Genomic DNA, 121877 nt, shown 5'->3' with positions numbered 1-121877 from the left:
AAACCTGCTCCACTGGACTAAACACACACACACACACACTCTACACATACATACATTCTCACACACACATACACACCATACAAAACACACACATTCTCACATACACCATACACACACACCACACACACAAACACACACATACACATTTTCACACACACCATACACACATATACACAGTCACACACATACACTCACACACACATACCATACAAAACATACCCATTCTCACACATATACCACACACACACACACACTTTAATAAAAAGTTGGGTTTCTTAATGTCTCTTTCCTTTTTCACTTTCTTCCACTCTCCTGGGGGACATGAAATCCCCAGATGCAGAATGATTTCGTTTCTTTTCTTCTAACACCTTTCCTTCCAAGCCCTTCAGGGAGAGCCTGCTGTGTCTTCACTCCCACCTCCCTTCCCTTCCTCCCAGTTCAAAGGTGGTGTTCCTTCTGCATATGACCTTGAAGGGCAGTTTACTCCTTCCAGCCCCATTCTCTGGTCTCCACCCAGACGGCTGAGACAGCTGCTTGGAGTGAGGAGTAAGGTTGGGCAAAAGAGGGAACTTAACAGAGATACATGACTGAACTGTGACCTCATTAACACCACTTTAACAGAGTTAGCTGCCTCGGAATCCCTAAGGTCCAGGAGCCCTACAAAACCAATGAGCTTGCTGTTCTCCAACTAATTAAATAGCTAATTACTCCCATTTAATCCTTTCATAGTTCATTCCCCTTACCTCTTATTGTGCTCTTGACATTTTACACTGATAACTTCCTTTAAGAACTGACTTAAAACATCTATCTCCTCCAGGAAGACTGTCTTGACTGAACCCATATCTGTACTGCTCTGAACACTGGATTTTGTCAAGATAGAATGCGTCCTATAGTTTCCTCTTTGTTCTCTGTGTTATATTTTCCTGGGTTATAAACATTTCAAGAAAACTTTGGTTTGGGAGCTGGAGAGACGGCAGTTAAAAGCACTAGTTGCTCTTCCAGAGGTCCTGAGTTCAGTTCCCAGCAACCACATGGTGGTTCACAACCATCTGTAATGGGATCCAATGCCCTCTTCTGAAATGTATGCATACATGCAGGTGGGGCACTCATATACAAATAAAATAAAATAAAACCTTTTGTTTGGTTTTTGAGATAGGGTCTCATATAGCCCAGGCTTTCCTCAAACTCATCATTTAAGTAATCAAGGCTGGCTGTGAACTCCTGATACCCCTCTTCATGAGTGCTGAGGTTACTGGCAAATGCTGCCATACTTGGTTATAACTTGTTTGTTTTGAAACAGGGTCTCTCTACATAACCCTGGCTGCCCTTGAACTCCTACATAGGCCAAGCTGGCCTCAAGCCTTCAGAGATCTGCCTGCCTCTGCCTCCTAAGTGCTGGGGCTAAAGGTATTTGCCACCACACACAGTTTAGCTAAAACTTCTAAGTTTCTACCTACCGACCAATTAGTATGGTGAGGTATATACACATTTGTTAGTGTTGTGGGGTATCCAGCAAGAAGACTGCTCAGTCATAGGTTTAAGCCAACAGAAAGTCTTTATTAGGCAGTTGACAACTACACTGGTGTTGGGGGCCCATTGTAGTTTATAACCTTTGCAGGGCGATCTTTTTAAGCACAAAAACCATGTCCTGGCTGACATGCTTCAGTTAACCAGAACAGTTAGCCAGAACTACAGAAACCCAAAAACAAAGTTAGTAAGTACATTTAGGGAATATTCCCAGAACTCCGGAGTTTGATTTAGGTCCTTTGTTTTTGTGGCGAATTTTTTGGCCTGAATGATACTTCCATCATGGAATTGGTTGTGTTAAGGTCTGAGGGCCTGTTATGTTAGAAGAATAAAAACCAAAGTCTAAAGAAAGACAGGCCCATTAGGCTTGGTTCTGCACACCTGGGATCTCAGAATTCAGAATGAATTTGAGGCCAATCTAGGCTACGTAGTAAGTCTGAGGCTATCTTATGCCGGGGGGGGGGGGGGGGGGGGAGAAAAGGAAGGAATGGATCAGAGAGAGACGGGGAGAGGGACAGGGAGACTTGGAAGTTCTCCAGTGCCCACATGTATGTCTGTGGACCACGTGTGCTCGGTGCTCTCAGAGGCCAGAGGGCACTGAGATCCCCCGATGGTCATAAGCCTCTGTGTGGATACAGGGACTTGAACCCAGGTCCTCTGGAAAAGCAGCCAGTACTCTCAAATGCTGAGCCTCCACATTCAGCAATTCTGATTTTTAAGGCCAGGTCTTAGTAGTCTAAGCAACCTGAATGTCAAGGCTGACTTTGAACTCCTGCCCCTCCTATCTCTACCTCCGTAGACCTTGGATTACAGGTATATGATACCATCCCCAGCAAGTTCCACAAATATCCATTCAGAAGTTGAATTCAGGACTAACAGCATAGCGGCCTTTCTCAACAGTTCCATCTTCTCCACACATTCTCTTGGAACTCCAGATATGTCAATGTAACTAAACCATTTCCTTTCTCCTGGGAATCCCCCTTTCTTGCTCTGCATGATATTAGAAAACAACCTCTAGTCCTTTCTCTTCCATGTGCCCAGAGATTCAGTCTGGCTCTCTCCCTGGTTCACCTCAACTCCTGAGCCAGGCCTCAGTGCATGATTCCAGCTCAAGCCCTGCCTCCGAATCCTCAGGTTACTAAGAGCTATTTTGAGCAGTAGAGGGTGTGTGCTCCCCTCCTCCTCCTTGGGCCATATCCTAGCTTGGCCCATCATACCCAGTGGCCAAGCAAGCATCCATGTGATCCTCAGCTCTGTTCAGTTCCTATCTCCCCCTCCCTTTTCCCTCCTCCCTCCTCCTCTTCCTCCTCAAATATAAACTGCCAGTTCCCAATTCTGATTTCCTAAGCTTAGAAAACCAACTAAGGAACAAACAATAACAACAAAAAACTAATACTTTTGTGTGAGGTACTTTTTTTTTCTTTCCAATTTGTTATGCTATGAATCAACAAGCTTCATACAAGCTAGGCAGGCATTCTTTCATTAAAAACATTTTTTACATTTACCTATTTACTTACTTGTTGTGCGTATACATACGTGTTCGAATGCACATCTGTGTGCCATGGCGTTCATGTAGAGGTTAAAGGACAGCGTGCAGAGGTAGGTCCTGCTGTTCCACTACGCAAGTTTCAGGTATTAAACTTAGATCATCCACATTTTAACATTTAGCCATATCCGATTCATCAGCCATCTTTTCCTTTTGTCAATATTTGTTTTATTTTTATTTTTTTGCTTGGTTGCTTGGTTGTTTTTTTCCCCAGACAGGGTTTTAACTGGCCATCCCAAAATTTACTCTGTAAACCACATTGGCCTCCAACTCGCAGAGGTCCTCCTGTCTCTGCTTCTCAAGTGCTGGGATTAAAGGGGTGCTCCACCAACACTTGGCTCTGTTTTCATTTTCTTTTCCTTTTTATTGGAACTGTTTTATTTTTTAATCTATGTATATGGTGTGTTTGGGGGAATTGGAGGAGGGTGCGGCACGGTGAGGTGCCTGAGGTGGTCAGAAGAGGGCATCAAATTCCTTGGAATTACAGGTGATTGTTAGTCACCTGATGTGCTTACTGGGAACCAACTCCCGGGTTGTTTAAGAGTGGCTCACTGGATAAGCTGTCTTTCCAGCCCCTCAGCCTTCATTTGACTTTGTGAGACAGGACTTTAGTTGCCCAGACTGACCCTGAACTCAGTCTACAGCTCAGTTTGGACTTACAATTGAGTTCCCCTGCCTCAGCTTTCTTAATGGTTGGGATGACGGGTGTACATCTCCACTACCGGTTGATCCCGTGTTGTGCAGAAGGTTGAACATGACTTCATGAAAATAGGTTCTAGAACCCTAGCCTCTTTAATTTTTTATTTAAAAATAATTCTTGGTTGTAGAGATGGCTCAGTGGTTAAGAGCACTGACTGCTCTTCCAGAGGTCCTGAGTTCAATTCCCAGCAACCACATGGTGGCTCAAAACCATCTGTAATGGGATCCAGATGCCATTTTCTGGTGTGTCTGAAGACAGCGACAGTGTACTCACATACATAAAATAAAGATAATTCTTTTAAAAAATTAAAATATTCATTTTTATTTCTTGTGTATGAATGTTTCCATACATTATCAAGTGTGTGTAGTGCCTGGAGAGGTCAGAAGGCATTGCATCTCTGAAAATTGGGTGTTACAGACAGTTGTCAGTAGCTACATGGGTGCTGGGAGCCAAACTCTGGTCCTCTGCATAAATAGCAAACAGTTTTAACTGCTGAGCTATTTCTCCAGCCTCCCTCCCAAATATTATTATTATTGTTGTTATTATTTTGGACATGGTGTTTGAGAGAGTGTGTTGCTGTGTAGCCCAGGCTAACCTTGAACTCACTGTACCAGCCTTGGGAATGCTGAGAATACAGGCTTATACACCAACCTTGGATCTTCTGGGTTTTGTCTAGGGAAGGGAGCATTGTCAATAGTTATAAGAGAGTGTTTGCTTGTTCTTTTATTTATTTGGTTATATTTACTTATAGATAGTGTCATTGAATTTTTACTGTTAACTTGACACAACCCAAAGTAATCTGTAAAGAGGGAACCTCAATCGCAGAATTTTCTAAGACTGCCTGTGTCTTTAACCCCAGCAGTAGGGAAGCAGAGGCAGGAGCATCTCTAAGGAGCATCTTAGAGGCCAGCCTGGTCTCATGGTGAGTTCCAGGACAGCAGGCTACATAGTGAAAACCTGTCTCAAAAAAGAAAAAGAAAAAAAAAAAAAAAAATGCCTTCACCTGTGAGCATCTGTGTGGGCATTTCTTTTTCATTCTTTTAATTTAGCTTTTAAAACTAACATTATTATCTTACATGTATGGATGTTTTACCCACCAAAATTTGTGGAATTGGAGTTACAAGCCAGTTGCTATTAGTTGCTGAGTGGGTTAAACTTGGGCCCTTTGGACGGGTGGTCGGTGCTCTTTAACTAGCTGAACCGCCTACCCAGCCCCAGCACTTTCTTGTTGGCTAATTGATATAGGAGGGCCCAGCCCACTGTGGGTGGTACCATCCCTAGGCAGGTGGTCCTGACTTAGATAAGAAATCTGGTTAAGCTTGAGGAAGCTGCGCTCCTGTCTGGGTTCTGCTTTGAGTCTGAGTTTCTGCCCTGGAAATGTAAGATGAACTTAAACTCTTTCCTTCTGTTAGTTTGTTTTTGGTCATTGTTATCATAGCAACGCAAAGGAAGACAGGATGGACTGGGGCTCGTTAGTAGCCAGGACAATTCTTGAACACACTCCTCCTGCCTCGGCTTCCAGAGCGCAGGAATCTTATACAGGATTCATGCCTGGCTCTACAGTATCTTTTATAAATTGTACCCATCTATTCTTTTTCCCTCGGCCAATTGTCCCTGATTGGCTGCCTCTTTTGACCTCTTCGATGGGTGAGGGGGAGTTCTCTACCGCCAGTTTCACCGGGAGAAACAGTTATTACCCTAACCTGGCAGGAGTCATTTTGGAGTTGCTGTTGGGGTTAGAGGCCTTCTGCAGCTGCCAAGTGTGCTGCTTTTCGCCGAGGCTTGGGATTTCTCTGCAAGCTTAGCAATCTTGCTCTTTTCTTTCGACCCAGTGAAGCCTGGTCCTGGGGCCGTCTATAAGCCCCGGGTCGCCACACTCCGAGTTTCCACTATCTCTGGGGGACTTGGGGGTGTGAGTGCGGCCGGGAGGCGGCCGCTCCACCGGAGCATTGTGGGCTGGGTGAGCTCTCGCCGGCTGTTTGGTCCTGAGCTCGGGAGTCAGTGGGGAAGCGAGACCCGACTCCGTGCCATGGGCCTGCGGGGGACTCCTCGGGCCGCCCGGCTGCAGCGGAGGGCACAGCGCGGTCCGCTGGCCGAGCCGAGGAAGCCGCGCGCGGGGCAGGGCGAGCCCCGGCTGCCCTGGCCGTCCTGGCACGGGGCGAGGGCGCCGAGGCCTGGGCAGCCTGGACAGCGAGCACCCCGAAGCCCGGCCAAGGCTCGCCGCCAGGGAGCGCTGCGGGCTCCCGCTCGCCCGCCCCCCGGTAGGCGGGGCCGCCCTCTCCCCGCAGCCGCCGCCGCAGCCGCCGCCTGGGCCGTCCCGTGTCCCCGGTGGAGCCGCCGCCGCCGCCGCTGCCGCCGCCGCCGCGAGCTCGATGCGGACGGAGCCTGGGCCGGGCCATGGGGATCCTCAGCATCACGGACCAGGTCAGCCCTCCCGCCCTTCCCCACTTCCTCCTCCGAGGCCCCGGCGCCGCCGCCACGCGAGCCCGGGGATGTGCGGCCTAGGCAGGGCCCGAGCCCGGGGTTCCCGCGGCTCCCGCCGCGCCCCACGCCGTGCTCCCCCTCCGCGGAGCGGGTGTCCTTGGAGGCCTGGCGACCGGTGGAGGCACCGCCGGAATCCGCTGCAGCCAGGACCCCCGTAGCGGAGCCCCACCAGCGACGCCCCCCTCCAACCTGTGTGCTCCCCCCACCTCCCGGTTCCGCTGTGGCTCGGGCCCGCTCCCTGAAAGCTGGTTCTCCCTGCAGCCACCCCTGGTCCAGGCCATCTTTAGCCGAGATGTGGAGGAAGTGCGTTCCCTCCTCTCGCAGAAGGAAAACATCAATGTACTGGTGAGTTGGGAGCAGGGAGGATGGCGAGCCGGAATCCGGGCTCCGGTGTTCGGGACCCCTCCCCACAAATGGGGCGGCTCCATTTCTCCTCTGCTCTGATGAAACTGCAGCTCTTTCTATCCAGAAATGGGAGCCTGCTCTGCATTTAAGGTTGGTCAGGCATGGAGCACCGACCATGGGTTCTAGGGGATGCCTAGAAAACCGGCGTTCTCTTCTCAACCATGGGGTCTGCAGCGCCCCCACCCCTCCTGGAAGAAGGAGTAGGTTTCTCGGTCGGTAGCCCTGACTCCACCCTCCCAGGATGCTGGCTTTTGAAGCCCGGTATTGGGATTTAAGACCCTGCAGAACCTAGAGGAAGGGGAAGGGCTTGGAGTTTTCACACTTGAACTGGCTGGCGTTCAGAAGAATTTCTCTCTACAGCCGCTTCTCCTTTCTGCCTTTCCAGGACCAAGAGAGGCGAACCCCATTGCATGCTGCTGCCTACGTAGGCGATGTCCCCATCCTCCAGTTGCTACTGATGTCAGGTGAAAGCGGGTAGCTGGGAGGTGCGGCACCTAGGGAGGGGAAAAGTCTCTTTAGATCTGAGGATTGATTGCTGGTGCTTGGTCCAAGAATGGCTTCTCCGTTCGTTCAGGTTCCCCAGTCTGATTATTGGTTTCCTTCCCTTCCCCTCCTCAAATCCCAACAAAATAGGAAATTGTGTCCACACAGGTGCTAACGTCAACGCTAAGGACACACTGTGGCTGACCCCTCTTCATCGCGCCGCTGCCTCCCGAAACGAGGTATAGAACCTGCCTCATTCCACCCTTTCAAAAAGGATGGGCTGAAGGGCTAGAGAAACTCAGATCTCTGCCCTAAAGACTCTTCTGCCCCACACAGGGAGACCAGAGTTTGGCCTCCCTGCCCCTAGAACTGGCTGGTGAGGGGGGGCTGAGTGCCACCAGCTGATGTGACGTCAGGGAGAGCTTAACACTGGGCTGGCAGACTGCGGGGGCCCTGCTGCCAGGCTTGAGTGACTCATCCCTCCCTGGGGGCCACCTTAAGTCTGATCCCCCTCTGGGCACTGAGATTTCTCTCCTTGTGATGGGGTGGGGAGTGGTGATTCTTGAGTCCTTGCCCCTCAAGCCACATTTAAGTTTACTGCCTAAGGGGCCAGACACACGTGGAGGCCTCTTTGATCCCCTATCACTTCCTTTGCTCCAGCCCTGGGGGGAGAAAGCCTAGAGGGAGGGGAGGTGATGTGGGACGTCTGTCTTTAACAAGAGCATTGGACTTTGGAGAGGGTCCAGTATGTTTGTTTATTGGTATATTTGTTTATAGATATGATTTTCGTGTCAGTGGAAGGGCTAAGGGGGGAAGGTTTTATTTTGTTTTTGTTTTGTTTTGGTTTTTGCCATTAATATGGTGGGAGCTTTTTTTTTTTTTTTTTTTTTTTCTTTTTTTTTTTTTTTTCTGGAAGCTTGGGATGTGTGGATTTGCCTAGGGTGAACGTAAGTGTGAGTGGAGATTTTCATTTTCGGGAGCTGATACTAGATGGCTTGGGGAAGAGATCCTTGTTTTCCTCAGCAAAGAAGTTTAAGCTCTAACGACCTCCGGTTGGGAGAGACTAGGTGTGTAGAGGAAATGAAGAGAGAGAGACCTCGTTAGAAGATGGACTGTGTGTGCTGTGCCAGCCCCTCCCTTCTGGCCCCCCTGGTTCACTTCCTGCTCCCCTTTGTCTTCTCCTGTCCCCCTTGCTCCTCCACAGAAGGTGCTGGGGCTGCTACTGGCACACTCAGCGGATGTGAATGCCCGGGACAAGCTGTGGCAGACACCACTGCATGTGGCTGCTGCCAACCGGGCCACCAAGTGTGCTGAGGCTCTGGCACCCCTGTTGAGCAGCCTCAATGTGGCTGACAGGAGTGGGCGCAGCGCTCTGCACCATGCAGTACACAGTGGGCATCTTGAGGTGAGGAGCAATTCGGGTCTACGCACAGCCTTCCCTCTTCCTGATCTGCTCACCCCTATGTGCTCCCAGACCTGCTGGGCAGGAGTAGCTCAGACAATTATGTAGACACTTGGGCTCCAGCCCCAGAGGGATGGTTGCATTAGACTGAGGGTGGTTTTGTTTGTTTTTGAGATAGGGCCTCACTGTGCATGCTTGGCTGGCCTGGAACTCCATTTGTAGACGAGGCCAGCCTTGAGCTTGGACTCGCTGAGATCCACCTGCCTCTGCCTTCTGAGTGCTCGGGTTAAAGGCTCACTGGCATCCCCAGCTTACACTGGGTTTTCTTTTGCTCTCTGGAGTTGGCAGTGGTAGGCAGGTGATAGACTGCTCACCTGTTATCTCTGTCCCTCTTTGTACATTTTACTTTGAAACAGCCTGACAGTGCCAGTGTTATAAGGTTCTGAGAGTCAGCAAGCATCTGAAGAAAACCTTGAATTTCTTTTATCCAGTGGCATCTTGTTAGTGCCTGACCCCGCAGTTCTGGTTCTCCAGATTGTTCTGATCAAGTACATAGGCATTAGCTGTCAGCTGCCACCCCCAACCCTGCAAACACAAAGAGGGAAGATCCCCAGTGCATCTCCCCTTTCAGGAGGTCAGAGGCCTCTGCACTTAGGTAGGCCGTGGGCTTGAACCTGTCCTGTGTCTTTTATATCCTCATACAGACAGTGAACCTGCTCCTCAATAAAGGAGCCAGCCTGAATGTCTGCGATAAAAAGGAGCGGCAGCCACTGCACTGGGCTGCTTTTCTAGGTGAGAGACACTGTAGGAAAAGGAGAATTTGACTGTTAGGGTCCCCTGGGATAGGGAGTTTCAGCCTTTGGGGGAGGGGCCTGGGGCTTTGGGGGAGGGGCCTGGGGCTTTGGGGAGGGGCCTGGGGCTTTTAGGGGTGGAGCTTAGGGCCTTTGGGTTCACCGTCCATATTCTTCCTTCCTTCCTTTTCTTTTTTTCCTACTTTTCCTTCATAGGGCATTTAGAGGTCCTGAAACTGCTGGTGGCACGTGGAGCAGACCTCAGCTGTAAAGATCGGAAGGGCTACGGGCTGCTCCACACAGCTGCAGCCAGTGGCCAGATTGAAGTGGTGAAGTACTTGCTTCGGATGGGGGCTGAGGTCAGAGCAGTATACACTGGGTCTGGGGGCTCAGGACAGGGAATTGGAGGTCAAACTCTGTCTAGAGGTTGGGAGTGCTGGGGCTATTTGCTATGCTTTTGGGAGGTTAGAAGGGCATGGGGCAAGGGTCTGAATAAGGCTTGCATTATATAATCATTGTGTTGGATTAGAAGCCTGAAGGGGCTGAGGTAGTTGGATTTCTAGGACTCTTAGGCTAGCTGGCGGCTTCCCACTTTGTATAAACTGCTAATCCATACCCTTACTCCTGGAAATCCAGATTGATGAGCCCAACGCTTTTGGAAACACAGCTTTGCACATCGCTTGCTACCTGGGTCAGGACGCTGTGGCTATCGAACTAGTGAATGCAGGAGCCAATGTCAACCAGCCAAACGACAAGGGCTTCACACCGCTGCACGTGGCGGCTGTCTCTACCAATGGCGCACTCTGTCTGGAGCTGTTAGTCAATAATGGGGCTGACGTCAACTACCAGGTATCTGAAAGGCTGATACATATGTACTAACATGTCCAGATATGTTCCTGTTGGTCTTGTGGGTAATTGGGTCTTATGTGGCCAGGGTGTCCATTTCCACCTCGGTGATGTGTTCCTAAAAGGCACTTATGTATGTATGTAAAACATGTACATGTACATACATACATGCGTGTAAAGACAGCTTTATATTTAATAACCACTGCCATATCCCCACAGAGTAAAGAAGGGAAAAGTCCGCTGCACATGGCTGCCATCCATGGACGTTTCACACGATCCCAGATCCTCATTCAGAATGGTAAGGACGCAGAGATGGGCTCTCTTCCTCCACGTTCCCCGTCTGAGGCTTACATCGGTTCAGCATATAGTGGCTCCTGAGTGATCACTAGCTGGTCTGAATGGACATAAGCCTGAGACATGCCTGGGTTGTGTGTGTCTCCTTGTCTCAGGTAGCGAGATTGATTGTGCTGACAAATTTGGGAACACGCCCCTACACGTGGCTGCTCGCTACGGACACGAGCTGCTCATCAGCACTCTCATGACCAATGGCGCAGATACTGCTCGGTGAGTCACGACCCTTGACCCGACTCTGGAGCTCATCAGGTCTGTCCACACTGTTCACACATCGAACGTGGAGGCCCAGAGATGCTTGTTAAAGGCATAGCTGGGGCCTCTCTGACCCTGAAACGAGCTCCGTAACTCTGTGTCCGTCCACCTCTTCCCAGGCGTGGTATCCACGACATGTTCCCCCTGCACTTAGCTGTTCTCTTTGGATTCTCTGACTGTTGCCGGAAGCTTCTCTCCTCAGGTACTTGCTAACTGTCTGGGTGGTGGGGTGGTGGCACGGGGTGGTGGCACGGGGCTCCTGGATGTGATGTGGCTGCTGTGTTCCTCCAGGTCAGCTGTACAGCATCGTGTCTTCACTCAGCAACGAGCACGTGCTTTCTGCTGGGTTTGACATCAACACACCCGACAGCCTTGGCCGCACCTGTCTTCATGCTGCTGCTTCTGGAGGGTGCGTTTTCTTCCTCCTTGTGAGCTGAGCAAGGGTGTGGCCCCACTGTCTGCCTGGCTCCTTCCCTTGTACAGTGAAAATAATCACTGTCAGAGCGGGCGTTCGGTTTTGTCCCCTCAGCCTTTCCCTGGGTTGCTGCCGTGCCTCGAGGCACACTAACCCCTTGGCTGTCTTTTAGGAATGTTGAATGTCTTAATTTGCTGTTGAGCAGTGGAGCTGATCTGAGAAGGAGAGACAAATTTGGAAGGTAAGTTAATATGCAGGGGTGCACATAGTGTCTGGTCAGAGAGAATGCTGTGGGAGGAGGGGCAGAAGTGAGGGGTGTTATGTGTACCTTTTTACTGCACATCTGGTGTTCAGATCTGTCCCTGACTCTTTGACCTGTTCCTCAACATGTTCTCCAGGACCCCACTGCACTATGCAGCTGCCAATGGTAGCTACCAGTGCGCAGTGACACTGGTGACCGCCGGAGCAGGCGTCAATGAGGCCGACTGTAAGGGCTGCTCCCCCCTTCACTACGCTGCTGCCTCTGACACCTACCGGAGGTGAGGGTCCTACCTTGGTTCTTCTCAGCCCCTCCCACCTCCCTGAGCTGTCCTAACCTCTTCTCTGTTCTGCCAGAGCGGAACCCCACACCGCTCCCAGCCATGATGCTGAAGAGGATGAGCTACTGAAGGAATCCCGAAGGAAGGAGGCCTTCTTGTGAGTACTAAAGAGGCAGTTGGGATGTGCCTTTCCCACAGAGCCACCCCATCCATCCTGGGTCTCCACTGCTGCAGTCACCCCTGCCACCGCTGCCTTGTTGGTTAGCCTGTAGTGTGGAGAATGTGTAGGGAAGGACACACAAGAGACATACTCTCTTCAAGGAACAGGGGGCTTCTTAGAAGGCTGGGAAAGCTACACACATGGGCGGCTTTAACTGAGCACTTATTTCTCATGTTCCAGCTGTTCTAGGTGCTAAGGTGCTGGGGATTGGTCCTGGAGTGATGTTTGTTCATTCTGGGCAGGCAGGTTACCACTGAGCCACCTCTTAGCTGGTACTAAGGATAAAAGATAAATTAAGCCCCATGAAGTCTTCCACACTTATTGTGGTACAGAGGAAGAAGAGTCTGGCCTACACTGTGAGTTATAAGTCAGCTAGGGTTCTACAGTCAGACCCTTTCTCAAAATAAAACAGAACAAATGAATTACTCTGGGGCTTTGGTTGTGAGGATTTCACTGTAGAGTAAAACTTTGTTAAAACTGTTTCCAACATGAAGACATGACAACCAATGTCTTCAGGAATATTTGCCTAGAGAGAAACCATTGATGTGACGGATGTGACTGAAACTGTGCTTCACTGAACTTTACTAAACAACCTGAGACAGCCAGACCTGGTGGCTCACCTTTAATCCCACCACTTGGGAGGCAGAGGCAGAGGGATCTCTGAGTTCTAGGACAGTGAGGACTATGTAGTGAATTTCTATCTCAAAAAATTGGAAATACCAGCTGGATGTAGTTGGTGCCACACATCTGTAAGCCCAGCTCTTAGAAGTATCAAAGGGCAAGTAGAGGTCAGGGTTCAAGGACAACCTTGTTCCATAGAATTTGAAGACCCCTTTTTAAAAACAGAACTTAGTTTTGATTTCTGCCTGTAGCCTTTAACAGTTGGGATTCTGAAGCAGGGGCATTGATGTGAATTCCATCTCATGCTATGTGGTAAGATTCTGTCACAAATAGGAAAAAACTCACCTAAAAATAAAGTAAGAAATCCCTCATCAGGAGCATTTAAGTGACTAGGACAGGAAGCTCTAGGCCTGGATTACACAGCAAGTGCACATCTCGAATACATCGAGATGAATTACAATTAATTCTTTTCCTTAAAACCAATCATCAGGCCTTCAGAAAGCTCAGCAGGAAGGGTCGCTTGCTCCTGAGCCTTATGGTCTGAGTTCCATACCTGGAACCCAGGTGATTGAAGGAGAGGAGAGGACTGATTGCTTGAGAGTTGACTTGTGCATACACTCAACCATGCGTACACACGCACATGCACACACACATACACGCACGCACACACGCTCACATGCACGCACTCGAGTACCTTTAAGTTTAAAAAGCAACCCTGAGTCATCCACTGGGAGAGTGGGTAAGAACCTTCCTACTGACTACATGAGAGGTTGGGAAGGAAGGGACTGAGTGTGAGACATACGAAAACTTCCTGTTTTCAGGATCTTTCTTTAAATCTTATACTTTGGAAATTTATTTTCTAAAGAGCTGGTCATCATGCACACACTTTTTATTCTAGTATTTGGGAGGTAGAGGCAAATGATCTCTGTTCAAGGCTAGCCAGGTCTATATAGATAGCACTATGACAACCACAGCTATATAATGAGACCCTGTATTTTAAAAAAGTCAGCATGGTGTCACCTTTAATCCTCAGGAGACAGAGGCAAGAATTGGAACCCATTCTTTGTTACAGTTCGAGTTTACAGCCAGCCTGGGCTACAAGAGACTGCGTCAAAAAGCAAAGGAGAAAGACAGAAATAGTGGTGCCCTTTCAGTCCAGCCATGTTGGATGCAGTGGATGCAGAGGCACACAGATCTGAGTTTGGGATTATTGGGATTATCCTGGTATATATACATAATGAGTGCCAGGGCTACACAGACCTCAAAAAAAAAAAAAAAAAAAAAACCACTTTGAAAAGGTTCAGCTCTGTGACTTTGGAAAGGTTTTTTTATCCCGTTTCAATTTTCTCAATGCTAATAGGGATCAAACTACATCTAGCTCTGAGAATAATTATAGTTTATCAGATTCATGTGAGATGTTTAGCACACAGCATTCAGTAAATGTAGGGGATACGAAGGACACAGGTGCTGAGAAGAACCAGCAGGACGGATGGTCAGGGCCCTGAGAGCAGAGCAGAGCAGACTGAGTTTGCAGTGAGGACTTCAGCCATGCGGGGACAAGCCAGGCCTGCTGGGCAAGGCTTGCTCTGCTTGGAGGCAGGAGTGAGCATGCCCACCTGCCAGCAAGGCTAGGAGCCAAGCATGTGCCCACATTCTCTGGAAGAGGGTCCAGAAGTTAAAGGATGGTGTTGGAGGTTGTGGTCCATGTGTGGCCAGAGCTGTGACTGAAGAATAGAATTTAGAGAACCTGCAGGGCGGAAGGTGCCTCCAGGGCGGAAGGTGGCCTGCAGAGCTCCCTTGCCCCATCCTCTGTCCTTCCCAGAGCTGCACCTTTGCTGCGCTGGGCCTATCCCAGCCTCACAGTCTGTCCCTGCCTCCCCAGCTGTCTGGAGTTCTTATTGGATAATGGTGCAGACCCCTCCCTGCGGGACAGGCAGGGCTACACAGCTGTGCACTATGCAGCCGCCCATGGCAGCAGACAGAACCTCGAACTGGTATGTATGGGGCCTGGCCTGGGGGAAAGGGAGCAAGGATAGAGCTGGAGGCAGGATCACAACCTTCAGGTTTGTGATCACAAAACCGGGTACAGTTGGATTGGGATTACTGTGAGTGTGGCAGGGACCTACATCTTAGAAGCTCCAGAACCTCAACATGTACTTTCCTGTTGGTTGCAGCTCTTAGAAATGTCCTTTAACTGCCTGGAGGATGTGGAGAGCACAGTTCCAGTCAGCCCTTTGCACTTAGCTGTGAGTTCAGCATCTTTTCCTGTACCTTCCTGTTCTGACTTGATGCCCCACAGGCATGTTGGCAGTATGACCCTGCCTTTGCATCTGCATTCTTTTAAAAAAATAGTTTGATTTTTTTTTTTTTTAGTATGATTGTGTGTACAGATAATGATGTGTGTATGGATAAGTGAGTATCATGCATGTGTGTGAAGATCTGAGGACAACTCACGGAGTGGATTCCCTTTCATCTTTATGTGGGTTCCAGGGATGAAGCTCTCAGGTCATCTGACTTGCAAAGCAAGCTCTTTACCCACTGAGCCATCTTGCCAGCCTTGTTTTTGCATTCTCCTTGGAATGTGACAGGCAGGTTGTCTGGAAGGAGCCCAAGGAACTTATGGGGACCTGGAGCTTTCTGGTCCCAACAGTGGAGTTGAGTGTTCTTACTAACCGTGTGCGCTTGTTGGTTTCCTGTTGGAAACTGTGTTTCTTGGTTGCCCGCAGGCCTACAACGGTCACTGTGAAGCCCTGAAGACACTGGCTGAGACGCTGGTAAACCTGGATGTAAGGGACCACAAGGGTCGGACCGCGCTCTTCCTGGCCACTGAGCGAGGCTCCACTGAGTGTGTGGAGGTCCTGACGGCCCACGGTGCCTCTGCTCTCATCAAGGAGCGTAAACGAAAGTGGACACCCTTACACGCTGCTGGTTAGTGCCAAGTCCCCCGGAGCAGGAAAGCTGGGGGGTGGGGGTGTAGGGCAAGAGGATGGAAATTTCAGGCCTTGATTAATAGCTTCCTACCTGCAGTTCTTTCCTTGCCCTAGGCCTTCACAGAACTCCAATCCTTGAGCCCAGATTCACCCTGCCTCCTGCCCTCCTGGCACTGTCCCAACAAGAGTTCCCTTTTCTTTCAGCTGCCTCTGGCCACACCGATTCCCTGCACTTGCTGATTGACAGTGGGGAGCGAGCTGACATCACAGATGTCATGGATGCCTATGGACAGTGAGTGTGGGCCAGGAATGGAATACATTTTTCCTCTCTTCCAGACCCTCATCTTCTCTCTATCTCACTGTCTCTCCTGCCTGCTCTGTAGAACCCCACTGATGCTGGCCATTATGAACGGTCATGTCGACTGTGTACATCTGCTGCTAGAGAAAGGATCCACGGCTGATGCTGCTGACCTCAGGGGCCGCACTGCCCTCCACCGAGGGGTAAGTAGGCTGCTGGGAATGAGCTTGTTCATAGCAAGTCTTGGGTTGGAAGCATAGGACCCACCAGTGGCAGGCCATCAGGAGTGTCTAGTGAATAGAAGGGGACTTTGTCTCTGGGTCTTACTGGGCAGCACTTGCTCTGGGACGGATCCTGCCCATCCCTTCCTGATGACACTAGTTTCTCCTCTCACTTGGCTCATCCCTTCGAGACTCCATTCTATGTACATGTCCTATTGCTACTATCCTGAAAGGGCTGGTCTCTTATTCTTTTTTTCTTCCTTCCTTACACTTCCTTCTTTCCTTTTTCTTCCCCGTCTGTCTGTCTGTTTGTGTCTCTGTCTCTCTGTCTGTCTCTCTCACTGGCAGGCTCTGAACTCACATAGTTTCCAGGTGCTGGGATTAAAGTTCACTGTACTACTATGCCCAGCAGATCTTTTTACTTTAGGGCTCTTACTGTATCACCCAGGCTGGTCCTCCACTCGGTCCTCCAGCCTCGACCTCCTGAGTAGCCATAGGACCCTTTGATGTCTTGTTTCTTACTCTCTGGTTGATCTTTTGTTCCAAGAACCTCAGGGTTGACTGTGGCTATTCAGACTGTCAGGAATGTAGCTGCTGGTCCCAAACACTAGAATTATTGTAGAGATAAGCGTGCATTCCTGGAAGTAGTTCTTGCTCCTGGGCTAGCCCCGAGCAACTAGCCACAGGAAAAAGAGTGACTTCTTACCACTTTCACCTCTGTGTGCCTGCAGGCAGTGACTGGCTGTGAGGACTGTCTCGCTGCACTGCTGGACCATGATGCATTTGTACTGTGCCGAGACTTCAAGGGCCGCACACCCATCCACCTGGCCTCAGCCTGTGGCCATACTGCAGTGCTGCGGACTCTGCTGCAGGCCGCCCTCTCCACAGACCCCTTAGATGCTGGTGTCGACTACAGCGGATACTCGCCCATGCACTGGGCCTCCTACACTGGTACTACTGTGGGGCCTTTGACAGGCATAGGGATGTGTGCTGTAGGAGGGGATCTGGAAGATTGGAGGCTAAAGACAGGACAGAGCAGATGGAGACTCTTGGTATTCCTCACCCTCACCACACTTTCTTCCTCACGCCCAGGACATGAAGATTGTCTGGAGTTGTTACTTGAACACAGCCCGTTCTCATACTTGGAGGGAAACCCCTTCACTCCTTTGCACTGTGCAGTGTAAGCATCATCTGAATCAGCTCACTCTTGGTGCGCTGGCCTGGGCTGAGTGCAGGGGGTCGTCCCTTAGTCCTGCTTCTGATGGTCCCTTCTCCCCTGTTCCAGAATTAATAACCAAGACAGCACCACAGAGATGCTGCTGGGGGCTCTGGGTGCCAAGATTGTGAACAGCCGAGACGCCAAAGGACGGTGAGTGGCAAAACCCCTCTGGCTTTGGCTTCTGCCCACACAGAAGAGCGTCCCCGTTTCATTCTATGTGGCCCCCTAGGACCCCCCTTCACGCCGCTGCCTTCGCGGACAATGTCTCTGGGCTCCGGATGCTGTTGCAGCATCAAGCCGAAGTGAATGCCACTGACCACACTGGCCGCACTGCGCTCATGACGGCCGCTGAGAACGGGCAGACTGCTGCTGTGGGTGCGTAGGGTCTGTCATGGCAGGAGGGTGCTGAGTGGGATGGCTGCGGCTCTGGAGGAAGACGTCAGTCTCTGTGTTGTCTCCTTTAGAATTCCTGCTGTACCGAGGGAAGGCAGACCTGACTGTGCTAGATGAGAACAGGAACACTGCCCTTCACTTGGCTTGTAGCAAGGTACTGCGTGGGGTTGGGAGTGCCTGTTGGCTAGGGCTTAGGACAGTGATTCATGGTGCAGGATAGACCAAAGAAACCGGTGCTAACTCGGCTACCCACCTGACTGGTGAACCATGTTTCTGTTCACCACCCTCCCTGTTCCTACCCTGCTGCCTGTCAGACTTCTGTTCCGACTGCCTATGTTTTGTTCCTCTTCCTCAGGGCCATGAGAAATGTGCCCTCATGATCCTGGCAGAAACCCAAGACCTTGGCCTTATCAATGCCACCAACGGTGCGCTGCAGATGTGAGTGCCCGGGGAAGGGGGCTCCTGGCTGGGGGAGGCAGGTGGGTGAAGAAAGCAACTTGTCCTTCAGGGGCTCTCTAGAGCTCATAGTGTTTATTCAGTGTCCTTGTCACCCACCTTGGGGTGGCAGGACAACCTGGCACTCTATTTAGTGTGCCTTCTTTGCTTTTCTCTTCTAAGGCCGCTCCACATTGCTGCCCGGAATGGTCTGGCATCTGTGGTGCAGGCCCTGCTGAGTCGGGGGGCCACAGTGCTTGCTGTGGATGAAGAAGGTGAGTGGGGTCAGGGACTTTCTTCAGGAGGTTAACCTTGTTATAAATGAGATTTTCTGCCCAGGGGAACTCTTAAGAGCAGGGACACATCACCAATATTCTGAGTCTCACAAGGCGGGGTCTGATAGAAGTGGATCTGGTAGAGTCAGGAAGACTTCCCACACCCCCCAGGTCTGATGACCTTTGCCCTGCACTCAAGAGTTTGCCCTGGGCCTCCTGGATTTCTGGCTATAGTGGTTGCTTGCCTCCCTTGGCTCCACTCCACAGCCTAGAGAGCTCAGGGCCTAGAAGGGTAGGTAGGGGCTGGAATACGGTACCCTGAGCCTCAGTTCTTCCCCTTTGGCCCCACAGGTCACACCCCAGCACTAGCCTGTGCTCCCAACAAAGATGTGGCAGACTGCCTGGCCTTGATCCTTTCCACCATGAAGCCTTTCCCACCCAAGGACGCCGTCAGTCCTTTCAGCTTCAGCCTGCTCAAGAACTGCGGCATCGCAGCCGCCAAGACGGTGGGTGGCTGCGGTGCCCTGCCTCACGGGGCCTCCTGTCCCTACAGCCAGGAGCGGCATGGCGCCATTGGGTTAGATGGCTGCTACTCAGAGTAGCCCCCTCCAGTGTCCCTCTCCCTGCCGGTGGCTTGATACCTTATTCTATTTATTTAGAAAAAAAGTCTAAACATTTAGGGCACTTTAAAGGAGAACACGACTGGGTGGTGGGGCAGGGGAAGGAAGCACTGGGGAGCAGCTGCTTACCTTTGCCATACCATCCTGGCCTGGCAGAGGGCTGGGACCTACAGGGAGTACCCTAGGCTCTTGGTACCCCCCAGGGCAACCCCTTCTGCCAAGTGTCCCAAAATGATTGCTAAATGCCTGGCTCCCCCCTTTGACTCTATCTCTGTTTCCCCTGTTTGCTGCCAGCTCCCCAACTCTTCCTCCCGACTCTCCTCTGTGTCCTCCCCTGACCTCTGCTGCCAGGCAGACCCCCTCCTTCCATACCCATCACTGCCTCCCTGCTTGGTCCTCCATCCCTGCAGCAGTGAGAAGCCTTAATCTCTGGTACTGTGTGAGCACTCTGGGGGTGTCCCCTCCCCCTTCAGGGGCAGCTAGAGGATTGAGGGGGAGGGTATTTAGCACTGGGGCCTAGAGCTTCCCCCCATATCCTATCACCCCTAAAATTCAAATACAAACACTTGAAGCAGCAACTACTGAACCTGACCCAGATCCTGCATTCTCCCCTGGCTCCTCATGTGCAAACCAAGGGCTGCTTCTGTCCCCACAGCCTGCTCCTATTTCCCACTTCTGGCCTGGCCCCCTTACCACGCACTTTAACCTTGCTTCTTTCTTTTAACTTCTTTTGAGGGAGGGGAGCCTGTGGCCATTCCCTCCATGGCTCTCTTCTCCTCGAACTTTTGAGGCTTGTCATGAATTTTTAAGTACGCATTTTATTCTTTTAGAGGAAGAAACAAATTAATATCCTGCCCATTTCAAAACTACAGCCCTAGTATATGTCCTCTGTGTTTCAGACATGTGTTTGCATGTGATTGGAGGTAGAGACCATGTTCTTCCTCCTGTGTTCCCCAATCCCAGAGTTCCTCCATGCCCTGTGTCTGTCTCTACCTTCTGTCATGTCCGAGAGTACCTACTGCACCAGTCACTCCTGATATGAAGCCAAAGATGGTAGGAAGGGCAGGGGCAACGTGGGGACCTCTTGTTAGGGAAGCAGGCCTTCCTCTGTGGGAGGGGGAGCACTGGTCAAGGGAGCAGCAGACAGACACTGTGGCTCAGTTCAGTCCCTGCCCTCCCAGCATGGGCGAGATGGGTGGAGTAGATGCTGCACTGATAAGGTTCTAGAATGTACCGAGAAGCCAAACTGGGCTGGAATGAGGAGGGCAGTGTTCTCTTCAAATGTAGCATTGCATCTGGCCCTGGTCCCTTCAGATGCTCTGTCCATCTCCTTGGTGAGCCTCTGCACAGTTGGACCCAGTTCCATAACCCAGTGTCCCCTCCTCACACGCAATACCTCAGCCAGGGGCCAAGACACAGAACTTGAACAGAGGCCCTGCCCCCACCCTACAGTGCACCCACGCCCAGTTTGGCTGCCGTCAGTATTGCCCCTGAGAACTGAGAACTGGATGGGCTTCGTTTACACAGCACAGGGGTCTCCTCCTGGGGACCCCTCCTCCTTACCACCCACGCTTGCGTCACCCACATTCTTACCCATTTTTAGTTGTGTCCCTTGAATGTCTTGCCAGGGGTGAGCTGAGGGGAGAGGGGCCGTCCCAGGGAGCCCTTCCTCCCGACAGATACCCTGCACCATACCTCATGCTGGTCCCAGAAGCCTGGGGTGTTTGTCTGAATCTTTCCCTCTCATGGTCCCTGTTTATCTTTGTGACTTGCTGCCCCAACCCTCAGATCCTAAACCATTTCAAGGCTTCCAAATGACCATTATTGGTGAGAAGGATTGTGCAGCTTTTAGTTCTTATTTTTATTTTCAAAGCCAAAGGGCCTTGCAATGCCCCTCTTGCCCACACCCCTTCATGCCCTCTCCTTCCCTATACGACAATCAATGTGACCTCTCTTAAGGGCTGCCGCCCCCACCCTACCCCCACCCTGCTGGTTCTGCAAAGCTTGTCCCCTAACTTCAATTCTTTCTCCTAAATCTTCCCATCTCACTCCCTCCCTCTCATCTTGGTGCTGGGAATGAGGTGGTGGGGGATGGGGAGCAGGGAACAGATGACTGGGGTTGGTCGTGTTCTCCTTTATAATGGTTGGTGACAGACCGGAGAGTCTGAGGGTTTGTCAGGAGCCCCGTTTTGTTTTGCTAGATGAGATTTCTGGTGGCTGTCTGTTCCCTGCTGTCCCGGGCACACTGTCAGCAATGCTGGGAAGGTGGCGGGTGTCCTCTGTCCCTCCTCATGTGGCTGTGAGGAGGCCTGGAGGACAAGCAGCCTCCACTCCTTATGCCAAAGGAAATCCCGCACCCCACCGGGCTTCCCAGCCCCTAGTGTTTTTGAAGCATTTTGACCATTCTCATGGCCACTGCATATTTATTTTAATGTTAAGATTTTTGTTTTTGTTTTTGTTTTTTTTTTTTTTTAAAAAAAACCTCTTTGACTTAAACGGGTGTGGAGAAGTAAAACAGGCAGAATGCCCCCCCCAATATTAAGGGGGTGGGGTGGGGAGGGAACATCTCCTTCCCTCTCCCTCTCCTCCACCCTCCCCTCTCCCCACCGCAGCTCTAAAGCACTTGCTTCAAGTAATAAGCACTTTTGTGAAAAGGCCTATTTATGTGCGGACCCTGGGAACAGCCCTAGGTCCCAGCAAAGGAGACAGAGCGAGGGCCACACAGGAAACGAGACAGACATGGAGCCGGGGTGGCAGGAAGAGCCAGGTTTTAGTTTCTGATTTTGGGGGATGTTTCCGATTGGGCGGTGGCTTTGGTAGGTTTGTGTACTTCAGAAAAACAAATGGCACAAACTGTGGGTCCCAGAAAGGGCCAACAGACCCTGGTCACTGCCACTGTCCAGCTGAGACTGACGGGCTACCTCCCCCACCCGTGGCCCCCTGAGCCATAGGACTGCTGAAAACCACTGAATGTACAGCCCAGGTTGGGGTGGGGAGTTGCCCCTGGGGGGAGGGGGCTTCTCCTTTTGTTTGGTGCTGTGGGGGTGGGAGACATGAGACTGAGGGACTGCCACCCCACGTAGACATGTGTTCCTTGGGGTGGAGGGGCTGAGGAGGGCCGCCTCCCTCTCTGACCCCAGCCATGGCCCCTCCTCCTTCCTCACCCCTATCCGTTCTGACTGTAAGTCCAGCTCACCTTTGCCTTCAATATGTAACCAAAGGAAAACTCAACACTGTCTCCACCGCTGTCTGCCCACCCAAGCTCCTTCTTCCTCCCTGGATTAGAAGGGGAGAAGAGGCTGGGGGTGGGGATGGTGGGGCCTGAGTGAATGGTTCTACAACTGTACCCCCAAAACCCTCTCTGTGGTCTTGGAAGGGGTCCCGAGAGGTGGGGTGAGGCCGGGCTGCCGGGCTGGGAGTGTGCACACTGTGTATGTTACGCACACAAGTGTTTCTTTGCTGTAGACTCCAGTAACTGCTCCAGCGGGGAGGCCCCTTCCTCCTTCCCTCTCAGCCGTTTCTCACCCTCTCCCCACACCCAATGTTCATTCCCTGCCTCCCCTTCCCACCGCAAAGGAAAATAGCCTTACAGACCCTAGCCCAGAAACCCTACTCCAGGGGCAAGCCAGTATGGCCCCATTCTGCCCGCCGAGTTGGAACCCTACCTTTTGAGGAAGAGCAGGGAGCAGAGCAGCCTCTTCCCTCTGTGGTGGCTCTGGCCCTCTGGGCCTTAACCTAGCTTGGGCAAGGACAGAGGTGAGGAATCTTTGAGGACCAAGCCCTGTGGTCTGGGAAGAGGGAGGTAGAGAAAGAAGGGTCTGACTTGGGGACTCCCTCCTCCCAACCCAACCCCTATAGAGAAGCGACCAAATTCCCAGAGATAGGAGGGAGTTGGGGTGGGGAGGGTCTGCTCCTTGAATTACTTGAAGGTACTGACTCCGAGGCTGCTGTTGCCCATGTAGGTGAGGGGACACTGTCACTGCATTTGGGAGGGCCGAAGATGCCGGTGACGAGAGGGTCTACCCTTGGCCCTCGCTCACTCCTGCTAGGCCCTTTCCCTGGGCCCTCCTGTCCCCACCCTCACTCTGGGCGCCCCTCCAGTTGCACTAAAGTAGCTGTTGTGCCAGTCTCACCCACACCCAGTGCCAGGGTGGGGTCTCTGCTTCCAGTCCTTCCTCCCGCCTCGCTCCCATCCTGGACAATCTTGTTCACTTGTGTCCCTGGATAGCTCAGCTTTGTGTGTGTGTGTTTCGGGTTGGGGGTGGGTTTGGCTGGAGTGGGTCTGGCAGGGGTTTGGGAAGGGCTAGGGGAAAGATGGAGGATGGTATCTCCTACCCCCTTCCCCAACTCCAAGCCACAGAAGCCTGGGAGGGAGGGTGCCTACTCTCGCTACCGTGTGTCTTGCAGATGTGCCAAAATAGGGGTGGGTGGGAGGGGAGGGTGCCTGGCAGAGCAGCCCCAGGGTGGCTCTCTCAAAGCAATACAGTTCTCCTGCTGGGGAACAGCAAGACAGGGGAGAGGGTTGGGTGGGGACCTGGGGTTCCCCATGTACAGCTGTGTATATTCAGGGGTGTTCTGTCTGGTACCCGCTGTGGGCATCTTACGTGTGTGTGAACCCCTTCCCTTTCCCTGCATGACCTGTGATGCTGCAGATACCACCATCCCGTGTGCAGGCGTGTTGGGGGCACAGAGGGGCATGCTCCTGTCCCGTTGCACCCTCCACCCTGTGACCCATGTACTCGGTTGTAGGAAGTAAAGAGAACTGAGCACAATTCACTGGATTCTAGTTGAATCTTTCTCTAAGCAATTTCCTCATTCCTGCCCTTCTCCCATCCTGGATCCACCTGTGGTGCTAGTGTTGGGGTCAGGGGTGTTTAATGCTGGTGGGCAGCAATAAAGCCCAGATACCTGCATCTCCAGGGTGCTGAGGGCAGCAGAAAAAAAAAAAAAAAATGGGGACCTTGGTGCATTTGCCCCTCCCCTCCCCCCACCTGGGCTAAAGCACAATGCTATCCCTGAAGACTGATGCACCCCATATCCTCCAGGCCCCGTGCTTGTCCCCCCCAAACCTGCTTTGAGCCCTCCCACTACACCCCGGTTTTCTATGCTGTTTTGGTGCAAGTACAACTGTGGTAGTCATGGCTTTGGGATGGGTTCTGTTTATTAAAATCCTGTTGCTCCTACTGGCCCTGTGTCCCGCCTCCATTCCTGTGGTGGGGGGAAGGAAGGGCAACCTGAATCCTTAGCCACTGGCCCACATCAGCCATCAGGAACCATGGGCAGTAGCTGTCCCTCCAGCAGGGCGATAGTAAGCATGAGGCTGCCCCCCAGCAGCAGCCCCAGCCCCTGCAGAAGCACATGGAGCACGGGCAGGGGCTCAGGAGGACGAAGCAGGGTTGGCAGCTGCAAGGAAGAAAGACTGTCAGGATTCTACTGTGACCTGTGACGTCTGTGACTGTGACCTCTGCTTATCTGTTTACCTGCTTTTGAGGCAAGACCTCACCGTCTAGCCCTGCTAGCCTGCAACACTTTAGACCAGGCTCACCTCAAACTCACTGCACACCACCAGGCCTGCCCCATGCAGTACCCTCTTGACACAAGAGAAAGGGTATCACACAGTATCAGCAGCCCCCCCCCCACCTCTGAGTACTTTTTTCTGATGGGGCCATGGACCAGGAGGTGGAGATGGACAGACTGGATTGACCACCTGCCCAGCTGTCCTTAAATTGTCTGTTCTACCCCACATCTCACCATATCCACAAGGGCCACATAGAGGAAGACCCCAGCCGTGATCCCAAACACCCAGGGAGTGAGGGGGACGGGGCCCAAACTGAGCCCCACCCCCAGGGCTGCACCCCCCAGTCCTAGGGCTCCAGAAATGAGGCTCAGCAGCAGCAGCTTCCGAAAGGACAACCCTTCCTGAAGCAGCATTGCAAAGTCACCTGTTGTGGGGAGAACACAGGACAGACGGGAGGGGTAAGTCACCTGCCAAACTCCTGAGTTCTCAGAGACTTCCCTCTCTGGAGCCCACCTACCCCACTGGTGCCATTCCTACCCAGTTCATGGGGCAGCTCATGGCAGAAGACTGCTAGCGTGCTGCTGAGGCCGCTGGAGAAGCCGGCAGAGAAGGCAGCACCTGTCACCAATAGAGTCAAAGGGTGTTGAAGAAAGGAGTTTCCTCTGGGCTCCCTCTGGTTCTCATCTCTCCTGGGAGCTCTCCTACCACTGCAGTTCAGAGCCCTGCCCCCCACCGCTCTGTCTGCGGGCCCCAAACCTAATGCGAGCCCATCGGTGAGGTTGTGCAGGCAATCTCCCAGGAGGACCATCCATGCAATGCTGCCACCCTGGTGCTCATGACTGTGGCCTTGGTGCCCAGGAGGAGCTGGAGATGGTGAGGACTGGCTGGTCTCCCTCTGGCCCTGAACCTCTGGCTCTGCAGCAAGAAAGACCAGGTCAAGGGTTGATAACTGTAAGTGGGAGCAACAGACTGATGATGAGCTCATTTTTTTTCTGCTAGTCACCTGAAGCTTCCTGTAGGGGTTGAAGGACCATCCCAATGCCATCCTCTGGGTCAGGGTTTGGTTCTCCGAGATCCCTCTTGTTCCTGCAGCATCTCTGAAAAGGGAGGGTATCCCTCCTGGTAGAGGAGGTGGCAGGGCCAGGGGCTAAGGGGAGACCAGCCCAGCGGCTGGGAAGATGAACACCTGGCTAGCTAGCACCTGGACAGTGTTTTCTGACCTACACCCTTTTCCCAGGTTGGCATCTCTCTCTCTGTTTAATGTTGATATGAACTGCAGAGAACAAGCCATTTGGCTAGAAGTCCCAAGTCTATGCTAAGAGGCCCATCCCCACTCAGAGGTGGACAGGCCCTATGCAATTGGCCAAGCGGCCAAGGACCAGAAGCACATGCTGCCCCTCCCTCCTGGCTTGGCTAGGACTCTGGGTTTGGCTGGAGGAGTAGAAAGGGTGTCACTCACTGGTCTGAGCCCTCTGTGCCGCACAAGTCCTAGCGTGTTTTCTAGTATGAAGAGCAGGAAGAGGCCACCAAGCACCGAAAGACCCGGACCCAGATCGTCCTCTGCTTGCTCACTAGATCCTGTGTGCCGCCCTTCTTGAGCCTGTCAGAAAGTAGATCAGGGCAGGCCCTGGAAACCCCTACAACCCAATAGCATTCCCTTCTCCCGGCAGTAGAAGGCAGCTGTGGCCGAAGCCAGGGGTGAGGGGTCAGGCTGCGGGATGGAGGCTCACATACATGTGGCAGCAGGTGGAACAGGGCGTCCCCACAGAGAGTGCCCACAGCCAGGGCCCCCAGGAAGCCCAGCACAGGCTGCAGCAGACGAGGTCCTAGGAGTCGTAGAAGCAGCAGGGAGAGGGGAGCAGGGAGGCTGAGGAACAGGACTGCCAGGCAGCTGTGCAGCAGGGCTGGGAAGAGTTAGGGTTAGGGTTAGGTCAGGGCTGTCCCATCGGTACAGCATGGACAGAGACACACAGGGCTGGGAAGAGTTAGGGTTAGGGTTAGGTCAGGGCTGTCCCATCGGTACAGCATGCACAGAGACACACTCAAGGGAGGTTGAGCCCCAATGAGCTCCCTTCCTTAGCAAGGGACCCACTCCCTACGGGATGCGGGGTGTTGGCCACCCCACTTATCCACTGACCAGACAGTACGTCCCCTGGAGGTACTGGGGCTGGGGTTTGAATGCAAACGCGGCTGTCAATCTGATAAAGCAGAGCTGGGCACAGCAGAGAAAACTGACGAGGGGTCAGAGGAGCCACAGGGCTCAGTCCAAAGTTGACCAGCAGCTGGGAACCGTTCAGACACTGTAGATTGAAGGAAGGGATGTATTAGGGAGTCACAGTGAATACAACCCAAGTCTTGACATCTGTTCTCTCTCAGGGTCCCCTTGGCTCACACAGAGACAGGGGATGAGGGACCTTAAGGATTAATGTGTGTTAATCACTGGTGAGTATTCAATCCAATGTTAAGTATTTGTCATCAAGTTCTTAATTTGCTAGAGAACACTGCTGTTCTCTATCTCCCTTGTATGCCCTAGGAATTTCCTTGTGGTAGTGATGGAGCTACGTTGGCAACTAGACAAGAAACCTGACATGCCACACATCTTTAATCAATACCTAGGCTGGACTGCTTCTTTTGATGGGGCATAGCAGCTGATCTCTGGGTCCGGCAGCTTTGTCTGCTGCCTTGTGTATGTAGAAGGGACAGACTGTTTTAGATGGACATATCATCATCTCCAGGACACTTCTGCACATAACCATTCCCTCAGCCTACCCAGAGACACTTCCCTGGATTGTGTGTTTGCTAAGTGACACCCCTGAATTTGGTCAGCCTGCACTAAGGTCAAAGGGAGCATCTTACACCATTAGAATAGCATAGCTGAATTATGAGTTGCTATTCATGTACTGACTCTTCACAGACTTCAAGCCCCCTCAGGGCCAAATACTTCAGGCCGCCTACTCCCATGGCTCCTCCCTGTCTAGAGACTCAGACTTACATCCTCATTTAGATGGTCAGCCAACGAGTGGTCCAGCAGCAGAAGCCTGTGGAAGAGGTCTAGGCCTGAGGGCCCTGACCCATGCAGGTCAGGGGCCTTTGACTCCTCCTGGTCACCCCAACCTGAAGGGCCCAGTGGCATTCCTGCCCAGACATCCACATTCAGCTCCAGTTCGTGCAGCCTACATTAGATGGATTAGCAAATTAGACTCACTCAAGTTCCCTGATGCCTGCCTTGAGCCATCTCCTGGGAGGTTTTGGGAATGTGAGACAACCACAGTCAGCCCTGGGAACATCTGAGAGGTGTCATTTATAGGAGAACCTAAAATATGAGCAGCTATGGGCTTGGCAAGGAAAGCCTGAAGCCTGGGGACAGTCGTACTGGAAGCAAGGACTTTACTGATCTGGAGAATTAATGCAATGGAGGTGAGCGAGTAGTGCTAGAGAGCTTGGAATTCTGGGATTTATCCCCCCACCAAAAAACAAAAAAATAACCAAAAAAAAACCAGCACTGGGCAACTAGAGCCTAAGCAGACAGAGTGGGACCAGAAGATGTCATGTTTTGTATTTGGGAGAGAGATTAATACCTGTGTGTGAAATTGTCACCACTTGTGGGTGCAGACCGCCCAGTTGGAGGCTCATGATGTCCCAGGCGGAGCCCCTGAACTCGGCCCAGTCCAAGGCTGTGGAGAAGCCGAGCCAGGCCCCCGGCAGTCAGTGTCCCATTCTCTCCATACAGGCCAAACAGCTGGGCCAGGTAGTGGTTCTGTTCCTGTTCGGCTGGGCCCAGGCTGGGGACTGAGCCTCCTACCCAGCCCAAGGCCATCCCCACGCACAGGCCAGCCAACAGATGATGCACTGGGGGCCCCATCATTAGGGCTATGGGTTAAGAGACTCTGGTTCTGACTTCTATTTCCTTTGGGACATTCTGAGGATTGTACCCTAGAACGAGGAGGAGGGGTTGGGTCAGGGCTTCTGCTCCTCAGCTTAGAGCTGGGGAGATACTCATGCACTTACCACTGCTTACTCTGAGTCTATCTGCAGCCTCTGCAGCCTCGGGCTTCCTCTGCCCCTTCCCTGGGCCTTCTGCAGTAGCCTCCTGACCCCAGACCTCTCCTTACATCTGGTCCTGAGACCTGACTAATATTTCAGATCCCCAAGACCCACCTCTCAACCTTCTTCCACCTTCCTACTCCCCCCCCCCATATGCAGGGCCTCACCCCTACTGGCAGTGTGAGAGCTGTCACCTCAGGTCCCTGGAAGGCCTCACTATGGACCTTAAGAGATGCAGTGGACGCCACGTCACATAGAGGGCTGAAATGGATATGTTTCCCCTTAGCCCACCTGCTTTGGGGCGGAGTCAGGGGTGGGGCAAGTGTGGGAAGGTTCATATAGAAGTTAATGGTTCACTGGTCTCTGGGATGGGGGGGTCAAAAGTCAGTCTCGGCTGGGCCCTGACTGGGGAGGGGCCACCTTCTGCCCCGAGGAAGCCACATGGTTAAGAACTTGTGCTCAGTTTTTTCCTCTTAAATATTTTATAACCCATAACCCATTCAGCACCACCCAAGCCTTCTCCTGAAGGTGCTCCTTCCCATGTACCTTACATCTGGTACCGAGCTGTATGTTTCCAACCCCATTCCCACATTCCCTGCAGAGTTGAGCCAAGGTGTCCCTAAACTGGGGGTTAGAGGGAAAGGTAGCTAAGTGGTGACCCCAGATGCACTCAAGAGAGACTTCTCAGCAATGCCCACCCTGGGAAATATTAGAGCCGGCAACTCCCCACTCCAGCAAGCTTTAACTGTCAGCAACCCCAGCTTTGTAATCAATGAACAAGAAAGAGGAAACCCTTTAGAGGAAAAGAAGCCAGAACAGGGCTCCCCTCTGACATCTGACCTGGCTTACAATCAGGGGGTCAGTGAGTGGTCCAGGGGGCTGGGGTTAGCATTACCTGACAGCAGGACAGGAGACACAAAAGACACCCAGAGGTAGGGGGACCCAGCCTTCTTGTGGCAGGCAGGGTGGACAAGGGTCACCTGGAGGGAGGGGGTAGGGGAGGGACACTATCTTAAAGGGGCAGGCTTGCTTTGCCCAAGGCCTCCTTGCCTGGGCACAATTCCCTAGGTGCACACCTGCTAACCTCTTTCCTATGAGAGAAACAGAGTCCAGAGTGAGTGGGAACATTTATTAGGAAAGAGGGATTTCATTTAGACCCCCATGTCCCACACAAAAACCACACTGTGTTTTCCAAAGGAGGGCAGGCAGAGACCCCTGGATCCCAGGGGACAGTCTGCATCAGCAGGACCAGGAGGGCGTGAGTCTGGGGTGGGTAAGGCCACTGCTTACCACCCCTCCAGGGAAATTTAGTGGCTAAAACACGCCTATTTCACTCTCTAATCCCGAAGCCAGCAGCCTAATAGAAGCCTGTCTCATTCTCTGGCAAAGACACCTGGGTCATGGCTGTGGTGGAAGGAAGGAGACTCATCTCTTGCTGCTTCTGCGGGTTTCTTTGCCATTGCTGACAGGGTTGCTGGAGGGGCCAGGAGGTCCAGAAGGCGTGTGGTTGGGTTGGCTTCGAGTGATTCGGGTGCTGGGAGGATGTGAGGGGGTGTGAGAGGGGTGGGGGCTGCCAACAGGACCTGGCTGGGTGCTCAGTCCATTCCCGTTCTGGCTCTCGGAAGCTGGTTGAGGAGGGGGAGAAACAGAGTCAGTTAAGGTAGGGAAGGGCCTGTCCTCAAAGCCTACGTCCATGCCCCAAAGTAGATGCGTCTTCACCAAGCACCACTGTGTGAATCCTGTTTACGAAGAGACTATGGGTTTCAAGTAAGAATCGGACCCCAGCATTGACACAACCTAGAGTGTCCTAGGGAGAGTCAGTGAGCTGTCTACATTGGCTGGCCTATAGGGAATTGTAATTAATTCTGCAGAAGACCCAGCCCAACTGCAGGTGGCCCCATTCCCTAGGCAGGTGGTTCTGAATAGAGTACAAAAGCTATGGGCTACAAGTATGAATGGGACCCCTTGATAATTTTGAAAGCTGTTCCATAAATGGTATATGTATATATTATAATAGATTTGTAATTTAATACATATTATGTTCGTACAATATATTTATCTTATGTATCTCTGCATCATTGGAAATCAGACCTAGAATTAGTTCAAGGCTCCAGGACCTCTGGGAAAAAAATGTCCTATGGCCCAAGATGATTGTACAACTGGAGAAGCACAGGAAGAGCCTGAAGTTTCTGTTTAAATGGAAAGGGTCTGGGTCTGTCGTATGTGGGAAGTTAGTGTCTGGGCTAGATACCCAGCACTACAATAAAATATACACCGGGGGACTGAATCCCTCTGTCACCGAGCCACTTACCTACACATCACCTCCCAACTGTGTATATTTTGTATTTACATGTGTGTGTGTGTGTGTACATGTGTACATGCATATACAACCTTCGGGGGCTGGTCATCTCCTTCCACCCATGTAGATGTTTTGGGAATAGAACTCAGGCTGACAGGCTTGATGTCAAATACCAGTTCCTGCTGAACCACCTTGCCAATCCCCACACCCATATCATTTTAAGGGAGCTGGGAGCGTGAGGCGCCTTTACTCTGGCAATTGTATGCTAGCACAATCCCCCCACCTATCTCAGTGTATTACAATCCTTATACACACACACACACACACACACACACACACACAGAGTAGGTGCTCTACAGATGCCTAGTAGACAAAGACAGGACTGATTCTGGTGTACAAAGACATTGTGGACCATCAGTGATGTAGAAACTATAGGTTACTAGTTCTCAAACCATATCCCTACTCAATTCTCTGTTCTATTGGGTTAAGATACCTGTAGCTCAGACTGAAAGGAAAAGCCCTTTCCACAGTTCAGATAAAGCGAGCATGTACATCACATTGTTAAGATTTTGTGCTATATATTACAAAAACCAAACAACTTTTGAGGGCCGGGGAGATGGCTCAGCAGTGAGGAGCACTGGGTGCTCTTTCGGAGGATCCGGGTTCAGTTCCCAGCACCCACATAACAGTTCAAACATCTAACATTCCATGGGACCCAGCATCTTATTCTAGCCTTCATGGGTTCCAGGGAAGCACACGCTGCACAGACACTTTTTATTTGTGTGGGGTGGTGCCACACACCTAAAATCCCAGCACTTAGGAGGCAGAGGCAGGTGGATCCCTGAGTTCCAGGGCAGCCCTGTCTCAAAAAGAACCCAAGAAACAAAACAAAAAGAGTAGCTGGGGCTAGGGATCATATCGAGTGCGAGTTCTGGTGGTGGTTGTGTCTAACTGTCACCTAGAAAGAGTTGTGGCCTATGAGCGTGTCTGTGGGGGTTGTAGTTAATTGTTTGGGAAGACCCAGCCCACTGTGTGGCCTCTAAGAGTAGGGAAGCTGAGATGATCACAAGCGTGAATCCATTTTCTCTGCTCCCGGCCATGCACGTGAGATGACCAGCAGCTCTGCTCAAACCCGGGATGGACTGGATGTAACTCAGAACTGTAAGCTGGATGAACCCTTCCTTTCCTACAGTGCTTACTGTCAGGATAACTTAAGACAACAACTTCACCACAACACCTCCACATGGGCTGGCAAGATGGCTCCACAGACAAGGGTGCTTGCTGCCAAGCCCAATGACTTGAATTCGATCACTGGAACCCCTATGGAAGGACTGACACCCACAGACTGTCACTGTCCTCTGATTTCTACATGCCTGGTGTGGCACATGAAAGCTCCCTCCCAAAATTAAATACATAAATATATAGAAAATATATTCCTAACAAAAAAATTTACAAAGCCAAAAAAAGAAAAATGAAACAAAACAAAACCCCAAAACACCTCGTTTCTATTAGCAGGTGACAAATGAGGTTTAGGAGCACAGTCTTTTCTTTTTTCCTATTGTTTGGTTTTGAGACAGGGTTTCTCTGTGTAGCCCTGGCTGTTCTGGAACTTGCTTTGTAGATGAGGCTAGCCTCAAATTGCCTGCCTCTGCCTCCTGAGCGCTGAGAGTAAAGGTGTGGATCGCCACACCCGGCAAGTGTACTTTTTTTTTGTTTTTGTTTTGTTTGAGATGGGGGTCTTGCTATGGAGACCAGGCCAGCCTAGAACTCATTCTCTGGATCTCAGAATGTCCTCAGAACTTGCAATAAGCCTCTGCTGCTCAAGTGCTGACAGCAACCATGCCTGGCTGGCGGTACCTTACTAGGAACATTTTTGTAGCTAGACAGGATGGCAGCACTTGGAAAGTCTGAGGCCAGCCATGCATAAGACCATCTCTTAAAAGAAAGTAAATGAGAATAAAATAAAGATACAGTCATGGAAAAGTATTATCTACTTTACTCTCTTTTTCTTCTTCTATTGTTTTTTATCCTGGGGACTGAACCCAAGGCCTTGCCACTGAACTACCTTCAGGTCCAATAGTTACATCTACCTACCTACATTCCCTCTCTTTCTCCTCTCTCTCTCTCTCTCCCCCTACCCTCCCCCTTCTTTCTTCGAGGCAGGGTCTCCCTGAATGGCTTGATACTTCAGGCCAGCCACCAACATGGAGTGACCCTCTACCTTAGCCTCTGAAGTATAAGGATTAAGGCACGAGGCATTGTACCCACATTAAGACATCTTCCTTTTTTCTTTCTTTTTTAAGATTTTATTTATTTATTTCATGTATGTGGGTACATTGTCAGTCACTGTCTTCAGACACACCAGAAGAGGGCATCAGATCTCATTACAGATGGTTGTGAGCCACCATGTGGTTGCTGGGAATTGAACTCAGGACCTCTGGAAGAGTAGTCAGTGCTCTAACCACTGAGCCATCTCTCCAGTCCTTCTTTCTCTTTTTTTTCTCCATTGGTGGTCTTGAGCACATGTCTGATGGAACTGTCATTAACTTAGTTATATATGATCGAGTGGATGCTCATTCTGCTCCTCGTTTTGAAACAGGGTCTATGTATGTAGTCCTGACTGTTCTGGAACACACTAAACACACCAGGCTGGCCTCAGACTCAGAGAGCCACCTGTCAATGACTCCCAAGTGCTGGGATTAAAGATGTGTGGCTCTCACACCGAGGCTGGGTGGTGCATTCTGAGTGGAGAAACTGGGAAGATCACAAGCATACAGGCATGTAAGCAAGCATGCCTTTGTCCTCTTTGCTGGTGAAGATCATATGACCAGTGGTTTCAGTCAGCAATGGACAGAGGCCCAGTGGCTCAGTGGTTAGAAGCACTGGCTATTCTTTCAGCTGATCCAGCTCTGACTCCCAGCACCTACACAGCAGTAACGACCATCTGCAACTCCAATTCTAGAGGATCTGCTACCCTCTTCTGGTTTCCTTGGGCACTGTATGCATGTGGTATAGTCATACATGCGGACAAAACATACATATAAGGTAAAAAGAGATAAAATAGAAAGAGAGAGAGAGACTACAACAAATCCAGAAACTTCCCACTGTCTAGTAACTCTGCAGCCTCAGCAGTTACAATGTAACACCAGTGTGTTTCTTAAGATGCCAGTGTAAATCAGCCTACAAAGCTGTGGGCCTTAAAAAGGGTGTGTGTGTGTGTGTGTGTGTGTGTGTGTGACTTTATAATAAATGACCATGTGATCATAGGTTACTAGCTTTTGTACTTATAATTCTTTCTTTTTTGAGACAAAGTATTACTATGTATGTGACTTGGCATTTGCTATGTAGAGCAGGGTGGCCTCAAATTTACAGTGATTCTTCTACCTCGACCTCTCCAGTACTGGGCTGTGTGTCACCTGCTATACTGTATTGCTGCTATTATTCCAGAAGAGGTAATCAACTGTTGTTGTCTGTTTGAGCTTTAAACCCTAGACTGGGTGAGAACTTGTGACAATTCTTTTGCTTCATCTGCCTCCCAGCCCTGGGATTACCATCGTGAAATTTAACCTAAGTAACAATGAAATGATTTTTAAAATGCAGCTTATTGCAGAACTAGTCAGGGGGAATCCCTGTAAGTTTGAGGTCAGTCTGGACAACATAGTGAGATGCTGTATCCAAAGAAGAGAAAGGGAAGAAAGAAAAATAAGAAAAAAAAAAGAAATTTAAAAAAAATCTAGGGGCTACATAGCTTAGGAATCAAGTAGGCTACACAATCAAGGTGTGTGTGTGTATGTGTATCTTGGAATATATTCCTACCACCTAGTGATTTATGATTGCATACATATATATACACATATGTGCAGTCATATATATATATATATATATGAATGACTGCATATATGGACTCATTACAGAGCATTTACGATAATATTTTAAATGTGGTACATGTGATCCTGTTTGTTCTTAACAGTCTTTTGGCACATGTGGAGAAACTACTCTCTTTTGTTTCTTGGCTGGTGGTAAGGAAAGGAAAGAGCACCTCAGGCATTTAACACTGAGACTTGCAGGAGGTGTAAAAGATGAAGGCAAACTGGGTGAAGGGAACATCCTGAGAGAGGAGATACTTGTCAAAGGGACGAGAGAAACACCCTTTTCCTGAATGAGGAAATGAGGGATTTATAGGAATCAGCGGAAGGAAAGAAATGGATTCCTACCTGGAGAGGCAGCAGGGGGTCCTGAGGTAGCTTGTGGGGCCGTAGGGCTGCTGTCATTCTGGACCTGAAGGCACAGATGAGATGCTCAGACCCTCCTCAACATCTGCCTGACCTGATCTGCCATTTTCTCTAACGTTAGGCCCAGGGACTCACCGATTTGTTGGGCGCCTGCTGGGTGTTATACTCTGGATTGGGCTCGCTGAAATTCGGAACTTCAGAGTAAACCATACAGAATCTGCAAAGAAAGAAGCGGAAGCCTTGGACCCATCCACTGGGGCCACAGACAAGTCCGGCCATGAGATGCCAACGGCATGGGCTGTGTTGCTTCCTGGTAAACCCTAACCTTCCCACTTTGCGTTCCTAGTGCTTCTGTCGGTTCCCGAGATAACTTACTCTCCAATCTTCTGCAGATCGCCCCCACGGCCAGTGTATAGTGTCAGACAACCTTTGAACACTGAAGCATACCTGCGGAGTAAAGCAGAATTCAGTCTTCAGAAAAGTTGTAAGGACATGCCACCACACCCTACCGCTGTTGCTGCTAGGAACCCTTCCTTACCCTTTGGTGAGTCGGATAATGTCCCCAGGTTGGATTAGGTTGCCCACATCGTCCCACACTGAGATGTTGATGCTGCCCGTTTTGTCTGCCACTTTACAGGTCCGAACCTCGTGCCCGTCCTTTGTCTTGGTCACCCGGCCTTTAAGGGAAGAAATACATGAGAATGAAAATAAAGTCATACAGATCCTGGTGCTAGTGAGAGTCTGGGTATTGCCTGTGAGAGGTAAAAGAAGCAAAGCCCACATCCCACTTTGATGGCAGGTTATGCGTGGGTGTATGGTGCGGTAGTGGAGGGTCCAGCACCATGGAGAGAGCCCCGAGTGGGGAGAAAAAAAAGGCCCGCGTGGCTAGTGAGGCATTAGTCCATTTCGTTTTACCTATTTTATACCAGTCAGCAGCAGTCTAAGGGATTAGAATGAGCAGGGCCTTGGGGAGCCTCCTCCCCGGCCAGGCAAGTTAAGAACGCAGGCGGTGGTCCCGTGTGCACCCACTCTCCACGCTCCTCCCCCTTTGCTCCCACGAGTCCACTGCGCATGCATAGCCACCTGTCTCCAGTACAATGAAGATAAGGTTCAGATTCTTGAGCCCAGGCTTGATATCCTTCACGAAGGTCTCGGTCGTCATGCTTCCCGAGCCGTGGCACCCCGCTGGAAGCGGAAATGGGAGATGAAGGTTCAAGGCTTGGAGCCTTTGCCCCCATGTTCCCCGCTTGGCCTACCCACCACAGCAGACGGATATCTGGCAGCCTCGGTCCCCCTCTAACCCTTCTCGGAGGTTAGGAACGAACTTCCCTGGGGGGCCTCGTACTTCAAGATCGGAACTTATAGATCTCTAGGTAAGATGCTTAGGGGCTGGAAGGCCCTCAGGATGCTCTCAGTCTCACGCTCCGAAGCGGGAAGGCTGAAGGAGGCTCGGCAGGAACCCAGTGCAGCTCCAGGGGAACAGCACCTCACTCTGCAGATCTTCCTGAACTCTCATCCCCACAACCCAGAACTCGGTCCATCCCCTCCCCCATTCACAGCCCACCACCCACCCAGCCAGCAGGCCGGACTGTGCACACCGCCGAGCCACCCGCAGGGGGAGCCAGGGGGCTGGCTGCCGCCGGATGCTGCCGAGAGGAACGCGGGAGCGCGTACATGCCCGGAAACGTCCCCTGACCTCCTCCAGCCAATAGGGTCCGAGCTGCCGCCCAAAGCGCCCCACCTCCGGCCACCGCCCACCCAATCAGGCTCCGAGATCCAGTCGCCGTGAAGGAGGCAGTTTTAGGTTTTAAAGGAACCTCGCAAGAGTATTAGTGCCGTAGGTGAAAAGATGGACGGGCCACCAGGGGGCGCCGATCTTCCCTTTCCGCTCAAAGAATGCACTTCGGGCTCCTAAGATTTTATTTTCTCTTCAAGTAGTGTCACAATGGATAAAAGGGTCCAAGGGCTTTGGAATGCAGCGGGCAAACGCTTTAATTCCAGCCTGTTCCTTCGCTTCTTTTCCGGGCAGCTCTTAAACATATAACTATTTTACACATGAAAATGGAAGTTAGGTAAAAGCTAATACCTTGGACATGGCGGGAAGTTGTTACATGTCTTAAATACACTAAACGATTCGGCTCAGGGTTCTGGGACAAGTGGTATATTAAGCAGAATCAGCCTCCTTTGAAAGATGTTGAACCGGGGCCTAAAAAGCAAGTCTTAAGCGAGGTGAGCACTGGGAAGGCAAGAAGCAGGCTGATCTCTGAGTTTAAGGCCAGCCTGTCCTACATAGTGAATTCCAGGACAGCCGGGGCAACAAAGGGAAACCCTGACTGGGGGAGGGGAGAGGAAGCAAGTCTGATTTGGTTCACAAGGCACATCCGATTCCTATTTCCTTATTTCCTTGGCTCTCAGTGCCACCTAGAAGCTTTAGTTTCCTCGGGTATTTGTCAGATAGTCTTAAAAGGAAGCAAGCAGTTAGCTCTGTGTTCTCATGAGTAAGCCAGTTACATATGTACTAATGTGAACTTTCCCTTTAAAAAGAGAATATAACAAATACTATTTGACACCAGATTAGCGTAAGAGGTAATGTAAATTGCCTTCCTTGTATTGCTTAATCGCTTATCTATCACTTTAAACTCCACCAGGACACTCCTCAGGTTCTCTCCCACCCACGTTCCCCCAACCATAGCGTTGCAGCCTTAGTGTTTTTGAAGAGCCATCGTGGATACTGCAAGAGTGTGTGGCTGGGAGGCGGACGAACCCTGGGGCACCCTAGATCAAAGCTCTGCGGTGAGACACTCCCTCCCTCTCCACTCTGCGGACTCCTAAGTTAACAGCCCTATCCATCCCCATGACTGTGAGTCACAAGGTCGGGAGGCTCCGGGATGCTGACCACAGCTCTAGAAACTGAGGGGCTGGGAGGACCGCAGGCCACGCTGTAGACCAGCTGCTCCGAGCGACCTCGTCCCAGCGCTGCGTCAAGTCTGGCACCCGAGTCGTGCACATGGAGAACGAAGTGACGCTGCAGGGCGGGACACCGAGGGTCGCCCCAGATCGTCCCACCTGAAGAACATAGAGCCCTCCCTCCCAAAAGGCTACACAGTCAATGCTTAAGAACTTCCGGTCCAGAGCGGAGGCCTAGCTAGCCGCTGTCTCTGGTAGGCCGCTCGCTAGGAGCGTCCAGTTGCCTCCGAGTTAAACAGAGAGGCGGGGCTTGGTGACGAGCTTCCGCCCCGTTGCGTAGCAATAGTGGGCGTGGCTAAGGGCTAGCCCGAGACAGCGAGGAGTGGTCGGAACCTTCTTCCCCATCCTTCCCTTCCCCTTCCCCGGTGGGGAAAGGTTGAGACCCGGTACCCAGGCTACGCCGCGGACGCCGTGGTCTCAGCTGCAGCCAGGCTCCGCGGCCGGAGAAAGCAGGCCGCGTCCCCGGCGGTGCGTAATGCGCCTGAGTGAGCTTTTAACCCAGGGGGAGGGGGTGAGAGGGGGCGAGGTCCCCGAAGATTGGCCCCTGGGTCCGAGGTGCTGGGAGTCGGGAGGAAGGGTGGAAAGGAGGAGGAAAATGGAGGAAGGGAGCTCTGCTGGGAGGAGTCGGAAGGTGAGCTGGGGGCTCTGGAGCTTGGGAAGGTCCTCTGGAATAGGGGAAGCCTTGGGAAGTGCGGGAGTGGCCATGGGCCGGTCTGAGGACCCGGGAGGAGCCGACCGCTGGGGATGAGGGACAACATGGAGTTTAAATGGCAATGATTGACAGGCCTGGAAGCGAGGAAGGGAACGTTCTGGGGGCTCGCCTTGGCAGGGACCGCGGAACCCAAACCTCCGCCTTCCAAGCGCCGTAGCTTGGCTTCTTTCCCATGCCTTGTCTTTGGCAGCCTTGTCTTTCTCTTTTATTCCTTCGCCGCTCCTGTTCCCTCCCACCCCTCCGAAGAGGACTCTTACATTCCTTACATCCTTGCCCCTGAATGATTTGCAGCTCCGCTTTCTGGCACGCACGATCCATCTGCTCATCAAATACACTGGAAAGCGCACCCCAGCCCAGGAGGCAGGGCATATGTGGAGTAGAGAGCGGGGAGGGGTTGTGGGGAGGCAGGAGAAAGACCTGAAAAAGCAAGATGATGATGTTTTGGAATGGCACACTAACTTCATTTCACCTGGTAGCAAATGTGGTTACCAAGGCCACTGTTCTTGGAGACTGACCTATGAAAATCTTGGCAGGTACTTATACAATAGTTTTAACTAATAACAGGGTTGTTGGCTGCTGTCATTCCCCCATCAAAGAATGGGATTGGATAATGCTAAGGGAAAGTGAGGGGTTCGATAATATTGTTCCGATAGTATTGTTATGCAGAGTCTTTGCTACACCTTGTGGCTGGGCCTCTTACAAACATCTTCAAATATCTCCTCTGGCACTCACTGTGAGTTTATTTTTGCCATTCTGTTTTGATAACTAGTAAGATCTCTAGTTTATTATCTCATTTGATTTGCAGGACAAAAGGTTAGAAAAGGCAAGTGTCACCTCTATTTGACAGTCATTTACATGGCTTATTTGAAGCTTTCTTGTCAGTGGATGGCAAATCTAGGACTGGAATCCAAGACCTATCTCTCCTGATTGAATGCTTGGCTGACACTCCTTAGTCCATTTTCTTAAGGGTTAATGGACCCAGTATGGGAAGCTTTTCGGTTTCTGTGTTTGGAACCTGTCCCTAGGAGACCAAGCATAGCCAAGATGGTACCTGTTCCTGAAAGCTTTTTTGTTGTTGCTGTTGTTTTGCTTTGAGGTATACAGGTGCGTGTGTCAGATTGTTGGGAAATGGGGTGTTGTTCAAAGGAAGGAAGCATTCCTCCTGTGTTATGTGGTGTAGAGAGGAACATCAACTTTCTTCTCTCTGGACTACCAGTGAAGAGAAAGGCCAGGCTTTTCACCTTTCTAGCTCACCTAGAGTGCACACTGAAGGGGCTGTAGTTGGTGGGCTTGGTGAACTAGGATCACAAGTACCAGATTCAGAGACAAAGTAGCTTTTGTGTTTTGCATGAGAGATCATCAAGTACTCTCTCCTAACTTAGCCCTTGCACTATTGATACACACTCGGTAATGAGCCGGGGACTTTAACTAGCTGTCCTGTATATTCTTGACTGGGATCCTCAGGACCCTGGTTGGCCCTTGGTCCCATCTTTGCAGGCATGAGCCTAGTCAGCCCAGTTCTACTGCTTCCTAGTCTACCAAGTTGGCCACTTGGAGCAACACTGTCTCTACTTTTCCCTCCTTCCCAATTGTTTGAGAAAGGGTCCAGCCTGGTAGCCTCTGTTGACCTTGAGTTCACAGGGACCTTTCTGCTGTCTCAGCCTCCTGGGTGTTGGGATTGCAGGTATGAGCTACCATACCTGTTGGTTCTTTCTGTTTACGAGTACCACTCGCTTTCTCCGTCCCCACACCTCTTCTCTCCTTTAAAACCTTATTCCCTTCAGAGGTGTTTCCCAGTTTGCACCTATAGCAGCATTATATATGTGAAATTTCTACGTTTTCCACATGGAAACCTGGATGTTTTGGGGTTTTCTTAACTTATTGAGTCGGGGTCTCTCTGTGTACTTCAGGCTTACATCCTTCCCCGGAATGACCTGAAGCGCTGCTTTCTCACTGTCTTCTGGTTTTTTCTAGTCCTGGCCCTAGAGGCACGCACTGTCAAGCAGGGCGCTCAGGACTGGGTCCCAGTGCCTCAGTCTTCACGGCTGAGCTTCATCCCCAGCCAGTTTTGATTTTGTTTGAGACAAAGTTTGGAACTTGCTACATAGCCCAAACTGGCCTTGAACTCAAATTCTACTTCATCTACCAAGTGCTTGGGATTACAGCCATGGGCTGCCCTCCCTGGCCTCTAGAATTGTTTTTACGTGATATCATGTAAATGAAATCACCATGGAAACATTAAAGGATAGAACAGGGCAAGCATTATGGACTTGTATTCTGTATAGCCACTGATTTGGAATTTTTGGCATCGCTTGTAGTTTTATGTGCTGAATAAAGAAGAGAAGTGTATATTCAGGGGCTGGAGAGATGGCGCAGTGGTTAAGAGCAGTGGCTACTCTTCCAGAGAATACCCACAAGGCAGTTCACAATTGTCTGTAACTCCAGTACCAGGAGATCCACTTCTGCTTCCTCTGGCACCAGGCACAAATGTGGTTCTCAGATACATATGCAGGCAGTACACCCATGTGTGTGTGTGTATGTGTGTGTGTGTGTGTGTGTGTGCCCGCGCGCGTGCGCACTTTATTTTGAAACAGGATCCCATATACCCCAGGCTGGCCTTGAACTTTGAGCCTGTTGCCTCTACTGGGCATTGAGATTATAGACATCCATAACCCCCTAGTTTGTGTGGTGATAGGATTAAATTCAGGACTTTGTGAGTGCCGGGCAAGCGTGCTGTCACCGAGATACAGCCTCAGCTCTCCTTTTTTCTGTATGTTCTCAAACAAGTCTTGTCTCCAGTGGCTTCTCGCTCCACCATGCCTCCCCCCAGCTGTTTGACTCTACTAGACCAAATGTCCTCCTGTTTGTTCATAGGGTAGTGCAGAAACCTGGAGTCCTGAAAGGAGTGTCCCCTCCCTTCTGCCTGGATGCCCCACTCATCAGATCTGAGTCAGTCCAACCTCACTGAGTGGAGACAGGTACCCTGCCTTACCTTTCCTCTCCCTGTTCCTATTAATAGAGACTTCCTGATTGTGACATCACATCCACCCCTGGGCCATGAAACTTGTCACTAGGAAGAAAGCCTCAGTTGGAGAATAGCCAACAAGATGGGACACTCGGATCACCTCCTGAGTGACACAGAGCGGAAGCATCAGGGGGTTGGAACCTTGTAAACAGGGGACCTGCCCCCACCACTTAGAAGGTAAACAACCTTGGTTTGGAGTCTCATTCCACCTCTTTTCCCTGGTCACGGTTCCTTCTGACCTTGAAATTCTGGTGCCCTGAAGCTTTCTAAAGTTAATGCATGCTATCCTGTTTATGTGTATCTCGTTGGCAGCAAGTTTTGTTTTTTCTATTTTTTTTTTAATCTGTATACTCACCAGACTATACCTGTGCCTTAGCTTGAAGACAATAGTTGTGTTTACTCTTTTTTCTACAGGTCTCAGTTGACAAGAAGATTGTATGTTAGGATGAAAAGGAGATTTGGGTTAACCACACAAGTGTGCTGTGTGCTGGTAGACAATGGGAGTACCTGCTGTAACGTAGAGCCTTGCAGGCCTTGCATTAGGCATTAGAGGAGTTCTTGTTTGCTTGTTCTTCTTTCTTTCTTTTTTTAAAAGATTTATTTTATATAAGTACACTATATCTGTCTTCAGACACACCAGAAGAAGGCATCAGATCTCATTACAGATGGTTGTGAGCCACCATGTGGGTGCTGGGAACTGAACTCAGGACCTCTGGAAGAGCAGTTGGTGCTCTTAACCACTAAGCCATCTCTCCAGCCCTGCTTGTTTTTCAAGACAGGGCTTTTCTCTGTGTAGCCCTGGCTGTCCTGAAACTCACTCTGTAAACCAAGCAGGCCTACGACTCACAGAGATCTGCTTGCTTCTGATTCCTGAGTGCTGGACTCAAAGGCATGCACTACCACCACCCAGTTCTTAAAGAACTGTAGGTCCTCTGTATTGTTCTCTAGGAACTGGGAGTTAGAGCTGTAAGATCGTTCAGTGTGTCAGAGCTCTTGCAGGGAAAGCAAGAGGACCTGGCTGCAGCTCCCACCAACTGTGTAAAAGCCTGTAAACCAAGCACTGTTCAAAGACAGGTGGCTTCCAGAGTGACAACAGGCAAATGCCCATACACTACACACACAGGAAAAAATTTCCAAATAATTAAATATTTTAAACAAACTGAACCTTTACATCCTCTGAGCCAGGTGTAGTGCCTCACACCTTTAATTCCAGCATTTGGGAGGCAGAGGCAGATGGATTGCTGTGAGTTGAAGACCAACCTGGTCTACAGAGAGAGGTCCAAGACAGCCAGGCCTACGTAGTGAGGCCCTATCTCAAAAACAAAAGAACTACATAGATAGATGAAATATCCTCTGGTAAATGGAGATTCCAGCATTCTAGGGCTAAATAGAACTTAGAAGTCAGGTAGCTCTACTCCTCTATCTCCTAAGGGAAGAAACCGAGTTCTTAAGAGAAGTTTCAGTTTAAGGATTCTCCTGTCAAAATAGGGAACCACTTCCTTTCAAGGGAGTTGCTGCCAGGGGCTGGGGGTGTTAGTTGGTGGGAAAGCTCAGCACCTCCTGTAATATAGTTGCCATTTAATATCCATTTTTAGTTTATATCCTCAGTCTTTGAATCTTAGAAATTGTAGAGCCTTTTGGAAATCACATAGCCAGGATGTTCCGACATACAGAGTAGGAGACTGAGGCCTGGAGAACACACTTGGTCAGCGATGGTGTTGGAGCTAAGGCTGAGATTCAGAAGTCTTGTTATGGTCTTTATTGTACTGTTCATTGTGCATGTGAGGCAGTCAGAGGACACTTGCCTTCCTCCTCCCACCTTTATGTGGGCTCATGGGACTGAACTCAATGCTCGGATTGGACAGCAAGCACTGTCAGCCTGCCGAGCCATCTCCTCAACCCCATTTCACCTGCAGTCGTGGAGATAAACACAAGGTGAGCTAGACCAGCAACTACCACTGAGCCGCATCTCCAGCCCCGAGTGGCTTTATTCTGTTTTGAATCAGGCTTCTTTATTCCATAAAATAAAAATGCTGGTGGGTGAGCACAAGGGTTTAGCATTGAGGGCTAGAGATGGCTCAGCAGTTAAGAGCACTTGACTATGTATGGTTCCTGAGTTCAAATCCTCACAACCACATGGTTGCTCACAACCATCTGTAATGGGGTCTGATACCCTCTTCTGTGTGTCTGAAGATAGAGCATTCATATACATAAAATACATGAGTAAAAGTGTTTGGCTTTGAGAAACTGAAGAAAACAGGAACAGATGAACTACAGACTTTACTTTAAACTGACTAACATTGAGTTAGTTCAAATGACTCTTTGTAAGGGTCAATGCTAGGGAATGTCCTTTTTTTCTAGATCTACATATTAGACCAGAATACACAATGACATGTTGTAGGGACGTGTGCATGAGGTCTTTCACCAGCTAATTTCTTACCCAGTTAAATTTCCTACAGGTTGTCTGTCTCCTTAGGCGGGGCAGGTTTTAGAGCCGTTTGTCTGTGTGTCTGATCGTTTTGTAGTAACTGAGGCGGGCTGTACAAGGGTATGGAGAAGTTCGACCACATCACTCACCCGACTCACCCTCATTCATGTGTCAGGCATGGTGGCAGCATGCCCACTTCCCTTTACATGCCATGATTACAAGCCATCAGGGGAACTGAGAGCTTGGAGTGGCGAAGGACTCTGCCATAGTCCATAGCAGCCTGTGCAATTGCTAAAGTGAACTTCCAACCCTGCCTATAGCCAGCATCGCAGAGCCGTATGGTGTCAGCTGGACTCTGTAAGTTCCCAGTTTCCATCCCAGTCTATCTTGAGGCTGTTTGCTGTAGACCCTGCTCCCCTTCCCAGCAACCAGGAAAAAGCAAGACTCCAGAAACCTGAAGTTTAACAGTCAGATTTATCTCAGTAATTTTTCTCCACATAGACCAAGCTAACCTCAAAGTCAGAGAAGATCTACTTACCTCTGCCTGGGATTAAATTTACACTCCATAAAATGTCCACACAATAAACTCAGAGCCAATTGGTATGATATAATTTGCCCATCTAGATTAGACAAACTGTCCTATAATAATCCATCCCTTATAAGATATTCATAGCCACATATGGCTAATTAAAGCCACACAGATTGATCCTCCTCATCCTCCTCCATCTTGTCTTCTCTCCTCTCTTCTCTCTTTTCCAAAACTCTGTTCCCACCTGTCTTTTTCACTGTCCAATCACAGGCCCTGCCTTATCTTGTACCTGCCTTTCCTGCATATCAACAACAGCTGGGTGTGGGGTCTTGAATGTCAGTCGATGGTAAGACTTTCCTGGCACGCTCATGGTCTTAGGTCTGAACTGAGCAGCCACGTCAGGTATATTGTTGCACATCTTTAATCCCTGGCAGAGGTAGGGGGTCTTCTCTGACTCTGAGGTTAGCTTGGTCTATGTAAGGAGTTCCAGCACAGCCAGGGCTGTATAATTGAGAGGCAGTAACTAAAACCTACCAAACAAACCCAGCAGAAGCATAGGCATAGGCTGGCTAGTTTTATGTCAACGTGACACAGCTAGAGTCATCAGAGAGGGAGCCTAAGTAGAGAAAATGCCTCCAAGAGATCAGGCTGCAGGTAAGCTTGTGGGACATTTTCTTACTTAGTGACTGATGGGGAGGGCCCAACCCACCGTGAATGGTGCCACCTCTGGGCTGGTAGCCCTCAAGCCAGTAAGCAGCAGCCTCCCTGACTTTGCACCAGCTCCAGCCTCCAGGATCCTGCCCTCCCGCTTGGGTTCCTGTCCTGACTTCTAGTGATGAACAGTGACCTGTAAATATAAGCAAAATAAACCCTTTCCTCCCCAACTTGCTTTTAGTCATGGTATTTCACTACAGCACGAGGAACTACCTAACAGAAAGCAGGATTATGGAGTATATGACCATGTTGTTTTTAGAGGATCATGGGAGGACTTTGGAATATGGGGCTAAAAGAGCCATTGAGCATTCAAAGTTTTGTAAGCCGCTCGCTCTATGGAAGATTAGAAGATAAGAATGTAAGTGGGAGCTGGAGAGATGGCTCAGTGGTTAGAGCACTGACTGCTCTTCCAGAGGTCCTGAGTTCAAACCCCAGCAACCACATGGTACCTCACAGCCATCTGTAATGGGATCAGATACCCTCTTCTACTGTGTCTTAAGAAAGCAACAGTGTACTCACATTTATGAAATAAAATAAATCTTAAAAAAAAAAAAATGTGAGTGGAACTTTAAAAGCAAGTCCAGGACAGCCAGCACTATTAAACAGAGAAGCCCTGTTTTTCCTTCCCACCCTCTCTTCCTCTTAACTCTTTCCCTCTTTGCACATTTCTATGCCAGGGGTTGAACCTGAAGCTTGACATTCTAGGTTCCACCATTGAGCTACCTCCTGACACAGCAGTGATTTAAATGAAACACAGAGCCAGAGAACTGGCAATAAGTCAGTCCAAGGTTTTTTCTGGCAAGAGTGATTCCCCGGGTTTGATGCCCAGATCACATAAAGCTGTACTTGGTGGTACATGTCTGACCTCAGCACAGGGGAGGTACAGGCAGAAGGGTCACAGGTTCAAACTTCTCCTTGACTACTGACTGCATAAGGCACTCCAGAGCTCCAGACAGTGTCAACAAAACAACAAAAGAAGTGTGATGAGTTGTATAGGCATTTTTTTTTTTTAATTCTATATAAGTACACTGTAGCTGTCTTCAGACACACCAGAAGAGGGCATCAGATCTCATTACAGATGACTGTGAGCCACCATGCGGTTGCTGGAGTTTGAACTCAGGACCTCTGGAAGAGCAGTCAGAGCTCTTCACCACTGAGCCATCTCTCCAGCCCATAAGCATGTTTTCTATGTTGCCTTGACTTTGGTTTGTTTGTTTGCTTGGGTTGTTTTGGGTTTTTTTTTTTTTTTTTTGGTTTTACTTTTTGAGACAGGCCTTCCCTGTGTACTGTCAGCTCTCCTGGAACTCTCTCTGGCTCTGCCTCCCGAGTGCTGAGACAGAAGGTGTGTGCTCCACTGACCAGCTCCCTTATCTGTTCTTTTAAAGACAGGCTCTGTATAGATCAGGTTGGCCTCAGACCCACAGAGATCCTCCAGCTTCTGCCTCTCAAGTGCTGGGAGTAAAGGTGTGAGCCACCATGCTTGTTTTGTGGTGAGGGCCTCTTACTGTTTACACTGACCGTCTCAGAATTTGTGAAGTAACCTACATTAGCTTAAACTTGGAACTTCCTGCCCATACCTCTCAAGTGCTTGTATAAGGAACCACCTTTGTGTGGCCACTCAAAAACAAGAAAGAGAGCGTGGGGTGATGGCCAGTGTTTAAACCACTCAGTGCATAATTGGTGGTTGTGAAAACTGGAATTTCACAAGAAAGACTCTTGATGTCAACCTCCTACCTCTTGTGCACACACAGGTACATCTGTATTCCTTATGCACACATGAAACACACATATACATGTGTGTATACATGGGGGCGGAGAATAAGAGGAAAAGATAATCGTTAAGTAAATAAATCTTACAAATATGTAACATTGACCTAAAAATAATTCTAATACCTCTATTTCTTTTAAGTTACATTTATTTATTACACTAAAAAGGTTGTGTGTGTGTGTGTGTGTGTGTGTGTGTGAAAGAGAGAGAGAGAGAGAGCGCGCTAGCTTTCAAGCATGCACATGTGTGAAATCAGAGGACCAGAGTCAGTTCTCTCTTCAAAATGTTGGTTCCAAGGATAAACTCAGGTCATGAGTCTTGGCATCAGACAGCTTCTCCCTGAGCTCTCCCACAGATCTGTTCATGCTACTTTCAGAGATGGTGTTCATGAAGACGGACCTGTGGCATGTGTACTATTGTCATCTTGCATTTTTTCACGCTGGGAGGTACCAGGACACGGCAGTTAACAGGCTGGGTTGTGGCGCGTCTGCCTGGCTTTGGTTGAATCTGGTTTAGCAGTAGTGTGTGGTAGGATTTTGACAAGCTTTCTAAGTCTGTGCCTCTGTTACTCAGCAGGAAGATGTGGGTGACTGAGTAAGGACAGAGCTACTCCTAGCTTGTTTATAGGAGTGCTTAGAATGTGACAAATTCATCGTAAAGCTCAGTGATCAAAAACGGGACGCATTGACTTCGTCATTCATCAGTATAAATAAACATGACGATTCTGTGTTTCATCTCTGAGACCCTTCCTCTCCCTCCAACTCCCCCCACCCCTGAAAAACAAAACAAAACCCAAACTCCATGCCTCCATCATTGTGGGAAAGGTAGGAAAAGAAAAAAATGAAGCAAATATCAGTGTTTATCATTTAATTTAATATTACAGTGTACATGTGTGAAATAGAGGTAAAATGCACATGAAATACGTCTTTTCTCTGTGACTGTGCACAGGCAGTGCCAATGAAGCCAGTGGAAGTGAGACTAACCTAGACCTTGAAACTGGAGTTGGTTGTTGGCACTATGGACTGTGGTGTAGACTGGAGTTGGTTGGTTGTTGGCACTATGGACTGTGGTGTAGACTGGAGTTGGTTGGTTGTTGGCACTATGGACTGTGGTGTAGACTGGAGTTGGTTGTTGGCACTATGGACTGTGGTGTAGACTGGAGTTGGTTGGTTGTTGGCACTATGGACTGTGGTGTAGACTGGAGTTGGTTGGTTGTTGGCACTATGGACTGTGGTGTAGAGCTGGGTCCTCCATGAGAGCAGGAGCCAGCACAGCAGCCCACACACCAGGGAAACTGTAAACATTCTGATTCTTCTTTTTAAATTTATTTATTGTGTATAGGTACACTGTCGCTGTCTTCAGACACACCAGAAGAGGGCATCAGATCCCCTTACAGATGGTTGTGAGCCACCATGTGGTTGCTGGGATTTTAACTCAGGACCTCTGGAAGAGCAGTCGGTGCTCTAACCACTGAGCCATCTCTCCAGCCTGCTAATCTTTTTATAGGTCCAGTTTTAGTATATGTGCTGTCAGAGTGAGCATATGTTTTTCTAACTTGATCTTTTTTGGAATTTCATAGATGTATACAATGTGTTTTGGTCACAGTCCCCACATTTCCCTGTGGCCCTCTCTGTTTCTCCACTACTTTTCCCTCCGACTCTGGGCTGCTCTTGGTTTTTGTTCTAAATTTATTTAAAGTGTACATGGTAGTGTATCCCTTTAATCCTAAGTTAAGGCAGGTAGATCTTTGACTTCTAGGCCGGCCTGGTCTGTTTTGCCTGAGTGTATGTTTGTGTGCCATGTCTGAGCCCAACACCCAGAGAGGACAGAGGTTTCTCTGGTTTCCTGGAACCTGTGTTATCTGCCCTGAGAAAGATCGGTTTGCATGCTAAGAAGTAAGCAGAGTTTTAGATGCAGCACAGTTTGTTTCAGGAGGAAAGGTGGAACCAGGTAAACATCCCATCATAATGGGGATGTCAAATACTCCACAGTCAAGATTTAGGACCAGGAATGTCACTCAGTCGTATAAGCCACAATGGCCCTACTGGCAGGTTATCCTGACTACAGAGGGGCAAGAAGAAGACTCAAGGTTACATTTGTTTGTTTGCCTTTATATCCTTAATATTTTCATTATAGTTGTCTAACAAGATCTTTATCTTTCCACTTAAAAAAAGTCTAGTTGCCATAATCATCTGTAAAAGGCAGAAAACTAGAACTGGGGAGAGGGCTCAGTAGGTAAAAGCACACCACCAGGTCTTACAGCCTGAGTTCAATCCCTGGGACTCATACAATGGAAGGAGAGAACCAACTCCTGCATGTAAAATGTATTTTAATAAACCATTAATTATTAGTGAGTCCTGTGGATTATTTAATGGACTTTTACACAATTACTGGGAGATTATTCCTCATCTATATTTCTACTCGCTAGACTTAATTTCCAGCTGTGCTCCCCAAATGCTAGCTGCTTGAACCTCTCCTGTGTTCCTGGTCCATCACATCTCATGGAGCTCTGTTCACTCCTCTGACCTCCACTCTCCTTCCTGCCACCCCCAGCCTGGTAACTGAACCTCTGTCTCTTCTCCCCAGTAACTGGTTGTAGCTACTTTGTTTTACTTTGTAGCTATTATTATTAATTCATAATAACTATGAATTGGGGAGCAGCACTTACAGAGCATTATTTGGTGTATGTGAGGATCTGCAACCAGATCTTGGGGGCCAGTATTTAGTATTTGACTATATAGTAGCACCAGACCAGTCCCCAGCACCCACAAGTTGTCTTTTGATCTCCAGATATACTACACACACATATACAGATAAATTACACCAATAAATGAGTAAATACATAAATTTTTAAAATTAAAAACAACAAAACCAGAAAACTAGTTGGGCATAATGACGTGTCCTATACCCCAGCACTTGGGAGGCAGAAGCCAGAGAACCAGAAGTTCAAGATGGCCTCCAGAGCTGTTTCTGCCTGCCTCTGCCTCCCAAGTGCTAGAACTAAATCTGTGTGCCAGGATGTGTTCTGCCTGCCTGTGTCCTGTGCACCACGTGTGAGGTACTATTTTATATGGTTCTTATATCTGTTTTTATAGAGAAACTTACAAATGTGATGAAATGTTAACAGCTGGAGAGTGGGAGCTGAAGAGGTGGCACTGGCTACTCTTCCGAAGGACCCAGGGTTGTTTCCCAGCACTCAGATGGTGACTCAGGATCACCTGTAACACCAGTTCCAAGGGATCAACTCCCCCTCTGACCTCCGTGGGCACCAGGCATACACACACACACACACACACACACACATACATACATACATGTAGGCAAAACACCCATACGCATAAATAAAAATAAATTTTAAAAATACTTGAAGAATCAAGAGGAAGGGTATAAGACCAAATCATCAATATTGTACAAGACAGTCACCCACAAAAACAAATTTGTGGATCCAAATTACCGTGTTGCTAAGGCTGAGAAATTTGTTAGCCTTACTGGTTTGGGACATTTTTCTAAGGCTCCCAGGCTCCTCCCACTTGCATTAACTCTCCAGTGAGGTCAGAAAAGCTGAGATTTACTAGGCTTCTTGATGTAGAGCTGGTACTCAGGAGAGGTTCACTGTGTGTGTATTGTTGGTTAGGAAGCTGTGTTTGCTCTTTTCTGAGATGGGCTCTCAGTGTAGTCTAGAACTTACCATGTAGCTCAGGCTGGCCTTAAACTTGTGGACAACCACCTCCCTCAGCCTGTCTAGTTCTAGGGAAAAGGCATGTATGTGATGTATGTGCCCATATATTAGCATGTATGTGATGTATGTGTCCATATATTAGCATGTGTGTGATGTATGTGCCCATATATTAGCATGTATGTGATGTATGTGCCCATATATTAGCATGTATGTGATGTATGTGCCCATATATTAGCATGTATGTGATGTATGTGTCCATATATTAGCATGTATGTGATGTATGTGTCCATATATTAGCATGTATGTGATGTATGTGTCCATATATTAGCCAGAGATGATTTTTCTTGTTGTTGCAGCGTCAGGGGTTGAGCCAGGGGCCTTACACATTCTAGGCAAGAGGTGTACCACTGAGTTACACCCCCAATCTGCAGCTAGAAAGATTTTTCTTTTTTAAGCTAAACTGTTATTTTTCACTGTGTGTGTGTGTGGGGGGGCAATGGTCACAAGGCCTTTGAGAAGCAGAGGCAAGTGGATTTCTATGAATTTGAGGCCAGGCTGGTCGTCTGCAAAGTGAGTTTCAGGATAGCCAGTATGGTTACACAGAGAAACCCTCTCTTGAAAAATAAAGAACAAAACACGTTTGTGTTTATGATGCGGAGGACTTGAACAGCCACCTGTGTGCCTGACAAACACTACTACTGAGCCACGCGTGACCCCTGACTGCATGTGTGCAAATGTGTGCAAATGTGAGCATGTGTGCAGAGACCAGAGATCCGTGTTCAGTGTTGTCCCCAATTGTCCCCTTCTCTGAGTTTGGTGCTCCTAGGTTGGCGAGGTTGGCTGGCAGGAAGCCTGGGGACCCATGGCTGCCTCTCCAGTACGGTGCTCGTTCTTAAGGCCTGCTTCCGCTTGTGCTGTCCACAGCCCCTTGTTTTGTGTTGAGAAATCTGTGGAGCAGGCTGACCCTCAGCTTGCTGTGTGTGCTCTGCCTGCCTCTGCTCCCCAGCTGAGATGGGTGTGTAGTGTGGTGAATGCCTGCAGTCCCTGCTCATGATTCATCTTTCTGTACAGACTTCCTGGGTGGTGCTGAGATGTTACTTTTGCTGAATATAAACTTTTATTACTGTGATGAAACGCCATGACCAGGGACCACTTAAGGAAGGAATTCTTTTTGCCTAAGGTTCCACAAGGCGAGAGTCCATGATGTGGGGGAGGCATGGACATGTTGGCAGGAGTGGGAGCAGGCACAGCTGGTTCTATTTGTCATCCTCACAGAGAGAAGATGGTGGGGTGGAGCTATAACACCCCGAATCCCTGAACCTATGGGCACATTGCACATTCAGACCTCCGCAGACCTCCATGTCTGTCCTGTGTGTCCTGTGTAGGAGAACCATCCTACACACAGTAATACTAATTCAGAAGAATAAAATTGGGTGGATGGACCCTAAATTCCTGAGAACTAACTGACCTTCTTTAAGAATATCACAGGTTGATAGGTTGGCTGTCCCAATGTCAAGAACTCCTGATCCTGTTAGGCTGTGAGCTGGATGAAGAGAGAGAGGCCTTAGTTGTTTCACCGACCTCTGGTTTCACCTGTGGCGGGGCATGGCAACACTGCAATTCTGTGGCCCTTGTTTCCTGATCTTTCTCCTGCCTACAGTTTTCTTCTGGGCTCCAGTCTCTCACCTGTGGACACAGTGCGGGTTTTGTTTGTTTTTGTTTTGTTGTTGTTACTTTGTTTGGGACAGAGTCTCACTGTGGAGCTCTGACTGTCCCTTTGTTTTTGTTGGAGACTGGGCCTCGCTGTCTAGCTCTGGTTATCTTACAAATCACTATATAGACCAGGCTGGTCTTGAACTCACAGAGATTCAAGGCGTGGGCCACCATACCTGTTTGTTCCTTTGGTTTTGGCTCTGGAGATTGAACCCAAGGGCTCATACACTATAGCTAAGGACTCTACCACTGAGGTGCATCTTCAGCAACACATTGATCTTAAAAGGGAAATGTTACCAGCTCATTGTTAAAACCGTCCAGTGATAGCCCATGGCCTCTGTAACAAAAGTCCTAATTCTAAATTCTTGGTGGCCAGGCCCTCGTTTGCCTGTTCCGACTGGTATCTTGACACTCCTTTATTCCCTCAGGCCAGCCTTTTTCTGAGCCCATCTGGGCCTAATGCTCTGTCCCAGGCCTCTACCTAACTCTCCTGCTGCCCTGAAGGACATGTTTCTGGAAAACTTCTCAGAGCCACTGTTATTTCAGCCTGGATCAGGAGTCCTCTCCTTAGAAGCCTCATTAAAACTCACACTGCATTGTATGTGTGTGTGCTTTTGTAATGTCTGCTCTCGACTGGATGTGTTCCTCACATAACTACATTCTCAATGAGTATCTGTTAGATAAGTGACTGGGTTCTGGCAGTAAGCTCATGCTCTGACCACATCGATGTGGCTTTTTCTGAAGTGACCTCTTTTTCTTGAACTCCTTTCAGGACCTGGGTTTCAGTGATGAGACATGGGGTATGATGTAACTCGTTTCCAGGGGGACGTTGACGAGGACCTTATCTGCCCTATTTGCAGTGGAGTCTTGGAGGAGCCAGTGCAGGTAAGTGGGCTTCAGGGCAGGTCTGTGGGTCAGCGGCCGTGGAACTACCAGAAAATGCTTGTGAAGAGTGGGCTCTTGAGAAACCCCCACCTGGACCCCCAGCAACTCTTTGGTGCAGAGAAGGCGGGTGACACACTGGAGAGCTGGTTCAGATCCTGAGATCACTGAGACATCTGTAGTAGTTGGTACTCAGCTGCTTGTTTCTTCCCACCATGGCTTGGTAGTTGCTTTTCTACAGGAACTCCGAAGTCTGTGCTCTGTCTGTGACTGACCTAGCCGTGCTGGGTCAGTTCTCACTGCACTTGAACAGTGCGGTGCTTTGTGTAATATCAGTGTCCCTGGGGCCCTGAGCCTGCCTCTAGTCTAACAGAACAGATAGGGACTCTGCTTCCTTCGGGGTCTGCTGAAAAGGTTTGAGGAGCCATGGGCTTTGTTCTTTGATGTGAAAGCTGCCGGGTCAATAGGTCATGTCCTCCACTGGTAGGAGCAGGCCCAGAGTCACGCATGTTCTGGCATTGCCAGGCACTTGGTAAGGTAAACAGCTGACAGTGACATTCACGGACAGCGTCTTACACAAACCTTACTGCCCTCGTTTGCAATCAACCCATTGACACTTGGCCAATTGAGACAATATCATTTCCAAACCAGAGCACCAGTTAAAGCCATCTCATTTGTTCTTTTAAACAGGGCACCTTTGAGACTGATTCTTTCTTTCCAGTTTTCAGCCATTAAAGGAAACAGAGATTTGAGCAGAATAAAGTTGAGACTCCACCCCAGGGGCTGTCAGTCTGGAAACTTTTCCATGTCTTTGTACCTAAATCTGTCACAGGCATATTAGACGGTGCTGTTGAGAGGTCATTGGGTAGGTCCTGCTCCCTCAGGCCATGGCAGGGTATAGTTTGCTTTACTGTCATTTAAGGCGTGTCACTTGTAAAGAGATGAATGGTTGTTAGTGGCCCAAGTCAGAAGCCAGCCTCCCATCTCCAGCATTTACCTCCTCAGAGAGAAGGCAGGTGGCCTTCATGGTGGCTGGCGTGATCCCAAGGGCATGTGAGCTCTTGTCCTACCACTGTTTCTTACGAATGAACAGGTGATGAATTGAAATGATTAAGAAATCAAGCTGCAGCTGGACAAATGGCTCATGGTGGCTCTCAGTAGCTCCAGCTTTAAGGAGACCCAAAAGCTCAAGCACCCACACTTATGTACACACACCCCATACAGGAACTCACACACATAATTAAAAACAAATACATTTTTTTAAAGGTGAAGTGAAAAACTGATTTTTCCCTTGTAGTGGTTATCAGCTGGAGATGGTGTCTTGTTTTCACTTTGTCCATGAAACTCTGGGACCCCATCTAGCTTGGACCTGTGCTGTCTGCCGGTCTTTATGAGTTCATGTTGCTACTTGAACGTTGGTATCTTTCATCTCCACTGGCTCTTACAGTTTTTCCACCTCCTTTTGCAGGGCTCCCAAAGCACTGAGTGGAGGGCTTTGATGGCAGAACCCCTTTTAGGACCAAGGCTCTGGGGTCTCACTCTCCACAGCATCCAATTACTGATCTCGGAATACATTAAATTTTTCCAGTAAAAATAAAAAAGGGATGTATGTGTGGAGAGATGGTGCAGAGGTTAAGATCATTAACTTGGATGGTCAGGGTTCAAGTCCCAGAATCTGCAGACATTTCTGTAACTCTAGTTTTAGGTGCTGTGATGAAGTTCAGTGCCCTCTTCTGCCTTCTAATGGTATCAATGTGATTAGACATAGATAAAACATGCAGACAAGGGCTGGAGAGGTGGCTCAGTGGTTAAGAGCACTGAGTTCAAATTCCAGCAACCACATGGTGGCTCACAACCATCTGTAATAGGATCAGATGCCCTCTTCTGGTGTGTCTGAAGACAGCAACAGTGTACTCATATATAATAAATAAATTTTAAAAAACATGCTTTAAAAACATGCTGGCAAAACACTTACCAGGTAATTAAAAACGAATGTAAAAAAAAATCAGGGTAGTTGTGGTGGCTCATAAAGTTAGATGTGCTGACGAGGCAGAAGCCAGAGGATCTTAAATTCAAGGTCAGTCTGGACTCAACTTTGTGTGACTAGATTGGTCAGAGCTTTGTCCAGCAAGCCTATGACTCCAATTTGATCCCTGGATTCCACAGGGGGCGGGCAGTTCCTCAAACCTGCCTGTCCCCCTTCCACCCCTGTCTTGTCCCCCCATATACACCCCCCAAATACACACCCATAATAACTTTTAAAATAAATCAAAATGGTATAAAAAGATACAATTCCCTGCCTCCTTGTCAGCTCCTCAGAGGGAACTCTTTGCTTTGTGGGTGACATGGCTTTGCTGTGTAGCCCAGGAGGTCTCATATACGTGTGCATGCACCCTTGAACATGTACATATGCCATGCTGTGCTCCTGAGGTCAGAGCAAGGCTTGGCGTCCCTTCTCTCCCTCCAGTGTGTCCTGGGGACTGAACTCGGGGCATGAACTTGGCAGCAGCCACACTGACCTGAGCCACTCTCATCAGCTCTGGCCTTACACACATGTGCAACCATGTCTAGCCTATAATCTATAGATATCTGTTCTTATTAGTTTGTTTAGTATCCCTTTAGTGAGCATCTTCTCTTCTTCCCTCAGTGACAGTGCTCAATGTAGCCCTGGCTGTCCTGGAACTTGATCTGTAGGTCAGGCTGGCCATGAACTCAGAGATCTGCTTGCCTCTGCCTCACCGAGTGCTGGGATTAAACTTATATGTCACCACACTCAGCTCTAAAATGTAGTTTTAAATGTAACTTAAGTATTAATTTTTAAAATTTAATCACATTTTTAAACATGTAATTTTAAAATGACATTTAGAGTGTGTGTGCATGCATGCACACACAGGTCAGGACAGCATGTGGGAATCAGTTCTTTTACAACGTGAGTCCTGGGTGTGGGACTCAGATCATCAACATGGTGCCCCATCCTCCAGCCATCTCGACCGGTCCCTCTCTAGTTAGTGTTTTATAGATGGAAGCAAGTGTCTAGAGAGAAGGAAGGAAGGCAGCTCACACCGCCCCCCTTCTCTCTCTCTCTCTCTTTCTCTCCTTTTTCTTTTTGGTGCTAGAGATGAAACCCAGGGCCTTATTCTTTCTAGTCAGGACCTCTGTTACTGAGCTGTATCCCCATCTCTGTTTGCACTTGAAATTATTCTGAGTGATAAAAATGTAGACTAAGAGGCAAGAGAAACCAGTTGAAAGGCATACTTGATAATTCAGGTTAGGGTGGTACCATAGGGTCTTGAACTGGGTCAGAAGCAACAGAGATTGGAGAACAGTAGAAAGATTAGGATTTTTTTTTCCTTAAGTATGTTTAGATTTTAAGATGAACCAGGTATGGTGGCGCCTGCCTATAAACCCAGCACTCAGGGGTTCAAGGTAAGCCTTCTCTATATAGCTACTTCAAGGACAGGATAACCTGCATGTAACTTTCAAAAAAACATGGAGGACTGGGTGTGGTAGCTTATGCCTTTAGTCCTAGCACTTGGGAGGCAGAGGCAGGCAGATCTCTGAGTTTGAGGCCAGCCTGGTCTACAAATCAACTCCAGGACAGCCAGAGATACACAGAGAAACCCTGTCTCAAAAAAACAAAACAAAACAAAAAAAGGTTTTGAGAAGAGCCATATGTTAAGGGTTTCATGTATGTGTGTGTATACACATACACACACACATACATGTACATACATATATATTCATAGTTAGCTTGTTTAAAATATTCTTTTAGTTAACACTTTAAATTACGTTTATCACGTATCTGGGGGTGGGGCACAAGTGTGCTGTGACACGTGGAGTTAGGTGATACTCTGTGGTAGCTGGTTCTCTGCTTCTACCAGGCTTGGTAGCAGACATCTTTACCTGCCAAACAGCGTCCCCAGCCTGGCTTTTGAGCTTTTGAGCTTCTGAAAAGTGAACTCTGAGCCTGTGTAAGGAATGGCTCAGGGGTTTGAAACACATTCTGCACAGCCTCCTGATCTGAGGTCAGTCTCTGAAACTCACTGTGGGAAGGGGGCTCACAGGCATGCATGCTCCATGGTGCTTGTGACTTGCACTTATACACACTCCCCAATCCTGGGCACACACATGAATGCAAAGTTCACCTTGTTGTAAATTAGATTTCTCGCCTAGGCCCAGACAGACCACACCAAACACGGTTCCACGTGGAGAGGTTTAATAGAACGGGATAGGGCAGAGGTCAAGGCCGGGCGAAGAGAGGAAGAGGAAAGAGAGAGAGGAGGAAGGGTTTCGGTCTTTTGTAGGGGTAGTGACGTCACTTGCTCCCAGGTGGAGATGGGATTTAGAACTGATGTCTTCTGGGAATGCTTTGGCTGTTTCCATGGCAATTGATGTGCTAGGTTCCTGTCACCTGTGGGTGGAGCCATTGCTGGGGGAGGGGGCTATCCTAATGCCAACACACCTGATTCAGATACTATTGCCCATTGCTGAATGCCCATTGCCAGGTCGTGTTTTCACAGGGACCAGGGAACCTCCTCAAAAAAATAAAGGATGTCTTTATATGTGATGGTGATGGGGAGGTCACTTTGGTTTTAGAAACAGGTTATGGTTATGTAATCCAACTAGCCTGGAACATGGGATCCTCCTGCCTGAGTGCTGGAACACCCCCACCACACACACAATATTTGTGAAACTGAGAACAGTGTTATTCCAGCAAAAAAGGAAAAAAAAAAAAGCTAGTCCTATTAAGCAGCTCATGTGTAGCATTTGTGATCCAGGGGCAATACCTCATTGAGAGGTCATGACAGACCTCATAGAAAAAGAACTTGAATCTACACAGAGAAATCTCAACCTCTCAAGAGAGTCTCCTTTACTTTTCCTACTTGATTTGTTGCTGGGTCTTTTGTTTTATCTTTTATTTTAAAAGATGTTTAAATTTTTTTATTTTTGTATACGTGTGGATGAGGGGGAAGGGAGAGAGAATGAATATGCCATATTTTGTACATTCCTGGGGAGATCAAAAGGAACCGTTGGATCCTTTGAAACCGAAGTCAGGTTCTGAACTGTGCGTGTGCTGGGAACTGAACTTGGGTCCTCTGAAAGATTAACTGCTGAGGTGTCTCTCCAGCCCATTTGTTTGAGAGTTTGGAGGGGCTGTTTGTTGAGACAAGGACTTACTATGTAGATCATGCAGGCATGGAACTTAAAGAGACCCGCCTGCCTCTGCCTCCCAAGTGCTGGGGTTAGAGGTGTGCACCAGTGTGCCTGAATTTTTTCTTGTTTACTTATTCAGTGTGTGCGCTCATGAACACACACAGTCCACGAATGTGGAACTCAGCGTTTGCAGCAGTTAGTTCTCTCCTTGACCTGGGTCCCCTATCCAGCTGCATTTGTTTTTTGAGACAGCTCTTGCCATCTAGGGCAGGTGTTCACAAGACTTCTTCCTCAGCCTGTGAACGGGGAACGCTGGCGTACACCACCACATGCAGCCCTGTGCTCTTTTCCTTCGGTTGTGCTCAGCGAGGCTCTGCCTTTCCTAAGCTGTCTGAGTCATTGGTGATGGATGGCCTTGTGCCGTCATCTCCATTGACCTGGGGCATCCTGTGTCTCCTACTGTTAGAGAGCCTTTTGCTTGTTTGTCTTGTCTCTCAACTCATTTCTGCTCTTGAGCACAGGAAGCAAGTCTTACACCTGACTGAAAATGCTCTGCCCCAAAAAGGTCAGTCATTTCCTGTGAGCCCTGGACCTCTGCTTCTAGAATCTGCTTGCAGGCTTCACTGGCTTCATAGTTACTGGATCTAGGCTCTCAGCTCTTGCTAATTCCCTTGTGTCCCTTTTACCCCTACTGTCCCTTCTAGGCGCCTCATTGTGAACATGCCTTCTGCAACGCCTGCATCACCCAGTGGTTCTCTCAGCAGCAGACGTGTCCGGTAGACCGTAGCGTTGTCACGGTTGCCCACCTGCGCCCAGTACCTCGGATCATGCGGAACATGTTGTCAAAGCTGCAGATTGCCTGTGACAACGCTGTGTTTGGCTGCAGTGCTGTTGTCAGGCTTGACAACCTCATGTCCCACCTCAGTGACTGTGAGCACAACCCGAAGCGGCCTGTGACCTGTGAGCAGGGCTGTGGGTGAGATTCCTCCTTCCACTCCATTGCGACAAGGTTCTGGCTGTACACCTGTAGGCAAAGACTCCTGACCTCGGCTTCCTGCTCACAGATCTTCACTTTTCAACTATGATCATTTTTCTCTTGTTAAAAGAAGAGGACAGCAGTCCAGTGATCTCTAGTCGAGGCGCTCTATTTTCTCTCCAGACCAATCTATTCTTACGGGCTGCCTCTGCCCCCTTGCCTCTCGTTCCCTTATGCCCTATTTTCTGTCTGTGAGGTGGGAAGTATTAAACTAAACACTGATCCTCTGAGCAGTGATGTCAGACTCCTCGTGAAGGATGTGTGCAGGTAGACTCCAGTGGCCTGAGTCTCCCTCTTAATTCAGGATGGCTCTCAAAGGCACAGAGGACAGTCTGTGGAAGAGGGGCCGGGCCGGGCATGTGTTGCTAGCTCAGTTGGTAGATAGTTTTCTAGTGTGCATAGCTGGTTCTGTCTCGAGCACCATGGGAGCCAGTGTAGTGATCACACCAATATTCCCAGCACTGGAAGGTGGAGGAAGGAGATCAGAAATTCAAAGTCATCCTTAGCACAAGTTGGAAGACAGTCTAAGCTAAGTGAGACCTTGTTTCAAGGTGTTTTTTTGGTGCCCCCCCCCCCCCACAATGCTGTCTTGTGGATAGAAGCTCCATATAAGGGCAAGGAGCATGCTTGGAAAAAGAAATCAAAGAAAGGAAGGACTGTAAAGATTGTTAAGAGTGTGAGTTGCAGATAGTTCCCTCAGCAGTTTTCTGTCACAGAGTAAGCCATGAGCCTATAATGTCCTGTTGAACAGCCTGTTCTACTCCTGTCTCTCTCGTTCTGGACTACAGCCTGGAAATGCCCAAAGATGAACTGCCAAACCACAACTGCATCAAGCACCTGCGCTCCGTGGTCCAGCAGCAGCAGACGCGCATCGCAGAGCTGGAGAAGACATCTGCTGAACACAAGCACCAGCTGGCAGAACAGGTGGGGCCCAGAGACCGCTGTGAGCACCACAGCCTGTGTCCTGCTCTGTGCACAGTTCAGTGGAGAGTCAGTAGGAGCTGTCTGCCCTTGCTTCATCCCATTTGACCATCCAGTCATCTGACATGTGGAACGCCTTCTTCATGAAGCCATTTTAATGTCTTTCCCCTGTCGTCCTGAACACACTTGTACTGTTCCTCAGCTCTCCCAAGCCCCCTCATTCTCAGACTTGCTATTTGGCTTAAGTGTCCTCTCTGGTTCTCTTTCCACCCAACAGAAGCGAGACATTCAGCTGCTGAAGGCGTATATGCGAGCCATCCGCAGTGTCAACCCCAACCTTCAGAACCTGGAGGAGACAATCGAGTACAATGAGATTCTCGAGTGAGTGTCACTCAGGGTGGAGTCAGAGGGAGGGCGGGGCCAGAGAGGAGCAAAACCCTGAGCTCCAGTACCTCCAGTACAGGCTTGTTCACTAGGGTGGACAGTGGGGAATCCTGCCTGAGGATGCTGTTTGTCCAGAATTATCTGAGTACTACCATGTACAAAGCATATATCAAGAGCTTTGGGGGTACTCAGGATCAAACAGTAGCTTGGCACTCAGAGGAGAAGGGGTGGAGTGTACGTCCAGGAAAGTCTAAAGTTCAGCAAAACCGAGCAGGTGAACAAGGGAAGTGTGAGACCATATAAGACCCTTTCCATTCGGAAGGCCTGTGCAGTTGGTAGACCAGACTGTGAGTGTGGAAGCAGAGAGGAATTGGCCTGAGGGCCACAGTGTAGAAGACATGTCTTTACTCCGGACAGTCTGGTGGTCGCTGTGTGGCAGGCACCATGCATGCATTGGGATTTCAAAGGATAACAGGGTAGACTCTGGGGGTGTGGTGAGTGATGTGCCAAGGACAGCAGGCCCAACTAGAGGAGGATTTGAGAAGAATTTGGGTTTTCTGGACCAGTGCTGGGAAGGAAGTCAGGTGGGCTGCAAAATGGAGCTCATCTTTGAGGAGGAAAAGCCGAGGCAGAGAAAGCAGAGCTGGAGTGACCATCCCAACCCCTCCACACAGGTGGGTGAACTCCCTACAGCCGGCAAGAGTGACCCGCTGGGGAGGGATGATCTCCACTCCTGACGCTGTGCTCCAGGCTGTGATCAAGCGCTCCCTCGTGGAAAGTGGCTGCCCAGCCTCTATCGTCAACGAGCTGATTGAAAATGCCCATGAACGCAGCTGGCCCCAGGGTCTGGCCACACTAGAGACAAGACAGATGAACCGGCGCTACTATGAGAACTACGTGGCCAAGCGCATCCCTGGCAAGCAGGCTGTAGTGGTAATGGCCTGCGAGAACCAGCACATGGGCGATGACATGGTGCAGGAGCCAGGGCTTGTCATGATATTCGCGCACGGTGTGGAAGAGATATAAGATCATAACTGGCTGTCAGGAAGAGGTAGAGTTGGAAAACCCACTGCTCCAGCAGCTGAGCCCTGACTTCTCCCACAGCCCTTATGCCACGGCTTGTACACGAGCCACGTGCTTCCTGCTTCTGGCACGAAGGACCTTGGGGCACTTAGCTCAGCCTTTCAGTGGGGAACCCAAGTTCCTGCCTTTTGCTATGTTCCTTCCCCATAATGTCTGTAAGTTTTCAGAGTGGAGAAATCCCCACTTCTGTATTTTCCTAAGACCCCTGGTTCCCAAATATTTTGAGAAAGCACAAAGAAATTTGTTTTCCCTAGAGGATCAGGGTGGAGTGAGGCATTTCTAGTTGCTCCTCTCTTCAGTACTAGGGAGTCTGGGCAGGCGCTGAGGCCATGCCGCACTGAGAGAGCAGCTCTGAGGAGCCCACATCCAGCAGACGGGCTAAGGGTGTGGCCAAAACCCTCTAAGTAGTGAGGCCAGGACCTTGGGGAAGACCTGTGTTGAGCACATCCCTGACCAGGCCCCCTGTGAGGCTGTGCAGGGTGGGTTGCTGAAATGTTGAACTCTCTCCTACAAGTTTTCATAATTAGGGAAGGGAAGGAAGGGGTGGGCGTGAGAGCACTGGTGTTGGTGCACTCGGCAGGAAGCTGCTGTCTGGCTCTACTGAAATAGGATGGCACTGCCCCCCGAGGCGTGTCTGTGGCCTCAGCAGCCCCTCTTCAGTCCTGTGATTGTAGTTCGCTTGATTTCCTTTGGTGTTATTTGTTTATATTTCCCGAGTCACAAACCTCATCTGTTTTCATAGAATGGACTGGCTGTGTCTGTCCTCTGGTCCAGCCCAGTCACATTGTTGGCAATTTAATTTATTTACTTTTTTTTTTTTTAAGAAAGGAGAAAAGAAAAAAAATCAACAAAACTTAAAACCTTTCTTTTGCCCTTTCTTTGCTGTTTCTATTGTGGGATTCTGGGTAGGGTGGGGCTGGGTAAGGCCTGTTTGGTATGTTTCCTTTTCAGCAGGATCTTTGGTCTGATCCCCGTTCTGACCCCTTCACCACCATCTGTGCAGGAGCTTTGGCTGTGCAGTCCTGCATCGATGCCCGTGTCCCAGGGAAAAATCTGTCCCCTGCCCCTCAGGTCTCCCTGTGAAACCCTACAATTAATTGGCACATGCGTTTTGAAGGCAACTCTTCCATTTCCTGAGGCAACTTCCTGTTTATCTGAGTTCTAACCTTCACCAGACAAATAGGATACAAATTAGATACGTTTCCAAAACCAGGCTGAATACGCTGCCTAACTCGAGTCCACCCAAGGGCCATTGCTGGCTTCCCTGTGGTGGCCGGTAGGGTGAGCAAGAAGGAATAGTTGGTGTGATTATTTTAAAGGCACGGGTGGGCGTGTGATTGGAGAGGTTAGAGGGCTCCCCTTCACCAGACACGAGCTTCTCTGGGAGTTCCTTTCCAGGCAAGCCTGCTGTTGGTCTCAGTAGTTGGGTGGTGGATTCATTGAGATTGGGACAGAAGGATTTAGCTTGTGGACCACAAGAACAGGTTGAGTGTTCCAGCAGAGCATTGTGCTCAGGAATTTGGAAAAGGCTGTTGTGCTTAGTCAGGTCACTGCATCTCTTGTTCCTCTTTGCCCTGCCTGCCTTGCCCCAGCCCACACTGCCCCGCGCTGTTCTGTGCTGTCCTGCGCTGTCCTGCGCTGCACCGTTCTTACTCTGAGGTGACAGAGGAAGCTGAAGCTGCCGTGCACTGGAGCCCGCAGCTCTCCAGCTGTGCTGTGTGCCGTACGTGCTGTTCACTGCACTGATACAGCTCCACTCACTCAGCTCTTAATCACCCCTATGGAGTGATTGGTAGCGTGCCTCTGACCTCCACCCTGAGAGTGGAAGTTGTGTGCACTCCCCATGCTTTGCCTTCTGTGCTCTGCTGCTCTAGTGAACTTAACTGTGTTCTCTTCAGAGTGTGCCTTGAGCCCAAATTCTGTTTTCTGGTGTTCTTGCATTTGGGGGACACTACAGAAAACTTTTTTAACACCTCTTTCCAGCAAGTGGAGAAGCTTCTGCCCCTAGGATTTCCTGACCTAGGGACATGGCTCTGGAGTAAGAGCTTTTACTGCACATGAGGATGTGAGTTCAGATTCCCAGCACCTACATTAAAAACTGAGCATGGTCACAAGATAATGTCCTCATGTGTGGGGCAGAGGAAGGAGGCCCACTGTCCAAGTTCAGTGAGTGTCTCAAAAGGAAGAAGGCAACTAGGTGTGGTGTGGTGGAGCATGCCTTTAACCCTGGCACTTGGGAGCCAGCAGGCAAATCTCAGTGAGGAGCCAGCAAATTTAAAGGAACGTCCTCTTCTGACCACCCTGAAAGCATGAATATGCACAAACATGTCCAACATGTTCACATGTGTTTGCTGAACATTTCTGTTACTACCTTATTCCTACTGTGAAAAAATCACCCGAGTGTATGCGTGCACTTGAGTGTGCATATGTATGTGTGGTTTATTATGTAGATGAATGTTTTGCCTGTGTGTGCACCACATGCATGTCTGTGAGCCGACATGTTGAGTTTAAACCTAGGTTCTGTAAAAGAGCAGCCAGTGCTCTAACCACTGAGCCATCATCTCTCCAGCTCCTGACTGTATATTTGACCGTTTATCATGTACCTAATGTGAATCTAATGGAACTCTCCTGACACTTACGTTGGGGGAACAGACGTTCTTTTCTTGTCTCTCTGAGTCCCCTTCATACACAGTCACTGATGGCACAGGGAGCCATCTGCTGTGACCCAGACTGAGGCCATTTGTTGGACATAAGTGAGTTCCTGGGCTCCTCACCGAGATTCAGGGAGAGGGAGAAAGAGAAGGCGCCTGTCAGGAATGCTGTTGCCCTCTTTCCCCCTTCAGTTAATTTAAAAAAAAATGTGTTTTAAGTATTTTGCCTGTATATATGTTTGTGTACCACATACATGCATGATACATGCCTGGTTTTCAGCATGTGTTTGTTATAGGCTGTGGTCCAGCTAGTCCAACAATGGCTGTCTCCCACACAGAAAGTCCAGGAGTCCAGTAGGTGTTCAGTTCATGAGACTGGTCTCAGCTGGTCTTCACCGTGACCACGCTGGGATCCTGCCGGCATAGCTCTAACAGCAGTGAAGGAATGGACTTTCTGGCAGGAGCCAACAGGCAGTGAATGAGAGTTTGCCTCTTCCATATCCTCATATGGGCTACGAGCAGGACGTGTGGCCCAGATTAAAGGTGGGTCTTCAATTAAGGAAAAGTCCCTCACAAGTGTGTCCAGCCTCTGATTCCAGGTAGAGTCGAGTTGACAACCAAGACTAACCAATGTAAGTCAGCTCAATACACAGTCATGTTTTGCTTAATTTCCAAATAAAAACAGTAACCAGCTCTATGCCTAACATGACAGAACTATTTTTCATACAGCTGCAAACATTATGAATTCTAGACTAGGTAAAGTGTCCCGTGAGGGACATTTCTTGTGACCGCTCAAGCAGGAGATCCACTGGTACTGTGTTCATTGAAGCTACGGAACACAATGAAATGAGCATTTGAAGCCTTTAATCCCAGGGCTTGCCAAGTCAGGCAGATCCGGAGATCAAAGCCAGTCTGGTCCATGACAGCCAGGGCTACACAGAGTAACCATGTCTGGAAAAGCACATTTAAAAACAAACAAGCAGAAAACACAAATATCTGTACAAACACATTGTCTTAGTTCAGGTCACTATGGCTGTGATGAAACACCACCGTGACTACAGCCACTTGGGAAAGAAAAGGTGTATTTGCCTTACGCTTCCAGATCACTGTTCATCATCAGTGGGAGTCAGGACAGGACCTGGGGGCAGAGGCCATGGAATGGTGTTTATTGGCTTGCTTCCCGTGGCTTGCTCAGCCTGTTTTCTTAAAGAACCCAGGGGTGGCCACACCCACAAGAGGCTTGGCCCTCCCACATCAGTCACTAAGAAAATGCCCTATGGCCTACAGCCCAGTCTTATGGAGGTATTTTCTCAGTTGAGGCCCCTCAGCTCCAATAGTGCTACCTCGTGTCAAGCTGACCTAAAACTAGCCAGCACACACATTCTTAACAAAGTAGAACTTATATTCCTCAGTTCCACAACTGGTCATGACTACCCATTCTGTGTGCCCTCTGCCTTGAACGAGCACTTCAGTGGATGTGGATTCTTTTCCTGGAGGAAGGACGCATGTCTTCGTTCCTGATGAGTCTGTGCCTTTTGTCATCTGGCCTAGAATAGGCTGCTGTAAATTTCCCATTGACTTTAATCACAGGACAAGGTAACACTAAGATGTACCCTAGAATATCTCCTTTACTCCAGACATAATCTCTCTTCCCTTCATTGTGGAAAAGCAATCCAGTTTCTCCAAGGTAATCTGGATCTACCAGCCCTCCTAACACTTACTCCTTTCTGAGCCTTATGGCTTCAGAGCATCAGAAGCCCAAAGCTACTAGGAAGAATTATGAGCATCCAATTCAGTGGAATGCTTGTGGTTCCTAGCAGGAGCCCTCCCATCTCCAAAACCAACACTTTAGTTCCAGTAGACCTTAGGGTCACAGGAACAGGAAGCAAAATTTTTCTTGGTCACTAGGCGTGATCGTGGAACTGTTCCCTTTTCTACCCCTTGATTCCTGGATCATGGGAGAAACTGAATCATGTATTAGAGACATACTGCCTTCTGGAGAAGTCTGTCCCAGACTGCTGTGAACTCATTGGCACTATATCTTCAAAGGCCATTCCATCTGTCAGACTAGCTGCTTCGGGACTGTGGAAAACATGTTAAGACCAGTGGGTTCCATGATCGTAGGCCCAAGGTCACACTTCTCCAGGTGTGAAGTGAGTTCCTTCATAAGAATTAAAACTGGGATACTATAATAGTAAACAAGGCATTCTGTAAGTCCAGGGAATCTACTCCAGAAAGGACAAATCGTCCTTTCCACAGAGGAAGCCCAGTGTAGATGTAGCCATGTTGGCTTTGGTGAGCAGCAGTGCATGTGGTGGAGCCCAAACAGAGCCTGAGTGTATCACTGAGTGCTCTGTAGCTCTTTTCAATATTCTGAGATGTTAGGATTCAGTGTATGTATATATACAATATATAAAAGCTATATATAACAATGCATTCTCTTTGCCAGCATATCTAGAGATAAGGAACAACCAACCAGAATCATTATCCCCCCCCCCCCCCCGCCAATAATTGCAAATCCATTGTCTCTCTCAATTGGTGACTTGGGATAATCAAATGCATTTAATCACCTTTGTAAAATAGTTCAAGCCATGGGTTTTCACTGCTCCAGGCTCAGATGGCTGGGAGCCACCATGTGGGTGCTGGGATTTGAACTCAGGACCTCTGGAAGAGCAGTCAGAGCTCCTAACCACTGAGCCATCTCTCCAGCCTGCTGCTTTGCTTTTAATTACAGATTTAGTCAAGTTGACAGCCAAGAATAGCCATCCCAGCCTCTTACAGCCCATACTGACCTCACTGCTGGGCAGGAGGTGGAAAGAGCTCAGCAGTCTAGAGCTCATGCTGTTGCTTTTGGAAGATTGTGGAGTTCAGTTCCCAGCACCTGTAACAGCTTCATAGGACCTGATGCCCTGATGCCCTCTACCTCCTGAGAGCTATTACAGATGTGACCCATCAGTGCCCGGGGTGGAACCGTTCCTATGTGACAGGCAAGTTGACTCCATCAACTGAGGTTGTCACCAGCTTCATAGATTTTTGGAATAGTTGGGGGGATGGGACAAATACTCATTAGTCTAACCTAAAAGTACTCACTAGTATAAGGGAAGATTCATGTGGCGAAATGGTTACCCAACTTAATAGAGATGAGTCCGCAATTACAATAGGAGGGAATGTGCTCAGATCTAACAATAGATGGGCAAGGGTGTTAAAGCCCTGGGCTCTGGGATCAGGAAGGCTTTGAAGATCTGTAGTGGTCTGAAAACTACAGCCTGCATGCCCGCCGCCTGCCCACCGTTGCTTTACAACAGTGGAAAACCGCCTATGGTGGTTTTCAGTGCTGAGGATGGAGCGAGGTCTTGCACATCAGGGAATTACAGCAGCAAAGCTGAAAATACTTCATCTTTTCCTGAAATGAAATCTTTTTACTAAATGTAAAGGTGGGAATGGGATTAGTGTTTTAAATTCTTAATTCAGTGAAGCCAGTGAGGTGTCCTGTAGGTGTTTGCCACTGATCCTGGCCTGGGTCTGATCTCCAGAAGCATAAAGGTGGAAGGAGAAAAACAGCTTCATAAAGTTGTCCTCTGACCTACAAATCATACACATATACAGTAATAAAACATTCACTGCAGTATATTACTTGAAAAAAATCAGAACACTTTTGGATTGTCCAAATAAATCCATATCCAATTTATATTTTCTTCATTTCCTCAAGAAAAAAAATGCTTTTAAAAAAGATTTGTGTGCATGTATCTGTGTGTGGGTCTGTGCACAGGTGCAGGTGTCTGTGTGTGGGTCTGTGTGAGAGTGTCTGGGTGGGTCTGTACACAATACATATGTGTCAGGTGTAGGTGTCTGGGTGTTGGTCATTGAAGAAAATGATGTCAGCCAGGTGTGGTGGCGTACTTTTTCCCTGCAGGTGCCCCCCTGGTGAGACATATATAGTGCGAGTTTGTCTGTTCCCTCCCCATCCCAAAAAAAAAAAAAAAAAGCGATGGGTTTGGACATCGAGAGTTGTAGCTGGATAGGTAGAGTGCCTGCCTATCCAGCATTCACAAAGCCCTGAGTTCCACACCCGTTTTGGAGCCTGAGACACAAGCCTGAAATTTGGAACATGAGACAAGGCCAAGTTGAAGGCCAGCCTGACTGCACAGCAAGTCTAAAAGAGTAAGGGCCAGGGCAGGGGAGTTATAGAGATGATTCAGTGGTTAATAGCACTTGATGTTCTTGCAGTGAACCTGAGGCAGAATTCACGGTGGGCAGCTCACAACTGCCTGTAATTCCAGTTCCAGAGGATCTGCTGCCTCTTCTGGCTTCCTTGGGTACCCCACAGTGCACATATATGAACAACTACACACATAAAAAGCCTTTAGAGTGGGGCTAGAGAGATGGTGCATCGGTTAAGAGCACTGGCTGCTCTTGCAGAGGACCTTAGCACCCACATGGTGGCTCACAACCATCTGTAACCCTGGTTCTAGGGAATCCAAAGGTATGCACATGGTGTGCACATGCATGCAGACAAAACAGTCATGCTTACACATTTCTCTCTGTAGCCTGGCTGTCTTGGAACTCAGTCTGTAGATCAGGCTGGCTTCAAACTCAAGAGAATTGCTGGCCTCTGCCTTCCTGACTCATATGAATTTTTTAAAAAATATCTTTGGAGAGATGGATTGGAAGTTAGGAACACTTGTTGCTCTTGCAGAGGACCTAGAATTGACTCCCAGCACCTACAAAATGGCTCACAACCATCTACTACTCCAGTTCCAGAGAATCTGACTCCGTCTTTTGATGTCCACAGGCATCAGACATGCATGGGCTTCTATACTTACACACAGGCAAAAATACTCATGAAAATAGATACTAAAAAATAAAATGTAAGGCAGGGTAGTGGTGGTGTATGCCTTTAACCCGAGCATTTGGGAGACACAGACTGGAGGATGTATGTGAGTGTCAAGTCAGCCTGGTCTACAGTGGCCACAGGAAAACCCTGTTCTGAAAACAATGAAGTAAATCGGTGTAACCCTTGATCCCAGTGCTGGGAAGGTGGGGCAGACAGACCTGTGAGCTTAAGGCTCTCCTAGTCTACACAGTGAGGTCTAGGACAGCCAGGGCTGCACAGTATGAGACAAAACAAAATGACAGGGCTGGGACCATTGTTCAGAAGGTGAAGGTTCTTGCTTCTAAACTTGATGACCTGGTTTGATTCTTGGGACCAACATGAAGGAGAGAAGGAACTCCCACTAATTGTCCTTTGACCTCTATATTCTTATCAACACAGAGTAATGTGCACACACGTGTGTGTGTGTGTGTGTGTGTGTGTGTGTGTGTGTGTGTGTGTGTAGGTGGGTATGTGAATGGATTTGAGGCAGGAGAGATGAGTCAACAGCTAAAAGTACTTGCCTGCTCCTCTAGAGGGGCGAGTTCAGAAGTCATGAAGTTCACAACCACCTGTAACCAGCTCAGAGGATCCACCGCTCACATGTGTACAAGCACACATGTGTACAAGCACACAGACACAAATGAAACATTTTCAGAAAAGACGGATTTGGGAATTACTAATTCAGAGGTGATCAAAATGGTGCAAATAATTAGGTGAGGTGGCACATGCCTGCAATCCTAGCACTTGGGAATCAGCAAGAGGAGGCCTGCCGTACGCACAAGGCAAGCACAGACTGAATATTAAATACAGAGCCATCTCGAGGGTAATAAAGCTACATGTGGTGACACATACCTGTAATCCTAGTTTGTGGGTGTAAATGTGAGAGGAATAGGAAATTAACATCTTGAAATATACTGAGTTCTGAAGCTACATGAAACCTGTCTCAAAAAACTACACATGGAGAAGAGATGCAAAGAAATGGAGACAATGAATAGGACCTGTTGGGTTACAGAGGACATGATGTAGTTGACTATTTTTCCAAGTACTTTTGAAGGAATCATTCAAAAGTGGTTCATAAGCCAGCTGTAAGGAACTCCTGGAGTGTTTGTGTGCTGCATCCAACAGCTTCTGGTTAAGTGGGTTTAGCTGGAGCTCTCTGATTTGCTTAACCAAGCCTTTTAAAGTTTGGGGCAAGCCTCCACCCGTGTGTGTGTGTGTGTGTGTGTGTGTGTGTGTGTGTGAGAGAGAGAGAGAGAGAGAGAGAGAGAGAGAGAGTGTGTTTGTGTGTGTCTCTGTGTGAGAGAGTGTGTGTGTGAGAGAGTGTATGTGTGTCTGTGTGTGTCTGTGTGTGTCTGTGTGAGAGAGTGTGTGTGTCTCTGTGTGAGAGTGTGTGTGTGTGTAAGAGAGAGTATGTGTGTCTGTGTGTCTGTGTGTGTGTGTGAGAGAGAGAGAGAGTGTGTGTGTGTGAGAGAGAGAGAGAGAGAGAGAGAGTGTGTGTGTGTGTGTGTGTGTAATTACTGCAGGAGGATGATTCAGTGGGTTAAGAGCATTTGTGCTTTTGCATAGAATATGAATTCAGTTCTCAGGACCCATGATAGCTCAAGACTGCCTAGGATTCTAGCCCAGGAGATCTGATGCCATACCTCTATGGGTACTGACTGACACATACATACATATACACACATACATCATACATATATCATACATACATCATACATACATACATCATACATACATCATACATACATCATACATACATACACCATACATACATCATACATACATACACATACATGCACACATACATCATACATATATCATACATACATCATACATGCATCATATATACATCATACATACATACATACATACATATGAATTTAATCCCAGCACTGAGGAGGTAGAGGGATCTGATGCCATACCTTTATGACACATACATACATACATACACACATACATCATACATACATCATACATATATCATACATACATACATACACACATACATCATACATACATCATATATACATACATACATACACACATACATCATACATACATCATACATACATCATACATACATACATACATACATCATACATACATACATACATACATACATATATACATACATACATACATATGAATTTAATCCCAGCACTGAGGAGGTAGGGGTAAGTGGATCTCTGTGAGTTCCAGGACAGCCTGGTCTACACAGGGAGGTCCCAGGATATCCAGGGTCTTACATAAGGTAACCCAGCCTTAAAAATATAAAAATTTAAAAAACCTATTTTGGTTAAAAGCTAACATTTCATAGCTGAGATCATTAGAGTGGTATTAGTCTGTTGCTGTTCATAACGAGAACAGTGAGAACAAGCAGGAATTAGGCTAACACACAGATGGTCAACTTGTTTAGATGTCCGATATCTACTGGGAAGAGCAGAACTTTAGAAGAAACGGGTCCTACGGACTCAGAGGAATTAAGCTGGATGTCACCAGAAAGTTTCTTCCAGGGGCAGGCTGTCATATCAGTAGGTCTTGTGCAAGCTTCGAAAGGAGGAAACTAATCGAGAATCCCCCCTACGTATAGAGTCTGTGGACTGAAATGGTGGCTGGTCAGGCAAGATAACCCTAAATGTGCGACAGTGGCTGTTCCCCTGGATTTAAGGCCCACTCAGTAGGAAGAATCTACGCCTGGAAAACCTAGCCGACTATTGTAACTAGTGAGCTCTTGGCCCTTAGAGGACCTACTAGTGCCACTTACAGTGTGATTTCCAGTGGCATCCTAAATACTTATCCTAATACCCACAGGTAAGTGTAGCTTTCATCCCTCCCAAGAGAAGCTTCTTTTTAAAGCAGACAGAAGACTGTTACAGAAAGCTATGGCTGATGAAAATGTAGAGACATCTGACTACTGGATGTCCAGTACCAATTGATATGTCTCCAACACAGCCCCTACATCTACGGTTCAGGGAACATTGAGGAAGAGGGGGCAGGAAGATTGGACATTTGCTGTGAGATTGTGTTTTCTATGTACAGCAGAGAACTATGCCCATGAAACCCCAACAATATGACCAAAGATGTGAACAGTTCGGACAGCAGTTGGCAGGTCAGTGTGAATGAGGGAAATCTCCTGGAGCCCCACCTCTAGGTGAAAAGCTACACAGGCAATAGATGACCCCCAAGAGAGGAGGAATTCATCTCAGAGCTGAGCCCCCTAACCGGCTATCCAACCAGTGGTCAGGCTTTAACAGAAATACATAAGTAACGCTAAATGGACTCAGCAAGTTGTGTTTGTGTGAGTGTGTAAGAGAGAGAGGAGAGAGAGGAGAGAGAGGAGAGAGAGAGGAAGACAGTAAAAGAAGAGCATCAGGCATAGCGGTGCACACCTTTTTCCAGCTCTTGGGAGGTAGACGCTGATAAATTTCTGTAAGTTCAAGGCCAGCCTGGCTGTATAGTGAAACCATGCCTCAAAAAGAAAAGCCATGAATTTGGAGGTTGAGGAATAACATGAGTTGGTGGGATAAAGGGGAAAATGTTGTAAATATAGTACACATAAATTTAACCAGACTAAAAGGTATCTAGGTGGTAGGAAGCTAGAGGCAGAAAGGCAAATATTTTATTTGGAAAAACAAAAATGAAAGCCAGTGGCAGTGAAATGTCTCAACAACTAAAGACGCTTGTCACCAATCCTAAAGGTCTGAGCTTGATCTCTCAGTCCAGGCCACATGGTGGAAAGGAATCCTGAAAGCTGCCCCTCACGTCCACAGGCACACTAACACACTAACACACACACACACACACACACACACACACACACACTAAAAACTTCAACATGTGGGGAGCACAGGAAGTCCTGCATATGTGTGCCATGACCTGGGCACAGCCATGTCAAGTACCATAACCTCAGACCCATGGGAAATGGGCAAAGCCCTTATCCCCAGGAGGCTCAGGATGGCAAAGCCTTCCTCTCATCCACGTGTAGAAGTTGATAATGTGTGCAGAAAATGTCCACCCCAGGTTTCCTTGTCCCTGAGTTTTATGGGCTCTACTGAGATTAACTAAACCTGCCCTCTGTTCAGCTGTATATGATAATCCTGGCTTTTGTTCAGATGTCTGTAATAACCTGCTTCTCGCCTCTCTGTTCAACTGAGTAAATGCCCCGACCCACAGGACAGTCAACAGGAACCCGGGATCACCTAGGAGAGAATGGGGAAACAAGAGGTGCAAAGAAGGCCAGCAAGTCAAGTGGTTGGATCAAGCTGACAAATTTTAATTTTTCACATGCTAGTTTTATACAGGTAGTAGATGAAAATAAGGCATGGGAAAGTAAAGCATGGAACTAAGGGAACTTTCCGGTTAAAGGATTTCTCACAATACCCTTTGTGAAGAATTACTTGAGGAGGGGGACAACCTAGGTTCAGGAGGGAATGTTCTGCCAAGCAGGATCGGTTGTCTGGGTGATCGTTCTACTCGGCTAGCTGCCTGACCAAAGTGAGATCACCTAATTTCTGGGAAAAGGCCTTTACTGTGGGAAACAGAAACCTAGGCTGAGATCTATGTAAAATGGTGTTACTCCAGCTAAGGGAACTTCTTAATTCTGTCAGCTCCCGGCAAGTAAACACACTGAGCTTCCTTTGGGTTGGTGTAGTTTCTTCCTCAGAGACTGACCACCTGATCTCAACTCTCCTACGTCCATGTTTCTGTCCATACGAATTGTCATTTCTTCATTCTGGAATGCTCCAATGAGGTCTGTCCCTGCAGCTGTTCAAGGACATGGCGGTATTGCTCCTCTGTACTCCCAAGTACTAGAAGGCTGAAGTTGGAAGACTGAGGACTCAAGTCCAGGCTAAAGCTGGAGGTCAGTGGACTTGAATGCCACCGTCCCAGGCTCAATACCCCAGCACCAAGATGGGACAGGAGTTGGAGCCCATCTTAGACTACTCAGCAAGACTATTCAGGCCAGCCTGGACTATATAGAAAGACCCTGTACATCAAAACAGGCTGGGTATAATAGTACTCGCCTTTAATGCCAGCACTCAAGAGACAGAGGCCAGCATGGTCTACAGAGTAAGTTCCAGGACAGCCAGGGCTACAGGACAGACAGGGCTATACAGAGAAGCCCTGTCTTGAAAATACAAAACACCCAGGAATGCTAGAGCTTGCCTATAATTCCAGCACTGAAGAGACCAAGGAAAGACGATAGGTTTGACTAGCCTGGGTTGTGTAGCCAATTCTAGGTCAGCCTACAATACTTAGTAAGATCCAGTCTGGCCAGCCTGATCTACAGACTGAGTTCTAGGGAAGTCAGGGCTACACAGAGGAACTCTGTTTTGAAAAAACAAACAAAAAACGTGTCTAAAACAATAAAATATTGACTAAGGGACTGGCGAGTGAAGGTTTGTGGCTTTGCCCGTCCTGAATTCATGAAGTGCTGACTCTGTGGAACAGGAAAATTTCAAGGTTATGCTGGCTAATTTTATGTCAACTCGACACAGGCTAGGGTCATCTGAGAGGAGGGAACTGTAATTTAAAACAATGCCTCCATGAGATCAGGCTGCAGGTAAGCTTGTAGGGCATTTTCTTAATTAGTGATTGATGAGAAAGGGCCCAGCCCATTGTGGGTGGTGCCATCCCTGGGCTGGTGAGTGAGCTAGGGTTCTATAAGAAAGCAGGCTGAGCAAGCCAGTAAGCAGCCCTTTCCATGGCTTCTGCATCAGCTCCTGCCTCCAGGTTCCTGCCCTGTTTGAATTCCTGTCCTGACTTCCTTCAGTGGACTACAACATAGAAGTGTAAGCTGAATAAACCCATTCCTCCCCAACTTGCTTTTGATCACGGTGTTTCATCACAGCAATAGAAATCTTAACCAAGGCAAAGGAATTATAGATCACAGAGGAAGCCGGAATGAGCAGGGTGGGAGTGGGGGGGTGGTGAGCAAGGCCAAATATCAGAACGAAAACTCTGAGTGGAACAGGAACGGGACTCATGCAATGAGGTCAAAAGGAAAGACGCCCTCTGCTGAGGCAAAATAATGACGACGATGATCAATAAATATTTTTATTTTTATTTTTGTAATTCCTTTAAATTTTTGAGACAGGCTCTCATTACAGCCAGATTAGCTTGGAACTCAATATGTAGCCCAAGTTGACCTCTAACTCATGATCCTTCTGCCTCAGCCTTGTCCTTCCTGGATCACAAGGATGTGCCACCATGCCAAGTATTTATTGGACGTGAAGTTTGGAACACCTGGTGTTTCACACTTAAACATTCTGAGTGACCAACTAAGAGTGGAAGGAATGGTCTTCAGGTACTCCAGGCTTGTCAGGGTTCCCACCATCTGCAGCCTCCATTTTGTAAACTCTGTGTGTGTGTGTGTGTGTGTGTGTGTGTGTGTGTGTGTGTGTGTGTGTGTGTGTGTGTTGGGGGTGGGGATGGAAGGGCGCACTTCTTTCCTTCATGGTTGTTGACTGCCCTCTGCTGGTTAATTCTTGGTTCCCCAGATAGTTTAATCCAGAAACCAAAAAAGGAGTTCTATCAATTACTGTACTAGGTCTTCGTTTTCAAACACAACGGTGTTTAAAGCCTTGTTGGAAAGATTCCAAAAAAAAAAAAAAAAAAAAAAAAAACCCACCCCACACACACACACACACACACACACACACACACCTTCCCACAAAATTAGGGTGAACGGGATCGGCAACGGGTGATCAGAATTCTTTTTTCTTTTTCTTTCTTTCTTTTTTTTTCTTTTCTTTTCTTTCTTTTTTTTTTTTTTTGAGACAGGGTTTTATGTAGCACAGGATAGCCTAAACCTCGTTACGTAGCAGCAGAACAATTTTGAATTTCTGACCCTCCTGTTTCCTCCTCTCTAGTGCTGGGATTACAGGTGTGCAGGCATCAGAGCCAAGGCTTCATATCCAGGAACACTCCAGAAACTGCACTAGATCTCCAATCCTTTCTCAAAGAAGGCATTGATGTAACACAGCCTTACCTTGAACTAATAGCAATCCTCCTGCTGCAGTTTTCCAGGTGCTGGGGTTTTAGACATGGGCCATCACATCCAGCCAGAGGACACTGTTCAACATTTACACAGAGCTGAGGAGGTAAGGATGTGAGAGAGTGTGTCAGCCACTGAACAGCCTGGACAAGGTCAGGTCACCCCCACACAGCCATGATAGGGTTTAGGGTATGTGGTTGTATGGTTATATCAATGCTGGAACTAAAGACAGGCACCACCCCACCCAGCCTACTGCAGTTTTTCAAATAAAGGCTCTCTCTGACAAGTGGTGGGCCCCACTATACACCAGTCCATTTTAAATCATGTAGCACAGGGTCTGATTTAAACATATTTAGAAGGCAGAATAAACAGAATTTATTTCTTATGGGAGAAGAGATTCCTTGCAAAGTGGGTGTGGTGGCTCGTCATGTAATCTGAACACTCCTGGGAGAGAGGCCGAGGGACTGTCACGGGCTCAGCAGGTCACCTTGGGCAAGCAAGAGGAGTTCTTGCTTGAAACTCACTGAAAATGGTCACTGAAGGGTGACAGGTTTCAGCTGGCCTGACTGTGATGAAGCACCCCAAAGAGGAACAGCCTAAGGAATACAGAGGATTTGATGGTGGCTTCACAGAGGGTAGGAGGGACGCTCAGGAAGCCATAAGCAGCCCTACAAAGGTGGGAAATAAAGAAAAAACAGAAGCCCCATGAATTCTCAGAGATCCTTCCTGAAGAAGATTTTGGCTCTGCAAGAAATGAAATATAAAAAGAACAAGTAATCTCCATGAAGAACTGGGTAATGAAGGGAGGATTAGAGCCAGAGAAGTTCCCTGACTTGGTTAATATACACAGATTTTAACCATCATAGGCCTGTGATACCTGAGGGCTAGGGAAATGTAGCTTAACAGAATGCTTACCAAGTGTACACTTGAACCCCTAGTCAGTCCTGAGCCCCACAGGAACCGGGTGTGCTCCTGTACAACAGTTAACTCTGGCACTTGAGAGGCAGCGGCAGAAGGATCCGAAATTCTAAGTCATTCTCAGCTGCAAGGCAAGTTAAAGTAATGGATACACGAGACCCTTGTGTAACATTTAGAAAGAAAAGTCCAAATGAGAGAACGCTTGCTTCTTGGGTCTCCAGTCACCAGACTTCAAGTTTTCACTTTTGGTCACAAACTCCCAAGATGCTCTTTCTAGAACTTCTAGGTTTGACTATTGATGCACAACACCCAGATTTCCCAAACAAAACAACTATTATCCCGTGAAATGTTACAGAATTATCAGAGCGCCTGGTATCTAGCAGCGACTACAGCGGTGTCCAATTCCAGGCCTGGGAGTACAGCTACCCAGGTCTAACCCACAGAAGTGGTGCAGCCTTCTTGCTTCCGAATTCAACCATTCAACCACTGGTTAGAGACAGAGAGAAAAAAAAAAAAAACAGTCGTCACGAACAGGATTCGAACCTGTGCGGGGAAACCCCATTGGATTTCGAGTCCAACGCCTTAACCACTCGGCCACCGTGACTTCCAAAACCATGGTCGGCCGCACGCTTACAGAAAGGGTCCGCGCGGCGGGTGCGAGCGGATGGGCGCAGGGTCCGGACCCCGGGGCGCACACCCGGAGCCGCGCCACCACGCTCGAGGCTGCTCGGGGCTCAGCAGCTAAACCGGAGGCGACTGGGGAAACCCGAAGATCAGAGGGAGGACGCCCCTCACCTGACCCCCGGGCGGCACCAGGGGTGCTGGGTGCACCGGGGCCCGGAGCGTCGGGGACACTCGTGGGTTCAAACACGAATGGTTGGAAGGCATTTATTGGAACGAGACAGTTCCACAGGAACGTGCGCGCCGGGGGCCACTCGGGGTTACGGGGCGGGGCTCCCGACTTCCCCGCGGGGCGGAACAGTAAGTCCGCTCCCGCTGCGAGACCGAGTCGCGGAGGGGTCCGCTGGGGCACGGCCGCACCCCGCCAGACCCCGGAGGCAGCCGGGCCGCCGCTGCCCCGGTGCCCGCCGAGCGCGCTCGGGTCCGCCCGCCTCCCGCCGCCGCTGCCCCGGTGCCCGCCGAGCGCGCTCGGGTCCGCCCGCCGCCGCGCCGGGCCGCCGGCAGGGGGCGCTCCGCCGGCCGGGGCCCAGGCGGCGGGAGGCGGCGGTCGTGGCGGCGGGAGGCGGCGGGAGGCGGGCGGAGGAGGAGGCGGGAGCTGAGCTGAGCCGGGCGGGCGGCGGCGGGGCCCGAGCCCGAGAAGATGGCGGTGCGGAAGAAGGACGGCGGCCCCAACGTGAAGTACTACGAGGCCGCGGACACCGTGACCCAGTTCGACAACGTGAGGCTCTGGCTCGGCAAGAACTACAAGAAGGTACGCGGGCACCGCCGCGCGACGGGTGGGGGGCCGGCCCGGGACAAAGGGGCCCCGGGGCCGCCGCTCCCCGGGGCCGGCCCACCCTGCGACCGCCGCGCCCCTCCCCGGGGCCTCCCCGCGCCGCCCGCCCGCCAGCCCGCCCGCGCCCCTCCCCCACCCCGCCCCCACGGTGCCCTCTGCCCGGTGCAGCCCGCGGCTCGGGGCGGCGGCCGGGGCCCCGCAGCCCTCTCCCTCCGGGCTGACCGGTGCGGCCGCGCGCCGCCTCCCCTCCGGTGTGCGAGCCGCCGGGCCCCGCCGGAGCGCCCCCCCCCCCGCCCGCCGCCGAGCCAGACACCGGCGCGGCCCAGGCCTCCCCGGTGCTTTGTGTTCGTCCGGAGACAGATGGCAGAGCAGGAGGGTAGACGGGCGCGGAGCAGGCCGTTGGAAGCGTCTCTACCTGGGGAATCACCTGTCTCCCAGGGTTACCGTCGCCTCTCAGGGGCCCGGGCCCGGGAGTCCGGGGCAGCAGCCCCTCCAACCCTGCTTTCACAATGAAGTCGCTCTGCAAGCCAGCCTGGCATGGCTTTGGGTTTGAGGTCCAGAGGCTAGCTTAAGCTTCATATCGCCAGTCCCCACCCCCACCCCGTAACTGGAAATAAGGATGGGAAACAAAAGGGTTCAAGAAGCCCCTACCTGTCTTTTTATATATATGTATATTTAAACCAAATTTCATTCTTGTGTCTTTATGGCGTCTGGGTTTTTTTTTTTTTTTTTTTTTTTCCTTTCTCATTTTTTTTTTTTTTTTAACCTTAGATACGGCCTGCTTCCTCACTACCCCCAGCTAAGGGTTTTTTTTTTTTTTTTTTTTTTTACAGCCCCCAACTCTTGCTACTCCAGCTTTGCAGCCAAGCCTGTCAGAATACAGTGGGCAGCTTCAGAAGGCCCCACTAATCCTGGTTTGAGTTGGGGGTCTCTGTGGGTGTCAGGACTCTTGACAAACAGCTGTTGGGTCTGTGACTTGTGTGTACCCTCAGCATGAGACTCTGGTTCCCAGTCTTCTGCCTTTGACCTTTTAAAGGGAGATCAGTCTAGGGTCTTAGTGTGAAGCCCCCGAGGGCATTGACAGCTGTGACCCACTTCAGCTTTCATGTGCTTAACTCTTTGTCATTTACTTCTCCATTCTCGGATCTCTTTACACCTCCCACCGAGAGGCGCTGACTCTGATTAGGGTAGAGGAAATAAGGGTCAAAAGGTAAAGAGAAAGTAGCTTCTTGGCTCAGTGCACAGAACCGAAGGGTAGGATTCCAGGTGGCATGATAGGGAAGTGTTTGAGGTCGCTAAGGCTAGATAGCTGCTATATATTGTTACTTCTATATTGCTGATAACATGTCCAGCTGGGTGGGTGGTCTGAGGTCCTTGCTAGAGAGGAGGCCCTACAGTACCCACCATGCCCAGCTTTAGCAGAAGCAAAATGCCCAGGCTCAGTTTATAAGTGACTTGTCCTGCCTTACCTCCTTGCTCTCTTAGCACACCATTATGGAAGCCTAGTCTTTTATCGTGTTCCCCCCAAGAAATACATTGTTGTATCACTTAGAGCCTCAAAGGGATTTTTGTTTCCCTTGAACTCCAACAACCTTTTTTTTTTTTTCTCAGTTGGTTGGAGATGAGGTGCAGAGATAGCAGAGTCCTGCCATTCTAATGTCAGGGTACAGCCAAGGAAGAGTATAACGCGTTCCTTGCTGCTGCCAGTCCCATGTCCCCAGTCCCAGCAGCCTGGGCTGGTGGCAATAAAATCCAGTCCCTCCCGAAGCCCTCTTTATATAAACTAGACATGTGGAGGGAAAGGAACAACTACTGTCCATCCCAGATGCTTCCAAGAACTCATGGGAAAGACATGGAGGTGGTAGAGAGTTTATCTGGACTCTGTTTCTCTCCCCTCCTTCCCCAGTACATACAAGCGGAACCACCCACCAACAAGTCTCTGTCCAGCCTGGTGGTACAGTTGCTCCAGTTTCAGGAAGAGGTTTTTGGCAAACATGTCAGCAACGCGCCACTTACTAAACTGCCGGTGAGTTTTGGGGGGGGGGGGCGGAGATCCTCAAAACTGGGAAGATGTTTTGGTTTGTTTTACTCTTTAATTTTTTTTTTTTCTACATGCCTGTAATCCAGAATTCAAGAGGTTGAGGCTGGAGAATCAAAAGTTGGAGGCCAGCCTAATCTATATAGCAAAAGAAAAACAAAAAACCCATTTTTTTTTTCTCTCAAAATTTGGGATATTTCTTTCAGTGGTCAGGGCGTTACAGCTTGACCTGCCCCCAGCTGATCATTCTTGAGATGTACATGCAGGAAGAACACTCACATGTGTAAAATAAATAAATCTTAAAGTTAAAAAAAAATGACTGAGGTTTTGAGGCCAGGTATGGTGATACACACATAGTGCCCACTACTTAGAAACCCGGTTCAGGAAGGTTACAGATTTAAGCTAGCCTAGGAAACTTAGCAACACTCTGTCTTCAGCTGTAAGAAAAAGGGTACTGGAAGTATATAGTCCTAGTAAAGCAAGTGTCTAGCCTGTGAGAAGCCCTGAATTCTATCTTCAGTATCACAAAGGAAGGGGTGGCCCAGTGGATAAAGTACCTAGAACTACCCACCCTGTGATGTTCATTAGTGTTCACACATATAACACACACACACACACACTTCATATATATACACACACACACACATACATAACATATATACACATGCACACATATACATATAACATACATATACACAACATATACAGCATATATATACATACATACACATAAAACATGTACATACACAGAACACATACACAAACATTATATATACATAAATACATACACACAGCATGCATACACAAACATACACATAAAACATGTACATGCACAGAATACATACATATACATAAACATCATATACATATATACACACATAACATACATTTATACACAACATACAAGCATACGTACATATACACACGTACACACATATATACATAGAACACATACATAGACATATATACACACATAAACATACAGAGAGAGACTTTAAATATTCCTTAAAAGGAGGTAGTGGGATTTAGAGTTGCATAAACTTGCCTTTAGTCTGTGTGTGTGTACAATGTAATTTTCACATGCTTCTTCCCTGTCTCAATTCTATAGATCAAATGTTTCCTAGATTTCAAAGCAGGAGGATCCCTGTGCCATATTCTCGCAGCTGCCTACAAATTCAAGAGTGACCAGGGATGGTGAGATGCTTTCTCTCTCTCTGCCTTTTATATTAGTTAAAAGAGAATTTTTCATTATTTCCTGGGGTCCTTCTGAAACTAAAGAACACATGTAGAAATTCCCTGTGTCTCTTACTTAGATAAATCATAAGAATAGTTGTTATGGCCCAAATATTCTCCAAGCATTAATGGATTGGGAATGAATTCTTTCAGAAGGGGGATTCTTAGGTTGTCACCTCAAGCTTTGCCCCTTTGGATTAAGCAGAGTAACTCATGTATTTGAGACTAGAACACCTGGGTGCCCCATGATTTAGGTGAAATTTGTTATAAGCATGCCTCCTAATTTCCCATTAGGAAGTTATGTACCTTTGGGACTAGAGAGACGGCTCAGTGGTTAAGGACACTGGCGGCTCTTCTAAAGGACTTAGTCTCACTTCCAGCAACCATATGGCTGCTCACAACCTTCTGTGACCCCATTTCCAGAGAATCCAGTGACCTTTTCTGGCCTCCACAGGCACTGCGTGCACATGGTGCACAGACATACAAGCAGGCAAAAGACACATACACATAAAATAAAAACAAACTAAAAAAGAACAGAAAGGTTCTTTGCACCTTTTCCCCAGACATAAACTATCACTTACTAGATTATTGTCTCTTTACCAGGCGGCGTTACGATTTCCAAAATCCATCACGCATGGACCGCAATGTGGAAATGTTCATGACCATTGAGAAGTCCCTGGTACAGGTAATATTCAAGCACATGCCCCATCTCCCTTCCCTCAGTAAGAATACAGTGTAGCTCTTCCTCACCTGTCTACCTCTCCTCTTCACAGAATAATTGCCTGTCTCGACCTAACATTTTCCTGTGCCCAGAAATTGAGCCCAAACTGCTAGGGAAATTAAAAGACATTGTTAAGAGACACCAGGTGAGTGGGAGGCAGGGTGAGTAACTCAGAGGTTTCTGGAGAAGGCGACTAGTTTACACGTTGTTACCACTGTTAGCACTGTTTCTAGTGACTGATGATTCTTCCTGTACCATAGTTTCTACTGTGCTGTGACCTTTCTGGTTAGAGCAAAAGTAAAGACTTTGAGCATCGATTGTCCTGTTTGCTCCATCCTCAGGCTTACTGGGTTTATCACTGCTCCTTGACCCTGCTTTGCCCTGGGTGATAGAGAGCGTCTTCCACTGAAGTAGAGATGTCTGATTTCAGACAGATCTGACCTTGGAATCAGGTGTAGTGGTATACCCTACCTTGGGAAGTAGAAACAGAAGGATCAAGAGTTCAAAGTCACCCTTGGCTACATAGTGTGTTCAGGTCAAGTGATACTGTTAAAACAACCTCAGTAAAATCTCTGCTCTTCGGAGCTCCTTTTAAGTAAGCAGATATTAGAGATAGGCACTTGTAGCCCACTTTGACCCTCCCATAGGTAGGATGGATCAGTGGGTAAAGTAAGTGCTTGTTATGCAAGCATGAAGACCAGAGTCTGGATCCCCAGAACACATGGAAAATGCAGGTGTTATGGCTCATACATATCAGTGCCAAGGAGGTGGGAACAGATAGATTCTAGGGGCCCGTTAACTAGCCAGCCTAGCCGAAATGTCAGCTCCTGGTTTACTGTCGGGTTTCTGAAGTAGGTGACTGGTAGAGAGTAATAAAGGACACTTGTGGTTGACCTGTAGCTTGTGCAGCCACACACAGGCAATACACTACACACATCTCCAGTATGTAGGGTATCTGTGCAGAGGGTTGTCAGGGATATTCTTTAGCTTTTCTCCAGTGCTAACACATCATTAGTACTGTGTTTCTTTGCCACTTAAGTGATGTTGCAAGAAAATACAAACTAATTTTAATACCACTTCAGGAAAGATATAATTTGAGAGGCAGATCTGTGGTTACATTTTAGTTGTTTTTAACTGGAGACTAGTTCAAAAGGAAGTAGATTTACCGCTTTTCCTTGTGCTTCTAGGGAACCATTTCTGAGGATAAGAGCAGTGCCTCCCATGTTGTGTATCCTGTCCCAGGAAACCTAGAAGAAGGTGAGACCTGGCTTTTGTGGCCTCTGCTGTGATGGCTTGTGCTATTGCAGAGAGAACTACTCACATCCCTTATAACACCTATGGTTATGCACCATGCCATCCTGAATTCCAGCTGCCGACTCTCCTGCCCATCAGGAGAGCTTAGTTAGAGCCTTGTCTAGTCATTTTCCCTTCAGCGTATCTCTCTCTCTTCTGTCTATCCTCAGAGGAATGGGTACGGCCAGTCATGAAGAGGGATAAACAAGTTCTTCTGCATTGGGGCTACTATCCTGACAGGTGAGGACGGTTCTTAGGAGCCAGACACAGGTCCATGTGGCAGAGATTGAGTCAGTTGTTTATTTACTTGTTCTTCTTTTATGTAGAATTTTGTCATGTAATCCAGGCTGGTAAAGAACTTGCTATGTAGATGGTGCTGGCCTTGAACTTGGAGTAATCCTTGTACCTGAGCCTCTTGAGCACTGGAATTAAAGGCGTGGCCGGCTTTGTGTGTGTGCTTGTCCCCTCCCCCTTTTTTGTTCACTTTTGTCTTTTTATGTTTGATTTTTATTTTATGTGTATGGATGTTTCGCTAGAGTTATAGATGGTTATGAACCATGTGGCAGCTAGGAACTGAACCTGGGCTCTCTACAAGAGCAATAGTTGCTCTAATACTGAGCCATCTTTCTAGCCACTCCTTTTTGATGTGTGTGTATATGTTTTGAGACCAGATCTTAGTACCAAGCTCCTCTGGAACCCCTGCTGTAGCCTTCTCAGTGCTTGGGTTACTGAGGAGTAAATACTACCATGCCCAGTGCCCAATTCCCAGTGTTCGTTTTGTCTTGTTGGTTTTTCAAAATAGGGTTTCTCAGGGCTGGAGAGATGACTCAATGGTTAGAGCACCAACTGCTCTTCCAGAGGTCCTGAGTTCAAATCCCGGCAACCACATGGTGGCTCACAACCATCTGTAATGAGATCTGATGCCCTCTTTTGGTGTGTCTGAAGACAGCTACAGTGTACTTATATATAATAAATAAACCTTAAAAAAAAAAAACAAAATAGGGTTTCTCTATGTCACAGCCCTAGTTGTCCTGGAACTCACAGAGATCCACCTGCCTCTGCTCCCCAAGACTGGAGTTAAAGATGTGTGCCACCTTTGAGACAGGGTCTCATGTAATTTCAGCCAACCTGGAATTTACCATGTAAACCAGACTGGCTTCGAACTCACAGAGATCTGCCTACCTCTGCCTCCCAAGTGCTGGGATTAAAGGCATTCGCCACTACCACCTGGCTATAATATTTTTTAACTGTGTGTCTGTATGTGTGTGTGGTGTGTGTGAGGGGGTCTTTGGGTGTGTGTATGTGCAGGCGAGCACACACTGAATCAAGAGGATAACCTCAGGTTCCTGTGTGTGTGTGTGTGTGTGTGTGTGTGTGTGTGTGTATGGTGTGTGTGGGGGGGGTGTGTGCATGCCCAGAGACAAGAGGACAGCCTTAAGTTCATCCTCAGGAATGCTGTCCACTTTATTTAGGACAGGCATCCCATTAGCCTAGCACTGACCAATTAATCTAGATTGGGTGGCCAAAGAGACTTGGGGTCCCACTGTCCTTTCCTTCGAAGCACTGGAGCTGCAGCAGAAGCCAACACTGCTTCTTTGTTGTTTGTCTAATTTATGTGTATGAGTGCCCCCATTTATGTACATGTACCGCATAATGCCTGGTATCTGCAGAACTAGAGCACAGGTAGTTTTGAGTCATAATGTAGGTGCTGGGAACTGACCCTGGGTTCTCGGCCAGAGCAACAATTACTCTTAACTCTGAGCCATCTCTTCAGCCCCATGCCCAGCATTTTTATATAGGTGCTGGGGATGGAGCCTGACTTGGTCTGTAGACCACACTGGCTTTGAACTCACAAAGATGCACCAGCTTCTCCCTCCTGAGTGCTGAGATTAGAGAATTGCTCTCTTACACTTGGCCTTCTTTTGTGTGTGTGTGTGTGTGCGTGTGTGCACGTATTTGCATGTATACAGGATTGGGAGTCCATGCTTTCCTTCCACTTTGGGTCCCAGAGATCCAGCTCGTCACCAGGCTTGTGTGGCAAGCACTTTTCTTCAGAGTTAGCCTCTGGGTCATGTTCGTAAGTTTGGATGTTTAAATGTAAAACAAAGGCAGGCAAAGCATGACATCACACATTGGTACTCTCAACACTTCAGAAATCAAAGAAAGAAGATTAAAAAATCAAATCATTTTTAGTTTCCTGGGAAGTTTAGAGCCAGCCTAAGCTATATCTTAAAACAAAATGTATATAATTAGCCTGGGCTGTATTATGCAGCCTTTAAAGTGACAGGATGCAGTAGTTTATAGGCAGATTTAAGTGAGAAAGGGAGACTGTCATCTGTGGTCCAGCTGTTCTTCAGCTCCAGCTCCCCAGAAGGTAGAAACAGGAGCTTAGGACTTCTAAGCTCTTCTGGGAGACATAGTGTGGCCTCTCAGGGAGAAAATACCCTCAATGTCAAGTGTAATGTGGTTGTAATTACTTTTGAAGAACTGGTTGGTTATAGCTCACCCTGATGCCCAGGTCTTACGTGTGACTGACCCATGCCGACCTTAGACTCAAGGGAATCCTGCCTCAGTTTCCCATAGTCATCTATGCTAGATTGTTTTCATACTTTTTGGAAAACCTTTTGTCCTCCTGTGTTTAGTTTGTTGGTTGGTTAGTTTGGCTTTTGAGATGGTCACACAGTGCTGTTCAGGCTTCGTCAGACACAGCCCTGCTGCTTCAGCCCTGAGAGCGCCAGGATCGCAGGCTACGCACCAAGCCTGGCTTCACGTTTCTGTTGCTGTTTTATTGTTGGTAGTGTCATGGGTCCAAGAGCTTGTCTGTCTGTCTGTGCCAAGCACTGCCCACTGGGCACCTCTAGCCCTCCTTTATGGTCTTGATATGAGACAAGCTCCCACCACACTGACCAGCCTGGCCTTAAATGCTCTATAGTTGAGGCTAGCCTTGTACTTGCATTGATTTTCCTATCTCAACCTCCTGAATGTGGAGATTGTAGGCATAAGTCACGACATCTACCAGCTTGAAGTATCTTATGGTCTGCTTTTATTGCCTTGTGGCAAAAAGAATCCCGATTCAATTGGGGAGATGAACAGTTGAATGTTCTCTGAAAATGGAAAAAGCAGGCTGAGTCTGTGTGTCACTTGTAGAGCCTGCTAGTGTGTGAAAGGCCAGCATCCATCTCTGCACTGAGCAGGGTGCAAGGCTGTTTCCAGCATTCCACCCCCTTCTCTACTTCATGCTGAATCTCTTCTGGCAGCTATGATACATGGATCCCAGCAAGTGAAATCGAAGCATCTGTGGAGGACGCTCCTACTCCTGAGAAACCTAGGAAGGTGAGCTCCTGGTACCCTCCACCACTGGAAGAACACCCAGGACCAAACCTCTCTGTCGGGGGGAGCAGGGACTCTATATAGAGTTTCTAGACAGAGCTGTGGCTTCTAGTAACTGGTATGGACTGCCCTGTGTTTCAGGTCCATGCCAAGTGGGTCCTTGACACCGACACGTTCAATGAGTGGATGAATGAGGAGGACTATGAAGTCAGCGATGACAAAAGCCCAGTCTCCCGCAGAAAGAAGATCTCAGCCAAGACGCTGACAGATGAGGTGAGCTCCTTCTCCTCAGAGCTCTTGGCTTCCACCTGAGAAATGCCTCGATGGGAACTGGAGGGTGAACTGCTGTTCATTCATCCCACTTCCTGTTGTGCAGGTAAACAGCCCAGATTCAGACAGACGAGACAAGAAGGGGGGGAACTACAAGAAGAGGAAACGCTCTCCTTCCCCCTCACCAACCCCAGAAGCCAAGAAGAAAAATGCTAAGAAAGGGTATGCTACCTCTCCTGTGCGCACGAGCTGTCCTGATGCCATATCAAAGGAAAGACAATGCTTTTTGAAGTCACTGCCCTGGCGGGGTGTCTGAGAGGAGGGTAAGGGGACCCTCATGTGTCTGCTTGATGGTTTTAGTTTTAACCCTGGTTACCATTAAACTCAAAGAAAGCTTAGTTCCCCCTACAGAAAGCCTTCTGCACGACCCCCATTACTCTGTATGAATACTAGCTCTGCTCAGACTGTTCTCTCTCTCTTTCCTCTAAACTCCTCTAACTTCTACCGGTGTCTGTTTTCCTTCCCAGACCCTCAACACCTTATACCAAGTCAAAGCGAGGCCACAGAGAAGAGGAGCAGGAAGACCTGACTAAAGACATGGACGAGCCCTCTCCAGTCCCAAACGTGGAAGAGGTGACACTCCCCAAAACAGGTATGAGCCGGCTGAGCTCCTGGGTCAACCCCACCCTCTCCCATCTCTGCTGTGCCCAGACCCCGAAAGGACTGATTTTCCGGATCTAAAGTAGCTTTTCCTCTGCACATCTGGTAGTGGGATTACCTCCAGCTCTATGTCCATGTCTCCAGCCTGCTTTGCAGCTAATAGCAGTTATCTGCAAACTTTGTTTTTCTTTGCTAAGAATCAAACCTAGGAACTCTTGTGTACTAACAACAAATGTTCTACAGCTGAACTATACCCCCAACCCTCCAAATCCTTTTGTATGTAATTTATATATGTTGGCCAGTGGTCAATTTCAAGTATCATTCCTCAGTGGCCTCTATCTTGTATTTTTAACATTTATTTATGTTGTGTGTGTGTGTGTGTAAACTTGCCAGAGTGTACATATGGAGGTCATGGACAACTTGTGGGATGTGGTTTCTCGTCTGCCATGCGGGCTCCAGGGACTGGCAGTGAGCACTTTTATGCACTGCATCATCGTGCCAACCTGTTTTGAGACCTGGGACTTGGAGGTTAGGCTAGTCTGGCTTACCAGGAACCCTCAGGTTTCTCTGTCTCTCTGATTCCTCAGCATTGTGGTTACAACTCTGTGCCACTGTGCCTGACTTTTTACATTGGTTCTGAGGACTGATCAGATCTTCACTGAATCACCTCTCTACTCTGATAGGTGTTTAATTATACATCCTATCAATAAAATATATTTCAAGACAAATTAGACAAATTATACTGCCAAAACCTGACTTTAGGACCATTTAAAAAGCACATGCAAACATCATTAAAAAGGGGTTGGGGTGGGGACTGAACTGTTGGCTCAGTGGTTGAGAGCAATCACTGCTCTTACGGAGGTCCCCGGTTTGATTCCCTCTGCCGCAGTGGTCCTTCACAATTGTCTAATTCCAGTACCATTGGATCCAGTGCCCTTCTTCTGGCTTCTGCAGGAGCATATAGACTGCACAAGCATACATTCTTGCAAAACACTCATATACATAAAATAAAACAATTAAATAATGAAAATCTACTAGGGTGGTGGTACATGCCTTTTAACCCCAGCACTTGGGAGGCAGAGGCAGGCAGATCTCTGAGTTCAGGGCTGGCTTGGTCTACAAAGTAAATCCCAGAACAGCCAGGGCTACACAGAGAAACCCTGTCTCAAAAAGGAAAAAAAAAGAAATAGTAAAAATCTTAAAAAGACATTTTAACCAGAGTTGAGAGATTGAAGAGATAGCTGAGCAGTTAAGAGTCTTGCTGTCTCCAGAGCACCCAGATTTGGTGTTCAGCACCTATGTTAGAGCTCACGACTGCTTGTACCTCCAGCTCGAGAGCATCTGGATCTAGTCCCCTCATCTGGGCTCTGTGATCACCTGTGTACACACACACGCACGTGCATACTCACATACATATACTGGGCTCTGTGGACACCTGCACACACACACACACACACATACACACACACACACACACACACACACACACACACACCATACCCTACAGACACATGCAAATATACATAAATAAAAATCAATATGAAAAAGTTGGAGGGCTGGAGAAATGACTCAGGATCAGAGCACTGACTGCTCTTCCAGAGGTCCTGAGTTCAAATCCCAGCAACCACATGGTGGCTCACAACCGTCTGTAATGGAATTCGATGCCCTCTTCTGCTGTGTCTGAAGATAGTGACAGTGTACTCATAAACATGAAATAAATAAATCTTTTAAAAAGAAAGAAATAAGCAAATGTGGTGGCTTGGTGGGTAACAGTACTTGCCATATAAGCCTGAGGACCTGAATTTGAACCCAGAACTCATAGCAAGATTCAGGAGCTTGTGCCTGTAATTCTTACACTTCTACACCAAAATGGGGTGTGAACAGGCCAAAATCTTCAGTGTGAGGCATAGTAGCAGAAACAGCAGTAAGACCTTGCCTCAGAACCAGCTGGAAGGCAAGAACTGACTAGAGAAGTTACCCTCTGGCTCCCACACATGCACACACACAAAACCAACCAACCAAACAATTTGTCCATCTTTGAAAAGCAAAGTAGCTAGACTGGGCAGCTGTTTAGTAGAGTTTTGTCCAATGTGTATGAAGCCCTGTGTTCAGGACAGTGTGCTCCAGCCCTGTAACCCTAGCACAGCGAAGCAGGGGACCTGATGGCTGAAAGCTAGCCCCTATACATATTGTTCTAGGTTAGCCTAGGGTACAAGAGACCCTGTCTCCAAATGAATGAATGAATGAACGAATGAGGCTCATAAGGACCTAAGTTGGAGTCTTAGTATCATATAAAAAGCTGAGTGTTGTAGTATGCGCCAGAATCCCAGTACTGAGGTGGAGGCAGGAGGAACCCAGGGCCTTGCTAGCTAGCCAGTCTCACTGAACTCATGAGCTTCAGGTTTATGGAGAAACTCTGTCTGAACAAATATAGTAAAGTGGTAGAAGATATTACCAGTGTCGACCTCTGACCACCACATAAACACATAATAAAGTTGAAGTTTTTAAAAAGAGAGACGTTGGGGCATGAGAAAAGTCAGCAGTTCAGAGCACACTGCTCTGCAGAGGACCTGACTTCCCAGCAGCCTCATCAGGTGGCTCACACTAAATAAAGAAAACAGGAGAAAATGTGAAAGGCAGAAGGAAGAAGTCTGCAGAGAGACTCAGACTCTCCTCTGGCCTGTCCTGGGTGCTGGCTCAGTCTGTCCTGTGTGAGGACAGTACTACATTGCCGGTTTGCAGTCTGTCTCCCGTGCACCAGCCTCACAGATCGAGAAATGTATTTCAGGTGGGGGAAGCTATTTTTTCCTGAGCATTTGTGTATGAAATCACTGCCTAGTAGATACAGATCCCTGCATTCTATCCTCCCAGATCTCCAGACAGTTTAAAAAATATATTTTTAAATATTTAAGCTAGGCATGGTGACACATGATTTTAAATTTCAGCACTCAGAAGGCAGAGGCAGGGGGAGCTCTTAAGTTAAAGGTTAGCCTAGTCTACATCACAAATTTCAGGACAGCCAGGTTTCATACAGAGACCATGTCTTCAGAAATTAATTAAAATCTGACTGGAAGTAGTAAACACCTTTAATTCAGCATTCAGGAAGCAGAGGCAGGTGAATCTCTGTGAATTCAAGGCCAGTCTGGTCTACATAGTGAGACTCTGTCTCACGACAAAACAAGACTATGCTATTAATAAAGATTTAATCCTTTAGGCCTGGTGGCATAGCAATGGCTATAATCTCAGAGATATGCATGGCTGAGGCAGGAGGATGTACCCCTGAGGTCAACCTGCATAACTCAGAATAAAAAGGAAAGCCAGTGTGGTGGCTCTCACCTGTAATCCTAACAAAGCCTAGTGGGTCAGAAGTGCAGGGCCAGCCTGAACTACATGATAAATTAAAAACCAGTCAAGCTGCTTGAGGCTGTCTCTTTTAAGAAATATTAAATAAACAAGTAAATAAAGATTTGGTTATAATGTATTTCATGTAAAATGATGTCTGTCTGCCAGTACAATTTGCATATTGAAAGAGGACATTGGATTCCGTGAGACTACAATTACAGATGGTGTGAGCCACCATGTGGGTGCTGGGAATTGAACTCAGGACCTCTGGAAGAGCAGCCAGTGTTCTTAACCTCTCAGCCTTCTTTGTAGCCTGAGACTGAAAAAAGCCAAACCAAACTAAAAAGTTTAAGAACAGAAATAGAAACGCACCTGTGGAACTGGGCTTGTTAGTGCACACCTGTACCTCAGCAGCTCAGGAGCAGGTGCAGGGGCCAGGGCCTTCCTTGTAAGTTAGGAGGCATGGAATACATGAGAACCTCCACCCCCCCCCCCCAAAAAAAAGGCTTGGTACTAGGACTGTAACTCTGGTAGACCAAATGTGCCTGAGGCCCTAGGTTCAGTTGCCAGTAAGTAGTATATCAAGGGTTGATACCTAACTATTTACCTCGTATGATCTAGTTCAAATTCAGTCTATTAAAAGATTGTACAGGGAAATCAAATAGGGAGACAGAGCAGTCAGACAAGAATAGCCCTTGGGTGGGGGGTGGGATAGGGGTATTCCAGAGGGGAAACATTTGAAATGTAAGTAAAGAAAATATCCAAAAAAAAAAAAAAAAAAAAAAGAATAGCCTTCAGGATGCTGAGGCTGGAGAGTCATCGGAGTACACAAATGGATGAGGCCACTAAAGGAAACTATTGGTTGGGTAAAGCAGTAAAATAGAAAATGTGGTTCAAAGTTCTTTGAGAAAGCAAGACATGTAGAACTATTAACAGTTGAGACATAAGAGCTTGCCTTTGGCCAACATGTCTAATGCAATGGCTTTCCCTCCTGGCAGTCAACACTAAAAAGGACTCCGAGTCAGCCCCAGTCAAAGGCGGCACCATGACTGACCTGGGTAAGACAGGGAGCCTTCAGTGTCAGGCATGGGAGAGCCCAGCCCACCTTCCCCTAGCCTTCTGGCTTTGCAGCTCCTCTCTGCTCCTACCTAACGTGCATCTTCTTTCCCTTCCAGATGAACAAGACGATGAAAGCATGGAGGCTACGGGCAAGGTGCAGCCGGTTTAGACAGGCTCTCTCTGTGATTAGTTTAGAGAGGCTTCACCTCTCTGTGATTGGGATTGAATGTTCCTTCTGCCAGTGCTTTTCCCACTATAGAGTAATTAATTCTAACTGTTGCTCAAAACCCCAGCCCACTGAGAATCCCAGGGCCCACTGTTCTCATATGCACCCCCCTGTTGGTGTCATGCTCGGGGTGTAGAAGGAGCTGAGGGTTGCTAGGTGGGATGGGAATGCTGAGTGTCCAGCAGCTTCCATGCTCATAGGACGAAGATGAGAACAGCACAGGCAACAAAGGGGAGCAGACCAAGAACCCAGACCTACATGAGGACAATGTGACCGAGCAAACTCACCACATCATCATCCCCAGCTATGCTGCCTGGTTTGACTACAACAGGTATTGCCCCACTGATCCCTCCTCCTTCCTCCCCTGTGCTCAGTGAAACATCACCGGGTTGTTTCTCCTGTTGCCCCTCTACAGCTTAGAGCTGCTTACTAACCGCACCTTTCAAGTTTTCCTCCCTTGGCCCGGCTCCTACCCAACCTTCTGAACCGTTGTGGTTTATCCTGCAGTGTTCATGCCATTGAGCGGAGGGCCCTTCCTGAGTTCTTCAACGGCAAGAACAAGTCCAAGACTCCAGAGATGTAAGACTTCAGCTTATGATTTTCTTTTGATGTCCTTTCTGCATTCACCCTTCCAGACTTAGCAACTTTCCACCAGGCTCTCTGTTCGACTTACAAAGACAAGATAGACAAGACAGCCACAGCCTAACATTTAGAACGTGTTCTTGGGGCTGCCTTGGATGACGCAGTAGAGCGTAGTCTTCTGTACAGAACAAGTACCTGACCCACTGCCTCAAGTTTGTTAACACATACAGAGAATTTCACTTTATAATTGCTGTTACCTGAAAGTCACCCCTAGTGTACGAAACAGCTTCAGGTAAAATGAAAATGATGATTAGGTTGAAAGACAAGATATGTCAGGCGGTAGTGATTCACACCTGAATCTCCACTCAGGAGGCAGAGGCAGGCACATCTCTTGAGTTCAAGGGCAATCTACTCTGCACAGCTAGTTCCAGGAGACCCAGGGCTGCAAACTGTCTTGGAACACCAAAAACCAAACCAAAGCAAAACAACAAAAAAACAAAAACAAAACAAAAAAACAAGATAAGACCAAGCTTGGAGGCACATGACTGTAGTCTTAGCACTTGGGAGACTGCTGTAAGAACTCAAATTCAAGGCCACCCATGGGCTTCATAACTAGACTTTCTCTAAAGGAAAGAACCAAGAGCTCCAGCTCGAGGATTATGAGATGGGAGTGTGCATTCTGAAATAGTAGCACATATGTCCAGAGTTAGGGCTGGAAGACGTAGCTCAGTCGTATAACACTTGCCTAATGTGCACAAGAGTGGTCTTTGTGCCGTTGTACATGCTGGAAGGTCTGCGTCTCATCCGTGTCAGTGGAGGCCAGCCAGGGTTGTGTCAGGTTATAAAGGGCCAGTTGGGTCTGATGGTATTCTCCATGTGTGAGGCAGGACACGCTCTTCCAGTATCCTCCCACCTTGAGTCCTTAGCAGACTTCTTATTCACTTCTCTGACTCTTTGAAGATACTTGGCTTATGCTGGCTTGTAGTCCTAGCCCTGGAAAGCTGAGGGAGGATTGCGAGTTCAAGGCCAGCTTGGGCTACAGAGTAAGACCCTGCATCAAACAAAACAGAGTTGCTTTAAAGTTGTTTTCAGTCAGTGTTCTTGGCTTGGGTTGTGTGGAAATCTGTGGTCAGGGCAAACCATGGTGAGCACATGACAAGGTGGGTGAGGTTGGAGCTGACACGGTTTCTCTACCTGCTGCTCGGCCTCCCTCTGTGGGATCATTGGTCCCTTCTCAGCTTGTCTCTTCCATAGCTTAGTGTGGGTCTCTTCCTCTGAGGAGAGCCAGGTTTACAACAGGAAGGAAAAGACTCCATGTGGTGTGCTGTCAGGAACAGTGAAGGGTAACTGCCATAGAGCCAGCACTAAGTCTCCACCATGCACTGTCTAATCGTCTGACTAAGGCCAGTGAACATGCTCATCTCTAGTCCACAGAGCAGGGTCCTGATAGAAGGGAGCAGATGACTTGTCACTTGAGTAAGATCATAAACTAGTAAGTAGCAAAACCAGAATCTGGGTCCTTTAGTGTGGACATATTCTCAATTTTTATACTTTATAATTTTTAATTAATTATATACTTTATAATTTCACTAATTTTAAAATATTAAGATTCATTTTATTTTAAAAATTATTGTATGTTTGTGGGTGTGTGCATGTGAGTGCCATGCTCACAGAGGCCAGGAAAGGAGTTGCACGGGTGCTGGCATCTGCATCGCTCCAGCCTATCGGCTGACGTCTTTAGGGCTCCTACAATGCCAGGTGCTGCTATTTCTCCAAAGACATCCTGTTTGACACATAAGAACCTCTAAGTTTCAAATAGCTTGACGTCATGATAAGACTGGCATTTGACTTTAGATCTTTCTAACTTTGAAGTATAAATTACATCTGGAATCCCAGCACTTGAGAGGCTGAGGCAAGATCACAAGTTGTAAGCCAGTCTGGGTTATAAAGCAAGTTTCTGTCTCAAGAAAACAAACAAAAACACAGGTGTGTGGTGTCCGTCTTCAATCCCAGCACTGGGGAGACAGAGGCCGTACGTTCAAAGCCGGCCTGTTTGTGTATTGAGTCCCAGGACAGCCAGGCAGCTGTGTGTAGAGAGATACTCCAGGCCTAAGAGCATGTGCTGTTCTCACAGGTCTGAGTTCATTTCCCAGCACCTGTCCTAAGGAGCTTCTGAGGAGAATCTGACAGTTTCTCTTAATGGGCATCTACTTGCAAGTGCACATAACCACACACTTAACTAACACTTAAATATTTTAGATTTATTTATGTGTACTAATGGTTTTCCTACATGGATGTCTGTGCACCATGTGTGTACCTGGTGCCTTTGGAAATCAGAAGAGGATGTCATAGCCCCCAGACTGGAAGTTAGAGGTGGTTGGTTGTGAGCTGCCATGCAGGCGCAGGGGACTGAGCCAGGGTCCTCTGCAAGAACAAGTGTTCTTTATCACTGAGCCATGTCCTAGCCCCCCAAGTAAAATAATATTCTCCCTCTCTCTCTCTCTCTCTCTCTCTCTCTCTCTCTCTCTCCCTCTCCCTCTCCCTCTCTCCCTCTCCATCTCCCTCTCCCTCTCTCCCTCTCCCTCTCCCTCTCTCCCTCTCCCTCTCCCTCTCCCTCTCTCTCTCCCTCTCTCCCTCTCCCTCTCTCTCTCCCTCTCCATCTCCCTCTCCCTCTCTCTCACCTTTCTTTCTTTCTTGGGTCTGTGAAGTGACTCAGTGGGTAAGGGAGCTTGCCACGAAGGCTGATGAACTGCATTTGATCCCTGGAACCTATGTGGTGGAAGGAGAGAATGGACTCCCATAAGTTGTCTTCTGATTTCCACACACTTTCCTTGGAGCGCACTCGTGTGCATGAGTGTATACACACACTTGACTAATTAAAAAAACAAACAAACCACCAAAAAAGGCAAGAAAGAGAATCAGCTAGATGACTTGTTGTATAAAATTCCCAGCTGCCAATCCTGACAGGGCAACAAACAAGTTCACATGCAGGTCATGGTACGAGGGGGAGGGGCAGACAGAGGGGGAGCTCTCACAAGAGCACTCACAGGATGGCTCAGCAGTAAGGACTTTTAAGACTGAAGTCCTGAGTTTGGTTCTTAGGTCCCACATGCTGGAAGGAGAACCAATTCCTGAAAGTTATGATTCCTCTGCGTGTGTCCTATAGATTGTGAGTGTGTACATACACAGAATAAATAAATGTAAATAAGTTAATAAAACTATTACATATAAAAACTAACTTCAAAAAATGTGGTATTACACATCTTAGCACTTGGGAGGCAGAGGCAGGAGGACAGGGAGTCCTAAATAAAACTAAGATGACCATTCATTTAATTTTAAAAGCCATCAGGAAAAACACAAACTTCTTTTTAGATTTACTTATTTTTTTGTCATCAGTGTTTGGCTTTGCACGTGTGTGTGTAACATGAGTGCCTGGTGCCTGCCCCTGGAGTTCAGAAGAAAGAATCTGATTCCCCAGAACTGAAGTTATGGATGATTATGGGCCACCATTGGGGGTTAAGAACTGAACTTGGGTTTTCTGCAAGAACAGCAAGTGCTCTTAACCACTGGGCTCCCTTTGAGCCCCCACTGAGAAACGTGAATACTGTACAGTTAGCATAAGTTGAGCCATTAGCACTTCTATTACTTTTCCTCCCCTTGGGCCTCAACAAACATTAATTTCCTTCCTTTTACTTGTCTTTCTGACTCTTGTAAGCTACCTGGCATATCGGAACTTTATGATTGACACGTACCGACTGAACCCCCAGGAGTATCTGACATCCACTGCCTGTCGGCGGAACTTGGCGGGTGATGTCTGCGCAATCATGAGGTGGGTCTTGCTTCTGAGGAGGAAGAATTAAGAGGATGTTTGTCTGTCTGTCTGTTTTGGCAGAGCTGCAGATACTTTAAAAGAAAATAGGGAACAAGGGAGAGTAGCGCCCTTAAGGGAAGCCTGTAGGACAAGTGGGAGTGGCTGGAGATTGGAGATACAATACTTCTCTGTAAGGGGACAAAGGCTGTGGCCTCTGCTGAAAGACAGTCGGATGGGCTTTACTAACTAGAATGACAGGATCTCATGGGTACGGCCATGTGTACCTCGGTACCACTGCTACTTAGGTGAGGACTTGGTGATGGGGAGTGGGTTCTTCCTTTTTGGTTTCCCATTTGGCCTAGCTTGCCTTTCTCTCACAGGGTCCATGCCTTCCTGGAACAGTGGGGTCTTATTAACTACCAGGTAGACGCTGAGAGCCGACCAACCCCAATGGGGCCTCCACCCACCTCTCACTTCCATGTTCTGGCGGATACACCATCAGGGCTGGTTCCTCTTCAGCCGAAGCCCCCACAGGTAGGGTGAGGAGTGCTGGGGAGAAGGCTGGGTGGAGTGGAGTGGGCTCCTTTGGACTATTCTTTTTCTGTTTGTTTTTCATTTTTATGTTTTCAGCAGAGTTGTAGGCTTTACTGTGAGGTAGAGAGGGCCACAGGTGTCAGCACGTGTGCTCAGTGCTCTCTCAGCCCTGCCACCCCTCAGGGAACAGGCAGGTTAGTGCAGACGAGGAGCAGATAGAGAAGGTGGCTCACAACCACGTGTGGGGCTTTTATACCTGTCACGTTTCCTGTGTTTCTCATTTTTCCTCATACTCATTATCACCTTCATTTTCTCCATTTCCATCTCATACATTCTTTAAGACGATACGATTTTGTGGCTTACACAAAGATACGACTAATCTAGGACTAGGATCTATTGTCCAGCTCCTAAGAGAACCTGTAAAGATACATGCGACTACAAATGTCTCTCATGCCAACTACATGTCTAATTAATCATGGAGGCAGCATGGAACAGTGGCATGAGTGTTCCCAGAGCTCATGGGCCGCCCAGCATTTGGTCTTCAGGCCTCCAAGGCCTTGGCCTGCCCATTTCCTACCCAGCTTCCATGACGCCAAGCTCTGTCCCCCAGGGCCGCCAGGTTGATGCTGATACCAAGGCTGGGCGGAAGGGCAAAGAGCTGGATGACCTGGTGCCAGAGACGGCTAAGGGCAAGCCAGAGCTGGTAGGTGGGGTGCAGACCCCCTGGGCTGTTTATTTGCCCCTTCACTGGGGGGCCCCTGCCTGGGAAGAAGAGGTGAGAGAGCAGAGGAGCTGCAGCAGTGAGGGAGGAAGCTCCTTCTGTCTGTCTGTCTGTCCTCTCTCTCCCTCTCTCTCTCTCTCTCTCTCTCTCTCTCCCTCTCTCTCTGCCTCTGGCTCCCTGTGGCCACTCACATTCACCTCCTTTTTCTTTCCTTCCACAAATAGCAGAGCTCTGCTTCCCAGCAAATGCTGAACTTCCCTGATAAAGGCAAGGAGAAACCGGCGGACATGCAGAACTTTGGGCTGCGCACAGACATGTACACAAAGAAGAACATCCCCTCCAAGGTACGAGGTGCAGCCAACCTGGGGTTGATAGCTTTCGCTCCACATAGCTTTGACTTCTCTGTGCTGACTGACCCTGCTTCCCACAGAGCAAAGCTGCGGCTAGTGCCACTCGGGAGTGGACAGAGCAGGAGACACTGCTGCTCCTGGAGGTACGTTGGGGGGAAACTAGGGGAGTTGTGCTGTAAGACAGGCTGGGACACAGCTGCCCTGTGGGTGGGGAGCACTCACAGTCTGGCACTGAGTGGAGCATGAGCTTGCCTCAGTCTTTCTCCTTCCTGGTGCCTGTCAGTCATCGCCGTCCCAGGAATAGCTCCAGGTCAGGGATTTAGGCCTGTTTGTAATTCCATATCCATTCTTAGTGCTACTTGGAGACCCCCCTGGATCCAGCAGAGCAAAGAAATTCCAGAACATACAGAACTTTGAAACTTTAGTAGGATGGGGGGAGTTGACGACCTTCTAGGAAAGTGGCTAAGTCAGCAGAGTTGTGTCTCCACCACTGCCACCAGGCTCTGGAAATGTACAAGGATGACTGGAACAAAGTGTCTGAACATGTGGGGAGCCGCACGCAGGACGAATGCATCTTGCATTTTCTTCGCCTTCCCATTGAAGACCCATACCTGGAGGACTCAGAGGCCTCTCTAGGCCCTCTGGCCTACCAGCCTATCCCCTTCAGCCAGTCAGGCAACCCTGTGATGAGCACGGTTGCTTTCCTGGCCTCTGTCGTTGATCCCCGAGTTGCCTCTGCTGCTGCAAAGTCAGCCCTAGGTAATTTGGGGATGGGGGGTTGGCCTTCTTACTTTGCTTTTATAGCTAGATACTCAGATTGAAACCTCTCAGGTCTGCCCTGCTGACTTTGTTTGTTGCTGCCTTAGCTTAGACACCTGTCTGAACTCCATTTTGGTCTGAGAAAGAGATAGGCACAGTTAGAACAGCCCACCTGCCTTATCCCAGCCTCTTCCCATCTGCTCTTACAGAAGAGTTTTCAAAAATGAAGGAAGAGGTGCCCACAGCCTTGGTGGAAGCCCATGTGCGCAAGGTGGAAGAGGCAGCCAAGGTCACAGGCAAGGCAGACCCCGCCTTTGGCCTGGAGAGTAGCGGCATCGCAGGGACTGCCTCTGATGAGCCTGAGCGCATTGGTGAGCTCGCATTTTAGATTTCTTCCCATTCACCAAGAGCCAGAGTCAGCCGGCTTCTCTGTGCCCTCCCCGCTTTGTTCCTGCCCCACATCGACATCGATCACAGCACAAGTGGAGAGAAAGTTGAGGGGTTCTGGTTTCCTTCATGACATCACTGTGGGAAGTTTGGCTTTTCCTCTCCTTGTCCCTGAGGTTTCAGCTCCTGGGAAATTGTTACATAAACAAAACTTATCAGACATCTCTCCTTTCTTTCCTTTCTCCATGGACCCAGAGGAAAGCGGGACTGAGGAGGCGCGGGCGGAGGGCCAGGCAGCAGATGAGAAGAAGGAGCCTAAGGTATAGAGACAATGAGCTGGGTCTGGAAGTCCAGCAGCAGGGATGCTTCTGGAGCTAGATCACCCTTGCGTAAGGGGCAGAGTTGGGGCTGAGGTGATGGTTCACAGGCACTGGATAAGAGCTTACACACCTACATGCGTGCATGCACTACTTGTGCATATGCACAGAGATAAATAAGTTCAAGAGGGCCAATCAGCCTCAAGTCTGGGCCTCTGAGGTTTTCCTTCCTTCCTTTGGAACTACAGGAACCGCGGGAAGGAGGGGCCACTGTAGAGGAGGAAGCCAAGGAGGAAATAAATGAGGCTCCCAAGAAAGACGAAGAGAAAGGAAGAGAAGGTGACAGCGAGAAGGAGTCAGAGAAGAGTGACGGGGACCCAATAGGTGAGCAGCCTCCCCAGAGGGCGAGGGGCACGGGAGAGAGACAAATCAAAAGGCTAATTCAACCTTTGTCCCGACACAGTTGATCCCGAGAAAGACAAGGAGCCAACGGAAGGGCAGGAAGAAGTGTTGAAGGAAGTGGTGGAGCCAGAGGGGGAAAGGAAAACCAAGGTGGAGCGCGACATTGGTGAAGGCAACCTGTCTACAGCTGCAGCTGCTGCCCTGGCCGCTGCTGCAGTTAAGGCAAAGGTGAGGGCAGCCCTCAGCAGCTGCAAAGGCTCCTCATCCTGTCAGCCACTCTCTTCTCATGCCTTAAATAATGCCTGCCTGTTTGTTTCCTTGTTTATCCTGAGTTATCACCAAACTTTGTCTTATTGACTTGTTTTATATATGAGTACACTGTCGCTGCCTTCAGACACACCAGAAGAGGGCATCAGATCCCATTACAGCTCCATGTGATGCTCTTACCCACTGAGCCATCTCTCCAGCCCCTGAAACTTCTTAACTCTTGTTAGCTATTTCCAGCCCTTTAATTTCTTTTACCTGCCATATCTCTTGCTATTCTTTTTTTTTATGATATAGATACAATATGTGAGTGTGCGTGTTGTTTCATTTATTTATATTATTTATGTGAGTACACTGTAGCTGTTTTCAAATATACCAGAAGAGGGCATCAGATCCCATTACAGATGGTTGTGAGCCACCATGTGGGTGCTGGGAATTGAACTCAGGACCTCTGGAAGAGCAGTTAGTGCTCTTAACCCTTGAGCCATCTCTCCAGTCCCCGTGTTGTTTCATAATACAGATATATCTAGATCATTATTATATGATTCTATATTATGATATAATATACTACATTATATATTTCAATATGTAAATACTATATACTATATAATGTATAATGTTTATTACACTATATATTATAAGTTACAGTTATACTCTTCTGAGTCGTGACTATAGCTACTTCCGTTTTAAGCCTGCCTCTGCCTCTGCCCTGCCCCTTCCTCCATCTCCTGGAGATTCTCCAGCTGAGCACTCTGGCTAATGTCTGACCTGTCACACTTCTTAACCTAGCACTTGGCTGCTGTTGAGGAGAGGAAGATCAAGTCTTTGGTGGCTCTGCTGGTGGAGACCCAAATGAAAAAACTAGAGATCAAGCTCCGGCATTTTGAGGAGCTGGAGACGATAATGGACCGGGAGCGAGAAGCGGTGAGTGTCACGCTGTCGGGCATCAACAGCCTAAAACATGCCAGAAGACGTGGCTTAGAACTGCTGAGGCCGACGCAGGTCACCTAGAGGTTGAGATCCACAGGCGGACTGTTAGTCAGGCTTTCTGACTGCTGCGTCTCTAGGTCCCAGTGGTGTTTGCCTCTCACTAGCTTCTCACAGTCTGAGTGGTTGAGTGGATCTGAGAGAAAGATAATAGGAGACTCAGCAGGTAAATTAGAAGTAGACAGGACACACAACATTGATTCAGTTTCTTTGAGAGGGCTTAAAAAGAAATAAAGATGGGGACCCTGGTCTTAGAGACATCAGATATACAATGTGGAGATTTCAAAAACACTTGACATTGCTTCAACTACCAGAAAATTCAGACTGAGGGATTTTCTAGTAGAGTGTCTTAGAAGTTGAGAACAGAAGTTGAGAGGACCCACATCAGTCCTAAGGTCTTTTCATGGGCACCCACACTCACATGCACATACCCTCACACAGACAGACATATGGGGGCACTGGAGAGATGGCTCAGTGGTTAGGAGCACTGACTGCTCTTCCAATGCAAAGCCCAGCAACCACATGGTGGCTCACAACCATCTGTGGTGAGATCTGATGCCCTCTTTTGGTGTGTCTGAAAACAGCTACAGTGTACTTACATATAATAAATAAATAAATCTTTAAAAAAAAAAAAAAAAAAAAAAAAAACTCAGTACCTCTGGAAGAGCAGTCGGTGCTCTTTAACTGCTGAGCTATCTCTCCAGCCCTTAAAAATAACTTTTTAAAAAAAGATTTATTTGTTTATTTTATGTATGTGAGTACACTGTCACTGTCTTCAGACAAACCAGAAGAGGGCATCAGATCTCATTACAGATGGTTGTGAGCCACCATGTGGTTGCTGGGATTTGAACTCATGACCTCTGGAAGACCAGTCAGTGTTCTTAACTGCTGAGCCATCTCTCTAGTCCTAAAAATAACTTTTTAAAATAAGAGATTTAATACCAACACTCAGGAGGCAGAGGCTCTGTGAGTTCAAGGCCAGTTTGGTCTAAGGTCCACATACAGAAACCCAGTTTTGAAAAACCAATAAACACATAAAAATAAAATTAATTTTGGGAGAATCAGAATAAAATCAAAATTCAGAGGCCAGTAGATCCATCTGAAGTGTCTCCCTAAGAAACATTAAGTTTGTAATTGATTTTAAAGGAAGGAGAGAACTTGAACTGACAGGAGCTAGAGGCATTTTCAAATCAGAGTAATAACAAATTCAGAGTTTTGATACTGAAGCGAGCCGAAACCACACCAGATTAACACCCATGCAGTGAGGAGCAGTGTTGATGGTCTCAGACCCTGTAAGGACAGAGGGAGCACACGGTTGAGTTTTGGAAACACCAGAATCAAAGAGGGTCTTTCAGAAGAAGAAGTTGGCAAAGCATTTGCCAATGGTTCTGGAGCCTGGTAACAGTTTGCATTGGTTCCGGCAGCTGGAATATCAGAGGCAGCAGCTGCTGGCGGACCGCCAAGCCTTTCACATGGAGCAGCTGAAGTACGCGGAGATGAGGGCCAGGCAGCAACACTTCCAGCAGATGCAGCAGCAGCAGCAGCAGCCAGTCCTGCCCCCAGGCTCCCAGCCCATACCTCCCACTGGGGCTGCGGGACCACCCACGGTCCACGGTCTGGCTGTGGCTCAAGCCGCTGTGGCCTCTGCTCCTCCGGGCAGTGGGGCCCCTCCTGGAAGCCTGGGCCCTTCTGAACAGATTGGGCAGGCAGGGACAACTGCAGGGCCACAGCAGTCACAACAAGCTGGAGCCCCTCAGCCTGGGGCAGTCCCACCAGGGGTACCCCCCCCTGGACCCCATGGTGAGTGTGAGTTCCAGAATATTTGTTTGCTATAGAGATCCAGGCAAAAGTTCTGGTTCCTCTGAAGGGAATACCTGATGGGCTCGGATATAGAAGTTTGCAGTTCCTACAGGTGGGCTCCATTGTACTATGCCCCCAAACTGCAGGGATGTTCTTCCTAACACGGATACGTGGAGTTTTATTCCAAGAATCTACCACTTAACTTAGTGTCAGTAGGAGGGGAGGGACTGGCCAGGAGCTGTGGAGCTCGTGCTGTGTGCAAGCCCCCACTCCCTCACCGTTGTTCTCCTCATTTCCAGGCCCCTCACCGTTCCCCAACCAACAAACTCCTCCCTCAATGATGCCAGGGGCAGTGCCAGGCAGCGGGCACCCAGGCGTGGCGGGTAATGCTCCTTTGGGTTTGCCTTTTGGCATGCCGCCTCCTCCTCCTGCTGCTCCATCCGTCATCCCATTCGGTAGTCTAGCCGACTCCATTAGTATTAACCTTCCCCCTCCTCCTAACATGCATGGGCATCACCACCATCTCCCGTTTGCCCCGGGCACTGTCCCCCCACCTAACCTGCCTGTGTCCATGGCGAACCCTCTACATCCTAACCTGCCGGCGACCACCACCATGCCATCTTCCTTGCCTCTGGGGCCGGGGCTCGGATCCGCCGCAGCCCAGAGCCCTGCCATTGTGGCAGCTGTTCAGGGCAACCTCCTGCCCAGTGCCAGCCCACTGCCAGGTGAGAAGGGGCCAAGAGGGGAAGGGTGAGGGAGAGGGCTCGACATTATGGGAGGGAGGCAAGTAAGGAAGGGTTAGATAATAGAATTTCCACAGCCCTGTTCAGTGCTTTGGTAAAACCAGAGCACAGGAGGAAGGAGGCCTCTCTGGCTGTCCTCCCTTTCCCAACTTGGCAGCCGCCACCTCTGGGAGGAGTCCAGTGGCTCAGAGGACCTCAGCTGTAAACCTGGAACCTAGCTACCCGTCTGCAGGACGATGGCTCTCCTTTGCTTGTCCCACCACATTCAGACGCCCCGTTTAGATCCTTGGGGACAGTAAGATGGTTTGGGGTATAAGAGGACTTTTCCAGTGTCAGGTGGAAGAGTGATGGGAAAAAGAAAAGGAAATCATTCATCTGCCCACCCTGCATGCCATGCCCGGGTCTGTGTGTGTGGAGCCCGGGACTGGATCCATTCCTCTGTCTGCTGCAGCTCATTTATCTTCCTTTTCTCCACAGACCCAGGCACCCCGCTGCCTCCAGACCCCACAGCTCCGAGCCCAGGCACAGTCACCCCTGTGCCACCTCCACAGTGAGGAACCAGCCTGCCATCTCTCCCCCCTCACTCCCCATGGAGATCACAGTTCCAGGAACAGCCCTCCCCCAGTACTGGGACCCTCCCTCAGCCTGAAGAGTTCATCACTACGTAAGGAAAGCTCCTCCTGCCCCTCACCACCCCCACCACGCCCAGCAGAGGTGTGCAGTTTTCTATCCAGTTATTATCCATGGACTTCTGACTAAAAGATGTTTCTAAAGCCTGGGAGAGAGGATAGGAGGGAGAGATGTTTATACGAGGTTCTGCTAACTGGTTCTGAGGGTGTGCCCCTTCAGAATTACTCATTTTAGAAGTAATAACAAGAAAATGAAACCCTTTAAAAGGGAGGTTTTAAAAAGACACATCGGAGCCCAGAAAAAGAACTTTTTATTTTTTATTTTTTGAGGGGAAAGGGAAGGTTTTAAGAGAAATTAAAGTTTTGGGGCAAGCTGTGGAGGTGGATTAGGGCACCAAGCGAGGCCTGTCTCCCTGAGCCCTGGCAGTGCTGAGTCAGCCCCTCACCCACTCCAGTTCATTATGAATCCCTCCTGCTGCTTGCCATTGTTGCTGTTTTAGGCCCAGCTCAGCCAATGACCTTTCCCTCCAAGTGTCAGCTCTGTGTTTGTTTTCAAGTCACCTGCTCACTGTCAGTCTGTGTTCTTGTAGGAAATGTAGTTTGCAGGGAATCTGTGGTAGGTAATAGAGGAAGGAGCCTCAGCTGGCTCTTCTTCCTGCTTTCCTGGTTGTATCTGTGAGTGCCCATCAGGCATCAGACAAAGGGAGCTCCAAGAGGATGGGGAGTCTGCAAAAAGCACTTAATCACCTACTTTTGACAGTGGGACAGTCACCAACCAAGCCTGACAGAACCCAGTGATAGCTAGGAGTACCCCAAATGAGGACAAAGATTTGGGAGCAGTGCTGCAGGGCTCTGCCCCCAGGACTTCAGTGCCTCTCAACTCCAGGTCTTCCTCCTCACCCTCGTGTGGAGGCCGCACCAGTCTTGGCCCTCCTACCAGGCACTCTGCTCCTCCTGTCCAAGCGTTTCTCCTTCCTCTGCATCTCCGCACCTTTCTTCTGTTCAAGGTCTTCTGTAAAATTTTCTTTTCTTCTTTGTTCTTTTCTTTTTCCTTTTTTTTTTATAAATTAATTTGCTTTCAGTTCCATCTATGGATGCCTCTGTATTTTCTTATCTGTGGCTGCTAGGCAGGGAGCAAACTGGGCTGGGGTCAGTCTTCCTGGAATTCCTCACTGGACATTCACCAGGGCTGGAGAGGTACTTTGAAAGCCACAGGCCTACAGACTTCACAAGAGGCTAAGAGGCCACATGGCCATTAAGAATGCGGCGGAGGCAGAGGTGGCTCTCACCTACTCAAGATTAGCTCTTGAAAGCACATCCTACAGCATGGATCTGAATCCTTTCAGACAGTGGCTGCATTCCTTCCCTTATTAGGGAGGCAGGCCCTCGCCTACTTCTGTTGCTGTTGGCCCCTAACCCTGCAGCAGACAGGACAGGCTCTGGCACTAATATGTCCTGGCTTTAGCTTCAGTAAACATTCACAAACTTTCCCACAAAAGGTGTTTGGTACTTGGATGGGTGGGGGCCTGGTTCAAAGAAGCCCAAGGGCCAAGAATTTAACCTGACAAGGAATAGATACCCACACCCATAAAAACATAGCTACCTTCAATCCTATGGGGATTTATGACTTTATTTCCCAAAGGGGCGCCTTTCATTAATGAGGGCATGGTCCAGTTTCCCAAAGCCCTGCCCAGCTTGAGCTGTTTCAGGACAAACACCATCACATTTTCCTCCTCACCCTGCTCGGGAAGAAAGAACCAAAAGAGCAAAGAGAGCAGATTTTATTTGGTGAAGGCAAACATCATCCAAAAGAAACCAGATGGGCGGGGCAAGGTGCTGTGATAAGGGAGCCTTGGTGGCCACACAGAAATCTCACACTGGGCAAGAACAGGCTCAGGATACATAAACGTCCTCAGCCATTCAGCACCATCCGGACAAGCTCTGTAGAGAGAGGAGGTAGAGTCAGCCAAGGAGAGGGCTAGGGAGGGGACCCACGAGCCAGGAGACCAAAGACCATGAAGGTGGCAGGAGGGAACATGCCCATAGCAACCAACCTTGGGGTCAATTTCCAAAAGAGCCACCATGAGTGACCGGTTCTCTCTGTCCCTGGTTCCCCTCCCACTAGCCGTCAGCCCCCACCCCACTCTAAATAGCAAGAACATAGCAGAGGCAGAAAAGCTCTCAGCTACACCTACAGTTACTGTCAGCCACTGGCAGGAGGAGAGGTCAGTTTTGGGTTAGGGTACCTCCAAGCTGTCCAACAGAGGAATAGAAAAAGGACTGTTTTGTTTTAGCAGCAGAATGGGGCAGTTAGCTCCCCCCAGCCCCTTTGCCAATTCTCCATGCACCAGTATTGCCATAAGACAGCCTTCTCTATAAGCTGGTGAAGAGTTTCCAGACACCAGCACCAAGACCTTTGTAAGTCAAACTTCAGAGACCATTCTAGGAGAGAAAGGAGGTACCTAACCCCCAAACTGCTTCCTTATTGAGGAGTTCCTCCCCTCCCAAGCCAGCTCCATGCAGAATCATGCCAGGAAGAAGGCAGATGGTAGTAAGGTCCGGGCAAGGGCTATAAAGCACAGGCTGGGAAGAAAATGAAACACTAGGGAGATACTAGAGGAGAGGCTGGGAGGAGCCGTACCCGCCCCATGGGCCCGTCACCCCGACAGGATATGCCTCACAAATGCTGCAGGAAGGAAGAGACATTAATGGTGAAGACAAGACACAGACATGGGGTGAAGGGGTCAGGCAGTGGGGACAGACATTGTTTACTTCCACTCCTAGCCCACCCTTCATACTCCATTCCCCTTCTTTTACTGTTCTGTCCCCAGCCGTTCCCACCTAGGCTGGACTGAGCGCTGCCCCTTGACTCCTGGCTCCCTTCTAGAACCGAGTCTAGAAATACAATGCCTCCTTAACATGCCCCAAATGACCGTTTCCTCAGAGGCCCCAGTTTCCAGTCTGCGCCTCACCTTCATAGTTGATGCAGCCATTGCTGTCCTCATGCCCAGCCACAAGCATCTCCACTTCTTCCTCAGTCATCTTCTCGCCTGCAGAGGAAAGAACGTTAAGACTTAGAACTACATCCCAGTGGCAGCTTAGCTCCAGAGCACGGTTACAGCCCCTTACCCAGTGTGACTAGGACATGGCGGATCTCAGCACCCATGACGGTGCCGTTCCCTTCCTTGTCAAACACACGAAGGCCTTCGACGTAATCCTCGTAGGTTCCCTGGTCCTTGTTCTTGGCCACAGTCTGCAGCATGGGCAGAAAGTGCTCAAAGTCCAGCACCTTCACGTTCATCTCTGCCGTGTGGAGACATAAGTGTCAGACAAGAGGTCACGAGTGTTCTCAGGACACAGTGTAGAGAACAAAAGTGACTGACTGAAGAGGGGACTGCGTGGAGCCAAGATAAAACCTGCTCGTTTGGCACCTATGAAGATAAAGGGATGATTTTAGCTGATGAACCCAGAGTTCTTGAATGCTCACCATCACTCTTGGGGTTCCCCAGGACCTTGAGCACCTCGGCGTTGGTAGGGTTCTGGCCCAGGGCCCGCATCACATCCCCACATTGGCTGTACAGGATCTTGCCATCGCCTGTTCGGTCAAACAGCTGGAAAGCCTCCTTGAATTCTGAGGGTTCAGATGAACAGCAGCATCAGGGATTAAGCTAGTGCTTGCACAATTCTACAAATTCAACTTGAGTCATGCTGCAGAAACCAGATATCTTGTCCTGTACATCGAAGACGGCTCCTAGGAATCTATTTCTATCAACTCAAATGCCCCACATAAAGACACCCAGCCCTCTTTTTTTTAACCTCAAGGTGGTAGCCATCTGTTTACACACCCCCTGAGTTGCAGCAGCCTAGGGCTACTACACAGGCAGGAATTTGCCACCGCCCAGGCTAGGTCCTGCCCATATAAGGAAGTAGGAGCGGTGGCCTGGACTCCAGCCTCCCACCCTTACCCTCCAAAGACCATACAGAGAGTGAATCTAAGATATATCCCTAGCAAACTCTCCAGTCCCCATCTTAACAAAGTATCAAGTCGCCGTTCTCTACAGTATCACAATCCAAGCTCAAGGAGGGACGGTTATCACAGGAGAGGCAAAAAGCAGAACACACGCATAATAGACCCGACACACAACAGGCGTTAATTACATTGTTTCACATACCCACACCACCTAAAACTCACCCAGTGCTTGGGGCTCAGATCTAGAGTGGAAGGGGGAAGGAAGAAAGAATGAGAAAAGAAAATGGAGGATCTAGAGCAGAGGAGAAGGAAATCCACGGGGCACTCTCCTGGGAGTGCTGGAGATGACAGGTTGGGATCAGAGGATAGATGCTAGAGGAAGGGGTCCCTCACGGTAAGGATAACCTCAGTTTGCGGGTCAGAGACTGCCTACCTGCGGTCTGGTCCTCGGTGAAGTCACACTGCTCGGAGAAGAAGGGATTGGTCAGTTCCTGAGGTCCAACCCCGCAAGCTTCTATCCCCCGCTTTACAAACTCCCGTTTGAAGCCGAGGACTCGCTTCCCAAGGCAGAGCCCTAGACCTTCCAGCCCCACATCCAACCTTCCAAACCTGGGCGCGCCCACGCCCACTGCTTTCTCTACCCCCACCCGCGGTCCTCTCCTGGCCCCAAACCCCCCTAATCTCCCGATTCCCAGGGCCCACCATCTCGGCTGCAGAGCTCTGCGGGACCTTTTCCGGCAGTAATGGCTCCGACTCCGGACCCAACCCCGGCCTTAGTACGTCCCACGGCGCTTGACGTCACCCTCCTCAGTTTCATCCAATAGGCATGCTAGTTTGGGCTCATACAGATGACGCCACTACATTAGTAATGAGATTGGGGGGGCACTACCTCGGCTCAGGAGCTCGGCGGGAGCTTGGGTGGGACTCTTGAAAGCCTTTCTTCTGAGCTGCAGCAAGAGCTGGGGTTTTGGGCTTTTGCAGAAGAGAGAACTGTCCGTTCCCATCCTTCCCCTTTCTCAAAAGAAAACAGTCGGAAACCAAAGCAGGAACCATGATTTTATTTCAAAACTGCCCTCTAGTGGCAGGAACGCGCTTCTGGCCGCACAGGAGGTGGGGCAAGTTTCCGACACCGCAGGTTCTACGTGTGGTGGGGGCGGGGGGGTGGGGTGGAAGGAAAGTTGTCCAGCCCTGGAGGCTGCGCTAAAGTCGGACCGGGAAACGCACTGCCTGCACTTCTGTCAGGTTGATGGAGGACCCTTGGCTCTCAAGAAGACACTAGGGGCTGGAGGACCACCTGAGGAGCTCAGAGGCTTAGGATGTGCTTCAGGAAGGCTGCACAAGAGGAGAGGACTTCAGAGACTGACCTTCGGGTAACTCCCACCCCCACCCTCCAACCCCCCACTCCCGGTCATCCTGCCCCCTCACCCTCATAGTTGATGCAGCCGTTGCTGTCCTCGTGGCCTGCCAGAACAGTCTCTACCTCTTCCTCGGTCATCTTCTCTCCTGAACCCAAACACAGTTAGAGCCCCCCGCCTTCCCTCCTCACCAGCCCAGTCACTCGTGGGGTGTCTCGCCCTCTTGCCCTGCCCTTTTTCTTTCCACATGGCACAAATCAACAGTGCCTTGGAGCTGGTGAAAAGCTTTGACAGACAAGCTGCTGGAGTTGAGACTTGCACGGAATCGACCCAAGTGTGTCTTTGCAAAGAGGGACATGAGGCCCCACCGTATTCGCTGCCCTCGGCTCATTGTTGGACACTTTAGCCTCTAGATGATGGAGTCCCTCAGGTTCTGCCTCCACGGTACTGGCCCTCTCAGTCTCCTGCCCATGACTGCAGGGCCATAAGCCCAATCCAGGCTCTACCTGGCTCTCCCCAGGTCCACCCTCTTCTCCATCCCTGTTCTGGGCCCTGCCTCACCTAGAGTGGTAAGAACATGTCTAAGCTCCGCTCCCATGACTTTGCCATTGCCCTCTTTGTCAAACACACGAAGCCCCTCTAGGTAGTCCTCGTATGTGCCTTGGTCCCGGTTCTTGGCCACTGCCTGCAGCATGGGCAGGAATGTCTCAAAGTCCACCCGACGGGACTTCAGTTCTGGTGATTAGACAGAGGGGAGGGAGGGAGGGAGGGAGGGAGAGAGATCACTGAGATGTGGGATCCAGTGTCATCCATCCATGCCATACGTAGTGACTTTTATCCCCTTTATAGCATTCAAGTTGTTTTCCTTCCCTGTGTCTGACAGTTTTTTAGTCTAGTTCTCTGTCACCTTACCAATAGCTTGTCTGTGAAAATTGATACTGTTGCCAGGCCTGGTGGTGCAGTTTTGTAACCACAGCTACCAGGCAAGTTTGAAGCCAGTAGAAGGCAGATCTCTGAGTTTGAGGCCAGCCTGGTCTCAATAGTGAGTTCCAGGCCAAGCAAGGGTATGTAGAGACCCTATATAACAACAGCAACAACAATATCAGTAACCCTATCTGAATAATAATAATAAGTTAAGATTTTTAAAAGAGAAAGCAAACTGGGGATTAGAGCTGCTGGGCTGTAGGTTCTAGGCCAACCTGAATAATTTAGTGAGCACCTGTCTCAAAAAGTAAAACACTAAAGTACCACCATAATTAAGGGCTTGCCTGTCTGAAGTGCTGACCCAGCACCACATAAAATGGAGGAATCCCACTACTCCAGTGGACAGGAGGTGGAGGTGGGAGGATCAGAATTTAAGGTCATTCTTGGCTGGGATACTGAAATCCTGTCTCTAAAAAAAGGTGGGGGGGGGGTGAAGAGAAAGTTGCTGGCTAGGTATGGCGCTCAGTGGCCCAGGAAGAACCCTGGGTTCAACCCCCAACACCAAGAAGAAAACTGAAACCCCACAAATCTCAAGGTTCCTCTCACCATCGCTCTTGGGGTTCCCCAGGACCTTGAGCACCTCGGCGTTGGTAGGGTTCTGGCCCAGGGCCCGCATCAGGTCCCCACATTGGCCGTACAGGATCTTGCCATCGCCTGTTCGGTCAAACAGCTCAAAGGCCTCTCTGAACTCTGATGTAAGGAGAAGGCAATGTGACCAGGGATTCCCATCACCTCCAGACAGAGAGGTTTGCTTCCGCGATTATGTGCTAGAACTGGGCACAGGAGTGAGGGGAACAGGACAAGTGTGGGAGGTCTCAAGGTCAGGACTGTCGTTAGAACAGAGAATCTGACCAGGAGTTTGGTGTTGGACAATGGGGCTTAGAAAATAGGCTTCTCCTCACCCTCCAGCTGGTCCTTGTTAAACTCGATCTGTAGGGGACAAAAAGGGCAGGTGAGGAGATGACAGGGATTATCTAGTCCCTCTCTAGCACAACCAACTGGCAGCCACTTTTGGGGAGGGGCCCAAAGGGATAAGGCTGGGAGCCCGGCCACGTTAGTCCCATTCCCAGCTCTGGGCTTTGGGAACATCCCAAGAGGAATTATAGGGGAGGGTTTCTTGGGAACAGGGTTAATCCCATACCACCTGTTCCTTCCCCTCCTGCTACCCAGTCCTGCGTCCCTCACATAACTGGGGGCTGAACAAAGGCTAAATTTACCCCTGCCCCCAGCTGTGATTGTCTGTCCTCTTCAGTCTCCCCTCCTGGGGTTCAGAGATGTGGCCTTCTGAGTCCAGCAGCCCAGCTGAGCCAGGGACAGACGGCACCTCTCTCCCTTCACCTTGAAACCTGGCCTGGGAGCCCCAACCTCATCCCAGCCGTTCATTCATTCCCTACCCTTTCCACGTATTCCCGGATCCCCACGGCTGCACGGCTGCACCGAATCTTTGAACTACCCCTTCCAGATTCACACTTCCCCAGGACTCACCACCACCTTGGAGAGATCAACAGGGGGCTCCTGGGTTTTTGCAGGGGGCTGGGGGGTGGCCAGCTCAGCCTTGGTCTTGGCTAGAGGAGTCCCAGCTGTAGATTTGGCAGCAGGCTTAGAGATAGAGGGTCCTGCTGGTTTCTTCACAGGAGCATCCTTCTTGGGAGGCATGATGTCAGGTGGCCAAAGAGCAGTGTGTGGATGGGGGCACCCATCTCTGTTTAAATAGGCAGGGAGTCTGGGTTGTGAAGGGGCGGGGGCAGCGGCTGGGACAGCGAGCCAGCTGGCAAGGGCGAGGGAGAAGAGACTTATGCCTGCCTGCCCTCACTCTCCTGGCCTCCTGTGGTTCAGAACTCCTGCCCCCAAAGTATTCTTCCCTCTGACACCACTCCCCTAAAGCTGAACAGAGTGCTTTCTTTAAGGGTACAGGGAAGAAACAAGGGACTCCTCGGAATAGGGACTGTTAACCTCCAGGGTGAAGATAGGATGTTTGCCAGTGATTCTGAGATAGGCGCTAAGGGAAGAGAGGAAAAAAACTAAACTGAAAAAACAAACAAAAACTTGCATTTGTTTTAGACCGTGGAAAAGCCCATGCAAAGCAAGGACTTAGGGGTGGAGTGGGGGGAGGGGAGGGGCTGGGCAGAGTAACAACCTAGCGTCAAGTAGGGAGTTTTAGAATATGTTCTGGAAACAGTGAAAGGTGAGAGGGGGAGGTCTTTCCACTCCCTTCTGCCAGCTCCTGTATCCTTAGAACTTGCAATCCCTGGGCCCCCACCACCTCCCAACATGAAATGATGCACAGTAACCAGCACGTGGGCTACCCACTGTCTCCTACACCTAATGCTGACTTAGGGGTTCCAGTGTAGGCAAGGTTTAACATCTGTCACATATAATTCCAAAGAAGGAACATTTTTCAACAAGACAAAAGGATGCCTAATGAGCATGGAGAGAAAACACACACACACACACAGGGAGGGGCCCTGGGAGTCAGTGAGCCCTCTAATAACCCCAAAGATTACAGGATCTAAGGACTTCATAGGTATTCACACTGGCTCACCACCAGTCAGGATCACAACAAAAACCTTAGCTCAGGTTTGAGTCACAAGCTGGAAGCGCTGGCAGAGGGGTGTTTGGAAGCTAGAAGGGGGTTCTGGCTATTCTGTTCTTGGATAAAGAAGATTTAGGTAGCATTTTGAGAGATTGGCCATTCCAGTTAGGCCCTGGAGTTCGCAGAGCGGCAGAGTGTGCCTCCCATTTGCAAAAGAACGTCAGAATCTTTTTACTGCAAATTGTCCCATTTTTGGAAAATAAGGAATCCTTCCCAAACAACACATCTGTTTCCCTCACTTACACCCACTCCTAAGCTTTAGAGAGGAAAAAGGCCGTTCCAGCCCCTCAAAACTCACCTTGCATGGTCCGAGGAAGGGGCAGATGGGGGGCGGGACTCAGGGCAACTCCTGTCCCTGAAGGGTTAACTGCGGAGGCCGCAGAGCATGCTGGGATTCGTAGTCCGCGCGCACACGCAGGCTCACAGGAAACCTTTCCCCAGAGGTAAGAGTTGGCGATGACTTCCGGCCTGTGGTGGCGGTTCGTGACTCAGGCTCTGAAGCGTGCGCGGGTTCCGGAATTGAACGGGCTTGAGCCGTCCCCACCCATGACCTTAAGGGTGCAGACCCACGGAAGCCCGCAAGGCTAGGGGCGTGGCCGGGAGGTGGGCGGGGCGGCGGCTGAGGCTGCTTTCGCTTCCTCCGGCTGTTTGCTGCGGAGTCACGTAACTTGCAGAGTTTTGCATTTTATTTCTTTTACACATTTGATCTTAGCCGAGAGACCTAGAAGCTGGTGACTGAAGTAGATGTTAAGATTTACAATTTAGCCTGGTCATCTGCTCCAGACTCCCCTCCGAGCCGAGGCGTTTCTGAGGCCTCCTATGCACCGCGGTCTCCCCCGGGAGACAAACGCAGCGCCGGGCTCTGCAGCCTTTCCTTCCTTTTCCGACACCATTGCCCAGCCTGAGTGTTTGCACTTTCTCCCTGTCCTTTACCGAAGGTCTGGATGCAGAGAGGGAACCGACCCACAGTCCCGAACCAGATGAATAAATAACTCTGGCGGCGCGCCTCATACTAGAGCTTGTGCAAGAAAGTGGACCAGAAATAGCTCAGGATAGAAGATTCCCGGCGGCTCCGTGGGAAGAATGAGGCATAAGCCAATTTTGTAGTCAGAAGTGGACTTTCCTGGCTGGAGAAAGCTCCGAAGAGTTGAAAGGTCTGTAGGGACGCAAGGGATGTAGCGCAGTTGTTAGAGCTGGCTCACCAGGTACAAAGCTCCGGGTCCCAGCTCTCAGAGGTGGAGACCGGAAGAATCAGATATCAGTGGACACGTAAGGAGTTCAGGCCAGCCTGGGCTAAGTGAGATCCAGTCTCAGAGCAGAAAGGAAAGGAATAACCCGATACAGAAAACAATATTCCAGGTGGCTCTGCTCTGGGGGGGCACTTTGTGGTGGTGATAAAGAGGTCAGGCTCAGAAGAGCCTGTACTGTCGTTTGGCCCCCATGTAAAATAACTCATGATTAGACATGTTAAACATTTTTTTCTAGTCTCATATTTGTTTTATTGAGACAGGGTCTGTCTACATAACCCTGACTGTCCTGGAACTCAGAGAGATCCAACTGCTTCTGCCTCCCTTGTGTAGGGAATAAAAGCTTGTGCCACCATGACTAACACAAGGTTTTACTTTTATGTGGGTGAAGTTCCAGGTCAGCCAGGGCTACACAGAAGAGGGGGGAGGGGAGAGTTGGAAAAATCAGAAGTTCTGAGTTAGCCTCAGCTATGAAGTTTTAGTCCCTCCTGGAACACATACTTAAGAGCTTGTCTTAAACTAGAAAGCAAGAACAATAAAGCAGATGTGGTGATACATAAATGTAACCCCAGCTCTGGAGGTAAACAAGCCTGGGCTATATATACAGTGAGACTCTGTCTCAAAAACAACAGTGACTAAGAGCTCTTTAGAGCTTGCTGGCCGAGCAGTTGTCTACCACCATTCAGTTCTGGGTTCAGTCTCCATCACCATCAAAAAGGAATTGTTGGTGGGGCTAGAGAGATGGCTCAGGGGTTAAACGCACTGGCTCCCCTTCTAGAGGTCCTGAGTTCAATTCCCAGCAACCACATGGTGGCTGTCAACCTTCTGTTATGGGCTTCTGGTGTGTCTGAAGACAGTTACAGTGTGGTCACATAAATAAAGTAAATAAGTTTGTTTGTTTGTTTTTTTAAGGAATTTTTTGTGTGTCTTTTCGTTTTGTTTGAGGCAAGGTCATTTTAATATGTATGTAATCCAGTGTGACTTTTTTGTTGTTTTCTTTTTTCCCCCAATGGTCTTACTCTGCTGCTGTGGCTGGCCTGCTCTGCCTCCCAGTTACTCTGTGTTCTAAGGTTCTTGGGGTTGAAGCCAGAGTTTTCTGCGTGCCAGGCAAGCTCTTTACCATGTCGGTCCCAAAAGGGCAGTAGTGTTGATAACCACACAGAGTGTATCATTTCAGATACTTGAATATTGTGGGTTCACCCCATACAACTAGATTTTGTCTCTGTTTTATTTTTATTTGTGAGACAGGGTTTCTCTGCACAGACTTGGCTGTTGGCCATTTTTTCTCTTTTAGCTATTTTATTGGTTTCTTATACTTTTATCTCCCTTCCAACACTTATTCCACCTTTAATCCTTTCCAACCACCCAACACTAGGTAGGAGAGAAAGGTCAGAGGTGAAAGAGGACAGAGACCTCCTGTCAGCTTCTTGGGGATTTTGTATTTATTCCCTTTCCAGAATTAAACTATCTGCAGGTGGCAAAAATCCTGCCCCTCTTGGAGCACAAGACGATTACAAGATAGTCATAGCGGCTGTGGACAAACTGAAGCAGCCCCGCATCACACACCTGGGCTGAAAACAAAAACACATAACGTGATGAGTTTTAAGGAAACCAAAACTCTCAGTACACCTGGATATCCTGGGCTCTCTCCTCTGTAGACCAAACTTATTGCAAACTCAGAGATCCACCTGCCTCTGCCTCCTGAGTGCTGGGATTAAAGGTATGGGCCACCACTGCCAGGTTTACAATTATTTTTTTTTTAAACACCAGCTAATGTTCGGAGAAGAACAATAGCTTAGGTAGAGAGAACAGTTATTTTCTAAGTCAACAGAAAAAATTGTTAGCAAAAAGTGTGCTGACTAGGTTTGGTTTTGTTTGTTTTTAAAGATTTACTTATAATGGTTGTGAGCCACCATGTGGTTGCTGGAAATTGAACTCAGGACCTCTGGAAGAGCAGTCAGTGCTCCTAACTGCAGAGCCATCTCTCCAGCCCTGGTTGTTTTGTTGTTGTTTTTAATTTTCTCATATACTATATCTCAATCAGTTTCCCTCCCTCTCCGACACTGTCTTCCCTCCACTTTCACTTTACATCCCAATATCAGCCCCTTCCCCAAGTCCCCTGGATATTTTCTTAGTTAGTGATTGATGTGGACCCTTTGTGGGCTGGTGGTCCTGTGTGTTATAAGCAAGCAGGCTGGGCAAGCCAGTAAGCAATACCCCTCCTGACCATCAGCTCCTGCCTCCAGGTTTCTGCCCTGACTTCCTTGATGCACGGACACCTGGAAGGGTAAGGGAAACAAACTCTTTTCTCTCCAAGTTGCTTTTCCTTACGGTGTTTCATACAGCAGTCAAAAAAATAAATAAATAAAACCTAAGACAGAAATTGTTAGCAAGATGGTGCTGTGACAGAGATGACTGGCCCTGTGTTTTTGCTGCTTGTTGTTTGCTGAGGACTGTGCATTTGTTTGCATTTGCGCTCCAGGCTGGAAAAAGCACAGAGTGCTCAGAGTGCGGGGACCTGTGGGAGCTTGGCAGATACAAAGAGCAGAATAGAACACAGAGGCCTGGCTTGCGGAGTTTCAGAGACTTTACCTGGCTTTCTGTGTGGGAATCCAGTGTCAGGTCAGCTGGGGCTGAAGAATCAGCTGTGACCCACTGAAGTAAAGTCTCCTGGGAACCGTTTGCTCAGAGGCAGCAGAAGCGGTGGTTCAGAGGTGGCCAAGGTTGAACCTCAGGCTGGCAGCTGAACTTGGTGGTATAAGAGTGACCCAGCTGATAACTGCTTTAAAGGCATGAAGGGGTCATGGACAGAAGTTGAGGCTGGACCCTGTGTGGCAGGTCTGGAGTCCCTGAGAACAGCCCAGGAGAGGCTAGAGGTGAAAGTGCAGCCCAAATGCAGTAGAAGACTCCAGCACTTTGGAGATGCCAGTACCAGGAGACAACCACCAAGAACAGCAAGGTGTGTGTGCCTCCGAGGGTGGAGCTGGAGAGGTCACCTGGACCCTTTGGAAGAGCTCAGATCTCGAGAATCCCAGACGTTGGATGCTGAGTTATTTATACTGTTGGAACTTGGTTTTGCTTTGTTCAGACTGCCACTGTGGGCTGGTTCTTCTCTCTTGAGGTAAGAAAATAATTTATGTTTTATTTTACATGAGCAATTTTGAATATTTTAAAGAGATGTTAGACTTTTATTATTTGAATTTTTCAGGAATTTTTTTATGTGCACTAGTGTTTTTCCTGCATGTATGTCTGCATAATGAGGCCAGATCCCCTTGAGCTGATTTGCAGACAGTTGTGAACTGCCGTGTGGGTGCTGGGAATTGAACTCAGGTTCTTTGGGAAGATTATCCAGTGCTCTTAACCACCAACCTTCTCTCCAGCCCTATTTGAATTTTTTAAGTCAATGGGACTTTTAAATGTTGTGATGTCGATGTTAATGTGTGATCTCAGGAGTGAACAGAAAGGAAAGGTTACGGCTTAACACTGAAGTGATGTGTTTGTGTGTCAAGATGACAAGGGGTCAGTTATTCTTGGTAGCCTGATGTCACCATGATACACAGGCTATGGTCATCTGAGAGATGTGAACCTCTGTTCAAGGAAGTGAGATCAGGCTGTAGGGCATTCCCTTCACTAGGAGTTAAAGGTGCGGCCACCCCTTGGCTGATGGTCCTGGGTTCTATCAGAAAGCAGGTTGAGCGAGCTAGTAAGCAGCCTTATCCATGGCCTCTGCATCAGCTCCTGCCTCCAGGTTTCTGCTCTGCTCGAGTCCCTGCCCTGACTGCCCCCAATGAGGAACTGTTTCCTGGAAATATAAACAAAATCAGCCTTTCCTTCTCAATTTGATGCTGTCCAGCTCCCATGTGCTTTGATAAGAATGAGGTAGTGGATTTGTCACCGAAATAAAAATCCCAAGACAGTAAGCAACCCACAATAAAGAGGACAGTGAAGTGCCCTATACACATTTTACGAAGCCTTTTCTTGGTCCATTTTTATAGAACCAGCTTGAGATGTGGGGTATAAATAGAAAAGTTGGTTTTAACTAGTAAAGCTGGTTTCCTATTGCAGTTTACTAAGGCAGAGGTCACCGACTTAGCCGTTGTTTTAAAATCTCCTAGGAACTTCGTATAACAAGACTTGTAGATTGCACCTCCATCCCTGCTAGGGCTGGAGATCCTGTTTCACATTGGTAATGTAATCTAAGCTTTAATAAACAGTCATCATTTCAAAACACTTTTTTTTTCTTTTTTTGGTGGACGTGAATGGGTACTAAGGCCAAGGGACAGCTTGTGAGAATTGGTTTGTTCTCTCTGCCCTGTGGACCCTACATGTCAGCCTCAGGTTGTCAAGTGGCTTTAACAGATACGCCTGTCAGATGGGCTGTTTTTCCCACCCCCTCTCATTCTCCTTACATCATCTCCCTGTTTTAAATTCATCCATATTTGGGATTCGGCCTGCAAGTATTTTATTTTTGTTTGTTCTCAGACAGTACAGGCCTGGAACTGGTTATGTACCTGAGGATGACCTTGAACTTCTGGTCCTTCTGCCTTTACCTCCCATAACAGTTTTTGCCACCACATCAGGCTGTCTTAGAACTCACTATGCAGCCGTCCTGTCCTCCAACTGTGACAGTCCTTCTGCCCTAGCCTCCAGAGTGTCGGGATCACAGACAGGAGCCACAATGTGAGCCATGGGCCCAGCGTTCCGGTCAGCTTCGGTGGGCTTTGATAAAGGTCAGGTAGTGCTGTAGATCAGACACAGAGCTCTTGCCCAGCATCCTGGCACACATCCTTCAGTGCCCACAAAGGGGCACAGGCTTCAGCTTCAAACACTTACTTCCTGTTCTGGCCACATTTCTGTCCAGCCACACCCGATAGCTTGCAGATCTTCAAAGATATCCTGTCTCTTGTTGCTCTGCTTGTTCCCTTATACTCTCTTCTAACACACACACACACACACACACACACACACACACATACACACACACCTGCATGCTCACTCACTATCCAGCACCAAGCATAGCCAGGTCACCTGGTCCATACAAAGGCCCTGAAGTATTTGTAGAATGCATGGACAGCTGGTGTCATGGGGAGGGGCCCTTGGGGCCTGAAGGAAGGGAGCATGGTCATGCGTTACTGTTCTCACATCTTCCCCCTGAAGCTGATGAGGTGATTTGACTTGAGGAGGTAGGAGAGAACTCTAGGAAGTGATAAAGATTTGAAATCGATGCTTCGAAAGAAGAGAGAAGAGTCTCTGGGCTCCAGCTAATTCATAAACACTTTTTAAAAAATTAGTCGCACTATGTAGCCTTGACAGGCCTTGAGCTCCTCAGAGCTCCTCCTCCTGAGGCAAATCTCTGAGTTCGATACCAGCCTGGGCAACCAAGTGAGACACTGTTTTATAAACAACCCTTCCTCCTGCAATTTTATTGTGTGTGGGGGGGGAACGTGATGTTTATGTGGGCAGAGCGTGGGTGTGGTATTGTGGATATGGTATATGTGTGGGCATGGAGGATGTGGGCATGTATATCAAGGCCACAATTTCTTTATGAGTCTGGGGCTCCAACTCAGGTCATGGAGACTGTGGCAAGTGCTTTACCCACTATCTTGCTCTCCCTGTGTGCCTGGTTCCCTTAGAGTCCTAAAGGGTGTCACATCCCCTAGGACTGGACTTAGAGATGGTTGTAAGCTGAGCTGCCATAAGCCCTTGTGTCCTTTTTAATAATATTTGTTTATTTTATGTGTATGGGTATTTTGCCTGCATGTATGTATATGTTTATTTTATGTGTATGGGCATTTTGTCTGCATGTATGTATATGTTTATTTTATGTGTATGGGTATTTTGCATGCATGTATGTATATGTTTATTTTATGTGTATGGGCATTTTGTCTGCATGTATGTATATGTTTATTTTATGTGTATGGGTATTTTGCATGCATGTATGTATATGCACATGTACGTGCCTGGTGTTCAGTGCCCAAAGAGGCCAGGAGCACTGGGTCCCCCTGGAACTGGAGTTAGACTCTTGTACCACCGGGCAGGTCCTGGAAACCGAACCTGGGTCCTCTATGCAAGAGCATTAAGTACTTTATTTTAAGAAAGGGTCTCACATTGTGGCCTTGGTTGTCCTGGAACTCTGTGTTAATCAGGCTGGCCTGGAATGCTCACACATTTTCCTGCCCCAGCCTCCAGAGTGCTGGAATTGAAAGTATACCACTCTTAAGCCCACCTGACTTTAACTGCTTTCTTCTGAAGTTCCAGTTCCCAAATGACTTTCTTTTCTATCCTGTTAGCTATAACTGGGTCAGAATCAT

General features: G+C 48.8%; 7 protein-coding genes across 17 annotated transcripts; 3 read left to right on the top strand and 4 right to left on the bottom strand.

The window, feature by feature from the left end:
* Positions 1-6069: 6069 nt before the first annotated feature.
* Positions 6070-24159, top strand: ANKRD52 (ankyrin repeat domain 52). The gene is made up of 28 exons (XM_080935573.1): positions 6070-6197; positions 6519-6602; positions 7048-7126; positions 7314-7384; positions 8350-8550; positions 9252-9339; positions 9555-9697; positions 9975-10187; positions 10404-10482; positions 10634-10748; positions 10910-10992; positions 11082-11199; positions 11378-11446; positions 11604-11744; positions 11821-11901; positions 14468-14579; positions 14760-14831; positions 15312-15513; positions 15720-15807; positions 15899-16016; positions 16766-16985; positions 17127-17214; positions 17320-17403; positions 17483-17628; positions 17718-17800; positions 18002-18084; positions 18265-18356; positions 18708-24159. The coding sequence occupies exons 1-28, from the start codon at positions 6171-6173 to the stop codon at positions 18956-18958; spliced, it is 3231 nt and encodes a 1076-aa protein (XP_080791699.1). The 5' UTR covers positions 6070-6170; the 3' UTR covers positions 18959-24159.
* A 76-nt stretch (positions 24160-24235) lies between these two features.
* Positions 24236-28359, bottom strand: SLC39A5 (solute carrier family 39 member 5; the record flags this gene model as incomplete). Its single annotated transcript, XM_080935895.1, has 10 exons — positions 24236-24379; positions 24728-24918; positions 25032-25112; positions 25251-25409; positions 25498-25591; positions 25954-26094; positions 26229-26398; positions 26632-26794; positions 27487-27667; positions 28073-28359. The coding sequence occupies 10 exons, from the start codon at positions 28357-28359 to the stop codon at positions 24236-24238; spliced, it is 1611 nt and encodes a 536-aa protein (XP_080792021.1).
* A 1319-nt stretch (positions 28360-29678) lies between these two features.
* On the bottom strand, positions 29679-38063 carry NABP2 (nucleic acid binding protein 2). 3 transcript variants are annotated; one of them, XM_080935393.1, is made up of 7 exons: positions 37966-38063; positions 36153-36254; positions 35608-35746; positions 35445-35516; positions 35205-35286; positions 35052-35115; positions 29679-30163 (listed from the first exon to the last, which is right to left on the bottom strand). In XM_080935393.1, the coding sequence occupies exons 2-7, from the start codon at positions 36229-36231 to the stop codon at positions 29964-29966; spliced, it is 636 nt and encodes a 211-aa protein (XP_080791519.1). In that variant the 5' UTR covers positions 36232-36254; positions 37966-38063; the 3' UTR covers positions 29679-29963. The 3 variants fall into 3 exon arrangements, with proteins under 3 accessions (XP_080791519.1, XP_080791517.1, XP_080791518.1); XM_080935391.1 differs by lacking the exon at positions 37966-38063 and adding an exon at positions 36641-36757; XM_080935392.1 differs by lacking the exon at positions 37966-38063 and adding an exon at positions 36415-36599.
* A 286-nt stretch (positions 38064-38349) lies between these two features.
* Positions 38350-62876, top strand: RNF41 (ring finger protein 41). The gene is made up of 7 exons (XM_080935347.1): positions 38350-38504; positions 41768-41950; positions 53377-53489; positions 59345-59616; positions 60465-60600; positions 60875-60978; positions 61656-62876. The coding sequence occupies exons 3-7, from the start codon at positions 53400-53402 to the stop codon at positions 62005-62007; spliced, it is 954 nt and encodes a 317-aa protein (XP_080791473.1). The 5' UTR covers positions 38350-38504; positions 41768-41950; positions 53377-53399; the 3' UTR covers positions 62008-62876.
* Positions 62877-78753: 15877 nt separating this feature from the next.
* Positions 78754-106508, top strand: SMARCC2 (SWI/SNF related BAF chromatin remodeling complex subunit C2). 5 transcript variants are annotated; one of them, XM_080935560.1, is made up of 29 exons: positions 78754-78935; positions 80866-80985; positions 82106-82191; positions 82834-82915; positions 83004-83096; positions 84139-84208; positions 84415-84484; positions 87502-87577; positions 87716-87847; positions 87951-88066; positions 88372-88496; positions 92845-92904; positions 93022-93059; positions 93332-93462; positions 93639-93710; positions 97429-97542; positions 97905-98058; positions 98669-98761; positions 99004-99123; positions 99210-99272; positions 99630-99888; positions 100098-100259; positions 100531-100595; positions 100841-100976; positions 101056-101222; positions 102048-102182; positions 103670-104045; positions 104345-104428; positions 105266-106508. In XM_080935560.1, exons 1-29 carry the CDS (start codon positions 78825-78827, stop codon positions 105340-105342), a joined length of 3387 nt encoding a protein of 1128 aa, XP_080791686.1. In that variant the 5' UTR covers positions 78754-78824; the 3' UTR covers positions 105343-106508. The 5 variants fall into 5 exon arrangements, with proteins under 5 accessions (XP_080791686.1, XP_080791683.1, XP_080791685.1 ...); XM_080935557.1 differs by having other exon boundaries at positions 104345-104770; XM_080935559.1 differs by lacking the exon at positions 98669-98761 and having other exon boundaries at positions 99007-99123; positions 104345-104770.
* A 672-nt stretch (positions 106509-107180) lies between these two features.
* Positions 107181-110352, bottom strand: MYL6 (myosin light chain 6). 5 transcript variants are annotated; one of them, XM_080935224.1, is made up of 8 exons: positions 110277-110294; positions 109821-109848; positions 109610-109629; positions 108905-109048; positions 108547-108720; positions 108390-108467; positions 108059-108103; positions 107181-107358 (listed from the first exon to the last, which is right to left on the bottom strand). In XM_080935224.1, exons 4-7 carry the CDS (start codon positions 108972-108974, stop codon positions 108075-108077), a joined length of 351 nt encoding a protein of 116 aa, XP_080791350.1. In that variant the 5' UTR covers positions 108975-109048; positions 109610-109629; positions 109821-109848; positions 110277-110294; the 3' UTR covers positions 107181-107358; positions 108059-108074. The 5 variants fall into 5 exon arrangements, with proteins under 5 accessions (XP_080791350.1, XP_080791349.1, XP_080791347.1 ...); XM_080935223.1 differs by lacking the exon at positions 109610-109629 and having other exon boundaries at positions 110277-110352; XM_080935221.1 differs by lacking the exons at positions 109610-109629; positions 110277-110294 and adding an exon at positions 110090-110136.
* Positions 110353-110430: 78 nt separating this feature from the next.
* MYL6B (myosin light chain 6B) lies at positions 110431-114737 on the bottom strand. Its single transcript, XM_080935220.1, has 7 exons — positions 114618-114737; positions 113212-113428; positions 112629-112656; positions 112273-112416; positions 111304-111477; positions 110813-110890; positions 110431-110719 (listed from the first exon to the last, which is right to left on the bottom strand). The coding sequence occupies exons 2-7, from the start codon at positions 113380-113382 to the stop codon at positions 110691-110693; spliced, it is 624 nt and encodes a 207-aa protein (XP_080791346.1). The 5' UTR covers positions 113383-113428; positions 114618-114737; the 3' UTR covers positions 110431-110690.
* Positions 114738-121877: the final 7140 nt, after the last annotated feature.

Source organism: Micromys minutus (genome assembly GCF_963924665.1).
Source record: "Micromys minutus genome assembly, chromosome: 22".
Classification (NCBI taxonomy): Eukaryota; Metazoa; Chordata; class Mammalia; order Rodentia; family Muridae; genus Micromys; species Micromys minutus.
Note: the sequence above shows the minus strand (reverse complement) of the source record. Positions and strands in the feature narration are given on the sequence as shown.

What these genes read in the sequence shown, in the direction of transcription:
- ANKRD52 (XM_080935573.1), top strand. Translation starts at nt 6,171, where the DNA reads ATGGGGATCCTCAGCATCACGGACCAG. An exon ending in GACACCCTTACACGCTGCTG is followed by an intron (nt 15,514 to 15,719) that starts GTTAGTGCCAAG and finishes CTTTTCTTTCAG; the next exon opens with CTGCCTCTGGCCACACCGAT. An exon ending in AGCCGAGACGCCAAAGGACG is followed by an intron (nt 17,404 to 17,482) that starts GTGAGTGGCAAA and finishes GTGGCCCCCTAG; the next exon opens with GACCCCCCTTCACGCCGCTG.
- NABP2 (XM_080935393.1), bottom strand. Translation starts at nt 36,231, where the DNA reads ATGACGACCGAGACCTTCGTGAAGGATATCAAGCCTGGGCTCAAGAAT. An exon ending in CTTCATTGTACTGGAGACAG is followed by an intron (nt 35,747 to 36,152) that starts GTGGCTATGCAT and finishes CTTCCCTTAAAG; the next exon opens with GCCGGGTGACCAAGACAAAG. An exon ending in GATCTGCAGAAGATTGGAGA is followed by an intron (nt 35,287 to 35,444) that starts GTAAGTTATCTC and finishes CTTTCTTTGCAG; the next exon opens with ATTCTGTATGGTTTACTCTG.
- RNF41 (XM_080935347.1), top strand. Translation starts at nt 53,400, where the DNA reads ATGGGGTATGATGTAACTCGTTTCCAGGGGGACGTTGACGAGGACCTT. An exon ending in ACCTGTGAGCAGGGCTGTGG is followed by an intron (nt 59,617 to 60,464) that starts GTGAGATTCCTC and finishes TCTGGACTACAG; the next exon opens with CCTGGAAATGCCCAAAGATG. An exon ending in AGCACCAGCTGGCAGAACAG is followed by an intron (nt 60,601 to 60,874) that starts GTGGGGCCCAGA and finishes TCCACCCAACAG; the next exon opens with AAGCGAGACATTCAGCTGCT.
- SMARCC2 (XM_080935557.1), top strand. Translation starts at nt 78,825, where the DNA reads ATGGCGGTGCGGAAGAAGGACGGCGGCCCCAACGTGAAGTACTACGAG. An exon ending in ACATTGTTAAGAGACACCAG is followed by an intron (nt 83,097 to 84,138) that starts GTGAGTGGGAGG and finishes TTGTGCTTCTAG; the next exon opens with GGAACCATTTCTGAGGATAA. An exon ending in GAGTGACGGGGACCCAATAG is followed by an intron (nt 100,977 to 101,055) that starts GTGAGCAGCCTC and finishes GTCCCGACACAG; the next exon opens with TTGATCCCGAGAAAGACAAG.
- MYL6 (XM_080935222.1), bottom strand. An exon ending in GGGGAACCCCAAGAGTGATG is followed by an intron (nt 108,721 to 108,904) that starts GTGAGCATTCAA and finishes TCCACACGGCAG; the next exon opens with AGATGAACGTGAAGGTGCTG. An exon ending in CCATGTCCTAGTCACACTGG is followed by an intron (nt 108,468 to 108,546) that starts GTAAGGGGCTGT and finishes TTTCCTCTGCAG; the next exon opens with GCGAGAAGATGACTGAGGAA.
- MYL6B (XM_080935220.1), bottom strand. Translation starts at nt 113,382, where the DNA reads ATGCCTCCCAAGAAGGATGCTCCTGTGAAGAAACCAGCAGGACCCTCT. An exon ending in TAACAAGGACCAGCTGGAGG is followed by an intron (nt 112,417 to 112,628) that starts GTGAGGAGAAGC and finishes TCCTTACATCAG; the next exon opens with AGTTCAGAGAGGCCTTTGAG. An exon ending in CGGCTGCATCAACTATGAGG is followed by an intron (nt 110,720 to 110,812) that starts GTGAGGGGGCAG and finishes CCTCTTGTGCAG; the next exon opens with CCTTCCTGAAGCACATCCTA.